The sequence below is a fragment of the Hirundo rustica genome, chromosome 1 (genome assembly GCF_015227805.2).
Source record: "Hirundo rustica isolate bHirRus1 chromosome 1, bHirRus1.pri.v3, whole genome shotgun sequence".
Taxonomy (NCBI): domain Eukaryota; kingdom Metazoa; phylum Chordata; class Aves; order Passeriformes; family Hirundinidae; genus Hirundo; species Hirundo rustica.
In genome coordinates this window covers 7,662,592-7,767,028 of record NC_053450.1, presented here as the reverse complement: position 1 = coordinate 7,767,028, position 104,437 = coordinate 7,662,592, and the positions used below count along the sequence as shown (strand labels likewise).

Sequence of the window (104,437 nt, the reverse complement as noted above, 5' to 3'; positions counted from 1 at the left end):
GAAGAGCAGTGTTTCCTAGAGAGGATCAGCTGGGAAGTAGTGGGAAAGTGTGAGTGGGCCTTTTAGGAGTCATGGCATATACACCAGGTGGCTGTGGAAGAGATAAGCAAGGTTTTCTGCTCAGTGAGGACAGAGCAAATGGTGCTGCTTTAGTCTACAGCATGAAAACAACACAGCAATAGACACTGCTTTTAGAGGCACAATAGGTAAATATCTGAGAAAAGTCTGGGATAGCTGTTCTGATCTTGGGGAACTGGAACAGTCCCTATGTGTCTTCAGTGTTCTGATTCCTCTGGCTCTAGGAGATCCCACAGCAGTTCTGGGAAACTGGTGCCAGGCTCATCCAGTGCTGTGTGGGTGGGCACAGGAAGGTCTTGACAGCAGAACCCTCCTGGGATGCAGCTGAAAACCACACCAGCAATGAAAGGCCACAGGCTGTCTTCATGGCTCTTCACACCTCACTCCCAAGGGAACAGCTGTTCCACAAGGGAGGTGGAAGAGGAGTCTCAGAGCCAATCACAGCTTTGCCAAGGCTTATTCTGCTGGCATAGTCTCTCAGAGTCATCAGTGATACTGGTTTAATTGCATTTGCATACTGTGCTATTTCCGAACACCCTGCGTAACAACCCTAATTTTGCTCTCAACAAGATGTGACGTCTCTGGTTTCACTGACAGTCTAAGTTGCTGAAAATCTAAGTTTTAACTCACAAGTGACACACAATCCTGGCCTGTGATCATGACCCTCAGTACTGATTCCATTTCTTTTTCCTATCAGATCTGTCTCTTGTTCCTTAGATTAAATAATCCAAGATGGCTCCTATAGGAGGGTGCAATGGCTCTCAGAGAATTGTAACATGACTGACCCAACCTCCATCCAAAGCCCAAATTCTCCCTATTTAAATGGAAGTGATTTCCTCTCCTGCTCTGGCCATGGAAGGAACATCCATCACAGACTGCAGAAGAGCAGGGAAGTTCATGGTCTTCAAGAAGAATAGTTAATAGGATGTAGGAAAGCAGGGCAAAGGATGAGATTCAGATTATTGGGAACCTTAAATCACCTCCCTCAAAAAGAGAAGCAAGTAACTCAATGTGTAGAGAGGGAAGGGGTCAATCATGTTGTTAATATCCTATTACAAAGCACAGCAGGGACCATAGTTTGGAGTTGACCTAAGATTTTTATAGTGGAGGGCATTCAGCCATGGTTTAAAGGCCTGTAATGATGAAGATTTTACTTGGTTTATCATGAAGTTGGTTAATTGCCCTCTTAGTTAAACATTAGCTTCATTTTTCCATTCCTGGAAATGTGGCTTCCTGGTTTTATAGTTTATAGGTCCTGGGTCTTGGTGTACCTTTATCCCCTGGATAAGAGGGCCCGTGGTTCCCTGTCAGCTTTTGAGGAGCTGCTTATGGACTGCCAGGAGTGTTCCAGCAATGCCTGTGGGCTCCCACATGGAGGTTCTCACTGGGTGTGGTTTCCAGAGCCCAAGGCAGCTCTCACTAAAGCCCAGTTCTTAGACTCATGGTTCTAACACAGGCACTTCTTTCTCTGACTTTGATCGGTGCTCTATTATCTGCAATTTGCAAACATGGTACAAACCAGTAGTTACTTACCAAATCTTCATAAATCTCATCATTTTTAGTCACTGTTTTAGTGCAAAATTATGGGCTTTTTAAATAAAGTTTTGCCCTATGTTCTTTTTTGTTACTGTTTGTTTTTAGAATAAGAAATATGTTTAACATAATTTGATAGCTGAGCATTGAACAAGTAGTTCTATAAATAGACTGAAGTGTTTCTGTTGCTGGGGAAGATTAGTACAACTCTGTTTGCTGAATGAAAAGCACAATAAAAAGAAAACACTGTGATTATCATTATAAATGAGAATGTTTTTATTGTTTGCTTGATAATGAAATACAAGGTGAACCTGCAGAAATGATAGGAACTTGAGGAATTTTATATATTTGAACAATCTGTGTGTGGGGGAGGTATTCTATACAAGGGACTGATTTCTTGGTGTTTTCCTCTTGGCAGTGGGGAAAATTAAATCCTTATTAATGCCGAAGATGTTAGCTTAAATAAAGCACACACCTCCTTAATTTCAAACATAACAGGTATGACTCTACCTCTTCATTTCAGGCTAACTGAATCCAGAACTTCATGCAACATTTCTGTGCTACAGACTGAAACCTAGACTAGCAAAGGTAACAACTATCAACGGAGATTTGTGGAACCTCTGATCTCTCTTGTGACCAGCAGCAGGACCCAAGGGAATGGGCTGAAGCTGTGTCAGGGGAGGTTCAGGTTGGATATCAGGAAAAGGTTCTTCACCCAGAGAGTGGCTGGGCAATGGAATGGGCTCTCCACAGAAGTGGTCACAGCACCAAGCCTGACATTGCTCAAGAAACGTTTGGATAACACACTTGGGCACATGGTGGGATTCTTGAGATGTCCTGTGCAGGGCCAGGAGCTGGACTCCATGATCTTTGAGGGTCCTTTCCAGCTCAAGACTTTCTATGATTCCATGGCTCTGATTCTTTGCTTCTGATTCTAACCAAGAGCACAGTCAATAATAGTTTGCTGAAAAGCGTGTTTTGTTTTGCTTTAAAATGAGCAGTAACATACTTGGCTTATATACTTTCACTATATTTTATGTAAATAGTTTAAAGATGCAAGAAAATATTTTCCAACTAACTCCTGGTGAAAATTACATGGGTGTTAAATATTAACCTGCGAGCTAATTAAAATTCTTAAATAGTTCTGGTGATTTGAAGTCCTGTCACTTTTTATTTCAGTGGCACTTGGGTTACAATCTCTTGGCTGATTCTGATCTCCCATAAAAGTTTTGTTTGGGTGGTTAAAATGTTCTCCTTATATTTTTGTAGCATATCTGCTCTGACTCTAGAAAAATCACACACTTTTAAATTGATTTGTGATTGGTCTTACTGAAGCTGATTTTCTCCATGGCCTTAGTTAAACTAATATTATCACTATTCTATGTCAAATTGAATTTCACAAACACATACCCAAAGTCACAAGTGTTTCAAAATCAACTTTCATTTAATAAACCTTTGAAGAAAAGTATTTGAGCACTAAAAGGCACAAAGTGCAGGATACTGAGAAATGTCCAGCAATATGCTGTCACCATGTGACAGGTCAGTATTTGTTTAGCTTTAAATCTCTTTCCTTCTCTATGAATGTCAAAATCATTATATTGCTATATATGTGTATAAAAGCCAGGTGTAGTAAACACTGGAATTGCTAATACAGGCATTAAAAGAGCCCATGACTGGGTTTCCATATGCTGTAAGTAATGCAGACCAAGAGTTGCACAGTAGCTCCAACATATTGAACTTGTTTTCTAGATTTCTAGATTTTTTTCCTGCCAGGCCAAGCTTCATCAAAATTGGAAGGAAATTCAGTTCTGCTGCTGCTGACAGTACTTTCTTGTTAATCTTGTCTTACAATACATTATGTGATTTGCTTGAATGCCATATTTGCCCTTGCCTTCATAGAAATTTTTTGCCGTGGAATAATTTTTATATGAGGAAGAAAAAAACCCTTTTCATCCACTCAGATGCACAAAAGTCATGAGTGCAGACAGATCCAGAGCTAGCCTGTACACTGGACCTCTCCCTTAGATTGTGTCATCCCCACTATCTGACGCCAAGGGCAGCTGCCTGCTTCTGTATGAACAAATCCTTTTCCCTGTGGAACAGAACAGCTGCATCCTTAATCCCATGGGGAATCACCCCAGCTCCTGACAATGCCTCAACTGTATCTGGGGACATGTTAGTTGTTGCCAGGCGGAAAATGCACCAGGAATAATTTCCAGAAACTGTGGAGAATCAACACTGTTAACTTAATGGTACAGATGTAGCCTGAGAGTCCTCTTCCAGTTAAAGAGGAGATATAGGTGCTTTGTCATAAACACTAAAAGTAGATAATTCACATCTTTAGCTGCTTATTTCTTTCCATGACTTTGAAAGTATGAGGAATGACTAGGAGAGAGACAGACATATACGTGGTAGAAATCTAAAGGTAGATGGGATGAATCTTTCTGAACTCACAGCTACACTTGCAACATAATACCCCATATTAAAATCAGTGGAACTTAATTAATAGTTTAGCTTTACACATGCACTTCAAATGTCCTTCCTGTCCATCAATGATTTCCAAAACCAAGGCCAGTTCTTTCAATGCTGTTTTCACTGAAGCTAAGGGCAAACTCCCATTTCTTCATTGGAGCCTGTGTTTCCTTGTTAGGGTTCAAGTCTCCAAATGAGAGATTCTCGTTTTAATTGGATTACTCGCCAGTGTCTCTGCTGATAGGCAGCAGAGACTGAGAAAAACAATTATAACTCTGATATTCTGGACAGCTTTGCTACTCTAGCTCTTCCCCAGCATCTGAAGAATTGGCAGTTCTTAGAATAAAATTCATACTAAATTAGGAAACGTTCCTTTCTGCTCTATATTAACAGCTTGCGAGCTGCAGGAGACCAAAGAGTTTTGCTCTATGATTTTTTTTTATTTTTTTTTTTTTAATGCAGAGAATTAGTCCTTTTCTTGTTTTCTATTTTTATTGCAGCACTTTTGCCAAGACTCCATATGCCAAGATGTAATTAGCTTTCAGAGAAGACATTTGCAGATCTGGCACAGACCACAGATAGTTTAACAGCTTCTTTTCTGTTTCTTCTGAATATTAAGCAGGAGCATATAATTGCTTGTGACTTCTTTTAATGCATCTCTGGAGTTTAAATCATTTTTCAGAATTAAATGAATATTTGAAGAAAATAAGATTAACACAAATAGTGTTCAAAGAAGATATTTTAGGCACATACAAAATCAGGAATTCCTACAATTATATGGTTCATTTCAGTGCAGATCCAGCCCTATCTCTTAATTATACATATATTCCTTCTCTCTTGTTCTATACAAAGATGAGAAAGACTGAATAAAGACTGTCAGGTGTGTGCACTAGAGAGGAGCTGATTTTCTGAGAGCCACCATGTATTCCTTGTCTCTAGAGTGCTTAATATCCCATTCATTTCTCTTTATATTTTATGGCTTTTTATTCGCTCAGCAATTTGTTCTTAACCAGACATCTGGAGCTAGCACAATATTTTCAATGAGCTTGAAGATCATTGGAAGCATTGAAAATTTTTACTGATATCACTGCTTTTCACATCAGCCAAAACCCGTGCCTGCTCTCCATGGTCCAAGCCATAACTGCACTGCCCCTCAGCTCCTTCAGGCTGGCTGATTCTTGCTGTTTTACTGCGCACCATCTTCCAAGCCAGGTACAAAGGATTCAAAACCTCACAGTCATGGTGATATTCCCCACATTGTACAACATGCAGACAGGAATGTGGTAAATCAGCCTCACTCCTCGACAAACTGAGGATAAATGGATGTCTGACCCACAGATGGAAGCTGCTGGAAGGTTACCAGTGAAATATTGACTGGGTGTCTCTTCCTATGTCCTATTTGCAAAGGGCCCCTCTGACGGCAACAGCTCTGTGAATAGCTTCTGCAACGATGTCTGGATCTTTTTGATGAATTTTCCACAGCACATCTTCACCTGTATTTGCTGGAACACCTTTGGTTCTGTGGGCTTGTGCCCTCAAAAATGACTGATATTTTGAAGGGCTTTTTCCCACACCTCTTGTCTGGCTCTTCCACACATTCATCTCCTGGCTCCTGTGCAAAAGCAGCTGCCACTGGGACTTGCAAGAGCTGCTCTCAATGGCAGTGAACTTCCTTTACTGTTTCCCATCAGAGGAAAAAAAAAAAAAAATTAAATTCATTCTACTTCTGTAAGACTGTCTGGAGCTGGACTTGGTGATCCTTGTGGGTCCCTTCCAGCTCAGGATATTCTGTGATTCTGTGATGGCTCCCTGTTGTGGCAATGCACATATCAGACAGTGCATTGTTAGGAGATACTGCAGCATGGGGACACAGGAGGGACAAACTGGTGTAGGTCATGCATAGGCATGAGACTGCTCCGTGCACAGCAGTTCTGCAGGAGAGTTCTTAGGATGTGCTGCAGTTTATGCAAAGAGCTGATTAAGTTTCATGTAAGTAAAGTTTGGCTGAAGTAGGAAAAGACATTTGAAAAATCACAGATCTCATAGAATTGCTTGGGCTGGAAGGCCCCTTAAGGATCATTCAGTTCCAAGTCCTCTGCCATGGCAGGGCTGCCATCCCCTGGATCAAGTTGCTCAGCTCCCCATCCAATCTGTCCTTGAACCCTTTTAGGGACAGGGCATTCACAACTTCTCTGGGCAACCTATTGAACTGCTCAATAAATAAGTCCTCAATTAAAATAAAATGTTTGCACATGTCCAACTTAAAGACTGCTTAGGATTTTAAACTAAAAAAAGGTGACTTGGCTTGAATACATGGAAGAAATAACAAAATCCAATTTCTTTCATAAAATACCTAACTGAAATGTTTTGCTGCTTGACTGCACCTTGACAATGCACCCAGAGGGGGAAAAAAAGGGATCTTGGTTTGCTCAGCAACTTAATATGTAGAGCTATCAAACAAAAAAGATGTCAGTGTTCAGTGAGTGGGTAACAGAGACTAATCCACTGCAAGACTGGAAAAAATAGTGTCTTGGGTCTTATATAATCTGGACAGCTTAGTTTTCAAACGGACGTATTTTTGCATGTCAGAAAGTCAGGCTCTGATTAATAAGGCATTTAACATAAATGACATGGTTTTGACAAAGGGAAAGTGACAAACAAGCAGAATGTGATGCCTCCCTTGCCCTCTGGCTCCCTCCAAAGACTTTTTCAAATCCTGTGCTAATTAGATGCATGTGCAAACAATTGATGCGTCATGCCTTTAACAAGCAAAGGCTTGTTTTCTGTGAGCTAATTTCGCCAAAAATTTGTGCAGATTCTCCTGTTTTATCAACAGGAAAGGATGTTAAGGCTGGCTGAGTACCACATGCCATGGATTGCCTGCCTTCAGCCTTCTGGTGTCATCACCAGCTGATTCCCACTGCCTGAAGAGCTCGAAATGAAGCAGCCACTGTCAGGTTTCATCCACTACCACCAGCCAAAAGTCTTCAAACAAGTGCCTGGGATGCTGCAGGCTTTGCTCACCTCTCTTGTATGAACACTCCAAACTGAAGGCTGGCTGTTGTCACTGGAATGAGAGGCTATGGATATTGCAGTGGGAAGCTTCTGGAAAGCCATGGATGTTTGACCTAAACAGCATCCTACTTATGAAATCCAGCATAAGCCAGCTGAAGGCTGCCAGTGCACCCAGCTCTCCACATGTCCCCTCCTGCTATTTACCTTCACCCTTTTCCTGCATCCTCATCCTGTGCACATCTGAAGAGTGTGGACAATGTGCCTTTTTCAGATTGCTGTAGTAGGGGGAGTCCAGGTCTCTCTGTTATCACCACTGCAGGAGAGATTTTGTTGGCTTACAGCTCAAATATTCCCACTTCAAAACAGGAAGCAGGTGGAGCGAGGACCATGACCAAGTACCTACACCAACTCTGTGAGCATTATAGAATCCCTTAATAAGAAAGAAGCAGGCATAAGTGACCTCAGGGAGCTGCAGGGTGTATGTCAAGCTAAAATAACATAAATAGGGGCAATAAGGACAAAACTTTTAGCAAGGCCATTTTTTGAATCTGAGTACAACCAGGAACCAGGCTAGGGCAGCAGTAAGGCTGAAGGTTGAGCCCCCACACTGCAGTCAGCTCTGCATGGGTGCCTTTCTGTGCAACACGTGGAGCTCTGCACAGCCTGAAGGATGCCTACAGGGTGGTGATGAAATAACCAGGACCTCCAGCAGCACTGCTGATTGGGTGGACATGGCAGGAGAAAGGGACAGAGAAGGAAAAGTAGGAGAAAGAAAGGTCAACAGTCTGCTCCTTCCTAGGCCACATTGAGGGTTAAATATTCACTTGCTGGGCAATGTGAGGATGAAAGCAACAGAGCTGACAGAGCAGAGACCCAGAGCAACACCAGTCATTAGACTGTCACTTGTTTAAGGCGTGGTGGAGAACACCTTTGTCACAAAGTCCTTTAATGGTAAAAGGAAAGGTAAGGCCAACCTTTGTTCTCTATTGGATGAGGGAGGGAACATAGTAACTGCAGATGGGGAGAAGTCAGAAGTGCTTAATGCCTTCTTTGCCTCAGTTTTCAGCAGGAAGACAACTTGCCTACAAGACAACTGTTCTCTTGGGTTGGTTGGTGGTGTCAGGGAATAGAATGGTCCCCCCATTATCCAAGAGGAGGCAGTCAGAGAACTGATGAGATGCTTGGATACTCATAAATCTATGGGCCCAGATGGGATCCATCCCAGGGTGGTGAGGGAGCTGGCAGATGAGCTTGTGAAGCCACTCTTCATCATTTACCAACAGTCCTGGCTCACTGGCGAGGTTCCAGATGACTGGAAACTGGCCAATGTGACACCCATTCACAAAAAGGGTGGGAGGGAGGATCCTGGTAATTATAGACCAGTCAGTCTGACCTCAGTACCTGGAAAGATAATGGAACAGATACTGTCATGACGCAGAATTTACAGGATGTCCAGGGTCTCAGACCCAGTCAGCACGGGTTTAGGAGGGGTAGGTCATGTTTGACCAACCTGATTTCCTTTTATGACCAGGTGACCCACCTGGTGGATGCAGGAAGGACTGTGGATGTTGTCTATTTGGACTTCAGCAAGGCTTTTGACACTGTCTCCCACAGCACACTCCTGGATAAGCTGGCATCCTGTGGCTTGGACAGGAGCACTCTTTGCTGGGTTAGGAACTGGCTGGATGGCCGGGCCCAGAGAGTGGTGGTGAATGGTGCTGCATCCAGCTGGGGCCAGTCACTAGTGGTGTCCCTCAGGGGTCTGTGCTGGGGCGAGTTTTGTTCAATATTTTTATTGATGACATGGATGAGGGTATTGAATCTTTCATTAGTAAATTTGTGGATGACACTAAACTGGGTGCGTGTGTCAATCTGCTGGAAGGTAGGATGGCTGTGCAGAGAGATCTGGACCAGTTGGATGGATGGGCAGAGACTAACAAGATGAAGTTTAATAAGTCCAAGTGCCAAGTCCTGCACTTTGGCCACAATAACCCTCTGCAGTGCTATAAGCTGGGGACGGTGTAGCTGGACAGTGCCCAGGAGGAAAGGGACCTGGGGGTGCTGGTGACAGCAGCTGAACATGAGCCAGCAGTGTGCCCAGGTGGCCAAGAGAGCCAGTGGCATCCTGGCCTGGATCAGGAATGGTGTGGCCAGCAGGAGCAGGGAGGTCATTCTTCCCCTGTACTCGGCACTGGTGAGGCCACACCTTGAGTATTGTGTCCAGTTCTGGGCCCCTCAGTTTAGGGAGGACGTTGAGATGCTTGAGCGTGTCCAGAGGAGGGCAACAAGGTGAGGGGCTTGGAGCACAAGCCTTATGAAGAATGACTGAGGGAGCTGGGGGTGTTTAGCTTGGAGAAAAGGAGACTCAGATGTGACCTTATCACACTCTACAACTTCCTGAAGGGTGGTTGTAGACAGCTGGTGGTTGGTCTCTTTCACCAGGCAATAACTGACAGAACAAGAAGACACAGTCTCAGGCTGCATCAAGAGAAATATAGGTTGAGTATTAGGAAAAAGTTTTCCCCAGAAAGAATGTTAAAGTACTGGAATAGTTTGCCTGGGGAGGTGGTGGAGTCACCATCCCTGAATGTGTTTAAAAAAAGACTGGATGTGGCACTTGATGCCATGATCTAGTTGAGGTGTTAGGGCATGGGTTGGACTCAATGATCTTGAAGGTCTCTTCTAACCTACACATTCTGTGATTCTGTGAACTGCAGGAGGAGCACCAGCAGGCATCGCTTCTGCTGGATTTTGCACCTCTTGAGACATGGCGGCAAACATGGGCCCAGAGGCAGGGCCCCATCAGGCCCCTGGAAGGGTTGAATATTATACCTCGGGATGGACTGTCACAGAGTAGAGCTGCTGTCCTCAGTTTAAGTAAATTTGTGAAATAGAATGAAGAGTCTCTTCTTTTGCACCCAGAGGCCATCAAGAAAGCTGGTGAAAGGGCTGCAAGGCACATCCCATGAGGAGAGGCTGAGGACTCTGGGTTTGTCTGGCTTGGAGAAGAGGAGGCTGAGGGGAAACCTCTTTGCTCTCTAATAGCTTCCTGAGGGGGTGAAGGTGAGGGGGAGGGATAAGCTCCCTGGGATCGACAGCATGCATGGGAAGGGTTCAAGTTGTGTCAGGAAGTTCAGAAAGGACATTGGGAAGATGCATTCCTTTACTGAAAGGATGGTCAAAGGCTTGAACAGGCTTCCTAGAGAGATGATCAGTGTCTTAGGCTTGTCACTGTTTAAGAGGCGCTTGGACAATTCCCTTCACAACATACTTTAAATTTTGGCGAGCCCTGGACTAGAAGGTTGTTGCAGGCTTCTTCCAACTGAACCATTCTGTTCTGTTCTATACATTTCTGTTCTACTCTATCCCATCCCATTCTATTCTCCTCATCCCACTTGTGTGGGGTTTGACACATACAACCTTAGGGGTGCATCAGTGGATTTATATGCATAGGTTCTGCAAAAATTCATATGAGACTCTGTTTCCAAGGATATGACATCTATGCATGAAGTGCAGTTGAATTTCTCTGCCACTCTTGAAATGCCAGAACAAAGGAGGAGACCAATAAGAACGACTAAAGTTCACAAGGATTTAGTGCAAGAATTAGCAGCTGTTTTCAACTCCTGTATTCTGACCACAACCCTTTGTCCTGACTGATGTTCTCAGGTTCATTGATGTATTTGCCATTTAAAAAGCTATTTTTTAACTCCCAAGTCATGCTTCACTCCAAAATTCTTTACAATGGAATTCCCAATGAGTTTCTTGACTAAGGTCTAAACAACTCCTGCATTTTTTATTGTCTGCCATATTTCTATATTACACTACTAGAATAATCAAGGTTAAACTGCCAAGGTCAGGATCCCCTGATAGAGTACAGTAATAAATTTAAGTGGAGACACTGTAACTGCTTCACCCTGAAATGCCAATGAATATGCTGAATATTGTAAATCTTCTCACTGCCCATTTACCATTTCCCGGAAAGATACATTATATGCAGATACTAATTTGTTAATTGTCATGCAGTCAAAGGCATGCAAATGATGTAAAAGTGGATCTACTAAAGAGTATTGACATGCAAATTGTAAGTTCTTTGAAGTCTAAAGGGAACAAGAACATTCAGCTCTCTGCAGCTCCAGTGTAAAATGAAAGTTCTTTAGCTTAAAAAAAAATCATTTTAAAATCACTTGAATATGGGCTCCTAAGGGTAAAAGTAAAAATGTGTACCTGTAACTGTTGGAGAAGTTTTCTGCTGGAGTGACCTTTCAATTGAAAATGACATTTTTGAAAAGCATTGTACAGCCAGATTGTAGTGAAAGTAAGGGAAGTCCCAATAATTTATTCTCAGGAAGTGACATGGACAAAAATGCTTGAAGGGTTTTTTGCAATTAGTGCCTTTGGCATCTTGGCACATTCTGCTTTCTCCTCAACTCCAGTCCAGGAGAAGGGAAGACACCCTCTCCGCTGCCCTATCTTCAAGTGGTGCTGTCTTTTGACATCCCATCTTTCTTTATGGGAAATGAATCTTGTGCATTTAGCTCAACTGACTTGATAAATGCTGAACAGGAAGTAAGAAAGTATTTTGTGTATTTTGAAGAAATGTTCTTGAAATTTTTGCTTTTGTGTTTTGTGACCAGTCCCTCTCCAGCATAAATCAGAAATGCCACTGTATTCTACTCTCTGTTTATGTATTTACACAGATCCAAACCAAGTTTTTAAGCAAGAACTGGTGAATTCAAGTTCAAACTTCTCCAAGGAGATGACTAAAGGTAGGGTCTGATCACTTACCAAAAAAGTGGAAAATCTCTGCCCCCCAAAGACATCTCAGATTAGATACTAAATACGGAAGCAATTGAAACAGCCAGTCATTTGAGAGTTTTACTGTCAATGTTTCAACTCAAATAGAAATACTTTTACTGAGTGTATGGAAAAGGATGTTCTAGTTGATATAAGGCATTAATTTTTTCAGAAAGTTTTGACAAGGTTGAAAGATTAGGAAAAGGAACTAAGCTGTCAAGGCATAAAAAGGAAGGTCAGCTCAAGGATAAAGAATTTCTTAAAGACAGGAAACAGAGTAAAAATAAAGAGTTTTCCCTTCTGTTTGAACCAAAAACACCTCTTTGGCAACCCGGTCCGTGGCCTGCCATATGCATTGAAGCAAACACGGCAAGATCATGAGAAGAATTACAAGCCCTACTAAAATATATATAAATGTTTTTAAAATTTCCTTCCACAATGGTGAAAGGTCAAACAAATTGAACACACTGTCCATCCATGACCCAGTTACCTCTCCAAGTTTGTTCACACTCTCCTGCAATTGCTTGATGTTATCATGAATGGATTTGGAATGATCTGACAAATTCATGCAGCGCATTCCCTCGAATTCCTCACACCCAGGCCCGTGGGTCAGCAATAGATAGTCTATCGCTGCCCTGTTTTGGAGACTTGCTCATCTTACGCTCTCAACGTCTAACAACATGTCACTCAGTGCAAGAGAGGTGGCTCGGGCATGTTTGCTCAACCAACAACTCACATGATCCAATTGTGTCAAGGCTACTCCTGATGCTGCCTGTGGTGAAAAAAGTGCAACTGCAATTCTCTGAGCATTGTTCCATGTGTGAACATTGTCATCACAATTTGGATCATACATTTTGATAGACCTTTTCCCTCTATACTTTTGTTCTCTCATCAATGTCATGTTGGGTGTTAGCAATGAAAGCATTCCAATGCTGCGTGGACTACCTGTGACATTTGCGGGGATTGCGGGCCAAATTCTGTCCCCAGAAATGAAAAAGTTTCCTCTCGGCAATTGTGCTGGAACATGGTTGGATGGCTTGTCCAGCATCTTAGTGTAATTACACCAAGATGATGAATTTCTGTAAAAATTGAGGTTTGGAGTGACATCTATAGTTTTATTTTGTGCCACTCCAGAAAGGCCAAATTTCACACAAAATTGCATTTGGACCGATCCAAGAATTTCCAGTTCCTGAGGTTCAAAAGAGGCCACAGGAAAGAACTTCGTCCAAACATCCCATTGGTCCACTGGATTTACAATGGACTTTGAAATTGCTGGAGGGATGTTTTCTGGAATCGGCCATTTGCTCACTGGCAACCCCACTAAACATGTTGAGAAGGGTTTCCCTGGCTTTGAGTGTGTCAGGCAGATGGTATCCAAACCTGATGCATTGGCTAGAGTTTCCCAAACATTCTCTTTTGGTTGAGCCACGGGCAAAACTGCTGCATTGCTCAAGGCAACCAAGGAGAGAATGAGGCACAAGGATAGTTCTTTCATTTTCAACGGCCTTTTTCCCATGGGAATCCCTAAAAATGCAACACCACCCAAACCCCAAAGAAAACTCAAGTCCCAGAGTCTCTTTTGCACGTAGAACGAAGGGATGTCTGCTGTCTTGACACCGGCTCACGTCTGCATGCCCACTTCTCTTCCTCCGGTCTTGAGGTCCACCTCTGCTTGCGTCTGGACTCTGTACGGTTTCACGAGCTTCACCGCCAGCCACTTCGGTCCGACCGCTGTGGAGACACAAGCATATCCCTTGCCCCAAGTTATTAATTTGAATGGCCCTTCAATCTGCCCTGTTTCTGGGTTTCTGACCAAAACCAAAGGATTTTCCTTCAGTTTCACTCTTGTGCTGTTTGAAAAATGCCTGATAATTGGTGGAGTTGGTTCTGCAAAAGAGCCATTTAGAAAATTCAACACATACAAGGCTTTATTGAAGTGCATGTATGGTGTTGCGTCTGCTTCTCCTCTTTTTTGTCTGTCCAAAAGGGATTTCAATGTGTGATGTGTCCTTTCAATGATTGCTTGACCTGTTGGAGAGTGTGGGATACCAAAGGTATGACGGACACCCCACCTCTTCAGGAATTTGTCAAGCACTTTCCCTATATATGTTGGTCCATTATCTGTTCTGATTTCTTGCGGCACGCCCAATGATGCAAATGCCTGCAAGAAATGTCGACAAGCATGTTGTGCTGTCTCACCTGTGTGCAATGATGCGAAGACTGCACCTGAAAATGTGTCAACTGAAACATGAACATTTTTGAGTTTCCCAAAGAATGGATATTTTGTGACATCAGTTTGCCATAATTGCAAACTGTGCAATCCTCTTGGATTGACTGCTCCCATGGAAGCAGGAGGCTGTACAAGCTGACAATCTGGGCAAGCACTAATGATTTCCTTTGCCTGACTTTTGGAAATGTGAAAAGTTTCCATTAGTGCTTGAGCATTCTGATGGAAGAATGCATGACTCAATTTTGCCTGTTCAAAAATGTTCGGTAAAGTCCTTGAAATTGGCATGGTCAATTTGTCTGCGTGTGCATTACCTTCTACTAAAAATCACGGGAGGGATGAATGTGCCCTGATGTGAGAGACAAAGTATTTATGTTTTCTGTTTTGCAACAATGTCCTCATGCACAGCAAATATGAATACAAATCTTCACTGTCAACCTCCTTCAGGAGCGAACCGTCAAGTCTCTTGACCACATTAGCTACATAAGCTGAATCTGTGATCAAGTTAAAAGGTTGCTGAAACAGCTCAAAAGTTCTGACCACTGTTGCTAATTCCACTATTTGTGGTGACCCTTGTACTAATCTTATATCTGATTTCCACTCGCCCGTGGTGGCATCCTGCCATGTGCTTACTGATTTGTGAGTTTTCCCTGAGCTGTCGGTAAATACTCTTATTGCATCCAATGGCACCTCACTTATTTTTGGCTTTTCCCTGAAATTTATTTTTGCCTTCAACAGCCTGTGGCTTGAGAAATGAATAGTACAAACACCAGAGTAATCTAACAATGCAATCTTCAAGTCCTCTGATTTCTGCAATGCCCAATCAAAATAATCTTTTTTCAAAGGCAGGTAAATTGTTGTAAAATCTTTGCCTGCCATTGTCAGCAGCCTGGCCCTAGCTTTCATGATGATCTGAGCCATCATCTCCAGACTTGAGAGGATCGTCCTCGGAGACCTGTAAGATAAAAAAATCCACTCTAAAATCAACAATGGGTCTTTTTGTGTGAGTCCCACTAAAAATCAACCCATACAACTGAATTTTTTCCCCCATCACTGCAAGAAAGAATGGCAATGATATTACAAAGTGATGTGCCTGTCTCTGCTGGAGGGCTCCAGCAATTTTTTCAAGGGCCTCCCGAGCCTCAGGAGTGAGGTTTCTGGGAGATTTGATGTTATTGTCCCCTTTCAAGAGATTGAACAACGATGCAAGTTCATCATTTGTGATCCCCAAGATCGGTCTTATCCAGTTGATTTCTCCTAAAAGTTGTTGCAAATCCTGTAAGTTGTTGACTTCTGCTTTAATTTCAATTTTCTGTGGTTTCACTGTTTGTTCAGTGATTTTCCATCCTAGGTATTTCCAAGGTGCAGTTTCCTGAATTTTTGAAGTGGAAATTTCCAATCCTGCATGTTGCACTTCTGCAATCACACAGTCACGAGCTCTCTGCAATTCTTGTTGTGTCGGTGCTGCAATGAGCAGATCATCCATGTAATGAATGATCTTTGCTCCTGGATGTTTTTCTCGCGCTGGAGACAGTGTACGTGCAACGAACCACTGGCAGATGGTCGGAGAGTTCCAGAGTCCTTGGGGAAGAACAACCCAATGGTATCTCTGCAGAGGCTCCTCCCTGTTGACGCTTGGGATGGAAAAGGCAAATCGAGGAGCATCATCTGGATGAAGTGGGATGTTGAAAAAACAGTCTTTGAGATCAATGATCACAAGTGGCGAATCTCTCGGAATCATTGAGAGAGATGGAAGCCCCAGCTGAAGTGGTCCCATTTCCTCAATGACCTCACTGATCTGAGATCATGAAGCAATCTTCATGAGCCAGAGACTTTCTTGCGAATGACAAACACTGGGGAATTCCAGGGATTGTTTGTTGGTACAATGTGTCCCTTTTCCAATTGTTCCCTGACCAAATTTTTGAGAGCACTCAATTTTTTTCTCTCGAGGGGCCACTGATCCACCCAGACAGGACTGTCTGATTTCCACGTCAGTTTCAAAGTGGTGAGTGCCACAGTGGCCCCCACTAAAAATCCACTTCCAACCTAATGCCCCATTGCACTAAAATGTCCCTTCCCCACACTGTGATGGGCCTTTGCACAACAAATGGGCGAATGATTGCAGTCTTACCTCCTGGCCCCGAGACAACAATCGCATCTTCACTCTGCAGACATAAGGTGTTCCCCCCTATGCCTGAAAGAGGACTCAAGGGAGCAATTAAGTTCCAACTCCTGGGCCAAAAAAGACATGAAATTACCATGACGTCTGCCCCCGTATCAAGCATTCCTTTGACTGCGATTGTTTTCTCACCATGGGTCAATTCACAGACGAGAATTGGTCTGTCTCGGCCTATGTGTTTCACCCATGAGGCATGAACCTCCATGTGCTCACCTGAAGGAGGATCTTGCTCCCAGAGCACTGGCAAGACTTGCTCTGCAGCATGGGGTGGCAATGCAATTGCCCTGGCGATCGAGGTGTTCGGAGGAATGATCAGTGGTGGTTGATGAGGCTTTGCTAAAACTGTCAACTCATCATTGTTATTTACAGAAGGGTAAATAACGAGTCCCAAAATACTGCTTCTGTCCTTACCTATGATTAGAAAGTCCTGTCTTTTCCACGAAGATCCAGTGACACTAGTGGGTATCACTGCATAATTGTCATCCAGAAAACATATCACTTTGGAATTTGCCAAATCACATTGCGCCCCTGGTGGTAGTAACTCTGGATCACTGGGGATCCTGCTGATTGTCCTGCTGAGGGCGCTGGACTGCTGTTCCCCAATGATTGTCCCCCTTGCAGAGCCTGCTCTTGAGTCATCGCCATTACTTGTGTCGTCGCGCGCTGACGATTTGCGCTCCTTTTGAAGTTTCCCGACTGAGTTCTTCCATTCACATTGTTTTTTGCAGGGCGATGGCTTGCCTGATGTTTCCCTCTCCCACATGTTGGACAAAGATCTGATGAGTCTGCATTGTTTGTAACTTGTGGGCAGTCCTTCTTGAAGTGCCCTTGTTTGCCACACTTGTAGCATTGTCTTTGTTGAAAATTTGCGAATGCTTCTTTGACAGCCTTTTCCACCTGATACCCCAAAATCGTGGCAACGTGCTGTGGTGTCCCCACCTTGCTGCATGCCTCTAGAATTTCTGCCATAGAAGGCTGGCCTGGCATTCCACTGATAACACGTTTGCATTCTGGATTGGCATTTGCAAATGCAAGACACCAAATCAAATGTGACTTCACCCCCTTATCAGTGACTTGCCTGTCCACTGCTTGTGTGAGACGATCAACAAATGAGGTAAAAGATTCTGAAGGACCTTGCTTTATATCTGTGAAACTACTTTCTGTAACTCCTGCTGGTGGAATTTGCACTATTGCCTTTCTGGCTGCATTCTTGATGTCTGTCAACACTTCTCAAGGGAAAATTCTGGCTTGATGTGCTGGACTGTCAAGTGGTGGATCACCGGCCAATTGACCAACGGTGAAGCCTGCATTCGCTCCCCCCTGGTATTTGACTCTGAGCTCATTAAGAGCTTTTCTCCATTTTGCTTCCCAGATAATAAATTGTGAGTCAGTCAGGATCATTGAAGCAAGGGATTTGAGGTCAAATGGTGTTAAATCATATATATTAAATGTCCCTTTTAAAAGTTGTTTGAAGTATGGAGACCCCAATCCATTATCACGAATGGCTTTCATCAGATCCCTGACGACTTCACAATCCAATTGCTCCCATCTTGGGTTTGCATCCTGTGCATCATAAGTCACTGTCATGGCCATACCTCTTGAACCCATCGGAAGCATCTCCCCTTTCAATGCATATTTGCTTATGTCTGTCCAGTCTGTTGCAAGAAATTCCAGTGCACCAGAAGCCTGTGTCTCGTCCGACTCTGGAATTGATTGCTGTGTTTGCAGCTTTGCTGCTGCTTCATCCTTTCCAGGATCCACCCATTTTTGAGGCTGCACCTCGTCCTGTTTTGTTTCCTTTTCCTTTTCCCAAAGAACAGGAACCAGGGATTTCTGGGCATCATCAAATTTCTCTGCAGCACCTTTCCTTGGAAGAAAAATTCGAGAGAAAGAAGACATGGAGTCGTGTTGAAATTCTGAAGCTGCTTCACTGAATTGCTGGAAAAACTGCCTCATAAAGTCCTTAGATTATAAGAAAGGTGAAGATTGCCGTGAAAACTCAAGTGCTTTTGCTTTCCGGACAGGAATGCCCTCTGAAGCAGTGATGCGGATGATGTCGTCATCAGTAATTGACATGTCCTGATCCTCTTCCGCAGCCTCATCGTCCCTCACCATCAGCAAAGGTTCTCTCGGCTTTTGTTTGAACTGCTGTTCTGAAGAAGTTGATTTTTTATATGAAACTGGAAAAAAACGGTGCAACGTAGCTGTCTCGCTGCTGAAAGATGCCTCGCTCGGTGTGATTGATGTTCTCCGTGATTGCGGTTTTGTTGTCCCGCCCCCGGGTGACGATGACACGTCGACAGCTGGCTTCTGCGGGCTCGCAGTTTTCAAAAGGCTTTCAAGTTCTGGATACATCTGTAAAATCTGAGATAGTTTCGGACACGCGCCCATCCACAGAAATGCAGCTGTGTTTGAATCACTGCAGGCAGGCGAGTCAAAAGCCAGCGAGCCGCTGGTGGACGGAGTCAAGCTCCGTGACGTCCGCCGCGTGGGGGTGGCACCCTCGAGACACTCTCCACCTCGGCCACGCCACGTCCCTGCCTGTTCCGCCTCTGCCTGTCCCACCCTTGCCTGTCCCGGCCCGGCAGCGCTTGACAGAGTGTCCCCTCCCCGCTCATGCCTAGGGTTCGCCCCTTCTCCCTCGTCATCAGAATCTGCCCCACCCAGAGCAGGATTGCGTTTCGAGCCTCATCCCGCCCTTGCCGTGCCTGCGCCTGGACTCGCCGCTGAGGCTTCTGGGGCTTGTAGTGCTCTGCTCGACGTTTCCAGGTTGAGCTTTCCCCATGCGCTTCGCGACGCAGATGTATTTTGAACTGTGTTGCTTCCTGTAGCTTGCGTCATCGGCATGCGCCGAATCGCCGAGCCCGTTCCCGGTTCCTCCCACATCCCAGTCCCACCGTCTGTGATCTCAGCCCGCTCGTCCGTGAACTGGTTTCCCCCGCGATCTGCCCCCGCCCCGCCTGACACGCTCTCCGACCGTGCTCCGCCGCGTTCCGCACCCCGGCGAGATAGGTTAGGATTGCCGCCCCGCACATGTGCCACAATTCCGCCCTCCGTTACCGATTCGGTCGGAACCTGTTGTTCTCCCGGCGCCCCCCCTGCCCCCTCCTCCCTGCTTGCACCCGGTTCCTGCACGGGAAGGGAAAGGAGCAGTGGGGTGCTGTCGCATGGTGATTGTGGGGGGGGTAAAAGGACTTCGAGGTGGACTTTGTGTCGGACCTGTCCCCCCCTCTTGGGATAAATGTAATGTGTCCTCAGGAACTGCTTCGAAATAAAGCATGTCCAGTTCCTCCTGATTGCTAGGATGGATTAAAAGTTTCCTCTTTCCTGGGACTAGTTTCGGGGTTTTTGACGAACTCTGTGACGAACCCTGAGAGAGCTGAGAGCTCCCCCCTCCCCCATCTCCTGGAGGAGGTATTAAACCTGGGGAAAGCAGCTTTCCTGTCTCTGCCTGGCCAACAGATAAAGCCCTACTATCCTCCTCTTCGCTGCTTGGCAGCTGTCCAACCCTGGAACTTCCACTGGAATTTTCCGATATAGCTTCTAACATAATTCTACCTGCGGACAACAGCTTAGCAGCTATTTTGTCCTTCTTTGTGGCTCTATCATACAACTCCCTGTTTGCTTCCTGCCAAAATCCTGGCTCAAACAGGTAACGGGTCTCACAATGAGGGCAATTACAACGGACCCAGAGCATCAATTCCTGAAGCTCCTTCTCTTTCAGAGCCACGCTGTGTGTTTGAATCATCCCCTTTAGGGCTGCTAAAATAGAAATTTGTTCTTGTGAAGTGGTTCCCCCCATGATCTAGATCCAGCTGTTCTTACCAAAGCACAAAGGTTTGTGTGCAGCTGTTGTCAAATTCGGCTCAGAGGTGTCCTGATCACTGTCCAGCAGGTTTCAGGGTGATGGATTCCAGGGCCCTTGGAGATCTGTCGGTCTGGGACGAATTTGAGATGAGCTGCTCTGGCCAGAAATGTTCTTCTTCTCCGGAGCTGACCGTTTGGCTTTTGATCTTCCAAGAGCTTGTGATGTTCACTGCAGAGGGTTCACTGTGACCCTTTCAGTGCCCCTTTAGAGGAGGCCCGCTCAGGGACGCCAGTTCTCAGGTTTTTTCTCCGAGATTCAGGTGGTTTTGGAGTCTTTTTGCCCTCTGCAAAGCTCTGAGCCAAACGCAAGAAAAAGACGGAGTCTTCAGGTTCTGATTTTTCAAGGTTTATTGTTTCTTATCTTACAATTTTCTCAGTGCCCAACAAAGTTCTATGCAGCTGCTCGGGCATCTGGTGACTCCTTGACTCCTCCCACATGGGGCTGTCGCTATCTTTTATACTAATTGCTACGTATTCTTTATTTATCATTATTTGCCAATACCTATCACTTATACTAAACAGGTCATCCCTACTTTGACCCAATCTCTTTAAACTATTTTGTGCCACCATCACTGCTGAAAATGGAGTGAGGGAAGAAGAAAGAAGAAACAGGAGACAATGCCCCAAATCCTCCATCTTGCCCCCATTCACTTCAATGCTAAAAACCCAAATCTACTATTTTCTCACCCGGTGATAAGCTAAACTACTATCTTTCACACTCTTTTGGCTTGCAATCCTTCCCGCAGTGCAGGAAGCCTTTCCCATGGACTGAGATCAAAGCCAATGTCCCTCTGGGCTCTGGGCCAGGGTCCCTGACCCCCCCTGTCCAGGTCTCTGACCCTCCAGGGCAGCCAAAGGAATGCCCTGGACTCCAAGTTTTCACAAGGGAGGATTATCTGTGTATCCCTAGAGAGAGCTGGGCTCAAAGTTGAGCTGCTCAACACCTTCTCAAATGGTCCAGAAAAAGAGGTGAACAATGAGATGACACTGTTTGCTAAAATAAATGTTGAAGTGATAAAATAGCCTGCAGGAATCATATCTCAAACTGCCTGAGAAGAGCACAAAAATGTCTGAAAATCCCAAGGAGTTTAGTCACTGAAAGAAACAATAGCTCAATATCTCTAAATACAAAGGGGAAAATAACTCTACCTAAACCAGCTTGATCTGTCAGTATGTAGTGGCAGGATCTTGTCTAGCTGTTGAAATGCAGGAAATAAAATTTGAGCTCCCTGTAGGCAGTTTTATACATATGTGGGCACAGTGCTTGACAGTATTCAAAAGATAAGATACCATTAGGAATCTGTAGGAAAGTGAGAGATAACACGGTGCTGCGTAAAACCACAGGGCAAACACTTAGATTTTGCCCCACTCTGTCCTGGATGTAACAGAAATAGAAAAGGTTCTGAAGAAAACAACAGGATGAATCAAAGGAACTGGGAATTCCCAAGGAGATGCTGATAGGCTTAAAATAAACTAAGGCAAATATTTACAGGATGCATAATTAAAGCATGAAGCTTGTAGCCACAGGATGAAGGATGGAGGTTTATAAGCATAGTTAGTGTGAAATAACAACAACAGATTCAGAGAAGAGTGTTCCATCAAAGATAATTGCATGTCAGCCCCCTAAGTCAGACTTTCCTATAGCTGCTGACTCTCTGATATTGTATCAGGGAAGGATCACTCTTTTCAAAACTTCCTATACAGAACAGGGTCAAGTCTTCCCAGCAGGGTATGCAAAATTGAATTTTGTCTCTCCCAAAATGAGGGGAAGGGGCTGGACTAGGTTGGAGTGTGCAAGGGAACCTGCCTGACTCGAATGTTAGCAGGTGGGGCAGTCACACACAGTTACACACTGTATTTGCTGGCCTAGAAATGTCCTGCTTGAACTGAGACACATCTTGGGCTAATTGGGTTTCTGACATGGCCTCATCTGGTCTTCCTTACACCTGCTGCTGTGGGCAATGGCATAAGATATTTATTGGTGAATTTGTGCCATTGCCCACAAGTGATAGGCTTCTGAATTATGTCCTCATCTCTGCCGCTGCTGGAAAAGTGACTGAGGTACATCACTTTATCCAAAATTCTTCATAAGATGAGCAGATCTTTTCCCAGTTTCGCTCATAGTTCACCAATAATTTCAGCATCAATTAAGCTGAAGTTGGGAAGCTTTCAGGGCTTCTCAGGAAGTAAGTAGAGTCTAGATAAAACAGTACAGATCAGACCTTCCTGGGAAAGTGTGGGTATGAGGCCCTGAAGTAAGGCAGCTGTGGAGTAAGTAAGGAGTGCTGGGAATTTCTTATTGCAAGCTCATTTTTTCCTCAAGTGACTCATCCTGACAATAAACAATGCTAGATGCAGAATTTAAGAGTTAGTTTCTACATCAGGCTGTTCACTCAAATTCCTTTAGCAAAAGGAAAGGGTGAGAGCTCCTATGAACTCTAACCAAGAACTCTAAGATCAGCTTGAAAGATACAAACCAGCACCACATTCTTATGCAACACCGGCCTGAACATGGACTGGTGGAATCTGGATTAGTTCAAGACTGGATGGTAGTTTTGAAGTAGGTTTCCTACTTGTCTCCGTTTGTTGTTCCCCTCTTTGCAATGCCAGGGAACAGATTCTTAGAACCACCTGGACAGACCCACTGTGTCATGACCCAGAATGGGCAAGGAGGTACAAAAGTAGTGAGAACATTGTGCAGGACAAGAAATGGGGAGATCATTCATTATTGTGTTCACGCACAGATGTTCCTTCCTCAGACAGACTGAACAATACCTTGGATCCTCTTTCCCAATCTGAGCAAAGATCCAGGTCAAAGAATGCTATATACAGTACAACCAAAGGGAACCTGGAACCTCAGTCTGTCTGAGCAAACTATGCATTTTTCTTCCTGATTCACGATCCCCGTGATAAATTCAAGATCCGATATTTCAAGAGCTATCAGTTGCTGAAACTAATTTCACAGCTCATTTAATAGGCAGACTTCTCTGTCTCTAAACACATGTAGCAATTTTCTCTAATCCTGTGATTCAGATATATCCGGTAATAAAATCTCTCCTACTTGAGTCCCAAGCTGATTTAAATGGTCATTTTTGCCAGCTGTCCTTGAATCTTCTACACTGAATCCTGAATTAATACAAGGGGAAAGAAAAAAGAGCTTCTTTGTCTACCAAAAGAACATGAACTAGATTTGAGGTTTTCAATGATGTGATAGCAGGTTTGAGCTGACCCAGAGAAATTAATTTGTCTGGATAACTGTGACTTCATGCCACACATTTCTCTACTATTTATGAGCAAATATTAGACTGAGTAATCCCTTTGAAACAGGCATTGAAAATCTTCCCTCAGTCATTAAACCCATTCATTGCCTCATTAATTCTAGCAGTATAATCTGGTTTTGATTAACCAGGTTGTTAAGCAACCAGTGTCAAACACTGATAAAGAGGGAGAATTTGCTTTACAGATCACAGATATCTAATTATGTATCTCAACACAGCTGATAAGTGTGAGAAATTACCTTCAGCCCCACAGAAACCCCCACAGCACATTAGCACCAAGTAATCTGACAAGACCTTCACAACTCTAGGTACATATTAATATGTCACAGGAGTGTTTGATACTTCACTACCTCTTTGAGAATGTTCAGACTGAAACTCAAGTTTTGTAGGCTAGAAACTGAAAAAGTGTAATTGATTTATTTAAGATACTCTAGACCTATACTTGGAAGTATAACTTGGAAAAGTTTTAAGAATGTTTGACAGTGACTTAGTTTCAGACATGAATTCCCAGACTGAGCTAAACTATAAGCATAAATTTAAAAAGGCTTGCACTTTTATCTAGCATATTGAAAAATAATTTTAGTGAGATGAATATAGCTTTTACTACAGACATAAGGTAAAGTCACACAAGCATAAATAGCTGAAGTTGTAACTAGATACTGAGCATAAGTACACATAAGGAAGTTCTGAAAATGGTGCAGGATATCAGCATCTTTAAATATTCAGAAACAGTACAGAGTCTTAGCTTCATGGAAATTTTTAAAAAATTATTGAAAAAAGATTGGATGTTTTGTTCAGGAAAAGCAGACAGCTTGGATTTCTTCTGTAGCTGATGTCATGCTTCACTTCAGCTATACTTCATAGATGACTGATAAATCTCCATGGATGTTTTCCCTTTGAAATTTTTATACTGATGATGCACTTTCATTTAAATATGGAAGCATATTGGAACTTTGTGTCTGGTTCCGTCCCGCACCGGGCGGGAGCTGACCTCCGGCTAGCTTGGGTCAACACAGCCACAGAAGTTCCCAGTTCGTTTCGGCTTCTCGGCTTAGCAGCTGGACCCAATAGTGTTGTGAGAGCCAACAGCAGCAGAAGAGAAAAGGCTGGCTCTCAGCTTAGCAGGTTAAAAGATGTTTATTAGCTCAAGGGTTGAGGAGCAGAGAGGCTCAGAGCTCCGAGCTGAGAGCTGAGAGGCTGAGAGAGATTTTCCTCCCCCCTATAAGCGGGGGAGGGGTTCCAGGGAGGATACAACAAGACAACAAATCAGGGGATTCAGAGGGTAACAAGGTGTGCCCACCCCCAAGCCTCGGACCACTAAAATCCAGAGCTAAAGGAATTCCCCCCAGGGGGCCTATCACCTGAAGCCCTCCCCCTGAGATTTCACAACCTGGGAGGGCTCCTCAAAGTGATAGACAAGCTGCCCCAGAGAGGGGGGTTGGGGCAGAGGGGATGTTACAAGTCAGGTGAGGAGTGGGAGGACTGACACAAAACACCTTATTATACAGACAACACAAAAAGGGTTACAATATTGGGGATACAGTGAAATGAACCATAACATAAACTTCTTATAAAAACCTAATAAAACAGTTCTGCACCACCACATCTCCCCCTTTTTTGTTTTAATAAAGGAGGAGGGCTGGAATGGAGGAGGATGATATTCGAAGTCCGGGTAACTCTCAGTGAGCCACTCTGGCTGAGTGGGCCACTCCATCTGAGGTTCCTCTTCTGGGTGTCTCCTGTCTTCTGGGTCTTCCTCCAGTTCCACGTTCTCCTCCCATCCAGGCGCGGATGATACAGCAACTTGGTTCACAGAGGGGGCATGTGTGGTGCTAGAAATTAATCTACTTAACATTTTTTGATGATACTAAATCCAATTAAAATTAACAGAATAACAAACAAAAATAACAAAACTGATTTCAAAATTGAACCCACCCAGCCCAAAATTCCCCAGTCCCCAAACAATCCATTCAGCCAGTCACCAGTCTCTCTCTTGATGTCATTCACCATGTCCTGGATGCTCTGGCTGGCTTTGTGGCCTGCCCCATTGCCCTGGTGGCTTTGGGCTGAGGCACCAACCATCTGGAGACAGGTACAGCGAGACTGGCAGGCAGGAGGATGCCGAGGAGCAGGTGGAACTTCCTCAGCCCAGGGACTGGCGCTGGACAGGCTCTGCCAGGACTAAAAGAATTAAAACCAACGATTAGCATTCGAGCAGAGGTCATTCAGGAAAGCGAAACCGTCCTGGGAAAAATCTTCCCTCCTTTTCCTCCTAAAAGCTGCTTGAGTAACCTGTGGCAGTTTCTTTTTCTCCCCCGAGACCTTCGGGACATAGGGCCTCACCCATTTTGATGGTAACGATCTCGGCCCCGTGGGGGTGGACACGCAAGTGTACCCATGACCCCACGTGACTAAATCATGAGGTCCCTCTGTCCTTCCAGTTTCAGGGTCCCGGACCATGACTGGCGGCCTCTCTTTGATGTTTAGCTGAGGGTTTGCCCCGAAATGACGAACGATCGGTGGGTTTAAAAACTCAAAGGTGCTGTTTAAGAAATTCAGTGTGAATAGAGCCCTGGCCAATCGGGTCTGCGGTGTTTCTGTTTTCAACACCGGCTGTTGTTGGTTGAGGACCCTTTTGATTTCTCTGTGGGTCCTCTCCACTACAGCTTGGCCTGTTGGGGAATGAGGGATGCCGGTTTTATGTCCCACTCCCCATTGTTGTAGGAAGCTGCAGAATTCCCTGGAACGGTATGCTGGGCCATTATCAGTTTTTAATTCTTTTGGGATGCCCATGAAGGAGAAAGCCTGGATGAGGTGTTTAATTGCATCCGAGGTTTTCTCCCCTGCGTGGGTGGAAGCAAAAACTGCACCGGAGAAGGTGTCCACCGACATGTGCACATATTTAGATCGGCCAAACTGGGGGATATGTGTCACGTCAGTCTGCCACAGCTCACAGCTGTTCAGACCTCTGGGGTTCACTCCCGCACTTAAGGTGGGGAGTGCATGCTGATTACATGAGGGACACGTAGCCACAATTGCCTTAGCCTGCTCCCGAGTGATGTGAAACCGGCGAACAAGGCCAGGCGCGTTCTGATGGTGAAACTGATGGCTGAGCTTTGCCTGCTCAAAAATGCTCGGCAATGGGGCCATCACTGCAGGGGCAGCGAGAGCATCAGCCCTTCTGTTCCCCTCAGCTATGAAACCTGGCAAATCGGTGTGTGATCTCGTATGCATCACAAAGAATGGCTGCTCCCTGTGGGAGACAAGCTTAACAAGGTTAGAAAGCAGCTCAAACAGTGCTGTGTTAGACACTTCCTGCAGTATTGCTTGATCTGCCCTCGATACCACCCCCGCTACATAAGCGGAGTCCGTTACTAAATTGAAGGGTTCGGGGAACCTTTCGAAAGCCCTGACAACAGCGGCCAACTCAGCAACCTGAGGTGATCCCTCCACCTCGGCAACATCTGCCTCCCACTGCTGAGTCTGAGGGTCCTTCCAAGTCATAACTGATTTGTGGGACCTTCCGGACGCGTCCGTGAAAACTGTCAGGGCCTCTAAAGGCTTCCTGCTCCGAACATCTTTCAAATTCAGTGTAAATTTGGCATCCTGATTAAAAATTTTGTGGGCTGGCCGATGAATTGAGATTTGCCCAGTAAAGGAATCTAGAGCAAACTGCAGTGCTTCATTTTCCTGAAGCAGGTGTTCTAACATTGCCTTTGTAATTTGGCCTGATCTTAATCCAATTGGAATGTGAATGCATTCAAAATCACACCCGGCCAATTCCCTGATCCGGACTCTGGCTTTTCGGATCAGTTCAGCCACCAGTTCCTGTGGACGTGTCATTCTCTTGGACCTTTGATGGCTGAGAAAGACCTATTCTATGATTAGAAGCAGGTCCTCTCTGCCCTGGTCCTTTTTGATGTTATTTCTCCATTGGAAAATGACTCCATGGAGGTGTGGCAATTTCCCCATTATTATGAATTTGAAAGGCAGGTCTGGATCACACCGGTGAGCCTGCTGAGTGGACATGAGATGCTGTACCTTTTCCAGCACCTCCTTCGCTTCCGGGGTTAGTTCCCTGGGAGAACTCAGCTCCTCTCCCCCTTTCAATAAATTGAAAAGAGGGGCTAGGTCCTTGGTTGTGAGGCCCAGCCAGGGTCTCACCCAATTCAATGCTCCACACAGTTGATGGGCATCTGCGAGGGTCTGAATTTTGGCCCTGATTTCCAATTTCTGCGGCACAATGGTCCGCTTGCCAATTTCCAGCCCAAGGTACCTCCAAGGTGGCATCCTTTGTACCTTGTCTTCCTGCAGCTCGAACCCTGCAACAACCAATGCATTAATTGTCAGGTCAAGCGCCTGTGACAAGACATCATCGGTGGGGGCACATACAAGCACATCATCCATATAATGACGGATGATTGCTTTCTCTGCGGCTACGCGGACCGGGGACAACAAGGAAGCCACATACCACTGGCAGATGATAGGTGACACCTTCATCCCTTGGGGAAGAACCCTCCAATGGTAGCGTTTCCTCGGGGCCTCTCGGTTAATGGTGGGAACCAAGAATGCAAAACATGGTGCGTCGTCCGGATGTAGGGGAATATGGAAGAAACAATCTTTTATATCAATAACAGCCAATTTCCAATTTTGTGGGAGTACGGTCGGGCTAGGCATCCCGGGTTGAAGAGAGCCCATGTCTTCTATCACGTTGTTAATTTGTCTGAGATCCTGGAGGAGCCTCCACTTGTCCTTCCCTGGCTTCCGGATAACGAAAACCGGTGAATTCCAAGGGCTGGTGGTCTCTACAATGTGACCCTTAGCTAACTGCTCCTCCACGAGCTCTTCGAGCACCTTCAATTTCTGTTTTGAAAGTGGCCACTGTTCTACCCACACTGGTGCATCTGTTTTCCAATTCAGCTTGTGGGTAGGGCGCTCCTCAGCGGCCGCTGCCCAAAAATCCTGTGGCGGGTCTGGGATGTCAATTGTGACTCCCCACCGGGCCATCAGGTCTCTCCCCAACAAGGGTTCCCTATAATCCAAAACAAAAGGGCGTAAACTGGCCAACTGCCCTTTTGGCCCCTTAATTTGAACCACACTCTTTGATTGTTTGGCCAATTGCATTCCTCCTATTCCTTGCACGTGTCCTGCCACATTTTCCAAGGCCCAACGTGACGGCCAGTGCTTGGCTGGGATCACAGTCACATCTGCGCCTGTGTCTAGGAGGCCTGTGATGTTAATGGCCTCATCACCTGCCTGTAACTCACATCCCACCTGGGGTTTCACTTCTGTGATCTTGTGCACGGGACAAGCAGTTGGTATGTTGTCTTCTTCCGGGCATTCCCAGGTGGGTATGATCTGGGCAACTATCTGCCCTTTAGGTAGGAATGTTGGTGGGTGAGTGCAGCATAGCCAGAGAATGAACTTTCCAGGATTGTTATCAAGTGTTCCTGGAAGAATTTCGATCTCTTTTGGGGTGTGTTTGCAGTCTCCCACAACGATGAGCTTACCTTTGACCCTTGGCCAGGTACCCTGCTCACTGTTGTCAACTGACACAAAATTCCAGTCGTCGTCTTTCAGGTGCAAACCCTCCGTGAGCTGCAACCTGTAGGGGGTATACTTAGAATTAGTTGTCAAAATCGGCTGTGCCATGTCATGGTCCGTATAAGTCATTTCCAGTGTGTTCTTTTTGCTGCCACCCTGAATGGGGCAATGCAGCTTCTCCTTCTTTTTCCCTTGGCTCCCTTTCCCCTCCCCTCCTGCCCGGTCCACCCCATTTTTTTCTTCACGCAGGGCGGACCTGCGCTCTTTCACCAGTTTTTTTGTGAGGGTTTAAACCCTCTCCCTTTTTCCCCTTCCCCTCCCCCTTTTTTGTTTTTGAGGTCCTCTAATTCTTTCTTGAGGGGGCATTTGGAAACCCAATGCCCCAAATTCCTGCACAAAAAAACACTTCTGGGAGCCTTGAGCAGAAAGCTTCTTCCTGGTGTTCGGTGTTTTTCGGGAATCTTCAGCTTCCATGGCTGTAACTTGATGAGGTTTGGGCCGCAGACCTGTAGATGAACTCATAAAAGGCACCTTTACCTGATATACCTGAAGCATGTCTGGTAAGGTTGGTTTGGGGTTTAGGGGTAAACTTAAAATTGCAGCACGACATAAATCATTTGCATTCGAAAACGCAATATCTGTTAAAATGTGTTCCCAAGCCATTTCATTTTTGACCTGAGCTTCAATAGCTCAGGACAGTCTCTCTACAAAATCTGTGGAAGACTCCCTTTGGTCCTGTCTGATTTTCGAATATGAAATCGCAGGACCTTGTGTTTGCATGCTGAAGAATGCAGTCAGGGCTGTCTCTCTCACTACGTGGAGGCACTGGACAGGAATGACCACTTGGTCAGTGGCTTCTGCCCACTGCCCCTCACCCACGAGGTGTTCTAGAGTGATGGGGTTTCCCTGAGCATCCACTCTAGTGTTAACATGGTTGAGGAGCCCTGGTAAGGCATCCTGGAGCAGCTGTTTCCAAGCTGTGACCCATAGGATGTACTCTGTTGGGTTCAGCAAGCAAGAAAACAGGTACTTTAAATCAGCAGGCACCTCTTCCTCTGCAGAGAGATCTGCTCTGAGGAGCCCTCTGAAATATGGCCCATCCCGGCCATACGTTCTGTGAGCTTTGCAGATTTCTTTGATGGTGGCTCGGGGAAATGGGTGGTACTCTGCCCTGTTGTTACCACCGCAGACATTGCGGAAGGTAACAGGGGCAAGGGTGGGAATGGAGCAGGAACCGGCAGCTCCATCGGCCCCCGTTCCCTGCTCGGGCACTTCCGGGTTTGAGGGAGCGAGGGAGCCCGTGCCCTGAGGCACTTGGTTGCTTGGACACCGCGTCCCTGCAGGGGGCGCGGTTTGCCCGGGGGTGGCGTCATCGAGGAGTGGGGGGGTGGGCGGGATCCCCGGGGAGAGGGCTCGAGTCCCGGCGGCACGGGACCGGGCTGCTCCGGGGCAGTCGGCGGCGCGGCGGCTGCGGGGGGAGCGGCGGAGGCACCCCACGCCGGCAGCACCGGGGGGGGGGCGCAGCGGGCCGCGGCCAAGCCACAGCGGGGGCCCCCTCAGGCAGCAGCACCGCAGAGAGCAGCCACGCTGGGAGGGGGGGGCGGGGAAAGCGACGTCACCGAGATCGGGCGAGGGAGGCGGCACGGACGCCACTGCGGTGGGGGAAGGGGGTGCCGCAGTGCGCACGCGCAGGCACAGGGGGTTGGGGAGGGCAGCGCGGTGGCGGCGCGCGGGGCGGGGGCGGGGCCGTGCGGGGCGGGGCCGGCACCGCACGGGGTGGGGGCGGGGCCACGCAGAGCAGGGGCAGGGCCACGCAGAGCAGGGGCGGGGCCACGCAGAGCAGGGGCGGGGCCACGGGGGAGACACCCGACATCACAGGGGTAAGGCGTGGCGGGGGAGGGGGATGGGGCGGGGCCACACCGTGCGGGCGCCACGTCACCAGTGTAGGGAGGGGAGGGCGGCGCGGAGGGCGCGGGGGAGTCCCCTGCGATGCGGTCGCCGCCATCTAGGTGACCCCAAGCGGACCGTGTGTCTTTGGACCCAGATTCCGCCCCCACAGAAAACCGAACGTGGCATTTTTGCACCGGGGAAAGGGGCGGACTGGCCGGGTCTGCCTGAGGAATCCCGGCTGGCCCCACGGGGCCAGCGCGGGCGGGGTGGCTGGGGCGTCCCGGAGGCTGAGCGGGCGGGCGGGAACCCTGCTGCTCCATTCAGAACGCTTTCCCGGGGACACGGGGACCAGGGAGAAGGGGAGGGGGGGGGCAGGAGGAGGGGGAGAACACGTTTCTCGGCTGGGCTCTTACTGCATTCCCTTTTGAGATTGAATCGCGGAATTCACGTTTGTTGCCACAATAAAATACTTTGTAGCCTTTTTGTCCCCTGTTTGAATCAGCCGAATTAATTCCCTTTCTACAGTGCCACAGAAATCGGCGCTGCAGATTCTGTCGGGGGATACTTCGGGAAAATACAGATGAACTGAGTGGACAAGATTTCTTAACTCGCCGTTAGAGATTTTCAATTTGGCTCCTTTCACAACTGAAACATGGTTATAATACAACCTTTTCTGAGCAACTGTAAGCTTTCCACCCATGTTTTGATACTAAGTTGCTTTTGAACCCAAGCGGACCGTTCTCTCGAAATCACAGGAGGTTTAACCCTTTAGCTGTGCAGCTATTTTTGGAGGATTTTTTTCCTCCCCAATAGATCCCCCTCCCTCGGGGGAACCCTAAAACCAGTAAGTATGTCCCTTTGTGGGTATACTTACCTGTTCCTGTGCCTGGGGGGTGCGTGGGTCTGGTTGTTCTGCTGCAAGAAGGACTCCGGTCGGGGCTCGAAGCTCCCCTTCTTTCCCCTGGAACTTGCCTCGTTTAAAAGTCAATTTCACAGGGGTGCGTGACGCCCAGAGACTGTTCTTCGGGCTAAATCAGTCCCAGTCCGTTCGCAGGGTCCGCCTCGTCTCCGGGGGGGCGCCCTGCTTGGGTGCCGGACGCTCTGTCACCTTGGAGCCGTGCTCCACGTGGTCCAAGCTGCTTCTGCCGGCGCGGTGTGCCCCACATTGGAGCGCCAAACTCTGTGTCTGGTTCCGTCCCGCACCGGGCGGGAGCTGACCTCCGGCTAGCTCGAATCAACACAGCCACAGAAGGTCCCAGTTCGTTTCGCCTTCTCGGCTTAGCAGCTGGACCCAATAGTGTTGTGAGAGCCAACAGCAGCAGAAGAGAAAAGGCTGGCTCTCAGCTTAGCAGGTTAAAAGATGTTTATTAGCTGAGGAGCAGAGAGGCTCCGAGCTGAGAGGCTGAAAGAGATTTTCTTCCCCCCCTATAAGCGGGGGAGGGGTTCCAGAGAGGATACAACAAGACAACAAATCAGGGGATTCAGGGGGTAACAAGGTGTGCCCACCCCCAAGCCTCGGACCACTAAAATCCAGAGCCAAAGGAATTCCCCCAAGGGGGCCTATCACCTGAAGCCCTCCCCCTGAGATTTCACAACCTGGGAGGGCTCCTCAAAGTGATAGACAAGCTGCCCCAGAGAGGAGGGTTGGGGCAGAGGGGGTATTACAAGTCAGGTGAGGAGTGGGAGGACTGACACAAAACACCTTATTATACAGACAACACAAAAAGGGTTACAACATTGGGGATACAGTGAAATGAACCATAACATAAACTTCTTATAAAAACCTAATAAAACAGTTCTGCACCACCACAGAACTTTATTATCAATCTCAGTGAAATCCTTAATTAAAAAGTCAGATGGCTGCCTGCCTTGTTGCAAAACCAGAGGAGGCAACTCTAATTTATGTACACTGTCAAACAGGCATAATTATGCTGCTGGTAGACTTGCAGATGGTTAGCAGTGAGAGCACAAAACAAGGGTCAAAACATAACCACAGGTCACATTTTTATAGCCAAATGTTCAACATTTGTCTAAAAAATTAACACTTCTATACATATATTTCTACCAAAAAGTCAACTCTTCTATACACATATTTCCTATCAAGTTTCTGAAGAGAAAGTTGTTTATTGTTTAGAGCTGTGGAGTTTTTAAGTGCTTCTGTTCATACAATACATGCTATAACTTCTGAGATCTTTTTTTTTGCCCCGACTTTCAGGCTGTACTACACTGAGAGTTATATTTCCAGTAACAGAAGTATAACCTCCAGTGTGGACCTGGTTATTATGATTTTCCTATGCATCATGCTAGAAAAACTGTAGTCAAATAACAGAAAAGTGCCTTATAAGTTGAGACACCTCCATATAGTTCCCTATATGTGAAAATTGACACTTTGTGCAGATCTGAACTCATCCAAGGGCAAACAATTATGCTAGCACCTAGACAAAGCAGAGGACTGGTTCTGTACTATCCCATCTCCTTAGAGGAATGGGCTGTTGACTCTTGATCCCTGGCCAATTCCCACCACATCAGGGCTTCTCTATGAGGAACTGCAGTTTCTTTAAATGGATCTGTGGCTCACATTTCTGGGCTCTGTGTAAAGGAGTGGTTGCTGTCGTCTGTAGGAAGGGTTTGTAAGGCAGAAGAAATGATGCCCAGTCTGTCTAACGTGATTTCCTTGTTCTCCTGCTCCTTCAAATGTCTATGTTTTATAATTAGCTCAGGCAATCCATGGTGATTCTGAAACCAACACAGTAAGCAGTCTCCAGAACTGATGTACTCTGTGGCTCTCACAGTGTTTTGACTGTGACATGTTTGATGCAGGAACAATTCATACAAAACCTGCCTCAGAGAGATCCCACCTGATTATTAGATAGTTCCAGTGCACAACTGTGCAACCAAGAGCAGAACTTCTGCCAGTAATAATATCTTTTATAAGTAATAATATCTTTTTTAAAAAAAGAAAACATGAACTGTCACTCTGAATAAGCAGTGTTTTCTAAATTATGTCATATCTTTTGTCCCTGTTAATTTCATATGCTGTTTACTTAGATTTAAGCTTCATTGAGCCTTCACTGTGCCTGGGTGTTATCAGAGGTGAAAAGAGAAAATTTGACCTGTCAGTATTGCTCAGGTGCTGCAAATGAGAACAATACACTTCAGCATGCTACAGATGACTCTAACAGAAGAAAGACATTTATTCACAAATAATTTGCAATTAAACTGTGAATAGGTGGTGCCCAGTGACAGGACCAGAGACAGTGGGCACAGGCTGAACCCAGGAGATCCCTCTGAACATTAAGAAACCATTTTTTTTTTTACTGTGAGGGTGACGAGGTGCCTGCACAAGTCACCCGGGGAGGTTGTGAATTCTCCATCCCTGGAAGTATTCTAAAGTCATCTGTACATGGTCCTGGAAAACTGGCTCCAGTTTAAACAGTGAAGTTGGACCGGATGACCACCACAGGCCCCTTCCAACCTTGAGCATTCTGTGATGCTATGATTTAGTTTGGGTGAAGTTACCCAGTCCAGCACTGACAGCAAACACCTGGTCTTTAGCAACTGCTCAGAAAAAGACTAATACTCAGGCCCCATATGGCTTTCTTTCATATTCATTAACCAGTAAGAAATGTATTTGTTACTCACCAGTTCCCCCTTATGGGAATTATCATTCGAAACCTACAGTAGGAAAGCATTTTTTGCATGTCCAGTACTGTTACCCATATATAATATGGATCCTGTGTATATCCAGAAATCTGTTTAAGACTGTAAGATCTTTTGGTAGTTTTGAACCAAGTTTGCTATTTTACTGCACAATGTTCTTCACTACAACTCTAATTGGAAGTGCAGGGTAGCTTTACCCTGTCATACTCTAACAGATTCCCTTCTCCTTTTGCTTTTTTTTGACCAAGATGAATCAATTTGGTGCTGGAAGGAACTGGACACATTCTGTTTTGTACATCAACAGAACTCTCATTCTGATGGCAAATCCAAAATTTACATCCCATCCCAATTTTAGTACAAGAGGAAGATTTTGTGGCAAATCCAAGGGCATTCCTGAACTCTTACGTCTTTCCTCTCAGTACTGCTAGAATTTGTCATTAACCCCATCCATCTCCTGTCTACTGGATGACGAGTAAATCCATCAACTGCATCCTGCTAAAATTAATCCAGTCATCTAGTTAGAGGTGAAATATCACAACACATACTCAAGCCTTTCTGAAATTTTAATCTACTTAGCCCAATTACATAGTAAGAGATAATGCTGTATGTACAACTGCTGAGTCTGCAGTGGCAGAATGAGGCAAGTGGCAAATCAAAAAGCAGCACTTTCTTGTCTCCTCTAACAAGGAGAATCGTGTTCCATGTGCACAATGGCTTTGATCAGCTGCCATGTCCTTAACTGGAGGAGACAATGCTGGAGTTTCCTTTCTCAATCTTCCTTTCTCTGGTGGCAGCTCTGACAATCTTTCCTTCCTTTTGTTATCTTTTAATTTTCATTATAGAGGGGATATTTTATCTACATTGGCTGCATGTCCTTTGTCCTCTTTTGTCTTCTTTCCTCAAAATTGCATTACAGTAATCAGTATTTTGTGAGGTGTTTTTTGCTCTTGTGGTGTCGTCATCTTGTGCTCATGCAGTTTGTTTCTCTGTGATCAACCTCTGCTTGTGTTCTCCATGGCAATACGCAGTTGAGAGGTTTATTGAAACTCATTCTCAGAATATACTCCATTTTTAGGCTGGTTCTCAAGATTATGTTACCATATGAAACAACTCTTTCTTCAGTAGTTCCAACAACGTTTTGGTACCTGCTATTAATTTTCCTATGAGGTGTAATTTTAGCTCAATACATTTTTTTTTAATTTTTCCCCCCCAAAACAGAGCAAAGTCTATTCAAAATGAAACAAGATGAAAAACAGAACTGAGTTGTGTGTGTTGTCCTTTGGTTTGACATTAGAGATTAATTGTTTTAGCTCTCTCTTTATGAAAAAATAAAATAACCATACCTGAGCAAGTTGCATGGATGCCTCTGTTTTCCACAATTGTCTGAAACTCTTTACAGGTTCATCCATATTGGCTGAAGGTTGGAAAGCTTGATTTTCCCTACAAGATTTTCAGAAATAAGCAATGAAGAAAAAGAGGAAAGCCTATAAAAGTTCATCTCTTAGAAACATCAGGAAATCCTCACAGCAATCAATTAAATTACAGGAAATCTAAAAAAATTTGGATCTGCTGCCATAATTTACTGATTTTTATCTTCAAAAAAGAGGTGGAGCCTTTTCTCTTCACCTATCCCAAGGTCAGCAAAATTCATACTTCTGAAACAAAAAGAAGTAGGCTTGAAGGGAATAAAAACAAATTGTCCATCTGGCTGCCAAAAATTACATTATCTGTTGCCTGTTTTCCTATTAGGGCCGCACAGTTCCATGAAATAGCACCAACTTAGGACTCCCAGGCTCTCCCTGGGCTGCAAGGGGGTCTCTGTTCCATAGGGGTGTCTCTGGGCCTGCTAGAGGGACTCCTTCTGTGAGCCTGCAGCTCCTCCTCCAGCTCCTCCTCCTGTACTGCTGTCACCTTTGGCCCTTGCTGGAGCCTGCTTGTCCCCAAGATCCTGGAGCCCCTCTGCCACCCCTGGGGCAGGGACACCCTGTGCAATCACAAATACAAAACCTTGATGTGCAATCCAGAAAATGATCTGTGCTCGCCCTATGGACATATTACTACTCAGTGAGATCAAAAGATAAAATTTCATATGTCTTTTCCATGGTTAGCTGGCAAGGTTAGACATTTCTAGTGAATTGGGACATATTGCAAAAGCACTTGATGTATTTATACTCCATTAACCAGAGCAGAGCTGATTAAATGTTTTCCAGGGCTCAGAGGTTGTATCATTGAAGAATTTATTCTGGAGTTGGAAAAACTGAGTCAGAGCAAAAGAAAAATCCAAGATGATAGTCCATCAGATGATGCCCAAATTCAACTTTGGTTTATGTCTTTGAGATACATAAATTTTCTTTTCAGCTTTTAGTATACCCAGCACTAGTATGAAACTTCATTTTTTTTTACCCTATATCCATTTCAAATTGCAACCAAAGAAAATGCATCGGTTCAAGCCATAAGCCTAAGCTGATGGATATTTTCTTCTTCTCTTCAGTGCACTTTAAGGTAGACTATTTATCTTTATCTTACATTAAACATCTGTGAAGAACTATCAAGCACTTTAAGGTGGCTAAAAATTCCCAGAATTCAATAACATTTTCATTCAAACTGCTGAGGTTTTTGCACAATGTTTTTTCACAATTAGGGACACGGCACTTTCAAGGGCTGGCTTATGACCATGACTATGTGCTGAGGATAATGTGGGCACTATCTGAACTTAAACAGTGGTTCAGTTATAATTACAACTTATTAATCTTCTGCCTTAAGGATGAAAACAAGTTTTAACTTGAAAATATTGTTTGATTCTTCCTGACTTTGCTTGCTCTTAACTGAAAGCAAAAGCTGATTGGAATCTGAAGCATTTTCTCTTCCAAATGAAGTCTTCCATTATAAACAATTACAAAGCTAAGAAAGGTAGCTTAGGTCACTCAACTTATTTTTTTCTTGAAATTTCTCTTTATTCTCTCCCAAAACCTTCAAGGAGTGGCATTGTTAGGCAAGCTCTAGAATCCAGGAGCTGTGCCTTATGCTGGAGATTCAGTGACAAATGGTAGATTACAGCAATATCTCTCACTCTAACCATACCCTTTTCTTCTACTGTTGCCCGTCATGAAAATGAAAATGCTGAAGGAATACACAGAGATTTTTCATATCCTTAGTTTAATGAGAAAAATCATAAATCTTGTTACACATGCTTTTTCCTTCCTTCCTTTTCTCTTTTTCTACAGTAATGTGTCATCTCTCAGCCCAGATAGTAAATTGAAGAAATTACAATCTCTGATATAAAGCCCCTATTCTAATTTCAGAGTTACTAAGTAAACAATCTAAAAAAAAAAAAAAAAAAAGAATTTATATAGCAATATACTAACAGAAAATGCAGCAGAAAATACCAGCATAAAAAAAAGTTATTGATAGGAGATGTAATGATATTGCTAGCTTCAGCTTTATTTTATTTACACATAGGGTCATAAATTTAATACAAGCATTCATGCTACTTATAGAGGGGATATTTCAGAATGTTTCAAATTAAGGGAGGAACATCTTCAATATTTTCAAAATCAACACAGCTCTTCTTAACTTCTGTAACCTTCTGTCGTTGGAGATTTATAGGTCCCCGTCCAGTTCGTTCCTTTTCTGGGATTATCTTTGTCACATCAGGGAATGAATATTTACTAGGATCCACTTCTAACTTCTCAACTTGTCCACTCCTGAAGCAAGAGGGAAACAAATTGAAAAAAATTAATTTCAGTGTCAAATATAACCGAACTCTTTGAATTCATTATGTGATTCTATGGTTCTGTTTTGGGTGCCTGCTTATAAACACATTGACTTTGGTATGAGGGTTGTGACTGAGTCCAATTAAACCAGGGTTAAGAGTTCTTGTAACTTGAGAATTGATTGCTAAATAAAAACCCTAAGTGTAAACACATGAAAGTAATACAAAATCTCTAAGAGTTTGTAAAAAAGAATCTTTAGTCTCCAGACTTCAAAAGCTAATTTTAGATAGCTGTAATTCCCTTTATGTCAGAACATGGTGACTGCTGGTATCACAATACAAACGGTTGGCTTTTGATATAAGATAATTTCTTTAAATCAAATTGGTTTTTTATTTTTTTTCTGTTCCTTTTTACACAGTTCCTTCCCTCTTACTGTCTATTAATTTCTGGGTGACAGATCCGTCTTTGGAAAATAGAAATACTTTCATTTATATAGAAAATATAATTGTAGGAACTTGTCTGCCTTGATCATGTTTGGCAACATGAATCATCACCATGTTTTTATAAGGAACAAAAATTAAATTATAAGGAAAGTCAGAGTTTTAACACAATGTTCAGATTCTATTGCGATTAAGGATACTCTTTCAGATGACACTTAGAAATGTGTAGTGACCACTCATTAAGGCAACCTATCCACGTCACATGATGATCAAAGATTTAAAACATACACTCTGTCTTGCAGCATTTAATCTCATTGTTCTTTTCTATTAGAGAACTCAATGATTAAATGGAAAAAATCTAACCTGCTTTCATGCAATTTGTAGCTGTTTACATGAAAAAAAGGCAAAATGGAACTTTAATTGTACAATTATGTTTAATTTCTTCAAATTACAACATGATTTGTACATCTTCATACTCCATTTTATACTGAGTCACACTTCCCAGCTCAGCATTAGAAAAAACAGTGCCTCACCCTTCAGAGATGTAAGAAAACTGTGTTTAGCCAGAAGATCAGAAAGACACCTTAGAAATAGCACAAACAAGGGGGAGGAAAAGTCACTGCATAACAGAATGCATTTTATGGATGACAACACAGGAAATGAAAATTGGTATATAAAGTACAATAAAAGTTTTTAAACTGAAAATACACCATCTTAAGTTGTTAAAACAGAGAGAGTTTTGCAGGGCAGCTTCCAGATTCTGCCAATGTTTCTCCATCAAGGCTCTGGGAGATCTGAGCAGGAGTCCCAGGCCTCACCTGTGTCAGGGTCCCTGTCCCACTGAAGGGGAGATGCAGAGGGGCTCATGGGAGGATTCCTCCTCTGCTCCTGTGCTATGCTGAGGAAAGCAGGAGTTTCAGAAGAGGCAGCCTAACTGACTCTTTCAGCTCTACGTCACTAGATTTTTCTTGTACTGAAAGAATAATTTGATCATTTTTTCTGAGCAGAAAACAGCCAGAGAAGTTGCCTGCTTTAACAATCTGCATAAATCTTTTCCAAATAGTGGCATAAGCAAAAATTACTTGGAGTAGAATTTTATGGGTAATGAAAACAAGTACAAGAAAGGTCTTATTTCTTTACCCTGAACATTCTTCAATTTATAAAGCTAGATTTTTTTTTCTGATATTGCATTATGCTACTTAATGAAACATAAAAGTGTTCAATTCATGGGAACATTATGAAAAATGTTCATCCCCCAAACACAAAGGGCTTTTTTGTTTCCTGTGTTATTTACGAAATGTGCTGTGACCTGGGATCACTTTATCAGTAGCTGTTGGTGAGATCACAAAGAGTTCAGACCCTTAAACTATCATTTACCACTAATCTGAACCACCTCAGAAAGAGCTAAACAAGCACAAACATGAGAATAAATTAGGCTTAGCTTGTGCCTCCATCCTAGAAAAGATTTTCCTTAATTTGAAGTATTTCAATTAGCAGTGGGATCAACATTTGTTCAACAACTCTAAAATTGTACAAATTGTCATTCATAAAAACACAATCATGGAATTTGAATATCTTATTACTTAGTAGCAGAATCCAGTACTCCAGAAATTAATCATCAGGGAGTGTCATAAGTAACAATCCCCATCAACAAGCTATGAAAAGGTTATTGCATCACCATTCTCAAAACTGCAACAACACACGTAATATCATAAAAAACTGAAGTATGTTGGCAACAGGTAAGACAGAATCAAGCACAGGTGAATTTTTCCAGAGAGGAAGTGGGTTTTCAAGTACTTACATGAACATGATGAAACATTATATACTTGTTTAGTAAAGCTTCACAGTGGTATCCCAGCTACCATGATACAACAATTGGCTGACAGAAAGACTCTGTTAGGCTGAAATCTGTGCAGCTACAACACAGATCTACTGCTCTCATCATGCAATCTATGCAAAAGAGGCTGAGTATTGATGAGGTCAAGGGTAACCACCTGAATTTTTTCCCACGTTTTTACACCTAGCAGAATAAAAATCATCTTGTTGCTGAAGCTCTTCCATGAGCAATGGTAAAACAGCTGTTATGGCAACAAATATATTCCTTGAAGGACTAGCTAGAGAACATACCTGAAAATCTCAGTGTTTGCAAACTGAGATTTTCAAGTTCAGGTCTAAAAACAGATGAAGTTCACAGTTTTTGGCACTGCTAGCTGCTGCTGAGTGTTCTTTACCTAAAAAAATTATGGTCAAACACTAAAGCACCACACAAAAATAAATGAAATCCTTTATTTCTTCCTGACCTTTTTTTGCCCTTTGAAAGGCTATTTCTATCTTCACGTACTTTGACTAGGCTTTTAAAGAATACAACTAGAAGATTCCACAATAAAGAAAGTTTTGCATAACTATAGCAACCTGCTGAACAATCTGGTGTGTGACACATGGCATACATGATAATCTGGTATTTCTTGATAATTTACACTTTTATTTACACAGTCTTTAATCCCTGTACTTGATAATAAATGATTTAACAGTTACATTTCCCTATGTCAGCGTCTGAATTTCAATAAAATTTTGATTGCTAGAGATTTCTCCTATCTTTGATGCAGAATATATGGTTATTGACATGTGACTGAAAGTTTCCTTTCTGGTAGCAGGATATCTAAAGATTTTTAGGAGTCATAACCAACTGCTTTGAAGAGACACTTTTTCAAGTTTTTTAACATTGTGAATGAAACAGGACAAAAAATCATTATCAGCCTAGACAAAGTACTAACAAATCCTTTTCTTGAATAAGAAAATAGAGTAATTCCAGTATATGGAATGACAAATTATTTGGGAGCTTAGAGAAAGACACATCTTTATTTAGGTATGTTAAAAACTGATGGTGAATGTGGGACACTTGTCATACTCTGGTCTCAATTTTTGAAAATATAAGGTTAGAAAAAAATCTACTAGGTAATCTAAGCAAATAATTATGTTTTTTAAGTACCAGGAAAATTAATTCCTCTTTCATTGTGTAAGAGACCTTTTAAATCCCTGTATATGTCTGTAACCTGAAATGAAGCTGTAACTGGAGTCTTCAGAATCAGTGGGAAGATACGAACACTGACAGAATCAAATGCATTTCTCAGGGACAAAACAACAGTGAAGAATAACTAACAAATCAGTGGTAAATGTTCTGATAAATAAAAGGCTGATGATATGTAGGCTGTTCTTTCTAAAAGACAAATATATTTCACAAATAGGATTCATCAGACTGAGAATGTATATATATTACTAGTGTCCATGTTTCTAAAAGTTAGACAGAAAATCACAACCACTATGACATTTTCAACTTCACTGTTCCATCCCTTTCCTTCTTTTGAACAATCACTTCAAGATACTAAATTTTAAACTGACCTTGTCTGCAAGCAAGAAATGCTCCAATACCTGCAAATACAATGCAAATTGACTCTGGATTTCTATATGTGGCTATAATATCATCTTATTTTCTCTCCTTTCACTGTTAATTTTGTCAGCCAAACTTGAAACCCTCAAACACTTGGGAAACATATACTGAAAACACACTTTATTCTAACAAAGGTTTTTCAAAGTTATGGAATGTGAGAAAGCAACTTTTAAGTCCATCTTGGCCCTCAGACTTTTGTCCTTGTCCCATATGCACAACCAAAGATAACTTTAGACTCCAGAAGGGCATTTCTGGAGCTTTCTCACCTTTATTACAGTTATGGTTTATCAGATGCCAGTGTGCAAATTAATTTTCAAATCACTTTTGAGATACACCACCTTTTGTTCTCCTCATTAGACAACTGATGGACATGTACAACCTCTACTTTGATTAGCTACAGGCCTCTATGAGAATGCAAATAACGGCATACTTTGAGATTAATTTGAGTAAAAAACATTTTTACCATGTTGCTTAGTCATATCTGACTATGCTTTCTAGTTAAGAAGCCAAAGGAACTACAGTTCCTATAATTCCTCCTTTCCTATATAATATTACTTGCATTCTAAAAGTTCTCAATGTCTTCATGACAGCTAGCAAAATTCATTGCCAGAAATTATTAATTCTGGAAACTATTCAACTCTCAAGATTTGTGATCTAATCCCAGGTATTTATCAAAGGCATTACATCTCAATAGAACTGATAACTGACTTGTCATTTGTGATCTGCACACATTTACTCATCTGTCATTCAGGACACTCTTCAGATGCACTTGGCTTTCTTCGCATTGAACTGTTTGTGCTTGGTTTAGACACTGAGAATTCAGGTTCTGAAAGACCACATAAATCCTCTTGCAGTTCTTTCAGATCAGTTTGTCTGCAATTCTATTCACTTTCTGACCTCATCTTACCTCTCCTTCCCAGTCCTGAGGAAATGACTCATTTTGTTCTACTGTATTTCTCTTCACTACACTGAGTTCTCTCCCTTCCAAATCATCACATCCTTCTGTGTAAGCTGTAGGAATTTAAGGCTGGGAGAGACTGTGGAAAGGCAGTATTATGACACTTCACAAGGACTGCTTCAAGAATTCAAATTAGAACTTCTCACTCTCAAAGATTCTTACTCTTACATCTACAGTTTTTTGCACAAATATGTTCTTTCCCTCTTCTTCACCAAAACGAATCAAGATAAATCAGGGTCATCCAGTAAAACAGAGCTTTGCAGTATGTTTCATCTTCAGCAACAGATATCAAGTGACATAGAGAATTTTTGAAATAATCAGGTTTTTGTTCTTTATTTGTTAATAAGCAAAGAAAAGCTCAACTAAAACCAATGACTTCTCCAAGAAAACCAAAATAATGCTTGTTTATCACTGAAATTGCAAACCATAAAAGAAGTTATGTTAATGAGTCTTATTATGACATGTTTGCTAGAAAAAGATTGGAATTAAAATCCAATACACTGATTAAAAACATTCAAGTTTTCCCAGTCTCAAATTTAATATAACTTACAGGTAATTTTATATATTTTATGTGTCTCACAATTAGTGAAATTTAGTTGAAACTGGATAACCCATTCAAAGGCATTTATGGGTTCACCAGCAGACAGAGGAAGACAATCCAGCAGCACATTTTTCTTTTTTTTCTCCTTAAGAATCCAGATGAGGGAAAAGAAAAGAAAAGAAAAAAAAAAAAAAAAAGAAAGAAAAAAAGAAAAAAAACCAAACCAACAAACAAAAAAACCCCAAACAAACAACAACAAAAAAAAACCCCAACTGAAACATAACCACAAAATTGCCAAAAGCCAAACGTTATTCACTGCCACTAGGAATGGATTCCAGTAGAATGTAAGTCAGATTTCCAACCTAATGTATGACATGGTACTCTCTAGAGCATGCGCTGGCTTGGTCACCCAATGCACTCCTGCATAGCTAAGAGGGGAAAAGACACTTAGGGCAGTCAGATTTGCAATGCCTGAACTACAAAGATAGAAATCACCTCTACCTTACATTCCTTACTTCAATATAAAAGGTGTGTATAGATCAGAACTTGCTGATTAGTTTTTAATTCTGCAGCAATTGCCACTCCATTCCTTTGCCTCTTCAAATTAGACCATTCTCTGGCTACATTTCTCAACCTCTCTGTATATAAAGATCTACAGTAATAAGAAACAAAATAAAGCAAAAGAAGAAAACTCAAAAAATGAAAGAAAAAAGCTGTATTCCTATGAATATTTCATTACTGGAGGAATTCAAAGGTGCGTATATTTATATTTAGAGACATTTTGGTTTTTATTTATTTTTTTTTCTTCTCCAGCACAGTAAAGGAAGACTAGTCTAAACCTGTAGGTGTGAGACAAGGATTGTTGACTTTATGTAGCTGTTACTCTTAAGATTTGCAGTACAACTTCAGAAAAGTCAGTTTCTATCTACTTCTGAATTTCCTCTATGCAGCTGTGGAGAACTTAGCTTTGGTATCTTACAGCTGAACTGTGAGGCCAGTTCCAGTAAGGAATTACACACTCAGCTACTGCATTAATAGACGCTTTGTAAATATAATAGATCAGTCTGTCAAATTCCTTCCACAGAAACTTGCCTCTTTGAAGGCTCCAAATACAGTTTTGTATATAGTCACAGAAAAAATCTCTCATACATGGCAGAAGTAATGACAGTATCATCATGTAATTTAGCTAACAAGAGTTAAAGAGATTTAAAGCTCTGCATTACAGTTTGGCAGATTATATGTCTGACAGCATTTAGCTAAGACATCTGTAGCTGTCAAGTATAATCACTGTAATGAATGTTCTTCTGTAATCTAAGAGACAACTATTCAGCAAATTTTTAACATCTGGCTAGTCAGCATCTTTTCAACTAAAGAGGTCAAAACATACTATTTTTCGAAAGAACTGTAATTCAAAGACCCTCTTCCTGCTTCTGCTTTTGTGGTATATATTCCTGTAATATTTTAGCCATCAAAATCTTAAGGAAGCATATTCATAATTACCTAAACCTGCATAGAAATCAAACACAAATTATTGGAGTTTCACTATGCCACACAATATCTTTAGTTCATCAGCTGGCAGGAATGGGCACCATTTCACATTATTACTTTCATGCTCCCATTATTAAACATTTACTATGCAGCCAAAACTAAAGGCAAACAGAGGGTTCTGAGGAAATATATTTTCCTAATCCACAAGTTGGTGGTATTTTGTTTGTTCGTTTGTTTGGTTTTTTGTTTTGTTTGTTTGTTTCTTGTTTGTTTTTGTTGTTTGTTTTTTTTTAAACTTATTTCTTGTAATGCTATTAAAGATTTAGCTGCACTTCTGTGGAAAAGCACCATTCCTTTTGCGAAGAAGAGTCATAGAATAGACTCACAGAATGGTTTGGGCTGGAAGAAAAATTTACAGGTCATCCAGTCCAACCCCTCTGCAATGAGCAAGGCACATCCTCAACCAAATCAGGTGGCTCAGAATCCCACTCAACCTGACCTTGAATGTTTATAGGGATGGGGCATCCGTCCACTCTCTGGGCAACTGGTGCAGTGTTTCACCACCCTCATAACACAAAAACTCTTTCTTATGTATTTTCCCTCATTTACTTTAAAACAATTATGCCTTGAAATCTGTCCCCATCTTTTTTACAAGATTATTTTTAGTATGAAAGGCTGCTAGAAGGTCTCCCTGAAGCCTATCTTTTCCAGACTGAAGAAGCCAGACTCTCTCAGCCTTTCCTCATAGGAGAGATGCTCCAGCCCTCTGATAAATTTTGTGGCCTTCCTCTGGACTGGCTCTGGTAGATCCATGTCTTTCCTGTACTAAGGATCCCAGAGCTGGATGCAGAATTCCAGGAGGGGTCTTGGTAGAGCAGAGCAGAGAGTGAGAATCCCCTCCCTCAATCTGCTGTCCATGCTGCTTTTGATGCCATCCAGGACATGGCTGGCTTTCTGGCCTGCAAGTGCACACTGCCTGCTCATGTCCAGTTTTTCATTCACCAGTATCCCCAAGTTCTTTCCAGGGCTGCCCTCAATCCCTTCTTTCCTCAGCCTTTATTTACACCAGGAGCTGTCCTCACCAATGTATACCACCTTGCATTTGACCTTGTTCAACCTGATGACATTCACGTGAACACACTTCTCAAGCTTGTCCACGTCCCTTTGGATGGCATTCCCCCTTCTGGCACGTGAACTGCACCACCCAGCTTGGAGTCACCCACAAGCTTGCTGAGAGTGTGCTTGACATAAAATTGTACTGGCCCCAGTATGGGCCGCTGAGGGACACCACTTGTCAGTGACCTCCATGCAGAGATTGAGTAATTGCCAACTCCCCTCTGGACACAACCATCCTACCAATTCCTGATCCACCAAAAAGTCCACCCATCTTACCCAGTTAGAGAGAAGGACGTTGTGGGGGATCATGACCAAGGCCTCACAGAAGTCCATACAGATGACAGCTGTAGCTGTTCTCGTGTTCATTGATACAGTCATTCGATCACAGAAGGCCACTAAGTTGGCCTTGCCCTTGGTGGAGCTGTCCTGGCTGTCCTGAATCACTCCTCTCTCCTCCATGTGCCTCAACACAGCTTCAAGGAGGACCTATTCCAGGATTCCCAGGCAGAGTAGAAACCCTAAAGGTGAGGCTGATGGTTGAAGAGTTCCCAGCATTCTTCTTTCTACTCTTTTTAAAAGTGGGTAGCAACATGGGTGCAATATTTCCATTTCTCCAGTCACCAGGAACTTCACCTGATTTCCATGACTTTGCAGGTATAATGGAGAGTAAGTATTGTCCATTTGACCTAGACCTTCTAAAAATATTTGAAATACTTGGTAATCAGAGTGATGCACTGTTGTAATAATGACTGCTGCTTAAGGAAAGGGTACAGTCCTTGGTGCTCACTAGTAACCTCAACAGATTTTTGCAGGTGCCCCAACATCTTCTTATAAGGCAGATCATCAAGAAAAGAAGTACATGACTGATTTTTATTAGGAATAAGAAATTAAAAGTAGAATTATTGACCACTGACTCTTGCAGAACCATTTTTCCAGTGTTCTAAAGACTGAGGCCAAGAACAGCCACAATACAAAATGCTAGTTTTTACTAACTGCTTAGACTTTTTAACAAGATTCAACACAATGAAATCAAACAAGGAAACAAGTGCAACACTTCAAATATAAACAGATAAATAGCTTAAGGGACTTTGCTGTTACAGTATCTTACTCTAGTATGAATACCATTGGCTATAGCAAAAGGAGAAGGAAAGATTAAAACATGTATCATGGTATTTGTACTTAGGCCAAATGTCCATGAAACCTACAGCAGCACGTGCTGAGGGTAAAAACAGAAAATAGTGCATCACTGATATTCACTTGCTTTGGGCGGTCATTAATTACAAGATTTCAAGAGCTGGAGTTGACATCACATCTAATAGGATGGATCTGTGTTACAAAACCTTGCAGAATTGCTTTTTGAGCCTATTTACTAGAGCAGTAGATCAACCTGTATAACAGTAAGAAAATACATTAATGAGAGAGATTAAAAATAATTGTTTTCTAAAAGGTTTCCAGGGCTGGGTTCCATAGCAAGGAACTCAGTGGAGGCCATTCTCAGTTGGCAATTTTGTTTTAGTATATACCAGTTAACAACCTGAATGAGCTGATGGAAAAAAAAACCTGTTAGGCAAAAATATGTGGGTTTCTGGCTCTGCTATTAAAGGAGATGCCTTTTTGATAAACATCACCAGACAGATTATTAATCTAAAGCTTTTAGACATAATTTTACTCTACATTAATCAATATTTCCATATTTTCAACAATAACAGAAGTATATATTCTGGCATCTGAATAACACACTGTTAAAAATAAAACATACAGGAGATAAAGAGGAATTACCTTCTCATGGTTTTTTTCTGTATATTGCAGTCAGGATGTTTAATTGAAGCTGAAACTTTTTGCTTAGCCAGGATTATTTCTTTAGCCTAAAATAAAAATAAACAAAACATAATTCTCATAGAAGTTGACACTTTTGCTTGCAAGCATTTAAATAATCTTTCAAAAATAGAAAATTGAGAGTGTCTGCATAAATTTTCTCTTGTGACATTTACTCTTTCTGTTACATTTTAACACTCTTCACTCAGCATGAAACACAAACATAAGGCAAGTTAAACCAAATTATCAGAATGGAAATATAGTCAAGCATTTATAAAATTATACATCAAAGAGTACTAAAATATATATGTCTACTTGTATTTAAATATATACTGTCTTGTTTAGCTCCATGTTAATAATGCACATTACTGATTGAATTTCAACTCTGGTGTCCAAGTATTTGTTCTGACATTTTTATTAAAAAATCAGCTGCAGTCTGGAGTTCTCCTCACTCAAATGACAAGTGAACACAAACTCTCTCAGCTCCTTTGCTAAAACGGAACCTGGGTTCAAAGTCCAGATGAATTCCCCTTCTCAAGGAAAACATGTCCACCATGATTTTTTGGAAGATGTGTTATTGACAAAAGGGTATCTCTCTGCAAAAGGATTTCTTTCCCTTTGGAACAGCAGCATGGGAGAAGGAACCCTTAAGCATTTGAAAGGAGGAAGAACAGGAACAATACCAAATTGTTACTTTATTGAGTAATGCAATTTATTTGAGAGCAGTCTGTTCCAGATGCCTAGTGAATTTAGTCTCCATTGTGCACCCCAAATGATATAGTCTGTAGCTTCTGTCATCTGTTTCTGGAAATCAGTGTGAAGAGGCTGAAACCCTCTGATTCTGTAAATGCTCTGATGAAGGAAGGAAGGCCTTGTTTCTTTCTACCTTGCCTCTTTTCAAGTGTTCTTTTTTTCTAACAGAAATTCATTCTGTTGATCCCCTTGGGAATTGTGCTCCTTACTTTGTCCTCAGAGCACACCATCAAGGATGGTGAAGAAACGTACTGATTCTGCACTCATAAGAAAACAGAACTGACCTTGGAACTTCAAAAAGGATTAGGATTTGCCTACTTTGGGCTCAGTAGAAGGATAACTGAAATTTGAAGTTTGTGGTATAAAGCATAATGGACTAAATTAATAAAATGAAGCTTTCTGAAAATTATTCTATGATACTAATACTATGATTTCTAATATTTACATTTTTGTGTGCAGTTTTGGGTACCACAATATAAAAAATACATTAAGCTATGAGAGAGCGTCAAAGGAGGCCACAAGGATGGTGAAGGGTCTGGAGGAGAAGCTCTATGAGGAGTGGCTGAGGTCACTTGATTTCTTCAGCCTGGAGGAGATGGAGGGGAGGCTTCACTGAGGTCTTCAACATCCTCATGAGAGGAAGAGGAGGAGCAGGCACTCTTCTCTCTGGTGACCAGTGACAGGGCCCAAGGGAATGGGCTGGAGTTGTGTCAGGGAAGGTTTACTTTGGATATTAGGAAATGGTTCTTTACCCAGGGGGTGTTTGGACACTGGAACAGGCTCCTCAGGGAAGTGGTCACAGCAGCACACCTGAAAAAGTTCAAGAAGCACCTTGACAATGCTCTCAGGCACATGGTGTGACTCTTGGGGTGTCCTGTGCAGGGCCAGGAGTTGGATTTGATGATCCTGATGGGTTCCATCAAACTCAGCACATCTTATGATTCTATGATTAATTTGAAATGAGAAAATGCACCCCTTTTATCAAAGTGTTCTAGATATAGAAGTTTTAAATAAAATCTGGAGTATATTAGAGAAAACAGAAGGAATATGTGAAAGCCATATTTTTATTAATCTTTTCAGTCCACTTTTTTTTTCCTGCAGTGGCTTTCTTATTCTACAGTGGGAATTCTTCTGAGTAACAGATTTTCCCTGAAAAACATTTATGCTGAAGGATTATTAGATTTCTAGGATTCCACAGCTGTGTCTCCACATGCCTTTGATGGTAATGAAATATTACTGCATTTAGTGTACCTAGATAAGTGAGAATTATATAAAGTAATCCTATCAAATAACACTGGCATGCATAATACATACCACTCCTATTTTTAGATTAATTAAGGAATCTAACTCTCATTGATCTTTAAATTTCTAATCACCTTTGAAAGCCCAGGCAATAAAAAGCTGTCAGCATTCATTTGTGACTGGTAAGATAATAAAGAATGAATCAAAAGTCCAAATTTTTCTCTCCAACCCACTAAATTAAGAAAAAGAAAGTTTTAAAACATGACAGAGAATGTCAGAACCCTAAATAAAACCTGCTTGTTAATAACACTCGGATTTGATGCTTTTACTCAGGCAGTTATTAAAATGCTGGTGTAATCAACTGATGACATTTTATTAAATGATTTATTTAATATGCCAATTTTAGTTAAATTCTTTTAAAGAATCTCCCAGTTTTTCATTTTCCTGTATCATCTGCAAAGATGATGCTGCCAAAGCATAGAGATTCAAAATCTGAGAAGTTACATGTCAAAAACATTTCTCCCAGAACACGAGGTATGTACAATGTAGTCACTATCAACACCTTACTTACACAAAATCTCCATACAAAGGATTTTTGCAGTATAAACACTCCACTTTAAAAGTGTCACTATATTATTTCACTGAACATTGTGCCCTTCAGTTTCTTTTTATGACCTTCCAAAAAATGTTGGTAAACACTGCCTTAGAAAGGCACCGGTTCTGTGGTTATTTGTTGTGTAGCAAGTAAAATGTTTAAAAATATGTTTCCAGAAATGAATGTGAAAATTTTCATTTCTTTTACTTCATGTGGAATTTACTATCTCCAGCTTCTGTGGTGTGGCAAGGTCATCTGATAAGCAAGGAAAGAGGTTTTGTTTTTGTTTTTAAAGACTTGGAAACCATAAACATGCTGGAAGATGAATGGTGAAAGGTTTATTAACCTGATCAGAAACTCAATAAAACAAGGGAAAAACACTTAAAATTCAGATAGACTTCTGCTGTGTTATTGATAAGAGAGAGAAAGGTATTTTTATGATACTATTGCATGAAGCTTATTATAGGAGACTATTTTTAGATTAGTGGACAACATTTCAGTTATGTAAGGAATGTGCTAGGCCCTTTATCTAGTTGCAAAAAATTATTATTTTGATAACTGGTTTTTAGGAACAAAAGGATAAAATACAGTCTAACATAGTTATTAAGTTTGTCTTGTCACTGATACAGCCTGAAAGAAATTGACTGCATTCTGGTCTTCCTATTATCTTACTAAGAGGAATTCCCATTAAGTTGGTGATCTCACACTAGTATTCTCAAGCACTGATACAATCAGCCACAATATTCTGCAAGAAAAATATCTATTGGCCTTTCTGTTGTCAATCATTATTCATTTACCTTTCTTCCTATATTACATCCCACTAATAACAATGAAATTTGTATGGATTGAGAACATCTGAAGAGGATCTATGCCCCAAAAATTTAAACAGAGCATTCTATTTCAGTCCTAGGGGAAGAGAACAGATTCAGTGTCTGCAATAAACAACAGCGAACAATAAGTTAGTATCTGTTATATGCAATACAGTGAAGTAGCACAGGTCCATCTTTGGTCAGCAAATCCACGAAGTTCACAGGATCACAGAATTGGCAGGGACTTGTGGAGGTCATCTGGTCCAAGCCTCCTGCTCAAAAAGGGCCCACTTGAGCCCAGTTGCCCAGGACCATGTCCAGAGGGCTTTAGAATATCACCAGGGACCAAGGATTCACAGCCTCCTGGGGTGACCTGTGCAGGCAACTGGTCACCCCCTCAGTAAGAGCTTCCTGGTCTTCAGAGGGAACTCCAGCATTTTAGTCTGTGCCCACTGTCTCTGATGCTGTCATTGGACACCACCAAAAAGAGCCTGGCTCTGACTCTCTGTACACTCCCTTTAGGTGTTTTTTGTGTATTGATAAAATCCCCCTGAGCCTTCTGTTGTCCAGGCTGGACAGTCCCAGCTCTCTCAGCCTTTCCTCACAGAAGAGGTGCTTTAGTTCCTTGATCACCTTTGTGGACCTTTGCTGGATCCTCTCCAGAATGTCCAGGTCTCTCTTGTACCGGCGCACTGGCGAGTGCAGCACTGGACGCTGCACTCCATGTCTCTCACCAGTGCTGAACAGAGGGGGAGGATGCGGGGAGGATGGCCTTCCTCCACCTGCTGGCAATGCTCCTAATGCTGCTCAGGATACAGCTGGTGTTCTCCGACAGAAGAGGGTATTGCTGACTCATGTTCAACTTTGTGGCAACCAAGACTCCCAGGTGCTTTTCTGCAAAGCTGCTTCCAGAATCCACTGACAACGAAGACACCGTGCAGAACTCCATTCATGCACCTCTAGCTGTGTCCAAGCTACTCAAGCAGTTTTAACCAAACCAAAGCCAAGCTGAGAACATCTGCCCAGTCTATTCTATTCTATTCTATTCTATTCTATTCTATTCTATTCTATTCTATTCTATTCTATTCTATTCTACTCTGTTCTATTAGTGCTTCCATTTCCTCGTGTTTTACACGTATCTGAGAATCATGTATTCTGAGATAAAGTATGCTCCAGAGCCTCAGGCTAGGCAGAATTTGTAGGTGTAGCTAAAATATCAAGGTAAGTTAAATATAAAGTTAATAATGGAATAAAGGCAGTTCTTTATCACAGCATGAAGAGAGAATATTCATTTCGCTGATTTAGGTATGATTTTAAATGCAGGCAGCAAAGTTAATATATATCCAGAGACACTTGGAAATATTTACATTTTCTAAGGCATTGATCATCCACAAAGGGCCTAGGAAGATGTAGGAGCAATAAAACCAGGGTATGGGACAGGAAACTGACAGTACTTACAATAACCCAAAGACAAGTATCTATTAAACAAAAAAAAGCAAAAACAAAACAAAAACAAACAAACAAAACATCATATGTATTTTAAAACTGTAAAAATTTCAAATGAAAACATCAAGGCCTCATTTACAAACAAATTTATGGAAAGATAAATTCTCATTTGAGTGAACTTTGAACATTCATAAAACATCTACCTTAACCAAATATGTACAATTTTCAGTATTCTTACTGTTTTTTGGCAAAAAATGCATGTTTAATGCTAGAGTGACAGTTTGTGATTTGATATTGGGCTGTCCTCATAGGGACAGACAGATGGTTATGGGACTGGAATGCAGAAGGGAACATAGAAGGTAATAACCAGAAACAGAAAAAGTCAAAAGTTAGAGATATTAGATGCATGGTCTTAGAATTAAATCTGAGCAGAAAGAGAAAAAAATGACCCCTATATAGCAAGTTAAGCTATTTCAGCTAAATAGCTTCATCCTTCAGAAGGAAATGCTGTATTTGACATATTCTGGTGGACTCACGTCTCCTGCCCTTACAGTACAGAGAAAATTCCTAAAGGCCAGAAAGGTAAGGCTAGAGCACCAAGAGATTTTTTTTTTTTTTTTCTGTAAATATCCCTCAGAGGGATTACTGTATTCCAAAAGTCTAAGGTGTCCTACAGAGGCCTTAAAAGCAACCCAAGCCTCCGAAGGCATAAGAGCAGAAGATGCTGCAGCTGATTGACTTCTCCCTCAGCATCCAGAACTCCACCATATAATCCATTCTCATCTCTGGAACTCCGCCTCCCTAGAACTTCCAGCTCTCTGTCTGCTCCAGGCAGTTTCAGTTGAAACACCATGTTGCCACAACCTTCTTGCTCTATAGTCACAGTAATTCGTACAGCTGGTCAGGGGATCCTTTCCAGGCAGGCAGAGCATAAATGGAAAATGAATTAAGCAACCCTTTTCCCAAACACATGAGACATGAGAGTAGTGCATCATCCCTTTTTCTGAACAAATATGTAACGTTCATATATATGTGTGCCACACAAATTTTGATAAACTGATTTGTTCTTATTATTCCACAAGTGGAAAAAGGAAGTAGGTATGTGTTTGTTTTCATTATTCAAAAAAAAGCTATCTTCTTACACATTTGCCTAATACTGCATGTTTTGCATAGTCTTTTTTAGCATATAAAAAGCTGATTTTGTTTAAAGTAAAGGAAATACAAATTTCTATTAATATTGATTTGCATTATGTTCCTTTAGAGGGATTTTAAATACTAAGGCTTGGCTCTGCAATTAAATTGTCTTTATGCAACGTTCCTTTTTTGGAAAATATGCCCTGATGGGAAAGGCTAGACTGCGTATCTTTAGCAAACCAGATGCTACCTGTAACTCAGGAACATTCCCAAAGTACCCACAACATTTAAGGACCTTTGTGTGATGGCTCCTATTTTACATACCTTTGGCATGGTGACAACTAAATGACCAGTTGTTTGTGATCTTTTAGCACAGCTGCTGTCTGGCTTCACTTCCTCAGGGAGCACAAGCTGAAATGGCTATGAGACAATATGGAATTGAAGTATACCATGCTAAAATTTTTTCTTTCTTTCTTTCACATGGACAGAACAAATAAAAAAACACCGCTATCACATCTTTTGATTTTAAGGACACCACAGGTTTAAATGCTGTCACTTTGTGTAGGGTATTACTAAACCAAATAAATTATGCTAAATAGCTTTTGCTTACAAGTAGAGTCAGATGTATGTTCCTGAATTGCTGCCATTCCTGAAGTGGCATTTCTAAAGAAGGTTATAAAATGATGCTTGACTTATATTAGCAATTAAATGAGAAAGTTTATCCAGTCTATTTAGACGTAAAGCAATCTCAAGTTTTGTTTATGCAATTGCCTCAGTTAAAAATAGGGATTTGGTTTACTGTGGAAGTACTTTGAATTTTTTTTTTTTTTTTAATTATGATAAAATTAAAACCATCAAGAAGAGAGAAAACTGGAATGACATTTTAAATGCCCTTTCAAAAGTATATACATCCATTGGTTTCTGTCAGCTATAAATTCCAGATTGTGAAATTGCTAAATTCTAGCCTAGGGCAACTAGGAAGCTCTCTTCTAAAGTGAATTATGTACACTGTGTGGGGGAAATAAGAAGAGAGGCGAGACGGAAAGTGAAATTTTATTTCAGGCATTGAACGTCTTCTAACTGTGGTTAGGACTTCCACAGTTTATGTGTGGTTCAAAATGATGTTGGTATAGCATAGATGCAAATGATTGGTAACTTACAGAAGTCAGATCCAGAGTCCACTGAATACATATGGCAAACATTAACTCTTGATTTGAATTGAATGTAATAAGAAATCACGAACCTTTCCCTTCACCAGTACTCGTATGTAAGTTGGCTGCACATCAACATCAAGTAAAGAAGTGTCCAAATGTCTTTAGAGTGAAATATAAATAAATTAATCAATCTACAAAAGACCATATAGCTCTTTCAAAATTTCACAGTTCATAAAGCACAAGTTTAAATTTCTGTTATTAAATTTTCCAAAATACTGTTAGGATTTAAAGTTTCGGGGAAAAATACTCCATGACTTTCCTATGAATGTCACTCAAAATAATGCCTAAATTCTGTCAAGTCCATAACATCAGCTATTGTATAACTGCAAGAATTCAAAATCCTTGAGGAAAACAAAAGGTCTTTCATCTGTTAGTTCAGTACTTTACATTAATTTGAAAATAATCTGTTATTTAAAATTGTAAAAATATTATGCAACTTTTCCTTCTGAAGGTTTTACTACTAAAATTATAACAGAAATTCCCTTTTCTTGTACAGAGTTTGCTGAAAAACAATGAACAGATATATATTTTCCATTCCCAGAAAGCACAGTAATTTTAAATCTTTTAAACAAAATTTGTGACCTGCAAAAGCTCACATCTGTTCTTCACTATGTGACACCTGATGTGACTCATGGGAATGCACAAGTACGCATATCTCATTTCACTTTTTTAACAAAATTGCTTTACATGTGAATTTTTCAAATGTTTTAATCTGCACCTCTTACAAGTGAGCACAGACTATTAAAATATGGACTTCTCAGGGTTCCAAAGTGTTCAAGAAATCACTGTAGGTGGCACTTAATGCCATGGTGTAGTTGACAAGATCATGATGGGTCAAAGGCTGGACTTAATGATCTTGAGGGTCTTTTCAAACCTAAATGATTCTGTGATTCTGTAGTACAACCAGCAATTTATTGCACCTGAATAGATTTTCTGAGATTCCAGAAAAATATCTGTATCTTATAAGTCAGAAACACAGAGCAAATTTCTTTTGAGGGAAATTTGTTACTTTCAAGGGAAGCACACCTGGCATGAATAATATTTCTGTGCTATAAAACTAGTTCAAGTTTTATGTAACAAATTTCTATTATGGATAGATGAACTTGTGAGTTTCCAGCCTCCTCCTGAAGAATGGAAAAAGTCATTGTAATGCTTAGCAGCATATGTACTATCTCCTTGTCATATTTTGCCTGGTTCAAACAAATTTCTTCCAAGCAATGCTCTGGTACATTTCAAGAACAAGCTCTGGCACAAGCCATGGACTCTTCCCACTAAAAAAATCAAGGAAAATAAGGCTACTCTACTCTGTCTCAGGGAGAAGAATTTCACTAGAAGCAAATGAACTGTACTGAGGCACTTCTAGGGCCAAAGCATGAGCAAAAAACCCACTCCCTACAGCCCTTATCTGCAAAGTTAGAATGGAAAATATTTTACATATGTATAAAAGAACAGGTGTGGAAGATACCTGCCTGTGGACTGCAGAAAACATCAGTTCCCAAAAGGACTATTAGACATTCAAGATTAACAGAACAGGTCTGAAGTGCCTTTGGCTTATTCAGCTTCACTTCTTCGGCACAGATTTTGAGACTGGTTCCATTATCCACTATATTATTTGTTTTCTTCTTTAAAAGTCTCAGTTACAGAGAGCAGTATAATTGAAACACTGTGTATTATATCTTATGAGTGGCAAAAATCATGGGGAAAAAAGATCTGACCTGTAAACAGCAAGATCCAAGATGATCTGGTTGTTTTCTTCATCATCTTTCAAAGAGAAATGAAGCCTAATAACAATGACAAGAAACACCACCAGGATAAATACTACTGGAGTGAATAAGCAAGCACTACAGTTCAAATGTTAGCAATTTTAGATGAATACAAACACCATTTAGACAATACATCATGTGATCAATTTAGAAACAGCTGCAATTTGCCCCATGAACAGAAAAAAATACTGGCATTTGAGCCAAGGTCATTCTTACATTTATTTTCTGTTCTCCCCAGTCAAAGTACAAGAAAAAGAAAAAAAAAAAAAATCCTCTGCTGAAGGTCATTTAAAATTAAGCTCATTCCGCCAATGCAGAACGAGAGACATCTGCTGGTGAAACCTGTCTGCTCTATTACATCTTCACAGAAAGAACTTCCAAAATGCATGAAAAACAGAGAACTTTGTAATTCTAACCTTATGGTATATTAAAAAAAAAAAAAAAAAAATGCACTTTTGTTCATAGTAATTAATTTGCCCCAAGTATAAATATCTGTCTGTGTATTTCCAAAGTAAAATATGATTTGCATAATATCCTTGATTCTATAAGCTTTATATTTGTGGAAAATGAGCCTGTAGATTGTATTAGCTACGTGCTTGTGATCTGTTGGCTGTATTCTTAAAATTGGGAATGACTCTTACCAGTTCTCAATTGATGCCAACTACTACAACTGTAAGGAGATCTAGTCTAGATTTACAAGTTCTGCTCATATGCTCAAACGTTTCCCATGTATGAAAGCAGAGAAAAAACAGAATGAAGTTGAGAAAGATAAAGATTTTAACAAAGGGTCCAGGCTATTAGTTATTAGCAGTTAGTAGTTAGTTGTGGGTATCCTCTGTTCTATGTATCAATGTTATCTGTTAGTTATCTGTTTAATGTACTGTTGTACCCTAAAACCCAATCGTAAATGCACTGATTCTGTGGTTCGAATGTTACATTCATCCCGTCCCGTACTTTCCCTGCACCCCTACCTTAGTCTGTAAGCCCTGCTGCTCTCCGAGACACCGCCCACATACCAGCCTGCCCATCAACTTGGGGGCCTCGCCCACTCCTCGCCTGCTCTGGGCCTGTCACCGCCTCTATGCAAATCGAGTATAGCCGGAAGTGAGTTTAGAACCAAAGAACCGCTCAGAACAGCGAGCCCGATCAAGACCCGGAGAGACGGAATGCAGCACTGAGTGGGGAAAGAGCCAAGGTAGCTGCCAGTATCATCTATAAACACCGAGAGGAGTCGCCATAACCTCTGAAGTCCCTGCTAAGAGTCACCCCCCCTAGACATTCGAGCCATCAGTGAGCCTAGGGACTCCCGTGAGGCGTGGCTTCCGGCTCTGCGACGACAGCGGCGCAGATCCGACGAGACCTCCTCCTCGGCGGTGTCCGGCTGATGCAGCGTGGGCAAGGGCATCCCTACCCCGAGCCGTCCCTCTGCTGAAATCACTAATAAAGGCATTAAAAAGGAGATAACATCGACTCCTGCCTATTTATAACAATTTTGGGGGCTCGTCCGGGATCGCCACGCCCAGAAGAGGACGAAGAAGGGAAGGCGCCGCCCATCTTCGAACTCCTGGGACAGCTGGCGAACATCGGACCCCAGCAACGAGGGACGCAGCATCGAGGAAGACAGCGCCGAGGAGCGCCGGCTGGTAAGTATAGCCGGTGGCGGGAGTGGAGGCGAGCGAGTGTGGTGTGAATGAGACGGGGGCCGGCAGCTCGGACCTCCGAAGCGAGTGTGGACCCCTTAGTACCGCGGTTCCGGGACTCCCGCGAGGGGGGCCGGCCGGGAACAGGGGGAAGCGAGTGGAGCCTGAGCGAGTGAGGCGCCTCCAGGGGCATAGTGGGCCCCCCTCCGAACGGGCGGAGGAAACCTAGGGTGTGAGTGGCCCGTGTGAGGTTGATAGGCAACTGGTAGGAGGCCCCACTAGGGATCCCCCCCCACAAGGGTAGTGGCTGGGCCCTGAGGGCGGGTCAACAGGCTACCCGGGGTAGTGGCTGAGGCCCTGAGGGCGGGTCGGCAGGCTACCCAGCGAGCAAGGGCGGTAGGAAGCCCGTAGCGCGGCGGCTGGGGTCCTAAGGGCGGACCTACGGGCCGGCAACGAGGGGGTGCGCCGCTGATTTGGCGTAGGGTAGTGGGACCAAGAGTGCGAGCCTTACACTGGGCGGGGGTAGCTCAAAGGGGAGTTATGCTACCGGGTGTAAGGGACCTGCCCTGGCGGGGGTAGACGTGCAAACCGGACGGGAGTGTTGGGCGGGGGTACCACTAGGGTACGCTACCGGACACGTTGGGACCGTTGGGCGGAGGCGTCTACGCTATCCGGGGGCAGCCCACCGGCGGGCGGACAGGACGCTGTCCCGGGTGGGGGTGTGTGTGGTTAGGGAATTACTGAGGTGCGGGTAGTTCAAAGCTAGGGACAGAGTGAGTGTCGCACCGCGACGCACTAATCCTGGCTGCAGGCGGTGCCTGACACCTTGGGCCCCGGTCTATCGGCCGTCTGCGGGGATTAGTTTAGTGTGGCGTCGTGAGTAAGAGAGGGACAGTGGCTGGGCCCTGAGGGCGGGCCAACAGGCTGTCTGAGAGAGTGAAAGAGGGATAGTGGCCAGGACCTAAGGGCGTGCCAGTAAGCTATCCAGAGTGAATGAAATTTTAGATTTTAGTTGACAGTAGAGTATTTTCATTTGACTAAGTAAGAATGGGTGTGTGTGGAAGTAAGATCAGGAAGGAGAGAAAAGCGGGAAAAGGGAAGGTAGCTAACATCCCTTCTGATAGCCCACTAGGGAGAATGTTAGACCAGTGGGAGAACAATGAGAAAACTAAGAATTTAAACAAAGTGAAAATGATTCACTATTGCGTGGAAGTATGGCAAACCCTTAATCTACCCGGGGAATGGCCATGGTACGGTACCACCGACTCTTGGATGAGCTCACAGTTAAACCAATATTTGAGAGCCCAAGAGGAAGTAGACACAGAGCAGCTAAGGTATGCTGCTTGCTGGATGCATGTAAGATCAGGTACCGAGACAGTAAAAATTTGCAAGATGCAGGAAAAGGAAGGGAAAAATAAAGATAAGAAAGAAGAGAAGGGTCCTGTATGGGACCCCCTTGAGCACTTACCCCCTCCTCCTATTTACCCTGATCTACCCCAAGTCAGTCCTCAGACCCTTTCCTCACCAGTTTCCTCCCCTGTACCTAATTCCCCTTCCCCTAATTTTTCGGTAGATACGTCCCCGATGGGGACTAATTTTTCTATGAATGCCCCTCTAGTAGGTGCTGTGAATTTTTCTGGGAATACACCCCTAACAGTAACATCTCATAGCTCTAGTAAAAACCCCTTTTATAGCTTTGTAGCTTCTCCTACTCCTCCTTCAGTCTCGCAGCCAGTCTCTCCAAACTCCATACATTCTCCATCGCCATCTAAACTTCCTGTTCCACCTCGTAGCTGGGAGCTAGACCTTAACACCCCGAATACGGACCCCTCTCACAGTACCAACCTCATAGGGGCAACTGAAGTCCCAGAGGGACATAACTATAACACCCGGTCCAGAACTAAACTTTTCCCCTTAAGGGAAGTCCCGATGGGTGGAGTTGCAGGAGGGGTCGGTTTTGTAAATGCTCCACTAACAGCTTCAGAGGTGAGGAATTTCAAGAAAGAACTGGGAAACCTAGTAGAGGACCCTGTAGGAATATCAAATCAAGTTGATCAATTTCTGGGCCCCAATACTTACACGTGGGGAGAGATGAATTCGATTCTGAAGATTTTATTTAGCCCAGAAGAGATTAGAATGATTAGGACCGCCGGGATGAAAACTTGGGAGAAAGAAAACAGAACGGGTCCGCCAGGGGATTACAAATTACCAGTCGTAGATCCGAGGTGGGATCCGAACAGGGAGGAAGACCGGAGAAGTATGGACGACTATCGGAGTCTAATAGTTAAAGGTATAAAGGAATCAGTACCCCGAAGCAATAATACCAGATTAGCATTTGATAATATGCAGGGGAAAGACGAGACTCCCGCAACCTGGTTAAACAGGTTAAAGAGGAATTTTCAACTTTATTCAAGCATAGACCCCGATAGTCCCGAGGGTCAGGTGTTGTTAAAGACACAGTTCGTCACCAAGTCCTGGCCCGATATTAGGAGGAAATTAGAAAAAATAGAAGACTGGCAAGAAAAAGATGTAAATGAGTTGTTAAGAGAGGCTTTAAAGGTCTATCTAAGAAGGGAGGAGGAGAAAACCAAGACGAAAGCAAAGATAATGGTGGCTGTAGCAAGAGAAGCGATACAAGATCAAAACCCTCCCAATCGGAGAAGTACCAAGTCAGGGGGAGGAAGGGCCTTACCACCTTGGAAGACTCCTGGGAGGCCAGGAGAGGACAGAAAATGCTTCTATTGTGGGGAGGTTGGACACATAAGAAGAGAGTGTCAGAAATTATCCTTTGATGAAGCCATCACAAAAGAACAGGATGCTTTAGAGAAGCTATTAAAGGGCGAAAACAACGAGGATTAGGGGTGTCATGGGCTCTATGCACTAGGGGACCCGATGTACCACCGAGGTGAGCCCATAGTAAATTTTGAAGTGGGTCCCCAACACGAGGAATATGAATTTTTAGTAGACACTGGAGCAGACCGATCCAGTATTAGGAGGCTTCCAGTGGGAGTTAATGTCGGAACTAGAACATGTGAGGTCGTAGGGGCGGAGGGGAAACCATTCGCAGCTTCAATTATAGAAGGAATAGAGGTCAAGGGGAATTCCAAACAAATAAGGGCGGATTTTATTTATTTACCAGACCTAGAGAGCAACCTATTGGGACGCGATTTGCAAGTACTATTAGGAATAGGAGTTATCCCCGAAGGCGGCCAAATGAAAGTAAAAATTATGAAATTAACCGCCGAAGACTTAGAGGAAATAAACCCAGAGGTATGGGCAGAAGGAGGGAAGAGCGGCCTCCTGAATATACCACCTATAGAAGTTAAAATGCAACCAGGAACTCCTCCCATCAGGATAAAACAGTATCCAGTGTCTTTGGAAGGAAAGAAAGGGTTGATCCCCATTATTGAACAACTGTTAAAGGAAGGCATCCTGGAACCATGCATGTCCCCACATAACACACCCATCTTAGCTGTGAAGAAAGCGGAAGGGAAATATCGATTGGTTCAGGATTTACGGGAGATTAATAAGAGGACTATCACCAAACACCCTGTAGTCCCTAATCCATACAATCTCCTGAGCCAGATTCCCCAAGAGCATGCCTGGTTCACCATCATAGATCTGAAAGATGCATTTTGGGCATGTCCACTAGCAGAGGGGAGCAGAGACTGGTTTGCGTTCGAATGGGACCATCCTGAAACAAAGAGGAGACAGCAGCTAAGATGGACACGCCTACCCCAAGGGTTCACTGAGTCACCAAATTTATTTGGGCAAGCTTTGGAAAGGCTGCTAGAGCAATTCACCCCAGAAGGACAAGTGCAAATCCTCCAGTATGTAGATGATTTACTGATTTCAGGAGAAAACCAACTTGAAGTGAGAACCACCAGCATTAAACTCCTGAATTTTCTGGGGGAAAAAGGGCTGAAAGTATCAAAAAGGAAATTACAATTCGTGAAACCAGAAGTGACCTATTTGGGGCATTTGATTGGCAAAGGATACAAGAAATTAAGCCCTGAAAGGATTGCTGGAATAATAGCAATACCTGCTCCAAAAACCAAAAGAGACATAAGAAAATTATTAGGCCTTTTCGGGTATTGCAGACATTGGATTGATGAGTACACCCAAAATGTGAGATTCCTTTATGATAAATTGGTAAGTCCAGAGCCCATAGAGTGGACACAAGAGGATGAAAAACAATTGGAAAAACTAAAAAACAAGTTGTCCACCGCACCTGTCCTGAGCCTGCCCGATCTGAAGAAAGAATTCGATCTATTTGTGAACACCGAAGGAGGAGTGGCCTATGGTGTGTTAGCTCAGGAGTGGGGAGGGTGCAAAAAGCCAATTGCTTTCCTTTCCAAAATATTAGATCCTGTAGCCCGAGGGTGGCCAGCCTGTCTGCAAGCTGTAGCCGCCACCGCAGTGTTGGTTGAGGAGTCCCAAAAGCTCACATTAAATGGAAAAATTCAAATTCATACACCTCATGATATCAAAACAGTTTTGAGCCAAAAAGCCCCGGGGTGGGTAACCGATTCCCGGATCCTGAAATATGAGATCACTTTAATAAACTCGGAGAACTTGAGGTTAACAGTTTCCAAAAATCTGAACCCTGCACAGTTCCTCTCTGGGGAACCACCTCCAGACTTAGAGCATGATTGTCTGGAACTTATGAGTCTCCAGACGAAGGTAAGGGAAGATTTGGAAAGTACTCCCTTACCTTATGGAAAAAGATTATTCACTGATGGATCATCACGAGTTCTAGAGGGGAAAAGAGTTTCAGGGTATGCAGTGGTAGAGGGATCCACCATAGAAGACATTCAAGTTCGAGAAACGGGAAAGTTACCCTCGAGTTGGTCCGCCCAACTCTGCGAAATTTATGCTGTAAAAAGGGGACTAGACCTATTAGGAGGAGACCGGGGAACTATTTACACCGATTCGAAGTACGCTTTTGGGATAGTCCATACCTTCGGAAAGATCTGGGAGGAACGGGGATATCTCAATTCAAAAGGGAAAGACCTAGTGCATAAGGAAATGATAAAATCAGTTTTAACGTCTTTGTTAAAACCCATTGAGATTGCTGTGGTACATGTAAAAGGACATCAAAAAGAAACCACATTTGAAGGGAAAGGGAACCAACTAGCAGACAAAGAAGCAAAAAGAGCGGCTCAAGACCCCAAAGGATCAATCAGAATATTAGCCTTAAATGAAACATCAGAGGAAGAGGGAGGGGAAGAGAAACCGAAGTATGATAGGACAGAATTAAAAGCGATCAAGGACCTAGGAATGAGGAAGGGAGAGCATGGGGAATGGTTAACTCCGGATGGCAGGAAGTTTTTGAATAAACCCCTAGCCAGAAGGATTTTAACCGAAATTCACGAACTAACCCACTGGGGAACCCAGGGATTATGTGATCATTTCTTAAAAGAAAACTTTTGCATAGGAATATACAGCATAGCAAAAGCCATAACGCAAGGGTGTACGATCTGCCAAAAAGTCAACCAACGGATAGCGAGGAAAGCCATACCTGGAGGGAGGGAACTAGCTCTGAGACCATTCCAGAGTATTCAGATTGACTTCACTGAGATGCCTCAAATCCAAGGGTACAAACATCTATTGGTCATGGTCGACCACCTTACTCATTGGATAGAGGCGTTCCCGACCAAAAAGGAAACAGCGGAAGTAGTGGTAAAAATACTCCTAGAGCACATAATCCCTCGGTATGGGTTAGTAAATAACATTGATTCGGACAGGGGAACTCATTTTACTGCTAAAATTCTGCGCCAAATTGTTAAAGAATTAGGCATAAATTGGAGATTGCACACCCCCTGGCACCCCCAGAGCTCAGGGAGGGTGGAAAGAATGAACCAGACCCTTAAAAACGTATTAACAAAATTAATCGAAGAAACACAGTTAAATTGGTTAAAGTGTCTACCCCTAGCTCTCCTGAGAATCAGAACTAGGCCAAGATCGGATATAGGGGCTTCCCCCTATGAGATGATGTTCGGGCTCCCCTTTCTTTTAACAACCCACAGCACCGGGGAATATATAGAAGGTGATACAGCCGCCCGAAAGTATCTACAGACCATCGGTAAAACACTAGAAAACCTCAGAATAAAAGGGTATATTCCTCAGACTTCCCCACTCGACGCTAACATACATCAAATAAATCCTGGGGATTGGGTTTTAATTAAATCTTGGAGCACTACCCCATTGACCCCAAAATTTGAAGGTCCTTTCCAGGTACTCCTAACCACTCATACCGCGGTACGCACTAAAGAAAGAGGCTGGACCCACATCACTAGAGTAAAAGGACCTGTGTCACCCCCAAGTGAACCCCCAGACCTAAACCAACCAGCTGACTCCTCCGATTGGACGGTAACTCCGCAACTGGACCCGCTAAAACTGACGTTTAAAAGGAAAACAAAAACTCAGTAAAAGACTGGAGCAACTCAGTTGAGCCCCAGAGACTGTTAAAAAAAAAAAACCTGTGATTAAGAAATTAATTCAAGCGAAAGAAAGTTATTATAAATCACTTGCTGTTGTATTAAGTTTGAAAATTGTTAACATTGTTGTAATAAAGTTCAGTTAATGTTAAAAGCAGTTAAGCAAATAGATAAGTAAATTAGAACATATATTCAAATTTCTCTCCTAGAGCAATCTTTAGAAGGGCGAAATAACCAAATTAACCTCCGAGTGGAAGGAAAGATAACTACAGAACCCTAAGGACTAAACGCGGAGAGCCCCTAAGTCCCAAGAGGCAAGCCCAGGTGAGACCAAAACAATCATGGTTCATACTGGACTCTTGGGGAAGCTGATAGGACTGATACTAGTCCAAGCGATGAATAAACATACAGAAGGGGCCGCTTGCACAAAGTGCTATTCACCCATCTATGATGGGGAGGATTTACAGCAGTTGATAAGGGTTCATACGAATGTAAACCCCACTTGTTTTGAGGCTGGACAACTTACCTCCTGCCAAGAGGAAGGTAAGAAATATTGGGTTGCTAAGAATATAGCCAATTATAGGCAGCGTCTGACTGGAGAATGCCCTATGAGAGAATGGTTCTGCTTAGAAAAGATAGACAATCAGGAAGGGGCCTCAGACCTAGTGAAAGAAAAACCCTTAACCATCAGAAAAGATGAATTAAGTGAACTCCCCAACGAAAATTTATTCATTGATCTAATTGAGAGGATTAGCCACGAATTGAACTTAACTAACTGCTGGATATGTGGGAGTACTCAAGTAGCAGACGTATGGCCTTGGGAAGGGATCAGTTTATCACCATTAGACATACTAAAATGGAAAATGATGAAGCCAGAACCACCATACATAGGGGAAAGAGAAATAGAGCAATGGGATTTGAAAACTAAAGTAGTCGGAGAAGAATGCATTAAAAGAACAGGCAAACGATACAAGACCCCAGTGGGGAGAATGGCCTGTAAAAGAACCCTCATTATCAGGGACTTCATCCAAAAGTGGATTCCCAGAGAACCGTACACCTACTGGGCAACTAGGAAAACGGGAACAGGATGTATCTATAATGAGGTGTATGACTTGTACCAATGCACTGACCGGGGAATTAACCCCTTTTGGGGAATTGAAGAAATCTCGAAATACTGGGAATCTCCATTTATTACCCAAAATACGTTCTGGAACGCCCCCGAACATCTCTTTTGGATTTGTGGGGACAAAGCGTATACACATCTTCCCAGGGATTGGGCAGGGAGCTGCACTATAGGAATTATAAAACCAGCTTTCTTTCTGTTGCCACGCCAATCTGGAAACACCCTGGGAGTACCATTATATGACAACCTAAAGAGGCAAAAACGAACCGTAATCAATATGGGCAGCTCCCAGGATTGGAAAGGAGAAGTTTGGACTCCTGAAAAAATTATACAAACATATGGACCAGCAACCTGGGCGCAAGACGGGTCGTGGGGGTATCGAACTCCCGTTTATATGTTAAACCGAATTATTAGGCTGCAGGCAGTCTTAGAAGTAATATCAAATAACACTGCCCTAGCATTAGACCATATCAGCCAGCAGTTATCCCAAACTAGGACAGTGGTATATCAAATAAGACTAGCGGTGGATTACCTGTTAGCCGATGAGGGTGGCATATGCGGGAAGTTTAATACCTCTGAGTGCTGCCTTGAGATTGACAATAAGAGTGAGGTCATTAGAAACATCTCGAAAGAAATCAGGAGAGTCGCCTACGTGGGAAACCAGGAGTGGACCCCATTACTAAACATTGACTGGTGGGACAGATTTTGGTCATCCAAGGGGGCGTGGTGGAAGAAAGTAAGTTTTATAGCTCTGAGTGCATTAGTAAGCCTCATACTCATCCCATGCTTACTACCCTGCCTAATCCGAATTATTACATCAGCAGTGCAAGCAAGCCTCCAAGTATCCCAAGGTAATACACAAAAGCTCCCACATATGTTGAGTTTAACATCAGAAATAAAGGAACTAAGTACAGCAGAAGAAATTTACAATCAATACCAAGAACTCAAAAGAATTGATGCGAGTTAAACTCGATCAAAGAAAAAGAGGGGGGATTGAGAAAGATAAAGATTTTAACAAAGGGTCCAGGCCATTAGTTATTAGCAGTTAGTAGTTAGTTGTGGGTATCCTCTGTTCTATGTATCAATGTTATCTGTTAGTTATCTGTTTAATGTACTGTTGTACCCTAAAACCCAATCGTAAATGCACTGATTCTGTGGTTCGAATGTTACATTCATCCCGTCCCGTACTTTCCCTGCACCCCTACCTTAGTCTGTAAGCCCTGCTGCTCTCCGAGACACCGCCCACATACCAGCCTGCCCATCAACTTGGGGGCCTCGCCCACTCCTCGCCTGCTCTGGGCCTGTCACCGCCTCTATGCAAATCGAGTATAGCCGGAAGTGAGTCTAGAACCAAAGAACCGCTCAGAACAGCGAGCCCTGATCAAGACCCGGAGAGACGGAATGCAGGCACTGAGTGGGGAAAGAGCCAAGGTAGCTGCCAGTATCATCTACAAACACCGAGAGGAGTCGCCATAACCTTTGAAGTCCCTGCTAAGAGTCACCCCCCCTAGACATTCGAGCCATGAGCGAGCCTAGGGACTCCCGTGAGGCGTGGCTTCCGGCTCTGCGACGACAGCGGCGCAGATCCGACGAGACCTCCTCCTCGGCGGTGTCCGGCTGGTGCAGCGTGGGCAAGGGCATCCCTACCCCGAGCCGTCCCTCTGCTGAAATCACTAATAAAGGCATTAAAAGGAGATAACATCGACTCCTGCCTATTTATAACAAAGTTATCTACAAATGATAAATTTGATAATTTTGATAACTTTTGATAAATTATTTATTAGTATAAAATGAAAGGATTTTGCCTAATATAATTTATCTGGGCTATTTCAGTGACATTAAAATACTTAGATAAATTGGGTTCAGGTAATGGAAAGATGCTTAAATGTTAACAGATTAGATGATAATTTTTTTCAGCAACAAAAATATTTGCCAGATATACTTTTCACTCTTTGCTCTCCCATATTCTGATGCAGTTAATTTACAGAGGTTGTAGTTTACAAGTATTTTTTAATGGCAAAATGCAAAGAGTACAAAACAGTTTTATTTCCTGCTCAGGCTTTTTGTCTTACTGCATCACTGATTTTGAGAATCCACTAAAACATGAAGGGTGAACAAGAGGACAGAAATATAAAATTTTCCAGGAGGAATGTTAATTAGAATGGAAGCAGAGAAATAGTCTGTCCTCAGCAGCAAGCAGCCATTTCTCTTGCTAACTTTCCAAAAGAACATCAAAATTGGACATTTTTATGGACATGAGACTTCCATGTTGAAGCAAAAACTTTGCAGAACACCATCTGCTTACTTGTATCTCTTTCTTTATGCCTCTCCAATACACTGCCAGATTGCACTGAACAGCTGTGACATTCTTGTTGAAGCCATGAAAAAAATGCTCATTGGTCTGGCTTAATGTGGGCGCATCCACAGACTAAATTCAGAAAACTCGGGTGACACAAACAGGGATGCTACTAACAGTAAACTCTGTTTCTTCTAAAAAGATAGCTAAAAATTCATCTAAATGTCTCTGCTTTTTAGAGGGACATTCAACTTCTATTAACACAAGATTTAAATTATTTTAGGCTTGTCTTTTTTGGATTAGAAAATGATACCTTTTTTTTTTTTTTAGTCAACACATTTTTACTGAAAAAAGTACATCAATACCATGGAAAGTATCTCCTGGTAGAGACAGACTAAACATGGCTCTACACAACACTAAACCTGATACTAAACCCTTCCACTACCTTTAATTCTCGCTGTTCTACTGAAAATTGTGCACTACATGTAATTCCTTGAATTTGGAAGGATTTCAACATTTCCAAGATTTAGAAAGCAGTCTTCATGCTAATGATAAGCATGTTCATAGACTTGGTTTTGCACCTAAATCAGTCTTAAAAGGAAAAAAAACTTCTTCAGAAGACAGCAGAGAGGTAAGTGGCTTCTTTCTCACCCCAGTTTCCTGCAGGAGGCCCTATGGGGAGCTCTTTTTAAGGAAATAATGTTTGCACTCGGTCTCCTGCTTTCCCTTAGAAAACGAAGGTTTGGTTCAAGTAAAATCAATGGCTGATATCCCTGGAAACTTAGTCCAAAACACCTGAAAACCCAGAAGTGCCTTTGTCAATGGTAAAACACTGGACACTTCTCTGTATCCCCATCATCTGTTGTTGGAGACCTCACCCAGAGTCACAGGGCTTCTTGCCACAGAAGCTGATCATTCTTCCCAATTCTGCCAGTTTTACACCTGTCATCTGAGGACAGAATGATTTTGTCCAGAAATATTACTGGGATGTATTCTTCCACATTTAAAGTGGCTTCTCATACACATCTTCAGCAGTTAAACTTTTACACTATGAGCAAGATGCTCCAAGAAAGAGCCTTATTATAGAAGGGAAAAGACTAAAATATCTTTTACAGAAAAACAAGTTCTTCAATCTTTAAAGACAACGATGTTAAATTAAACAATCTTCAACACTTAACTCAATGAAAACTGATTCTTTTTCCAGAATCAGAATATAAATTTAGAATGCAGTTTTCCCACAAGGAATATAATACTGCAGCAAGAATTTCTCAGCCCTCTTATTTTTGGATTGTCATATATATTGAAATAGATGTCCAAATCAACTACAGAGAGATTAGACTGTTTACACTCTCAACCTTACATACTTAGGCACATTCACATTCAGAACTTTTCCTTCTGCAGTAACCAATGTCCAATCAGTCTTCTCTCTCTTTTTTGATTCTCTTAAAAAAACAGAAAGAAAATTTGTTTATGATTAATCATTAAAAAGTTGCAATATTATGTTTAATAGCAAAAATAAAGAAGAGGATGGCAAGAGTTAAGAATTATCTGGTATTTGATGTTAAGGCTACAATTTAGTTCAGGAACAAAATAGATAGAATCACGGGTCCAACTGCACATAAAGAATGTCATCTAAAGATGAGCAAATAATTTATAATGTCACGTCTTACATGCACAGCAACTTCTGCATGTCACCATGTCCATTATCAAACAGAAACATATCAAATTATCTGGTATACCCCAAGAAAACAATGGATGGTGTAAATATATGAAATGAGACATTTTTCTAGTTAGGAATGGTCAAATTCATCATGAGGTGTTGCCACTGATAACTGGTTTGATGTGTGGGCAAGCAATTCTTAAGAATTTTTATTCATGCTCACTTGATTACCCTCACTGAAGAAGTGCTTGGCCTACCTCCAAACAGCATCTGTCTCTCAATCACTATTTTGATATAGCAAGAAGAACTTTATTTACAAGCAGCATCAAATAGGATGCAGTAGGACCGAATGGCAGACATATAGATTATTTCTTGATGCATATATTACATTTTTGTGGTGTTCTTTGTTCATAAATTGCAATACATATTCCTGATGATGTACTGATATATTACTTTAATATTCACTGTCTATTTCCAGCTATTAGCAATTGAACTATATTTGACTTTCATTAGTACAATAAACCGGCTACAACAAATTTATCCACCCAAACAAAGTAGATCACAGTATGATCATTATGACTTGTAATACTGGTATTTTCCTGTGTAAATGTTTAGATGATGAGCAAGGGAAGGAAAAACAAGGAATCTTAGTAACATGAAAAAGCAAAGTCTGTTTGCACCTAAGTAAAAATATGGAGTTTTCTTTAAAAATACAGCACCGTAATTGTCACATTGTATTTACCCATTCTTCAAGCTGGTCAATATAGTGGGTACAGGCACTCCAGCCAGCATATTAAAAGGGAAAATATTTCTCAAAAAAATCCCAACAACAATGCATCACTTCTTTTCTGTTACTGAAACTATTTCTTACTTTAAGTTCAAGATTAGGAGAATGTTAAAGGTAAGTCACTAATTATATATATAAAATATTATAGATTTAGAACACCTTGGGGAAAAAACCCCATAAAAATAGATTTGGTCTATAAATACAATGGATTTGAGGAAGAAATAAAAACACTTAAGTAGACTTACTGGAATGACTACATAAAACCAATTTCTGTTTAAGAAAGACAATTATCCAAGTGTTAAACACTATTCTGTAATATAAATCAGCTTTCCTGTGGGATTTGTGGGCTGCCAGTCTCCACACCTAAATTCCTAGACGTGCCACCTAAATGCAAAGTGAATGAACCACCACTCTGTCCTAAAGATGTTCTCAGAAACACTTGGCAAATTACATTCTACCACCTGTTAGCTTTTAATAATCTGTTCCCAGATGAAATTGTCTATACATGTGAACCGTTTTAAGAAGATGCCATGAAACTTTCTCAATACCAAATCAAAATGAGCCAGGAAAGGATTTTTAAACCCTTTAAATGCCTTGGAAATTTAGGTAAATCCAGAAATTAACTATTCTGTCTTCATTATAACACTATTTGGACTGTCATTGAATCTTTAAAGGGAAGCATTTGGAACACATTTGCTTTTGACTAGAGCAAGGCATTTCCAAACATAGCAAAAGTTGTTAGTATCTGAGTTTCACAGTAGTTCTTCCAGGAAAGTGCTAGAACTTGAACTAATAATAGCAACAAGTTATGCACATTTCCAGATTTCTTGGAGAGTTCCCTAGGACTGACTTTTTCAATATGTAGCCTTGACAAAAACTTTAAGAAGCAAGCACTTGAAAAGAACAGCTAAAAAAAGTCCGCCACAAATTATTTCATACAAGTAAAAGAGGGAAAAACAACAACAATAACAACAACAACAACAACAACAACAAAAACCCCAAACAAACAAACAAACAAACAAAACACCAGAAAGACATTGTTTACAATGTCTGTGGAACTTATAAGCCAGCAGCAATAAAATACTGGGGTTTTTTGCTACTATCTCCATATATTTTGCATGTTCAGTAAAACCAGTGACAAATTTTTAAAGTCTTAAAGGCTTTTCAGGGACCAGACTTCTTCAGATTCACCGTGCCAAACAGTGCAGATAAAAGAAAGAATCTTATTTCTTGTGACAAATATCTTTGCTAAAGTATGAGCAAGAATTTCTCAGTTACGTGGAAAAAGTGCTTGAAATGCAACTTGTGCAAAAAACTTGTAGTATGGCCTGTATGGCATTTACATAATGCAACCTGAACTACAGATAAAAGTTTTTAGCAGAATGTTAAATGTTGAACTACACAAAACAGTTAGCTGACAGAAAAGTGAAACTTCTAAACTCCATAAAATGAAGTTGAAAAAACAAATTCTGTTTAAAAATTCAGAGGAAAAATAAAATAAGGCATACCTAAATGAAGTTTAGAAAATGAAAGAAAACAAAATTAATGATCTGAATATTTAGTTTAGACTGTATAAGTCTGTTTTAATAAGCAACAGGGATTTAAGCTGTCAGTTCTCAGAAATATTTAATGTCAGGCAACTACCTGCTGTCTGTACTTTTGAAAATTTCTCATTCTTCAATTCATCAAAGATATTAAAACAAAAATGTACCTTATACATATACTGTCTTTAGCTCTCCGCTTTTCTTCAATGTATCTGTGAGTTTCTAATCGAGATTCTGGAGTATACGGTGTAGGCTCCTCCCAAAATTTTCTGTCTTCATCATCATTTTCAACTGTTCTGCATCTTTCCTGCTCTCCATCTCCTTCTGCATGATTGGATTTTTCCTGTGGGGAGTCTGGGCTATACAAGATCACTGAAATATTATCCCAATGAAATGAAGGAAGAGTAACTTGCTAATAAATTACTACAAAAATATTTTTCAAACTAATAATAACTGTACAATTCCTACCAAGCATGGTATCTATAGCTGGAGAACATTCTCCATTCTGCTTCTTTTGTCAATCAACAAAGTATACTTTGACATAACGTTTTTCATTTACCTGCCTATGAAGTGATAGTATGGCTATACCTAATCCTCTGAAAACCCTGATAGATAGTTCAACAGATTTTATTTCAGAAAAAAGGATTTTCAGATATCCTTACAACTTTCAGGTGAGAGAATACCTTCAGTCTATGTGCTGTTCAAGAATTTCAGGCAGCAACAGATTAGACATTTACAAGGTAGCAATGAGTATCTCCTCAAATGCAATCTTAACACCTGAATAATATTTTCTCCTTAGCTTTAAGCTTCTGTAAATCTCTGTCAATAGAAAGAGAAAACTAAATTTACAATTATCATGGGTTGGCACAATTTTGTTTTCTAGTTATAGAAAAATGTGAGATATTTTTCCCTGGCCTAACCGTGGAGTGGTTTGGGGAGGAGAACAAGCACCTATCAAAAAGCTAGCCAGGATATTGGCAGCTAAGTTAACCAATAGGAAATGTTGATGCAACTTTGGAGGGGATATTTAAAACTAACTGCTAGACATCAGTCGCTCTCTTGCTTTGGAAATCAGCCCTGAGGTAACATTGTGGGTGGTGGGCGGCCCCGGGTTGGGCCCTGCTGCCCTTTTGAGGGGCCGGGCCGGGCCTGGCCAGGTGTCTGAGGGCCGCTGCCCGCACAGAGAGAGCCTGGGCCGGCTTTGCCCCTTTCCCCAGCTGCCGGCAGGGGAGAGGGGCGGCTGCAGCTTGGCATTGCGGGGCCATGTGCTCACACCGCGGCAGAAAGGGCCAAAACATGGCCCAGCTTAATCACCACTGGCAGCAGAGAAAGAAAGCCTGCAGCTTCATAACAACTCTAAGCTAAGCCACCCTGGATGAGACCGAGGGGTGGAAAAAAGGACATCTACCAGTTTCTTCCGTCAGCACAGCCTTGTATTTTCTTCAGCTCCTGCAGCCTTGCGTGGTTTTTGCAAGCCTGAACAGATTTAACCCTTTTCTAGCAATACAGAACTTTTAAAGCGCATTTCTTCCTTGAGAGAAAGAAGAAAGAAAACCAGAAAGTACATAGAAATAGACACTACATGAAGTCAGTTAGATTAGAAGTGAAAGAACTAATAATATTGGAATAGGATTGAAGAAGTGGACATCTTTAACTGGACTTTTCTAAGGTGAATTATGGAGAAATTAACTGTTCTTTGCAGCATCTCAGTATTATTTGGGTAGAATGCTATTCTAATCAAAATTAAGGACTGATGTAATTGACATTTATTTGGGAACTTTGAAACCCCGGCTCCTGGGTTAAAGGGAGGTCTCAACCTTTGTGACAAAGATGATTTTAGACTAGAAGAAGTATTCGTAAATAGTACCCCGGATACACTGAGAAGCTTTGCTGATAGAACATCGCAGTCTGCGAAAACTCCTGGCAGCAGCAGATGTGTGACATTGAGAGCATTGGACTATTTTGTCTTGTGGCAAAGGTCTTCATAGAAGATCTTAGAAAGACTTTTCTCCTAAAGTAATGAGTGATTATGTCTAAATAGTGAAACTGACTGAAAATCCCAAGTTGTGTCTATGTTGTTCAATAAGACAGTTAATAGTTTGTAAGAGAGAAGCATGTTTTAAAGTGTCATTATGTTTAAGGGTTTTTTTTCTCAACTTTTTTTTTCTTCCATTCTTTTAGTGTATGTTAATAAAACTATTTTTGTTCATTTTTAAGCTTATTTTGCTTTGTTTTTTTCCTTCTAATCTCTCCCTCCCACAAAAAGAAAATTAATACTAAACCCCCTACATTAATTGGTGTTTCCACCCAGTTTTAATAAATTAAAACCATTACAACAATCCAGGTGTGATCTTTTAGGACAAAGTTCTGCAGTCAGCTTCATGAAACTGTTTTTATTGGATTAAAAATAGATGGGTGGCAAGCACAGTAGAAGATGATCCCAGACAAAAATCCTGCTGCTGTCTAGGTAATATCAATGACACGAACTGGAAGAAGTAGGAAAATCAACACCAAAGGCCTGCAATATTCCATTTCAATCTAAAGACTGTTATAATGTTATATATATATCTGTTACAATGCTAAGGCAAAAGCAATTATAGGTGAACAGCTGCTTTCTCTGGAACCCCTGCTTTACCTTAAATAACAATTTCCAGCTGTTCTCCTGAAAGAAACCATTAATTACACTATTTTGGCACCCAGACAACTTAGCTTGGAGTTTTGGGAGAAAAAATTCTATTGAACTGTGTCTGCAGGTCAATAATAAACTATGTTTGTATCTAATTATATTTTTCACTAGAGATAACATGCATGAAGAGAAATAACTCTGCTTGAATCAACAATAAAGATGAACAAAAATATTTAAGGGGAATTATAAAAACTCTTTAATGAAAAAAGCCGAACTTGTGAATAAAGAAAGAGAAGAACAATGTTTAGTCACAAACTGTTGTTGATTACTCTTACCTGTCAAATCCAAGCTTAGAGTCCATCCGTTTCTGTTTCTCATCCTTTCTTTCTTGCATCCTTCTTTGAGCCTCTTCTTTTTCTCTGGCCCTTTTGAGAAGGTAAGCTCGTTCTTGTTCTCTGATTTTCCATTTCACTTCTGGATAGTTTTGAAGTGCTTTAATCCTCTCTGAACGTTCTATTTCTTTACTATCCAAATACTTCCCAAAGGGGAAAAAAAAATCAATGTAAATATGTGAGAAATTATAAACATATCCAAATCAATAAATCTATTAGATTGAAGTTTAATTTTGATAATTTAAGTTCTGTTTACAATTAGAAATGCATCTTTCACATATCAATAGCAGTATGTAAGTCATAATTTATTACAAAGATTTTTTTTTTTTTTTAATGCGTAAGTTTATTGCCAACTGAGTAAATTGAATCTACTCTAAATAAGTTAAGCAGTACCTGTGCTTTTTTGAGGAAAATTGTGAGAACATATTTCAGGCCTGAGACGGTTTCATTGACAGGAAATTGTTATATCAGTTCAGACATAGCACAAAACCACAATCTCAAAGTATCTATTTACAGCCAATGCAATGAAGTACAATTTTACACCAACTTGTATTTTTTTACTGTCTTACACTGCAGGTTTAGTACATATTGTTGGAATGGTACCAACAACCCACTAAATTTCTGCAATCATGCTATTAATTTGAAAAATACAATATATAAGATCCATGAGGAAAAAAGCACCAGATCTGCACAATGCATTTATAACAAACAAACAAACACTCCCTTTGTTTAAGAATCTCCAATAAAGATCATGGAAAAGTTAATGAATAATTGTGGTTCTATCAGAATAGAACCAATTATTATCATATTATTTATTGTAGTAATTTATTCTTTGGAATAGAATTTAATTTCCTGTGAACATTAAGAAAAAGTCTAAGTACAAGTGTTTATTTTGTTTAGGATCATATGTTCAGTTGACAGGACTTATGTTTTACTTGGATTTAAAATTAAGTTTTAAAATCTTACTTTTAATTGATGAAGAGTTGCCACAACAAATTGTCTATAACCTTGAAATTCAGTACATGGGTTACCCACTAGAAATAATTCCTTCAGATGAATATTGCATTTTAGGGATTCAATACTGGAGAGTTCACCAATGAAATTTGCTGTCAGGTCAAGTTTCTTCAACTCTTCACAGCCTGTTTGAAAGAAACCCTTAGTCAATTTGTCCATAACATAAATGTGTATGATATACATACACATACATGTACACACTTGGATATAAAACTGTCCTCATTTGTGTTCTGTAAGCTGGTTTCATTCTATCAGAACACATCTTTTCCAAGACTTTTTCTGAGTGAAAGATTGACTCACAGCTAAAATTTATGAGCTTACAATATTTACAGGAATAAAATAAACTCAATAAAATACAAAATACCATAACATCATTGGTGTTATAAGTATCTAAACTTTGTGGACATTTATAGATTAGCTATTAAATATTTAATCTTCAAATAAGCTGGATTTCATTTTTAACAGTCTGATTGCCTTGATACCCCTTCTCAGCTAAATCTCAATCATATGGCTAAAATGCAATCCAATTGCTTAAGGACAGCAGGATCAACTACAAGTTTCAGTTCTGGGCAAGGTTAATCTCTGATAATATTATTCAAGTACAAAGATAAGATTTCCCAAAAACTCACTGCAAGTTACTGTTCTTGTGCAATAATTGGTTTCGTATTGCATTTCATTTTTATATTGGGTTTTGTAATGGTTGCTTCTGTACCACCCTGTTCCCCTGGAAAGTGTATCACACGGTTTGTCCCTGCTCCTTCTCCCCACCCATCCTCCCACACTGAAATGTAACCCAACTCTGTTCCACTCCCACCTTATCCCTGATTGGGTAGTGGCTTGTCCCTGCCTCTAGCCCTTCCCCCTGAGTAAAAGAAAGGAGACCAGATGGGAAAAATCTCTCTGGCTCTTGGGACCAGGATGGGGACAGGAACTAGGCTGAGTTCTGGACTCTGTGGGGGCAGGACCCCAGAATAAAACTGTGATTCCCCCAGGACCAAGGGCAGACTCTTTCCTTTTGCCATTGATGGATGCCTGCTCTCTCTAAAGAAAAGGTTTGCAGCCTCTCTGGGGGCTGAAGGGAAGGCCTCTTTAAGGCCATGAAGGGAAAATTCCTTTTGGCATGGTTTCTCTCTCAAGCTAGCCGAGGCAAAAACAGAGCACGGGCTCCGAGGGAGAGAGAGCCACTTCAAGTTATGTTTCCCACTCTGTGGACTCAGTTGTCATTGTAAATACTTTATCATTGGTTAAATTGCAAACACTGCAAATACAAATTGGTGAGAAAGTCTTTGTACTAAAGCAATTTATTACAAACAGAAACTCTAAATTAGGTAACAAAATGCACTGGAAAATCTGATTTTTTAATTTATCAGCCTCTCCTTTTATCATAATGTATCCATGAATCACAACCTGGACTCTTAAGAATAAAAAGTTTAGCTGAGAGCAAGCTCAACTTTGATTCACATCACCATAATCACCTTCCTTTCCTGGTCTATTTGCTAAGTTTTATGCACAGCTGAGCTGTAAGAAAGTAAACAGTGTTGAACAATTTATTAGGGGATTTAAATAACTCAAATTTATGCAAGGGCCAATCCCAAAGGTTGTAACTATTAAGTAAATGACATATCACAGTAATGAATAATGCAGCCTGACAGATGAATTTAAAATTTAGTGGCATGAAAACAAATGCAACTTTCTCAACAAACTCCCAAATATACACTACCTACTTCTTCAACTTTTTCAAATTTGCATTTAAACTATTTGCTTGTTTCTTATTTTAGCCATCCTCGTGAACCAGCTTGCAGACTTAAAAACACTAAGTAAACCAACCGACAGCCCAACAAAACAAACAAATGAAAAACAAAACAAAACCAAAACACACACACACAAATAACTAACCAATCAGTTTGTCTGGATTTTGGCTGGTTTTTTTTTTTTTTTTTTTTTTTTTTTTAACTGTTCCTTTGTCTAGGTGGATATGTTAAAGGTTCAACAACTGGCCTAATCAGAAGTGAGAAACGGAAAACAATCAAGTCATAAATTATTAAAGTAATATGGAACGTGTTTATGGGTTGCTCCAAGTCTTAGATTTTAATCTTGGAAAATGCCATATTTTGCACATGAAAATTTGCACAGATAAAACAGACAGGGTTTCAAACAATGAATGAGAAAAAAAAAAATCCTCTGAAAATCTCTTTTGAAATAACCCAGACCCTCAATGCAGCCTGCGCTGAGCACAGAACCTTCTTGTCTGTGACATTTGATTCCTAAAGATGAAACGTGACCCGGAGATGTGTGGGAAAGTTCAATGAGAAAAATTCAGCAGTAGGAAGCACTTGCTACAAAGAAGCATTCGTTGAATCCCTGCATCCAAGGATCCTCTAAGTATCTACAAAATACCCCTACAAGCGAGCATTCTTAATGGCTTCCACCCTCTTTTTTACACAGTCACAACTCAAGTGTTCTAATATAAAAAGGCAAAACAGCTTTTTTCAAAATCTGACCTTCCAGATTTTCAATTCTTTCAATGTTGTTCAAAGCTACATTTAAATATTCCAGCTTCTTTAGTTTGCCCACATTTTCTGGAATAAAACATAGATGGATTATTTCAATTTTCAGCACTGGAAAGGACATTATAGTTTCACTTACTTACTTTACTTCAAAGCAACAATGAAGCAGAAAAATAGGAAGGACAAATCAGAATATGTACTGCATTACTGGACATTAATATTTTAATGTTAATAAAAAGACAAAACAAAATTCCGAAAACACTAAATAAAAAAAGCAAAAATAAATAAGGACAGTTATAAACTTTTTTTAAATCACAAATCCATAAAACACGTATCTAATTGAAGAGGAATGGCTGAAAAAGCATAATGAGACATTCCATCTTGGGAAAGGCGAGATATCTACAAATCTAGTGATATGAATCCTACAACAATTTACTAAGAACTTGGAGTGGTACTTTCTACATAATTCACAAACAAATGATGACATTAATTTTCCAGCAAGAACTTGTGCAGCTTAGTTTGGATGTTTTTTGCAATATTTCTGTAAGAGCAGTGCCTGTGCACATGATGACGTGAGAGGTGTGTTGAAGTCAGTGGTGCCACCCGCACACAGCGGATGTCTGACAAGCCCCAGCCTGCTCACAAGGCAGGGCTGATCTCCAGAGCTGCATAAAGATCTGCTTTAAGCAGAGAAAAGACACAGTCCAAAAGAGCCAATATAAACCATGTCTCTGGGATATTCAAAATCATGCTTGGAACTGCAGTGTCCTCTGCAAGGATATGTTGAGATCCACTGGGAAGAATAACTTCTCCCCTGCAATACCTTGTAACACAGCCCCTGTTGACAATGTTTTTGGTCAGCACTAGGGTCTGGGGAAGGGTTAGTGGTGCTTTCTTTGGCTGTTTTTTTGTTTTGGAGTTGTTTTTTGCTCTTTTTTTTTTAATTTGTTATTAAGGCATTACCTCTGAAAGCTGTCACATTATACAAGAATAAATGAATTACCAAGCTGCATACTTTTTCAACTCCTACAGTTAGATTATGGTAACATAAAAATTGCTTGTCTCAAAAATGAAATTGCTGAAAAAATGTTGCGCTCAAAAAGCAACAATCTGAATATAATATCCTGTGCTAACCTGAAGGAGGCCTGAGTGTTGACAGAAAAACCACAGGATGAAATCTTGTGCCTTATTAAGGACACATTAACAGAGAGAAAACCTACTTATTTTAGTCCCTCTTTTGATGGGGCAAAAAAGCACAAAGCAGAAAAAAACTTGTTCTCTCTGGGAGAAGATTTCTCCACTTTAGGAAAGGCATTTGTTATCAGCAGAGACAGTTTCCTGATGAGTCCCTTGAGAAAACTTTAAGGATTTCCCTACAAGTTCTGAGCACAGAATTTCCTCCTAAAACCTTGGTATTTTTTTTTCTTCCTCTTAAGGAACTTTAAAGAGATATACTAATACAATTTCTGAACACTTCCAGGTCTTGGTTGCTCATCTAGACAATACATGTAGAATCTAAGCTTTTCCAGCCCAAGGCTTGATGTCACATCTTCCAGCATGGAACAAAACCAGACCATATGAAATGATATCTTCTCCTGTGGTGCAGGAAGACCATTAAGGCATTGTTGCAGAAAGTTTGGTTCATGCACATAAGCAAGTATTTTATCAGAATATAAATTATTTCAATGTTAACAAAAAAAGATTTGCATGAAAGTGAAATTTAAAAAAGGGCCTGAAAGAGATAATCCTGTGATATCAGAGTCCATGGTACATGGTAAACTCTTTGCCTCTCTGTTTGCCACAAGATGGGATATTTAAACTATATCCTGATTTCTGAAATTTAATCCATAAATGGTGTTTCATACTCATATTCTAGTGACTTGTATCTCAGTAGTATCTTTTTCAATTTAAAATTTTCCTTGCAAATTTCAGGAAAGGAACCCTTGTTAGGAGCACATTCCCTTTATATGAGAATACTTCTTTTTCTTTCTTTCTTTCTTTCTTTCTTTCTTTCTTTCTTTCTTTCTTTCTTTCTTTCTTTCTTTCTTTCTTTCTTTCTTTCTTTCTTTCTTTCTTTCTTTCTTTCTTTCTTTCTTTCTTTTCTGATTTCAAAATTATGCATGTGAAGACATTTTAAAAGAAATGTATTGAGAAAAGACTTACCAATTTTTGGAATTAGATTATTCTGAAGATAGAGAATTTTTAAATCTCGGCACCATTTGTCAAGATGCTCTAGCTTTTCTATTTCCTGCTGATGTAAAGAGATTTCTTCCAGTGAAAAAATTTCACAGTTGTTATGTTCTGCCCGTCTTCTAACAAGATCTTCAGTTACTGAAACAAACATTAGATGTCATATTTCCCTTTAATAATTTTCTGCCATCTGACTTATGAGCAAATTATAAAATCATTAAAATATTTTGTTCCACCATATCAAACAGCCCAGTAGGAATGACAACAAAAACAAAATCTGCCAGAAAAGCTATCAAGATATCAAGCCACAAGTAGCTTTGACCCATTCTGCTACAGTAAACATCTTTTGCGAAACACAATCACGTCACCTGTAACATTTGGAAAGATCCATATGCAAACTGCTGAGTCTTCCATAAGAATGTGATAAAACCCTTGTAGAAATTAATCCAGCAGCCACTATTTTCAGCATAGCTTGGGTTGCAGATTGATTCATGTAGACAAGTAGTGGAGTGTTTTATGCTGTTTTATTTCCAGATGCCAGATGTTCACATCACAGACAGCAGCAGGGGGTGGGGGGAAGCAAACTACAGTGTGTCATCATATTCTTCCACCAACACACCATGCATAGAAATAAGCAGGATAGATGCTGAAAGTGGGCAGATATTTTTTATGCCATAACTAAGTCATGCTTATAAATGTTTATGTTAGAATGAAATGTATACCTGGATTTCTTAGGCACTACCAGCTCATCAGAGCCAGCAAAGGAGTTTCAATGGCTGAAAAACACCAGAGACCTGGTATCAGTTATCATGTTGTAATATTTAATGCCAGGCTGTCTTTCAAACAGTGAAAAGGCTCTGTATAATGAAGGTAAAGAAATTCTATAAGAACCAGTGCTCACCCCTGAGCTACATACTAGAACTTTGTTTCCAGCATACTGCACCAAAAAGTGCCAGCATTTTCCTCTCCTTGACAAGGACTGGAGTACAGTGAAGTACTGAGGAAAAACAGGGTTATATCAAGTTAGCATAGGTATTTTCATGATTTTTAATGCTGCAAAAAAAAAGACAAAAAAGCCTTTCAAAAAGAATCTGAAGAAAAATAAGTAAAAAGAAAAAAATATACAAAGATCTGTGAAAACAAAGCATTCCTACCATGCATTAATTAAAAGTACTCTTTCACTTCTTTGACTCAGGGAGAGACAAACTGAAATTATCCAGTTTTATTAGTGGTCCTGGAATGGCTGCACACATTCATATGGAGCAGTAAACCATGTACCAATACAGCCCAAACTCGCTTGTGTCCGTACAGCTCCTCTATACGCAGTCTTTGGGAAAGGGATGAAAGGGGTTGTGTTTGTATTATATTATTTATAGATGATCAGGCTTAAATCTCCCCTCTCGTCAACAGAGTTTCAACTGACAGAATTAATTTACAGAATTAAATGTGGAGAGACAGACATTGATTGAAGGGGGAATTTGACTGCACATAAATCATATTGGGAAAGGGGTCTTTGTCTCTTTTAACCATGTGGAGCAGGTTTCTGCATCTGAACAATCATCTTCCCTTCCACTTGAACTCGATTAAAGTAACGGAGAAAAAGAAAAAAAAGTCAATGATCATGACTAAATACTTTAGTCTTCACAATAAATATGAAAAAGCATTGAAATTTCTAATAAGTTACTTGGCAAATCTACTTGGAAATTAAAAGGAAAATAAAAAAAAGTCTGCTTACTACTGTCTTTGGCAGCAGATCTTTCAGTGCCACTATCACCAGGTAATTTTGAGCAGGAAAACAATACTCCCCAATCTGCATACATACACACTAGTGGCAATTTTATGCTCTATACCCTTTTATACAAAAAGAAGTCATACAAACTATTTCTGGCAGCTTAATTACAGCCCAATTTCCATTTGCTGATGAAAATTGAAATTATTTTTGCAGCAATTTTGCAAAAATGTCCACTTTCAGTAACAGATGATTTGCAAACCAGAGACAATCAGTCACAATAGAAGCAACCGTGAAGCTTTAGAAACCTAATTTGAGATCCTGTTGTAGGGAACTGCCTGAATATTGGACATTTTGTGGAAGATCTAGTTCATTTAGGAGGAAGGAGGAAAACAAGCTTACAAGAGAAAACAAATATTAAATAAAACTGTAAATAACAGCATCTCCAGAACATTGACAAACACACTGAACTCACTAAAAAGTTCATTAACCAGATTTTCTGGTGTTTTGTGCAGTAATGGGAGAATGGAGCAGTGACCTGAGAGATCACAGCTACTCCCAGGTTCCAGTGAACACAGGAGGAAATGAAAGATGGCATCAATCAAGTGGAGAGAACAGATCTTGAAGTTCTAGTGCCTGAGCTTCTGAAAATTACATGTTTTAATCAAAAAAGGAAATAGAAATAAAGGATAACATTAAAGAAATTGAAAGAATAAGCAGATGGACAGCTGCAGGTGTATCAAGAGACAGCAGGGGAAGCTGCTTTTCAGAAAAGTGAAGTATGATACTGTTACTTTAAGACTCAAATTCATGCTGCGCTGTTCAGGAGATAAAGTCATTCTCCTTCAGACAGTGCCTGCTCAAAGAGGACATCTGCCAGCTTCCTGCAGGGAGAAGAAGTTCCTGTCCAAAGCACTGTTTTAGCCCAGCACGGGACTGGCAGTCTAGTGATAATATACAATCAAAACAGATTACATGAAAAATCACAGAGGAAGGGAACTCCTTTTTCATGAGTAAAAGGTGTGAGCACTCAGTCTTTTGGGCCATACTGCTGTACCTGTAAAAGATGACCGATCCATAAATAACAGTACAGAGTATTTCACCTCTTTTGGAGTTTTTCCACATTTAACAGACCTGGGCTCAGACATTAGCACCCCCATGCAGGGGCTGCCCCACACAAGGAGGGGTCCCCGCCTGGGCCACCCCAGTCACTGCTGGCCCTCTCAGGGGCTGTTTTGAGAGGCAAGGAACCCCTGTGTTTTACGTGATGAGAATAAATGGGGGGTTATTGCCAAGGATGAGGAAAATCTGACAGTCATCCACGGGAGGCAGGAGAGCAAGGGGCTGCCCGGGGAGTGTGGGGATGGTGGGGCAGGGAGACAGCTGCGGCGAGAGGGAACATGAATCAGAGAATTGTTTAGCTTGGAAAACACCTTTAAGATCATCCAGTACAAACCAGCACTGCCACATCCACCATGAAACCATGTCCCTACATGTCACATCTACGTGAGTTTTAAATAACTCCAGATGCATTGGCTCCACCAGTTCCCTGCTCAGCCTGTTCCAGCGCTTGACAACCCTTTCCATGAACAAATTTTTCTCAACATCTAAGCTAAACCTCTCCTGGCACAACTTGAGGCCATCTCCTCTTGTCCCGTCACTTGTCACATGAGAGAAGTGGGCGACCGCCCTCCCTCTAGCTACAGCCTCCTTTCAGGGAGCTGTAGAGTGGGATAAGGTCTCCCTTGAGCCTCCAGGCTGAACATCCCCAGCTCCCTCAGCCGCTCCTCATCAGACTTGTGCTGCAGCCCCTTCCCCAGCTCTGTTGCCCTTCTGCGGACACGAAGGAGGCGTGCAGGGCGCGGGGCCAGTCCCGGAGAGGAGGGCAGGGGCCGGGGAGGGGAGGGAAGCGGCGCTGTCCGACACTCACTGCGGACCATGGCCCCCTCAGGCGCCGCCGCCGCTCCCGGACGCGCCGCGCTGCCACGGCAACGGCCCCGCTGAGGGCGGCGCTGAGGGCGGTGCTGGGGGCGGTGCTGAGGGCGGTTCCGGGGGCGCTGCTGGGGGCGGTGCTGAGGGCGGCGCTGAGGGCGGTGCTGAGGGCGGTGCTGGGGGCGGTGCTGAGGGCGGTGCTGAGGGCGCTGCTGGGGCGGTGCCGGGGGCGGTGCTGAGGGCGGTGCTGAGGGCGGTGCTGGGGCGGTGCCGGGGGCGGTGCTGAGGGCGGTGCTGAGGGCGGTTCCGGGGCGGTGCTGAGGGCGGTGCTGAGGGCGGTGCCGGGGGCGGTGCTGAGGGCGGTGCTGAGGGCGGTGCTGAGGGCGGTGCCGGGGGCGGTGCTGAGGGCGGTGCTGAGGGCGGTGTTGAGGGCGGTTCCGGGGGCGGTGCTGGGGGCGCTGCTGGGGGCGGTGCTGAGGGCGGTGCTGGGGGCGGTGCTGAGGGCGGTGCCGGGGGCGGTGCTGAGGGCGGCGCTGAGGGCGGCGCTGAGGGCGGTTCCGGGGGCGGTGCTGAGGGCGGTGCTGAGGGCGGTGCCGGGGGCGGTGCTGAGGGCGGCGCTGAGGGCGGTGTTGAGGGCGGTTCCGGGGGCGGTGCTGGGGGCGGTGCTGAGGGCGGCGCTGAGGGCGGTGTTGAGGGCGGTTCCGGGGGCGGTGCTGGGGGCGCTGCTGGGGGCGGCGCTGAGGGCGGTGCGGGGGGCGGTGCCGGGGGCGGTGCTGAGGGCGGTGCTGAGGGCGGTGCCGGGGGCGGTGCTGGGGGCGGTGCTGAGGGCGGTGCTGAGGGCGGTGCTGAGGGCGGTGCTGGGGGCGGTGCTGAGGGCGGTGCTGAGGGCGGTGCTGAGGGCGGTGCCGGGGGCGGTGCTGAGGGCGGTGCTGAGGGCGGTTCCGGGGGCGGTGCTGAGGGCGGCGCTGAGGGCGGTGCTGAGGGCGGCGCTGAGGGCGGTGCTGAGGGCGGTGCTGGGGGCGCTGCTGGGGGCGGTGCCGGGGGCGGTGCCGGGGGCGGTGTCGGAGGCGGTGCTGGGGGCGGTGCCGGGTGCGGTGCTGAGGGCGGTGCTGAGGGCGGTGCTGAGGGCGGTTCCGGGGGCGGTGCTGAGGGCGGCGCTGGGGGCGGTGCTGAGGGCGGTGCCGGGGGCGGTGCTGAGGGCGGTTCCGGGGCGGTGCTGAGGGCGGCGCTGGGGGCGGTGCTGAGGGCGGTGCTGGGGGCGGTGCTGAGGGCGGTGCTGAGGGCGGTGCTGGGGCGGTGCTGAGGGCTGTGCTGGGGGCGGTGCTGGGGGCGGTGGTGAGGGCGGTGCTGGGGCGGTGCTGAGGGCTGTGCTGGGGGCGGTGCTGAGGGCGGTGCTGAGGGCAGCGCTGAGGGCGGTGCTGAGGGCGGTGCTGGGGGCGGCGCTGAGGGCGGTGCTGAGGGCGGTGCTGAGGGCGGTGCTGGGGGCGGTGCTGAGGGCGGCGCTGAGGGCGGTGCTGAGGACGGTGCTGGGGGCGGTGCTGAGGGCGGTGCTGAGGGCGGTGCTGAGGGCGGCGCTGAGGGCGGTGCTGAGGGCGGTGCTGGGGCGGTGCTGAGGGCGGTGCTGGGGGCGGTGCTGAGGGCGGTGCTGAGGGCGGTGCTGAGGGCGGTGCTGAGGGCGGTGCTGGGGCGGTGCTGAGGGCGGTGCTGGGGGCGGTGCTGAGGGCGGTGCTGAGGGCGGTGCTGAGGGCGGTGCTGAGGGCGGTGCTGGGGCGGTGCTGAGGGCGGTGCTGGGGGCGGTGCTGGGCGCGGTGCTGAGGGCGGTGCTGGGGGCGGTGCTGAGGGCGGTGCTGAGGGCGGCGCTGAGGGCGGTGCTGAGGGCGGCGCTGAGGGCGGTGCTGAGGGCGGTGCTGAGGGCGGTGCTGGGGCGGTGCTGAGGGCGGCGCTGAGGGCGGTGCTGAGGGCGGCGCTAAGGGCGGCGCTGTGACCTGGCAGGAGCCGCACCGCGCCGGCTCTGCGTTCCCTCGGCACGCTGACATGAAATGTCCTCTCCTCGGGCACAGATCCCACGTCTCGTCCTTTGCCTGACATTTCTGTCCTCCTCCTGCATATCCGTCAGCTAGTTTGCCTCACACATCTTTGGGCCGAAAGCTTGTTTTCCGTTGTTTGTGAAAGCAGCCTGTTCCAGTGATTCAGAGTCTTGTACAATTTTAGAATCATAGGGCAGTTTAGGTTGGAAAAGATCTGTAAGATCATCGAGTCCACCCGTTAATCCGACACTGCCAAGTCACCACTAAACCATGTCCCCCAGTGCCAGGTCTGCACCTCTTTCAAAGTTTTCTAGGGGTGGTGACTCCACCACTCCCTGAGCAGCCCGTTCCAATTCCTGATCACAGCTGGCATCAGATCGAAGTGGTGACATCAGGAAAGTCGGTCTCTATTTCCTACCTGTCTTCATTAACCTAAAGGTCTAATCAAACCTAAAGGTCATGTTCTACTAACAGGAAATTCACCTATGAACTTAAACAAGGCAGTAGGAGTTTTTACAATGATCAATTTGATTTATTTAGCCACTTAACGTCTGATGTAAATGCAACTCCCCACAGCCACTCTGCACTTTTCTATCTGTATTGCAGATTAGAGGAGTATGAAGGTGTCACTGAGTTACGACTCCTGAGATTTGTGAAGACGATGAGACACAAAGGAGCAAAATACGCACTTTATAGTATTTGTCCTGGTCTATCTGACTGGGTAACTAAGAACTCTACTTGGAGGACAGCGAGGTTTACACTGCTGGTTGGATGTGGCCCAGGGCCCCTGCACAGAATCACTGACATTAAAGAAGGGCCACTACCCTACCTACACATTTATATCAAGTTGCAGGCTTCTTCAAATAATGACTTTTTTTTGCTAGTAATATTAAATTTTTACTTGGGAGCAGAATTCACAATCGAAGTATTAATTTTGAACAAGGAAAAAAATATTGGTTTTGCTGAATACATTATTTTAAAATTTTAAAACATTTTTAAAAATGTTTACATTGTATTACATTGAAATGCCTATGTTATTTGGTTAAGCTAAAATCAAGGGAGGAGAGTGTTCATCACTTTTTCAGTTATCCTAGATGATAGGTATGAAGAAGGGACTATAAAATCTACAATTCATTAAATTACCAAATACTAAGGTGAGTCAGTTGATTTGACAGCATGCCACTACCCACCAGCTTTTTTTTCTCACTTCCCAGACTCAATAGAAGATGGGGAGAAAATATAAGGAGCTCATGGATTGAGATAAAGGCAGGGACATCAAACGACAATTACTATCATCGGCAAAACGGATTCAATTTGGGCAAATTAACATTTTGCCAATTAAACAGAATAGGATAGAAAGACATAATGACAAATTTGAATCCCCTCTCCTTTTATTTCTCTCTTCTCCTCAGTCCTACTTTACTCCAAACCCTTGTACCTCTATGTCTTGAGTTAAGCCACAGTTTGTTTTAATCAGTACGTATACAAGTCCTGTTTGACAAATCTAGTTTAGCTGCAGGACTACTTCTTTGAGCAGGTAACTTCTCACTTGTGATGAGCCCAAAAGAAGAATTCTCTGTACACCAGTGACTGAAAAGCTCTCAGAATGTGAAGCTCAAAGAACTGTTCTTGTGAAGAACAGTTTTGTTTATAACTCAGGGCCAAATTATTCAGGGAGACGGTAAGCAGAATTTTAGAGCGTGTGTTTGCAACACACTGGTCTTCACCTGGTGGTCTGGCACACACAGGGCAAAGCTAGGTGCTGAAGTATGTTATTTGCTGTGTTCTTTATTTTCACAGTTTTGGGTTTTTTTCTCAAATTACATACCAAGAGCTTTCGGCGGCACAAGCCTGAAATCCTAGCATGAAGCAATATACACACCATAGATAATTTAAAGAAGCACACTACAAACAGGAAAATGGAGATGAATAGGAAGAAAAAAAATCACCTCTGGCATGCCTTTCCTGAAGAAATTCAGTTTACTGCTTTCATACATTACAACTTCATTTGTTACATGTGTAAAACAATGCAATATGTATTTCTATGTAATGACAAAAATAAGCTTTATAGCATTATTATTACAGTGCATATTGTAGCATTTACAGCATTACTAATACAGAAGTATTTTGAACATGTCTTGACTTTGTCCATATATACACTCACGTAAGGTGCTCCAGCCTCAGAAAATTGATATCCATGGACAAAGCTGTTGAAATGCTGCAGCTTAAAGTCTCAGCTTGTGTAAATCAGCTGATTATACCCACTCAAAATTTAAATCTATGTATTTTTATTTATTTCCTATTGTATTACAGTTTTTTCAAATTTTTTTTTATTGTATTCTATAGTGCTAGGTAGTCACCAGTACAAGACAAAGCTTTATGTTTGCATTAAAGTACCAAAAAACCCTCCCCCAAAGAGCACGTGATCTGTAGGACAGGACATGAACTCATAACAAATTCACTGAAATATATGCAATTTCTAATAATAATAATCTTCATTACTGAAAAACACTCTCAAATACAAGAAGAAATGAGAACAACTTTACTGATAAGGGAATACCAGAGATTTGGTGGGGGGGGGGAAGGCAGTGTGAGAAACTGTAAAAAAAGAAATTATATAAATGAAGTAACAGTTTTGCTTGGTGTATATAGAAGTGTTCAAAGAGGTTTAAAAAATAGTGCAGCCAATTCATAAAAATTTACATCAAAAAGCAGATTTTGCAGAACTGGACTAAGTGATCATAACCTGCTTTCTGTACCATGTAGTTTATTCCATATAACTTAAATAAAAGATGTTAATCTTTGTGTAGTTTGACTTCTATGAGTAACGTTTTCAGGATAACTACAAACCATACTTGCTCACAGACCAGGAGCATTAAAAATTAAGGAATGGCATCAGCATTATCATATTCCACATGAATATTCCCTCTATAAAGCACTACATGAAATATACTCAGAAATTACTCTGAAATTCAGCTGAGCACAGCTGAAGTAAGAAAGTATAAGACAAGGTGTAATGATAAAGATCATAAATATTTAAAAAGCAATAAGTTGTATGAAATAATACACAGGGGCTTATAAATCTACATCTCAGCACTTCGATTCTCTAAATAAGGTGCTATATTAAAGGGGAGTAAACATTTAATCACTGGGGACAAACATGTTCACAAACAAAATCACTGTTACAAACATGTAACATTCTATGTTTGTATATGTGTCAGTTAATCACTAATCAATAAGTGGGTTTACTGTGAGAGAATTATTTTCCACAGTTATCCTAGGCTTGATACTGTAGTTAACAGAAGGTGCAAATATTCATTACCTCTGAAAGTCTGGATTTACACATTTAGATTAGATTTTTTTTTCAGTTTTTCATAAGAAAAATCCCAGCTTCAATTTTTCATCCAACAAGAAGAGACATGATTGTGCTTCTTTTCAGAGAAAAAAGATGAGGCATGTTTTTATGTCCGTTGGAATAAATGGAAGTGCCAAAGCCAGCCAGTCTGGTAACTGACTAGAACCTTGTTAATTCAACATTGATGAATATCAGGGAAGGCAGTTCTTAACATATCCTGAGCATTTTATTTTTAGCCCTTGAACTCCAGTTAAGAAATTGCCCCAGGAGTTCCCTCTCTCCAGATCAGAACAATTGTAATTTACAGTTCGTATTTATTAATAGACAGAATATAGCAATTTATTGTAGACCTTTTTTTTTCATCTCAGTCAGATTTTTCTTTGATAGTTTACGGTAAACTAAAGAGTTTACAGTGAACTTTTCTTTTCTAGTTTTCGGCATAATTGCTTTGATGGCTGCATGGTAATTGCAGTCTTAGACTTTTCTCTCAGAATGGGATTTAAGTTTCCAGATTATTATTTCAAGAGATTACTTAAACACTAAAGATCTTTATAATCCTTTCATTTGAAAAGTGATTTTAGTAATGGATCTTTTACGATAGGCATAAAATAGATAACAAAATATTTACATGTTTTACATAGTGATATTTACTCTCAGTTGTCTCTGTCCTTTAAATAAAGAAGAGGAATTATTCAACACTTACAATATTATTCAAGTGCATTAACTACAAGTAAGTATCAGGATGAGTATTAAAAATACTATTTTAGTTACATAATATATCAGTTATCACATGTATTCAGCCACTGTGCAAATCCATTATCTTTGACAGCATGTTGTAACAAGAAATTAATATATAAAATACAGGATAACATAATTTTTACTTAAAAAAAATATTTCACAGGAATTACAAAACACATTTTATTATCAAGATAAGATACTACAGGTACAGCACTTCTTTGCGTGATTTCTTTCAGTAGTCACCAAGAACTAAGGCCTCACTCACACTTGACCAGAAGAAAAATAAAGCTAAAATTATTTGTGTTTTGGGGGAAGAATACTATCAAATCTGTTATTTTTTTTTACCCCACAGGAACATGTAACCATGGCCATAAGGAGGTATCCAGGAGTTCAATGCTGAAGAGCTGATGAAAATAAATTTGAGGAGGAGGAAAAATGAGAACTGTTCTTGAACTAATTTCAAAATGCACAGAAGTAACAACTCTGTATTTAAGTTTTTACAGAGTGCAAGAGACAAGCATGTTTTGAACTATGGAAGGTCCTGTCTTGCACAGCAAGTAACCTGTGTCAATCTGTGTTTAGTTTAGTTCTGCCACACAACAAGTGCCAAGTTCTCTATGCCATCCTGTTGTACCTACTTTGGTTAACACTAATAGTGGCTTTCAAAACCAGAGTGAGCTTTCAAGCTCTGGAGTTTCAGTCCTTACAGAAACAGTTCCACTGACTTTAAGAAGTGCCATACGTGGCACCCCCAGGTTGGCACGCTGTGAGCAGGACATTTTGTCACCATAGGCAAAGTGCTCAAATGCCTGCACTCCTTTCTAAAGTGCTTTGTTCTCAGGATTAACACCCCCCTTCTAAGAGCTGAAAGAAAGGCTTTCCAGGTTGTGTCTGCAGCTGTGCAGATGCCTTTAGATCTCAGAAGCTGAACTGCACTCAACCAGGAAACTGGTGAAGAAGGCTGTTCTATCCACACTATAAGGAACACAAACTGGGCACAGCTCCACTTGTTTCCTTCTTTTCATTTTTAACTGTACAAAGTAAAGACATAAAGGAAATAACAGAGCCAGGACTAGGATGCAAGTACAAATAAATCAGTGCTCTTTATTTAAGGGTTTGAGCTGCAGCAAGGCTTGGAAAGGCTTGATAAGCAGAATATAGAGTGTGAGGATGAGGCTTGAGTGAAAAAGAATAGCGAATAGAAGAATGTCTTAAGTGTTTTTCAGATGTTTTGGACTGATTCATGCTGATGCCGCTTCACTGCTTCAGAGGAATGCAATCAACTCAGAGCAGCACAGCACCTGGTCCTGCTGTTCAGTTCACACTTGGGAAGACTTGTTTTGCCTGTTACTGGAAAACATGTTTTCTCTGGGCTGAAGCACAGCAATTGTTAACAGCTTACACTGTTTAGACACTGCTGCCAGACAACAGAAAGAAAAGATATAATCCAAATTCAATAAAAAAGGAGTTGTAGACATCAAAGTGGAGTAATTTGCAAGGGTCCTGCAGTTAAACCTTCTTTTAATGAAAAGTCCATGGAACCTTTCTGGTATGTTTGAACCCTGTTCCATAATAGGACTCATCCCCAAAAATATGGAATTCTTTCCAAGCTTAAACATGTACTCACCAATTATTCTTTATTTCTTATTATTTTTCTGTGGGGAGAACAAGAAGAATACATTTTTGTATGTCTTGATTTAAATCACAGTTTGTTATAATCATTATATTATCAGTAGGTCCTGTTTGACAAATTCAGCTAAGCTGCAGGACTATTTGTTTGAGCAAGTAACTTCTCACTCATGATGACCATAAAAGAGGCATTCTCTGTACACCTGCTGCTGAAAGCTCTCAGAGTGTGTTTTTCTCTTTTGAAGAACAGCTTCCTTATGACTCAGGGCTAAATCATTCAGGAAGAGGGAAAGCAGCACTTTGGGGCATGTACTTGCAACACACTGGTCCTGACCTGGTGGCTTTGGTAAAACCAGAATTTTAGGGACTAGAGATATAGCAACAAACTGATACATCACCCCTCAAAAAGTGGGACTGTCATTGCACTGGGGCTGTCCAAGTTGTGCCTTGCTGTTTCTAACTTCCAAAGTACCCAATTCAAAGGCTGAGGGCTGCCAGAGTGTCTTGATGCCCTTGGCATACACTGATCTCCTGAGCCCTGATAGCTTCAGAAACAAGGAAGATCCTCTTCAGCTTCACCTTCACCCCATAAAATACCAGATGAGCCCAACCTTTTTAGTCTTAGAAGCATTTTGTATTTTAGACATTTAGAATTTTGTGGTGCAAGAAAAAGGTGAAACAATAGTGAAATTCATAAATTCAGCACATCCATACTTGCTTTCAGCATGAAGGTCTATGTGTGAGCTCATGGTGTATTGGGTTAGAGAGGCCAAATTATATCATTTCTGTAGTCCCTGGAAGGTGGTGATGTGGCGAGCATCATGATTAGCTGGTTTTATTTTTTCCAGTTAAAAAATACTAGGTCTGGTGGCCTGGGAGTGGACTTCAGTGCAAGGCTTGAAGTCTTAGAATCATAAATTACACTTCTTGCTCTGTATCTGCATCATGTTATGGCATATTAGGTTTACCTCCCTTTTCTGCTACAACATTTATTGCACATTATGAAAAGGCAGGTTTTTGAATGAACAGAAAGTTTCTGTGAATACAAATCAGTAACTGGAAAAGCCAAATACTCCATCAGTAGCTTCAGATCCCACCTTCTATTTTCTGACATGAAAACAACAGCAGGAATCTCCTTCCTCTTCTTAATATAAAATTTCTAAATTCCTCTATTCATCACATGACATCAGAACCACTTACCAAAACTTAGTTGTCTTGAAAAATGTATCGAGACAGAAGAAAGATGACACAACAGCATCTTGGGACAAAAGAACTGTGAAATTAAAATGCAAAATGCTGTAATAGATTGAAAGTTATATTTGTCCCCATTTGACCATATACTTCTCTTATTAGGATCAATAAGATCCATGGATATACATCCAAGGATAGAATTTGGTCCTCAGATGTGACTTCGTAAAAAGAAATTATGTTGGAAATAAAGAAATTCTATACTTACAAACTAAAGTCATCAGCAACAAAGTGGCAGACAGTCCTCCCAGAAAATATCTGAGAACATAACAATACCAGAAAGGTTAAAAAAAACCAAGGGTTGCTTATTGGGTTAAAAGAGGAGAGGCCTGGTTGGGAGGAGGAGGGAGGGTTCTTGCAGATGAACCCTCTGGTAGCTGTAATTTGAAACTTTAAATTACATAAACTATTGAAGATAATCTGGAAAGAAAGATCTCAGCATTCAGAGAAAAACCCACTTAGAAAGACATGGATCCATTCTGATTCTTCTCAGCCTGCCAAAACCCCTGTCAAAGCACACTTGGCAAAATAGCTTTCATATCTGCATACATTTTCTTATTTTTGTGCACATCTATATAGCTCAGATATTTGCCTGTATCGACTGTCATGTGAAAATATATTTTCACAGTAAGATACGTATAACTTTGAAAATGTGACCCTTAATCTAAGTTTTATTCACCAGCTGAAATGAAGCAAGCACTTGTGTTAGAAACAGAAAATAAAATAAAAATTACCTTGTACATACTGAAATGATGGAACACATGATCAGTGCAACCATCTGAGAAACGACATTTTGCACCGTCCTGGATTCTAAAATAAAAATCAGGAAAATAATGGGTTTTAAGGAAAGTAAGTATATAATAGGAGGTGTTTGCAAAGGCTACCTTCAGCCTATGAGACCACTCTCTTCAGTTGCTTTTAAAGAGAACTCGCCTGGAGTGATTCAAAGCAGAAACCTAATTTTCATGCTGTGGGTGTCTCTCAGGAGTCTTTTTTCCCCCACAACTGCAGAAACACTGTGCCCTCCATGCTCTAAGAAAACAAGGCTTTCTGCATAATGGCCTGTTTCAGTTTTTGCTCCCATGCTCTTTCCTCCATTTTCCTCTTCACTCCTCTATTTTTTTTTTTCCCTGAAAATTGGATGAGGGCATGATGCGAGCAGGGGATAGTAATTAATTAAATACCAATTTTATGATTTTGTTATTTTTAATAATTTATTTAAAATATATGTTTTAGTAAATAAATTCTATTCTGCAAGGATCCAGATCCATATTTTTAATGTATTTTCATTTTGCTCTAAAAGTGAGGCATGCCAGAATAAGAACATAACATACCTGAATTGTTCAGTGTCTCTTCATTTGCATTTATCATAAATGGAGAACAGGATTTTGAAGTGCAAAATGGTTCCTCAAAATTAACAAACTCATCATCTTTGGTAAGACATGCTCCATTAGATGCTGGAATTTGCCTTTGTGACACATGGTTATTATATTCAGAATAAAAGTCTGAATCACCTACAAGAAATGCACATATAACTGAGATTGCACAAAAGAAGAGCTCTGAGACTTTGTATTAATGAATTTAGGAATTAATCACTGAATCACAGGAGAGGTTCCAAATTGTTATGGGTAGGGAATTGGCAAGTTCAAATGTATGCAGGAGAAAATATGCAGAGCAAAGACAAAACTGCATAGAGCATAACAGATGAAGTTATTTAAAGAGCCAGGTGAAAGGAGACAGTGCCAGGTATTAATCACACCAGAACAAACGTTCCTGGTGATGACTTTGCATTCAAATTCAGTCAAAAAATGACTTTTTGGCACAGAGGTCTTTCCAGACTCATACTCCGTTTTAATGCCAGGGGCTCTGTTTATCCCTTAGAATTCTGTAGTTCATTATGTCCTTTACCTGCACACCTTGGCAGACAACACCTGCAAAACTTCCAGAAAGAGATACCCAATTTTCACTAAACACAAACTGCAAAGTTGTATCTTGATTACCAGGTACCCGATCAGGGCTTACCAGTATCACTGTGACTGGCTTCTAGTTTACTGCATCCATCAAGCCAAGGATCCTCTACATGGGAGAAATCCATCCTGCTGGGAATGGTGGAGCTGAGCCATGAGCTGGAGGCACTGAGATTGAACAAGCTGTCAAGAGAGCGACGGATTTTCTTCCTTCGCCTGAATACACTAGAAAGAAAAGATATGTTGCCAAGGAATAGAGCTAATTATTCTTGCTGAGCAAGGACAGAGCTCTAAAGCTTGCAGGAATGACATGAAAGAACCAGGTTCTGGGTACTGCTCCCAGCCCTGTTCGTGACTCTGGGCACATCACCAGCAATTCCTGGTGCAGCAGGAATTGCTACACCACAATATGTCAGGGAATATATTAACAGCAGGGCTGATCATGCTGTTGTGATACTGGATACTGTGGCACCAAATGGTATCACAGCTATTGGTCTCCGATGGTACTGTAAGTGTCTCAAGCTACCTGTGATTTTTACCCTGCTATATCCTATTTGAGGTAGTCTGAATCCACTGAAGTCCAAGTTTTTGAACTACATTTTAAATAACTTCCTAAATTGCTGTTTGTCTGAATCAAGAGATGTTTTTCCTTGATTAAGAATTCCAGGAGCAGACCATTTTATTTATATATACTTGTGTGTGTTTTAGACAAAGATAGATATATATATATATATATATATATACTTTTTTCTTATCAGAGTAACACCCCATTGGCAAAATAAGCTGTAGCTCTCTACTTTCCCTTTATTGGACACAATTTCAGTAGCAACAACTGTGCACTAAAGAGTTTTTGGTAGTAAGATGTGACTGAAAATCAGGTCATTTCAGTCACTGCACTCTCTAAAGCAATTGAGATGTTCCCATTCAGAAGTAATGCTGGTCTTATGCCGAGCAAAATGTAGACAGACACAAAGACACCTCCAGATACACCTCTAGGTAAAGCCAGGGATGTGGAGGCAACCGCCAACATGGAGAAAAATCTGCACAGAGTTCACTTACCGAACTAAATTCTCTTTATATGTAACACTTGTGTGGGACGGTGTCAGTGTTAGGTTGCCCTCTTCATCAGACAGAAAACTGTCTTTTGTCAAAACATAATAACCATTAGAAAGCAGTCGAGGGCTGTGGCGGCATGTAGGAAGGGAGCCTGTCAGAGGATTTGCGGAGCACTCAGAGGCAGGATCATCGTCCAAAAAGGTACAAGCACAGCTGAAAAAGAGAAATGAAAGCCTCTAATTTAAAGGTCTTGACAGAGCAAACCCACAATTTAATAGTAATGAATTTACATTCCCAGCTGATGGGGACTGGTAATGACATAGATTTAAAATACGTGGATGTAATGATATTACTCTGTACTTGGGGGTTTCAGCCAGCTGACATGTGCATCACATGTTCCAGAGCTTCAGATTACAGGAGGGACACATGCCAGGGGAGCATTTCCTGAAGCACAGAGCCAGCTGGAGCTCAGAAGTGCTCGGTGTGTTTCTGTGGCAGTGCTCTTGGCCAAGGAGTCCTGCCAGACCCACCCCGACCTGGAGCCGTCAGAGGCATCCCAGCATTTGGCTTCTCTGAGTTCCTCTACATGGCACAAACTGGGTGCCCCTGAGCCAGGCAGGACTTACTTGCTTTTTTACAACCTAGCCATACTTAGTGAAGATTTAAGGATACATGACTTTTAACTCTCACAAATCCTAGAATGCCATGCAGCTGGAACAACATGGGATAAAGCCCACAGATTGTGATACCTCCATCCAGCACTGAAACACAATTGATTGTGGGATGAAATACAGCACAGAAAAATATGCGCTCTGGTGTTTAAAATAGAATTGAGTAGTGATAGAGGTGAAAGGATCTAAAAGTTGTAGACATTGTACTTAGTTTGACTAAAATTTAATTTATGGTTATACCTTTCCCCTTAATACCTATGAGTTGCAAATTGCCATGCAGTGAACATCATGGAAAGAAAGGAAGAGACTGGATTGATTTAGTGTCTGACCTGTGTTTCAGTAAGAGGTTTAACTACCCTATATAGTATGTCACAAAGAGATACCATAATTTCAGTGTAGGGAAAAGCAGATGGAAGAGAGATACTCCAAAACCCTGTAATTGCAAAGCCAGTGTTTCCAACCTCCATGGCAGTACTTCTGAACTTCCATTTAGGGCAGTAATTAAGTTATGATCAGAACTACAGTTCTCAGTGGCCTAAAAGGGATTTGTACAAAATCTACATCAAAACAAAAATAAAATTAAGCAAGTGTAACTTTCCTTAATACCTTGGAAAAATATTTCGCCTATGCTCTCCATTAAATGGTGTTGAACCTGCAGAGGCAAAGGTGAAATAAGAAGGAATCATTATAATATTCACTGACAGGTAGCTTGTGCATACCAGAAAGATAATAAAAAAAGCTAAAAAAATAAAAGAAAATTAAGGGAAGAATTAAAGGCAATAAAACATACGAAAGAATTGGGGAAAGACTTAGCATTTATAAGAAACTCATCTCAACCAGGACAACACAGAATCAGAGCCAACAGAAATCAGATACTTGTACTCTGCCCAGATAAGAGACTTGAGAGAAATAATTATGGACACAGATACAATAACAGCAGTAATTTTAAGGTGTTTCACCAGAAATCTGCTTCATGCCAAAGCTAGAACCTGAACTGGCACTAGGTACAGAGTAGAATGGAAAGGCCACCATTACCACATTATATTTTTCCGATGAAAATTGCAGACATAGCACAACAGGCACGCCATAGTGACAAATATTTTACAGTAATATTGTGGCAGGAGACTAAGGAAATAGGATTTATCTGGATTACCATGGCTCAAGTGTGCAAAGTGCTGCTAGATGTTCCATACCTGACAGAATCAATCTTAAAAAATATGAGCAAGTGCTATCTATAGCGAGAATTTATACCTATTATTACATGAAAAGATAAAAGATATGATCTTTCCCTATATTATGTTGTCTCTCCTGAGTCTTTAGAGCTTCAGAATTACAACGCTGTTAGTAAATGCCCATCCTTCACCTCTGAGAGGAGATAGGGCTAAGAGAATTTTATATTTTTATGTTCAGTTATGAGCTGAGGCAAAGAAAAGACATGAAGGTCAGGGTTTCCACTTTGGTAATCTTGTTTGTCCTTGGGAACTCAGTTGTCAGTCACAGACTGGGTGTGAAGGCTGATTCAGCCTTCACAAGGCAAGGTGAGGAAAGAAGAGAAGTAAAACCTTCAGGGTATTTTTTGCTAATCAGTCCTATTACCCTGGTCCCATATACTGCTTCTCCTACTCTTTGGGGGAAAAAAAAAACCAACAAAAAAACCCCACCACACTTGAGAAGGAGAAAATAGAAAGAATTTGGGGGAAGGTACAGAGAGATCAAGAAGCATCAGTCAGAATGCCACAGAGCAAGTTGTATAAACAGTGGGACCAGTGACGTATTTCACAGTTTGACATGTATTAGAGCTATTTTTAACTACCTAAAATAATTTCTTATTTTAGGCAAAATCACAAATCTTAAATGGGTAAAAAGTCTTATACTCAAAACCAAGAAATGCATTCAAATTCTAGGAGCAGATTTGTTTGAAAAGGATATGCAGAAGTATATGTCAGGATCAGTTATACCTAACACAACTTTTTAATAATCTGAGAGTGAAACTTTCCAGCAACTGAAACCCACAGCACAGCTGTATTGCATGCAATTCTTTCAGTTATGATAATAAAAAGTAGCAACATCTAAAAAAGAATAACTTTTAAGAGTGGCAGCTCTCCTATGGGGTAGTACTTTCACTAGGAAGTGTTGACACATACTGATCACAGTGGCAGAACAAACCCCAGTCCTTCTGTTCCTCATTTGAATTCGCTCATAACTTTGCAAGGTAGGTCTCTACAGCATGTTTATTTGCCACACTCCAGAGAAATAAAATTTAAGAAAAAACAGAGAATATTCATCTATTTATGAAAGAAAGTGAGCAATATACACATGGAGATATACTAATGGGGAGGCGAGGCATTTCCCTCTTTTCAAGAACAGTTAATAAGCAGCTGTAACTTGCTTTTAAACTATTTTAAGTAACAATCATATCAAGCTTCTGTGAACAGTCATAGAACAGGCAGTCCAAAAGATTTTTTTGCTGCCCTTGATCATGAAAATTTTTGGCTCATGCATAATGAAGAGAATTCTTGAAAGTAATTCAATTAATGATGGAGAAAACATAGAAACATCATGTTGTAGACAATGCTGCACAGTATTCTGCTTTCATTTAATATTCAGTTCTATTTCTGGGCTATTAATAGCGTGAGAAGCTATAGTAATGACAGAACAAAACAAAGCTTCTCAACCACCACTGTACAACAGAGCAGTGGTATTGTATCTGTAATCCACAAAATGAGCCATCAACACAGCACGTCTAAACTATGGCACGAGAAAAAGCCAACATCTCTATGGTATCTCATTAAAAGCAAATCTGAGGTGAATGCGGCAACATTTTATGTCAAGAATCCAAATAAAAATTTAAGGCAACAACCCCCCTTGGATTTCAAAACACACAGAAGTTCATGTTGTAATATAAACAAAAAGTCACTGTCCAAACCAGTTAGTTTGAACTACCTTTCCCTCCAAAAATCAAATTAATGTTTAAGCCAATGATGCCTTCAGTATACAATCTAAATATTTACCTACCAGAATACAGTACTAACTATTCAAATAGCTGAAACCCAGGCAACCGGTTTTATTCTATTGTATCTACCAAACACAAGTGTCTACAAAGAGAGTTTTATTTGTTCACACACATCAGTTGTTTTTGAAGAGCAGTTTTGTCTTTACTCCCCGCAGGTAATGTTAGCAACATTCACAAAAACGCAGAACTTCCTGAAGAACAGCACAGAAATGAATCCAAATCTTAGCTATTCCTCAGCTGACAAATATATTAAGAGATAAACAAGTCTAAAATGCTTCAAACCTGGAAAATCCATTTCACAATTAGCACATGCGTGCAAAAATTTTCTCTTCATCAGCCCGAGAGCCCGTGGGACAGCTGGTGAGGGTGTTCTTGAGCAGCTTCCTGGGAGAGCTCAGCCCGGGCTCTTGGCTAAGGCAGGTCTAGCAAGTCCCCTGTTTCCTTTTGAAAACAGCCCGTGCAATCAGCGGCACAGAGCCCGAATGAGGTCACGCTTCCTGTAAAGTAGCCTCACATCAGAAGCATTCGTTCTGAAGAGCAAGCCGAAGATAAAGATTAGCCCAGTGAACGCTCCTGCCGGCTGTTGCAAAAGAGAAGAACCACTACAAAAAACATCTCGCTCCAATGATCATACAGAGAACAAAGACAGAACCTTTTCTCATCAGTGACACAGTGTTTTGTTTCAGATTTGCTTTTCGGCCTCGCACAGAAAACTTTCAAGCTGTGTATACAAATCATTCCATTTGTTGAAATACTTGTGAGCCTGACAGGCTCTGATGTAAGAAAATGATCCGGTTACCAGAAAAATAATAACAATATATTTTGCAAAAGCACTATTGTACAGAAGGTACATTTGGTGAGAATTCAGAGCTATGTTTCACTGCTGAAAACATTATCGCAAATATATGCCATGAAATGTTAATAAAAATTCCATTGAAAGGAAAAAGGAATAAAGCCACTTGTAAACATATTCATTGTCACATGCTAAATGTTTCATACTGTGTAAAGTATCTATTCATCATACCTTAAAATATGAAAAATAAAGCTGAATCCACATAAGAAAAATGGAGCCTGAATAAGATATCCTGGCAATCAAAAGGATTTGGCTGCAGAACTATTACATACAAAAGTAATATAAATCAGCTGCTTGACACTGAATTGCACAGCCTTAGGGGATAAAACTTCATCTCCAAATAGATAAAATGATCTAGTAGTTTTTTCTCCTGATGTCTGTATGTATCACTGATGAAAAAATGAAGCATAAATCTAATAAAATATGATTGATTTAATGACAGTTTGTGGATTCTGCCCCACCCCCCAGAGAAGAAAAAATACTTCCACTGATAAAAGGAATGTAAAAACCTCACCTCCCAGAAAAGGAAACAAAAATAGGAATTAGGCAATTAGGATGTTGCAAAAGACCTTCTGTTTGTTAAACTAAAATGAACATTTTATGATCTTTTTGCTCAAACACAAAAATAGGGACATAGTCCATCTTCACATCAGTTCTTTTTATTTAGTGGAATTATGTCAATGAAGAAATTTAGTCCAACACTATTTCCATGGATGCATGGGCTTCATCACACCAGCATTTCCCTGGCCACTCTGCCTCTCTACAGGCAATGAATATAAATTCCCAATGGTCTTTAAAACTAGGTCACCTACAGAATAATTTCTGTACACACACAAATTTACTCCTTGGGCATATTTTTGGTTTCTTTCCTTATTCTACTCAACAGGAAGCAGTTAATTCCAAGCTTGAACTGCTTTTCTGAAGGACATCGGCATTTCATGTTTGTCTATATCACTAAAATATATTGTGTTTATATCATATCCAGCTTGGAGGCGTTTTCTGTTTTAATCACTATTTGTATCTGAAACTCACTGTTCCACAAGCTTTTGATCCATAAACTTCGTGCATTGGTGAATGTTTTATAGGTGAGTGCTAGACCATAGTTAATATACACATACACAAGAGTTTATATACAGCTTTTTTTTTGTTCTTCACCCTGTCGCTCCTCAAATTTCCCACTCTGCCACAAGCCCCATCTCAACAACAAAAACCTCAATACAGGTTTCAAATGTTACAAAATGAGTACACCAACAAGCTTACTTGCAGTAGTTTTATGCCTGTGGCACACATTACCATTCAACCCACAGAAGGAAGGAAATTAGAAATTACGATACTAAATACCACCCATCTTCGTACACTTCTCCCAGGCTCACTCTGCTTTTGATGCAACAGATTGCGCAGGGCCTGACAGTCCGAGAGAGGTGGGGCTGGGGCAGCTCCGGGCCTGGGGTGTCCCCACACAGCCTGAGCAGTGTCCTCCCCCCGGAGGGAGCGCATTTATAACCGCGTGTGTACGGACACACACAGCCGGCAACACTGGCAAAGGGACCAACAGGGAGAGCTTCCACACAGCACCAAGAGCCTCAGCCTCCTCACCCGTCTGGCTGAACAGTGCAGAGGTCCACTAGTGAGAATGCGCAGGTACACACGTGTACACATCCCTCCAGCGGCCGGGCTCAGGATCTCTGTCTGTCCGGCAGCTGCCCCTGGATCCCAGTCTCACCAGTGGCATGCAGCCGGACATTTGAGCCCTCAGGGCCACAGCCCCTCAGCCAAGTTGGTGGCGCAGACCATCACACACACACAGGTACAGGCGGCTGGGATTCCCCAGGTCCCGAGGGACAGCCCAGCCCACGTGTGTCCCACCCCCGGCAGCAGCTCCTCCCAATGCCAAGGTGCTCTGCTGTTGACTCATCTGGGTGGCTTTCGAGCCTGGCACCAAGGGCTGAGACTCCCCTGGGAAAGGCCCAGCAGGGCAAAATGTGCCTTCCTCCGAAATCCGTAATTCAGGTTCCCACGTGTCTTTGTGCCCCCAGGCTCCTCTGGCTTATCAGAAAGGCTTTTGATGGGCTGATGGCTCCTGGAATGGGAACAGCTGGGTGCAGGGAATTCTTTGGGCTCCTGCCACACTGCTGTCCCTCTGAGCTCCTCTGTGAGAGAGCAGATGAGCTTCCAGCACATATTACGCCGTAACTTTGCCATCTCAACGGCCCGCTGCGACTCAATGCAGTGTACTGTTACGCTAAACACAAAATTTTCAGGAGGGGTATTCTCCTGGTAGAGTGAATTGAGTGGCCATGGTGGAGACAGTGGAGTGCTTATTGATTGAATGTAATTGAGAGTAATGTGATGCTTCTGTAACTCTCTTTGAACCTCCTGGAAACCTGACAACCTTTAATTGTCCACCAGCTTCAGTAACCATCAAATCAGGCCATTTTTCCTATATCACAGGTCTGTGTCAATATTGTTTATATAGTACTTGAAAGAAAGTTAAAAAAAATAATAATAATTTAAAAAAATCTGAGCTATCTGAAAATTGATTGAAATTTTTTTAAAAAATCCAGCAGGGGAAGGGCAGGTCATGAGAATCCCTGAGCAGCCTTACTGGGTCAAAATGAAGGTCTACAAAAGTCTCATTGCCTGCAGTCTTGCTGCAGGGCAAAATAAGACCCATTTTAATTCACCTTTGTAAATGATAACATTTTAAGCTAAGTGCATTCCTTTATGCAACAGAAACACCTAGCAATATTTGAGGGACTCTGGTAATTAAAAAAAAAAAAAACAAAACAAAAAAAAACCCAACCAACCAACCAACCAACCAAAAAAAAAAAAAACAAAAAAAAAAAAAAAAAACCCACAAAAAAACCCCTCACAAACCTAGATGTTTTATTTCAGTTTTAAGAAAAGGCTGATCCTGCATTAAATTAGCAATTTGGTGCAGGTTACAGAATTATCACATCATACATGATTTTAATAACCTTATCAGGT

General features: G+C 41.9%; 2 protein-coding genes across 8 annotated transcripts; both read right to left on the bottom strand.

The window, feature by feature from the left end:
- Positions 1 to 38,009: 38,009 nt before the first annotated feature.
- Positions 38,010 to 84,932, bottom strand: DNAAF11 (dynein axonemal assembly factor 11). 3 transcript variants are annotated; one of them, XM_040086178.1, is made up of 12 exons: positions 84,891 to 84,932; positions 81,205 to 81,372; positions 79,036 to 79,113; positions 76,487 to 76,659; positions 75,464 to 75,663; positions 72,670 to 72,861; positions 69,876 to 69,953; positions 56,965 to 57,030; positions 55,279 to 55,348; positions 54,360 to 54,455; positions 48,021 to 48,106; positions 38,010 to 38,241 (listed from the first exon to the last, which is right to left on the bottom strand). In XM_040086178.1, the coding sequence occupies exons 1-12, from the start codon at positions 84,898 to 84,900 to the stop codon at positions 38,055 to 38,057; spliced, it is 1,404 nt and encodes a 467-aa protein (XP_039942112.1). In that variant the 5' UTR covers positions 84,901 to 84,932; the 3' UTR covers positions 38,010 to 38,054. The 3 variants fall into 3 exon arrangements, with proteins under 3 accessions (XP_039942112.1, XP_039942122.1, XP_039942130.1); XM_040086188.1 differs by lacking the exon at positions 69,876 to 69,953; XM_040086196.1 differs by lacking the exon at positions 79,036 to 79,113.
- A 4,634-nt stretch (positions 84,933 to 89,566) lies between these two features.
- TMEM71 (transmembrane protein 71) lies at positions 89,567 to 101,030 on the bottom strand. 5 transcript variants are annotated; one of them, XM_040066486.2, is made up of 10 exons: positions 100,879 to 101,030; positions 98,190 to 98,235; positions 96,916 to 97,125; positions 95,912 to 96,081; positions 95,224 to 95,403; positions 94,624 to 94,699; positions 94,098 to 94,147; positions 93,842 to 93,914; positions 92,640 to 92,667; positions 89,567 to 92,429 (listed from the first exon to the last, which is right to left on the bottom strand). In XM_040066486.2, coding segments are annotated over exons 1-9 (858 nt in total). In that variant the 5' UTR covers positions 100,931 to 101,030; the 3' UTR covers positions 89,567 to 92,429; positions 92,640 to 92,666. The 5 variants fall into 5 exon arrangements, with proteins under 5 accessions (XP_039922420.1, XP_039922430.1, XP_039922438.1 ...); XM_040066496.2 differs by having other exon boundaries at positions 89,567 to 92,362; XM_040066504.2 differs by having other exon boundaries at positions 95,912 to 96,039.
- Positions 101,031 to 104,437: the final 3,407 nt, after the last annotated feature.

What these genes read in the sequence shown, in the direction of transcription:
- DNAAF11 (XM_040086178.1), bottom strand. An exon ending in TCTAAGCTTGGATTTGACAG is followed by an intron (nt 72,862 to 75,463) that starts GTAAGAGTAATC and finishes GATCTTGTATAG; the next exon opens with CCCAGACTCCCCACAGGAAA. An exon ending in GAGTACTGGTGAAGGGAAAG is followed by an intron (nt 54,456 to 55,278) that starts GTTCGTGATTTC and finishes ATTGTCTCATAG; the next exon opens with CCATTTCAGCTTGTGCTCCC.
- TMEM71 (XM_040066477.1), bottom strand. Translation starts at nt 100,930, where the DNA reads ATGAAGAGAAAATTTTTGCACGCATGTGCTAATTGTGAAATGGATTTT. An exon ending in ATCATTTCAGTATGTACAAG is followed by an intron (nt 94,148 to 94,623) that starts GTAATTTTTATT and finishes TTATGTTCTCAG; the next exon opens with ATATTTTCTGGGAGGACTGT. An exon ending in GTTGCTGATGACTTTAGTTT is followed by an intron (nt 93,915 to 94,097) that starts GTAAGTATAGAA and finishes TTAATTTCACAG; the next exon opens with TTCTTTTGTCCCAAGATGCT.